General features: G+C 45.9%; 2 protein-coding genes across 7 annotated transcripts; one reads left to right on the top strand and one right to left on the bottom strand.

Moving 5' to 3' along the window:
• Positions 1–32,151: 32,151 nt before the first annotated feature.
• RGMA (repulsive guidance molecule BMP co-receptor a) lies at positions 32,152–67,783 on the top strand. Its single transcript, XM_080982221.1, has 4 exons — positions 32,152–32,353; positions 42,281–42,396; positions 61,138–61,649; positions 62,724–67,783. The coding sequence occupies exons 1-4, from the start codon at positions 32,340–32,342 to the stop codon at positions 63,432–63,434; spliced, it is 1,353 nt and encodes a 450-aa protein (XP_080838347.1). The 5' UTR covers positions 32,152–32,339; the 3' UTR covers positions 63,435–67,783.
• Positions 67,784–70,800: 3,017 nt separating this feature from the next.
• Positions 70,801–139,862, bottom strand: CHD2 (chromodomain helicase DNA binding protein 2). 6 transcript variants are annotated; one of them, XM_080982080.1, is made up of 40 exons: positions 139,120–139,862; positions 138,637–138,775; positions 122,880–123,099; positions 121,618–121,704; positions 120,897–120,962; positions 115,043–115,104; positions 112,606–112,731; positions 111,815–111,964; positions 109,982–110,115; positions 109,054–109,279; positions 107,503–107,603; positions 107,194–107,238; positions 106,879–107,054; positions 106,097–106,221; positions 104,427–104,643; positions 103,313–103,402; positions 101,916–102,106; positions 100,872–101,060; positions 99,591–99,753; positions 98,321–98,473; positions 97,131–97,202; positions 96,203–96,352; positions 94,471–94,619; positions 94,229–94,325; positions 90,262–90,354; positions 89,557–89,730; positions 87,908–88,083; positions 87,472–87,513; positions 83,798–83,937; positions 83,524–83,662; positions 82,523–82,673; positions 81,422–81,544; positions 80,793–80,921; positions 79,507–79,647; positions 79,158–79,292; positions 78,471–78,649; positions 77,057–77,156; positions 75,132–75,342; positions 73,836–74,085; positions 70,801–72,596 (listed from the first exon to the last, which is right to left on the bottom strand). In XM_080982080.1, exons 2-40 carry the CDS (start codon positions 138,696–138,698, stop codon positions 72,263–72,265), a joined length of 5,568 nt encoding a protein of 1,855 aa, XP_080838206.1. In that variant the 5' UTR covers positions 138,699–138,775; positions 139,120–139,862; the 3' UTR covers positions 70,801–72,262. The 6 variants fall into 6 exon arrangements, with proteins under 6 accessions (XP_080838206.1, XP_080838205.1, XP_080838208.1 ...); XM_080982079.1 differs by having other exon boundaries at positions 75,132–75,345; positions 139,120–139,861; XM_080982082.1 differs by lacking the exon at positions 120,897–120,962 and having other exon boundaries at positions 139,120–139,861.
• Between the last annotated feature and the right edge of the window lie 4,317 nt (positions 139,863–144,179).

The following is a 144,179-nucleotide window of genomic DNA, read 5'->3' as shown; positions in this document are numbered from 1 at the left end:
GCGGTGATGGGCGCAGTGGCCATGATCTTCGTTTTTTTGATGTTGAGCTTCAGACCATATTTTGCGCTCTCCTCTTTCACCCTCATTAAAAGGTTCTTTGATTCCTCCTCACTTTCTGCCATCAAGGTTGTGTCATCTGCATATCTGAGGTTGTTGATATTTCTTCTGGCAATCTTAATTCCGGCTTGGGATTCATCCAGCCCAGCCTTTTGCAGGATGAATTCTGCATATAAGTTAAATAAGCAGGGGGACAATATACAGCCTTGCCATACTCCTTTCCTAATTTTGAACTAACCAGTTGTTCCATATCCAGTTCTAACTGTAGCTTCTTGTCCCACATAGAGATTTCTCAGGAGACAGATGAGGTGATCAGGCACTCTCATCATGGCTTCCCCCAAAGCAACTCAGGAAGGGTAGTTTGTTAAGGATGCTGAGAGTGGTTAGGAGATCCCTCATCTTCTCATAGAGCTGCAATTCTCAGAGTAATTTAGCGGCTTGAATTCTGCATATAAGTTAAATAAGCAGGGAGTGGGGGTGGGTAAGCCTCACCCTGCATAATCGATCACATGATGCAGTGCATGGACACCATTTGAGTGGCAATGCCCATCAACTTTGGGGGTGCCAGCCCCTTCAAATATTTTACGTGGGGGGGTCAAAAACCCCTCAGCCCTGAGGAGTTGGCTCCTGCGATCAGCACTGATTTCCTGCGATATTTTACAAGAGCTTACCCAAATCTCACAATAGCTTGCTGAAATCTCATGACAGCTTGCCAAAGTCTTGCGAGATCTCACCAGAAATCGACTCTTATACCAGCTCCACTTCTCCTCTACTGGCCTTGACCCCCGCCCCACAAAAAAAAATCAGTGAGGAAAGGCACCTACCCCAGCCACTGCAATGCTTGCTCTTTGCACCTCTCCCCTGTTCAGAAGGCAAAGGAGAGGGGGACCCAATCCTTGCATCCAAATGGCACATTCAGTGTGGGAGAGGCTGGTTTAGTACAAAGCGGAGCTGAGCAGGAAGAGAAAATCTGTGTCTTGTTACATTATGGACTTTTGAGGGGATCTTTATTGAGACCTTTTGCAGTTTGCAAAAGAGGCACTGGTGGGCATTACGTTGGCAGCCAATGAACTCTAAAATGCAGAAAGAACAATGCTTGGATAATGTTACGAGCCTCAACATACTCATTGGTATACCCACAGTACTACCAAAAGGTGACAGGTCATCAGCAGCAAAGGAGCTTGTAGCCACTTACCACAAAACAGACAAATCACAGCAACCGTGAGCCTTCCTGCTGGCCCATAATTTATTCCACACCCCAGTGCAATTTCATTTAATCAAGAGTTATTGTGTCTGCCCTTTCGGCTGACAGTAATTTTTACAGCGGAAGTTTTAATGAGATTTTTTTAAGCCCATGAGTCACTCTAATGGAGAATTCCTGGGGATCTTCCACATATAATTCTGATACACAACTTATTTTGGGGTTGATTGGATGGGTTCGTTTTTATTTCTCAATTATGATTGCAATGGCTTTGGAGAAGGCTTTTTCTGCCTGTTTTCTAAAACATTGCAGAAAATGCACGTGGGACTAACATTTCACCCCTTTTCTGACACAATGTGTTTGCTGCTCAAGTAATAATAATTCAGGATGCCCATAAAATGCAAGAAGAACTATAAGGAAGTAAGAAGAACCTGCTGGATCAGACCAAAGGCCCATTTGGTCCAGCATCTTGTTCTCAACCCAATGCCCATGGGAAGCCAGGAAGCAGGACCTGAGAGTAACAGAAACTCTCCACACTTCTGATTCTCCACAACTTGCATTCAGAGGGATTTTGCCTTCGACAGTGAAGGGAGAGCATAACCATCATGGCTAGTAGCCATTGGTAGCATCACCCTCCATGACTTTGTCTAGTGCTCTTTTAAACCCATCCAAGTTGATGGGCATCTCTGCCTCCTGTGTGGACTGACTGACTGAATGAATGAATGAATCAATTTATTACAGTCACAGACCAGAAATACGGACATATACAGTGATAGAGAACATGTAAATATACAAAGGTTAGAATTAAACTCTATAAGCTCGAGCATGGTATAGATATAAAACATTTAAAATATGTAGGTTAAGAGCTTAATCGCTAATTTAAAATATGCATGTTAAGGCAACGGCAATTAGATTCATTCAGAGCTTGTCTCCTTGGTTTTATAGCAGCGGCACAAAATTTGGCCACTTTAAAAGTAATCTCAGGTTCCCTGTCCTCAATTAGATATTTTAAGTAGTGGTCATCAGATCTGTTTGGGGTTCATTGCATGATTGGAGTGATAAATCTTTCTTCTTCTCCTTCTTCTTCTTCTTCTTCTTCTTCTTCTTCTTCTTCTTCTCCTCCTGCAATCACTCGTAGCTGAGTAAGATTGTCTTCCATGAACAAAGCCCTAACCGTGTGAGCATATGTCCCTATAGTAATGACAATTTAATAGGACATGTGTAACACTTTCAACTTCCCTCAAACCGCATGGGCATATTTACTCTGAATATGGTTTACCTTCAGTTCTGCCCTGCAGTAATGCAGATGGTAGGACATTCAATCAACCAATCAAATCTGGCAAGGGTAACAGATCTTCTAAATTTGGATATTTCTAGCTTAGATAAATAGGGACGCGGGTGGCGCTGTGAGTTAAACCACAGAGCCTAGGGCTTGCCAATCAGAAGGTCGGCGGTTCAAATCCCCGTGACGGGGTGAGCTCCCGTTGCTCGGTCCCTGCTCCTGCCAACCTAGCAGTTTGAAAGCACGTCAAGTGCAAGTAGATAAATAGGTACTGCTCTGGCGGCAAGGTAAACAGTGTTTCCGTGCGCTGCTCTGGTTCACCAGAAGCGGCTTAGTCATGCTGGCCACATGACCCAGAAGCTGTACGCCGGCTCCCTCGGCCAATGAAGCGAGATGAGTGCTGCAACCCCAGAGTCATCCGCGACTGGACCTAATGGTCAGGGGTCCCTTTACACTTTACCTTTACCTAGCTTAGATAAATACCTTGCTGAAGTAAACCCCCTCCCATTATCTTTGATTTCTGGCTCCCTGGTCATTTCACTCACATGGCATTGCAATTCAGCATCCCAAATACGTTGCTTAATTGTGGATTTGGCTTTCTCATGTTTGCTGTGAGAGTGCGTTTCACATCCTAACTATGCGCTGCATAAAGAAGTACTTCCATTTATTCTAAATCTCCCACCGTTCAGCTTCATTGGATGACCCTGGGTTCTACACTCATCAAAATTATATCATTCATACAATGCATAAACCTAGACACCTCTATCATGATACTCCTTACTTTTTTCTTAAACCACCCCACCCACCCCTCCAATGTTGTCATCTTTCCTTGAGTTGCTCCAACCCCTCGATCATTTCAGTTGCCCTTTCCTGAACGTTTTTCAGCTCTACAATATCGTTTCCGAGGTGAGGCAACCAGAACTGTACACAATACTGCAAATGCTGTTGCAACATAGATTTGTATAATGGGATTGTGATCACAGCAGTTTAATTTGCAAGTCCTCTCCTAATGATCCCCAGCATTAGAGTTGCCTTTTTCACTGCAGCTGCACACAAATTTCACATCTTCAGCGAGCTACCTGCTACAATCCCATATCTTCCAGCATTTCTCTGATGAAAATAGGGACATCCTATTCAATAACAACAACAATAATAATTGCTTTATCTATACCCTGCCCATCTCACTGGGTTGCCCCAGCCATTCTGGGCGGCTTCTAAGATATATAAAAACATAATAAAACATTAATCTCTTTAAAAAAAACCTTCCTTATACAGGGTTGCCTTCAGATGTCTTCTAATGATGGTATAGTTACTTATCTCCTTGGCTCGGGGGTTTCATAACTCCATACCCTCCAACATCTCTCCAGTGAAAATAGGAACATCCTAAGGAAAAGCAGGACACTGCAAGATCAAATCAGAACCCAGGATGGTAAATTCAGGGTGGTCCCTGGAAAATAGGGACACCTGGAGGGTCTGCAACCCCAAGGTCCCACTCCTGGTCAGTCACCACCATTAGTCTATAAGTGAAATTAGAAATATATTGTACACCTATCGCTGCTGGATCAGAGGGCTTCATTTAGCCCTCTAATATATTTTGAAGTCATTGTCTGTCCTTAGATCTTACATCTTAAGCCAATAGTGATTTACATATCTTTCCATTGTGAAAAACAGGTATCCAGTGAATCTGGAACTAATTGCAAGATAGAAAACCATGCCATGTCCACATTTCCTAAATAATGCATCTGCTAAGGGTGTAGCTCTTAACAGCTGTGATTTGGGAGGTTGAGTGAACACAAAAAACACTTAACACAACAGGTTAATCTGAAAAAGTTATTTTATTGTATTCATTGAATATATTAAAGTGTAGGTCTTTGAAACCACTTTAGACCGGGGATGGGGGAACCTGTGACCTTCAATACATTGTGGAACTACAACTCCCATCATCCCTGACCATTGGCCATGCTGACTAGGGATAGTGAGAGTTGAAGTCCAACAACATCCAGAGAGCTACAGGTTCTCCATCCCTGATCTACACACACACACACACACACACAGAGAGAGAGAGAGAGAGAAATCTTACAGGGTATGTATTGACATGAAACATTGTTCTGTTCAGTAGTATCTTTGAAATCGTTCTCCAGCTGGAATTCAGGGAATCATGGGAGGCAATACAAATACTAAGGCCAAAATGTCTGGCCCAGAAAGGAAGTTCAAAAGATTAGGAGAAGTGTCCTGTCATATCAGCAAACCTATTTCCTCCTGAGGTGATTCATCCCAGGAAGACACCTGACTGCTTATTTTGCCTAACTGATGTTTTCAGAGATAAAGTCTGGTAATCCTTCTTTGTTGTGTAATAATCACACATTGCGTGATGCATTCTATCCCGTGTGATGCTGTCTGCTCATTTTCAGTCCTCAGGTTGTATGTCTTCAACCACAATAGCACAGTTTTCAGGATGCTCAGAATAGAACACACTCGCAATCCCCAAGTCTCTTTCAACTTGCAACATCAGAGCTCCAAACTCATTCACCTGACAAGGAAGAGGAGAAAGACTGTCATACTAGATTACATTTCGCTGCCCTCCGAGAAGCAATTAACTGTAATTTTGTTTCATTTGCTTCCGACGAAGCGAGAATGTCTAAGGCATTTGGGTGCCCAAAATAGAAATGGAAATCCATTTGTTTGCAATGCCTTGTGACTCATAGAACTAGAATAAAAATGCTTAAGGTTTGCTTTCAACCGGGCCTGTCAAAATCAAGGTAGCAGAGAACAGAGGGGAAATTGTTCAGGGTGTGTGTGGAAGACTGAAACCCACCAGCCTGGTAGAACAACTCAGAAGGCACAGATGAAGGGGAGGATAAGGCTACCTGTGGCCACAAATGGCTATGCTCTGCCTCAAGTCAGAGACACTAATGCTTCTGAAGACCAGTTTATGGAAGCCACAGGAGGGGAGAGGGCTCTTGCATGGTCCTTCATGACAGGCAGGGGTGTAGGAAGGGGAGCGCAAGGGGTGTGGTCCACCCCAGGTGTCATCCCTGAGGGGGTGACAAAATGGCGCACCACGGGGAACGGCACTTACCACGGGGCCTGGCCTGCAGCACACCCAAGCCATGCGTCTCTCCTGGGACTGATGCGGTGGCTCGGGGCCCCGGGCTGCCTGAAACAGCAGCTCGGGGCTTATGTCTGCCAGGCGGACACCATGGGCAGCTCGCCCCCTGGGCGGATCACAACGCCACCCCCCTGGGCATATCGCCCCAGCACTCCTGTGCATGGATTGCCCCGCCCCCATACATGGATCACCATGCCACCCCATGTGAGTATTGCCCCACCCCCATGCGCAGATCGCCACGCTGCGCCTGTGCGCGGATCACTATGCTGCCCCTGTGGGCGGATCGCCCCAGCCCTATGCGTGGATTACCATTCTGCCCCATGCGCAGATCGCTGCCCCGCCCCTGTGGGTGGCTCGCCCCGCCCCCACTGCTCTGGGTGCCAAAGCAGCTAGCTACACACCTGTGCTGGGCCCAGGGGTTAACCCAAGCAACACGGTCCAGGTCCAGTCCCGAACCCAAGGATTCCACGAGGAGTCAGTCCAACAGGGCCAAGGCAGGAAACCAGGCTAGGTCAGGCATAGGGTAACAGGCAGGTCCCAGTGAGCAGCAATGTTGCTCCCACAACCTGGGGTGGCGTCCAGCAGCCTTTTATCTCTGTCGGGGTAATGGCCAGTCCTGATCCCCAGGTGACTCACTTCCCTGTCTTGCCCGAAGGCGAGCACTCCTCCTGTGAGTACTCAGGTCTCTCCTTCTCTCAGACCTGAGTCTCTGCAGCTCGGGAGATGTCGGTGGGTTACTAGACCCAGAGGCCGCCTCAGCCTCTCCTGACCCAACTGGTAGTGGAGCAGCTGCATGTGATTGCCCAGCAGAGGGCAACAAGGTAATCCCCGCATCTGGAGCCAGAGCAGGCTCAGGCCCCTGACTCAGCTCAGCTGGTGCTTGTTGCAGGGGAACCTGTGCCGACTGGGGCTCTTCAGAATCAGGCCCCAGACTCAGTTCAGATGCCACCTGAGGCAGAGGGTCCGGTGCGGACCGAGACTCCTCTGGTTCTGAGCCCGAGTCCCAGGCTATCACACCACCTGATGACAGGCAATTTCCCACAAGCATCTGGCTGGTCACTGTTGAAAATAGGATTCTGGAGGAGAAGGGCCTCCAGCAGCCAGCCTCTTCTTAAGTTCTTAAGGCGGGATGGAGACCAACACACAACGGAGTGAGCAGCATGGACATAGCCAGGATTTAGGGGGGAGGCAGAACCTCAGTTAAGTATTTTTACTGATTTACTTGATCAGGTGGGCAGCTGTCCCCCTGACACACACACACACGGCTACACCTATGGCAAGCAGGACACAGGGTGGGCAAAAAGGTTTTTCAGTGAAGTTTAGTTGAGGAGGAGAGTTGCCACCCACGCTCTGCTCCTCAGATGACTACTCTGATGACCACAGAATTGGTAATTTGGGTGCTTGGCCTGATGGACAGGCTTAAACATCTCTGCCTTTCCTTGTGCCACATCTACTTTATATGGTTTTTCTCTTTCATTTTGCCACTGCTGCCAAAATTGGTAGAGACCTAAACTTACGCTGACTAGGACATATAGCAGCCATAAAGATCTCCATACTCCCCAAAACCCTATTCTGGTTTCAGACCTTACCCTTCCCCACTGGCTCACTGGCAATGCCTACTTAATAATTTTATTTCTACAGGGAGGAGAAGCAGGGTGACATGTCAGACTTTATACATCCCAAGACAAGCGGACGTCTCAGGGCACCATGTCTTAGGCTATACTATGAGTCTTTTCAATGAAAGCAAATGGTGCACATTATTAATGGTTCGGCCTCAGTTCCCTGAGTTAGAATTGAACTGGAATCCTCAATTCCTGCCCCCCAGCCTTGTTCAAAGTTAGAAGTTCAAATTAGTTCAAATTAGTTTGAAGTTCTAAGTTCAAAAAAGTTCCAAGTGCAAAGAAGTTCAAAGTTCAAGTTCAAATGCTTAATCCGAGCAGCAGGCTAAACCAGAGTGAAACCATTTCAGCTTAATCCAATGCAGGCCATTTTCCCCATTTTATACCACTGGTGCAAGGGGAGTGAGGAAAACCAGAGTTCCCTGGGAAGAGGAATTGATTGTTAAACTATTATTAGAAATGTAGCTCTGTGAGGAAAATAGGGATCTCCTAGGAGCTCTCAGTGCCCTTAAACTGCAATTGCCAGGATGCTTTGATGACTGTTTAAAGTCTTGTGCTGATGTGGCCCTAGTTTGTGAAACATCTTCTGGGCGGGAACAGTCTATCAAACAGGGAGAACTTGGAATTTCACCCATAACCATTCTTCACTTTCCTGCATACCAGTTCCCAGGAAGGGAGGGCTGTAGCACTCTGAGGCTGCCAAACCATTTAAACTGACTAGTTTCAGTGCTGAGGTTTATCCAAGCATTCTACTTACCCCCAAAACACACACATTTTGGTCATTACTCAAGTTACAAGCTGAATAATTTGCATTAAGCCAGTGTAAGAATTCAAGGAGAGAATTGGGGTTTTTTTTGCAAAAGAGAGGCAATCTGAGGTTTCGCAAGGCAATCTAAAGTAGGAGCATTTTGCTTATGGATGGTTCCTTCTCCCATCTCCACCCACCCCAGGCTGTGGATAAAATCTACTTTGTTTTTGCGCAAATCCACAGGTGCAGGCATGGCCTTCAGCCTATAGCCTCATAGCATGGAAAATCATACACAGATGTTGTCTGTGCTGTCCCACAGAGACCAATTTTACATCAGAGGGGGGGTGATGGTCAGCGTCTTTTTTAACAGCACTGGAGTATTCCCCAAGGGTCTGAGGGAAATAATTAACCTTTTGGGCTCCAAATGTTATTCCTGGATGCTGTAAGCCTTGCTTTCTTTCAGCTGTTACAAAGGTACACCCACAGTTTAGGCACAGGTGTTCTCAAGCAATTCAAAATCGTCAAGAATTGTTTTTTTGTTTTGTTTCCTCAAAAGTGGAAATAAATGTACATTTTTTTATATCTCCAGCAAGATGGAGATCCCTATTCTGAGACTTTGACGAACGTGTCAGAGAATTTAAAAGTGAATATACAAAAGCTGTCATTCACGGTAAAAAGAAAAGATAATATTTGATCACACACCCCTCCCCTCAGTTCATTCCCTGTTACAAAAAAAACACACCTAAAATGTCACTGAAACATTAATAAACATGTCCTTAATTCTCAGCCTCTGCAATTCAAACAAGCCCACATTAATCAAGGAACCCAAAGCACCAGCTAACCACAGTTTCAATAGATATTCATTCATACACACACACACACACACACACACATATTTCTGGGCCACTGTTCTGAGAAAGCACCAAAAGAGACCCGGTCGCTGCCTTTGCACAATTGCTTGCCCACATTGCATTCCCCTCCCACCCTGGTCCTTCTCTCCTTTTTCCTCATTATGAGACTCCCCTCCACCACCACCCCATTCTTTTCACTAAGCCTTGGTCAAGCTGAACCCCTCCTCTCCCTTTCTCTATGCACAGGGCATTTTCAAAGGCTAAAGAGTGCTTCGCTTTGTTCTCCAGCTTTTGGGTTTTTTTGTGCTTCCTGGGGGCAGCACAGGTGCAAAGGGATGTTTGCTGCAGTTGTTGTCTCTGAATGCTGGTTGCACCCCCTTTTTAGGCCCCTGAGGAAATGAGCGAGAACAGCCCCCCTCAAAAAAAAAGGTTGTTAGGAGTGTGTGCTTGGGATTCATAGGGATGCAAACGCGCCCCAAGATTAGCTCAGGAGGTACAAAGAGCTGACTTCCTCACACTATGCAACCCCACAGTGGGGAACCTTAGGCCCAGGCCACACCAACACTATAAGAAGAATGTAAGGTCTCCTGCCGGGTGAGGCCAATGGCCCATCTAGTTCAGCTCCTGTTCTCACAGTGGCCAACAAGATGCTTGTGGCAAGTCCTGAGCACAAGAGCATTGGCATTCAAAAGCACTGCTACCTCCAGCTGTGGAGGAAGAACATCCCCCCCAAAAAAATTTCATCGATTTTCATGCAATTTAACAAATTCAAGTCCGTTTCCATAACCCTTAACATTTTGACATCTCATCCTTACTTCCATGAGGTTTCTGTTCAAATCTTTTATCTGCTACCTTAAATGTAATACCTTTCTCTATAACATATATCCTGCATTACATTCCTTTATCATTCCCATTCTTTTGCTTATATTCCCAGTCCTGCCTTCAATTTCATTTGGCTATACAGTGGTACTTCGGGTTAAGAACTTAATTTGTTCTGGAGGTCCGTTCTTAACCTGAAACTGTTCTTAACCTGAAGCACCACTTTAGCTAATGGGGCCTCCTGCTGCTGCCTCGCAATTTCTGTTCTCATCCTGAAGCAAAGTTCTTAACCCGAGGTACTATTTCTGGGTTAGCAGAGTCTGTAACCTGAAGTGTCTGTAACATGAAGCGTCTGTAACCCGAGGTACCACTGTAGTCTGAAAAGAGCCTCCACTCTTCCACACACATTTCATGTTTTTGGTCTCTTATTTTTGCTGACAATTTCACCATCTCCATATAGTCCTATAGTTTTAAAGTCCACTCCTCTTTTATTGGAACTTCTTCTTTCTGTTTCTGCGCATACAGAATTCTGGCTGCAATGGTAGCATAAACAATTTAACCAACTTTTGGGGGACCTCTGTCCCTATTATTACCAAAAGAAATGCTTGAGGCAAAAATCCTGGAGGGGGGGGAAGCGGCAGAATATTTAAAGCACTCTTATACTCCCTTTTAACAGCCATTGTCCCCCCCCCAAAAAAAATAATAATTCCTGGGAACTGTTGTTTGTTAAGCATGCTGGGAATTGTAGCTCAGCACCCTTAACAAACTACATCTCTCAGGATTCTCCATGGCTGCATGCCTGCCATATTTTTAAAACACTCCCCCAAAGAATCATGGGAACTGTAATATGTTCAGGGTGCTGGGAATTGTAGTCCTCAGGGTAAACTACAGTTCCCAGGATGGAGGGTGCCTTAGACGTATGATATGTACGCAGACCTTGTCTTTCACATGGAGAAGTGATACAGAAAACTTCACCCCACTGAATTATTTCACTTGCTGTTTTTCTGTAACAGGAATAAGAGCTTTGATGGAGGAGGGGAGGAAGAGTTAACAGACCTGGGCTAACATATTAAGCTCCTCCCCGGGACTTTCGGGTCAGCCAAACATATTTCAACAGCCTTCCATCTTAATGGAATGGGGATTTAACTTGAACACGTTCCATGAAATCAAAGAGTTCCGCCCCAAAACATTGAGCCCTCCAAAAGGAAATCAGCACTTTCATAGCAGCTGAAACAGTATCCTTCTGAAGCAAACTTCACTACCCAACACCACATCACTGGTCAAACTCCAAGTTAAAGTTTGCCCTGCTTCAATTTCCCAGTGTTACTAGCCCACAAGGAATTCTGTCCACGCTTTGACCTGACAAGGAAGTCCTTTCGCTGCTCCACCCCAGAACGAGATTCCATTACAAAATTTGTAGTACAGATTGAATTCGGAATCCAAGAGATTATTATTTTTTTATTATGAATATGTACACGTACATCTTGTTCTGTTACATTATTACTTCCAGGCTGGTGATACATATCCAAGGCTCTCCGTTTTTCTTTTCAATCCAGAGCAAAAAGCCTTGTTTTCCAATTTGATTTCTTCATGACTCTTATGAGGATCAGTTTTCCCTTTCAGCCATAAATACCTGTTCATTTCCTGATTTTTGCTGAGTATGAGTGTGTATTGCCACAGTCCATCCCAAAATATTCTAAACGTTCCAAGTTCAGAGAGCAGAACGAAAGGTCCTCGTATTAATACAAAGCCCTGAGCAGCTGGCTATTTGGCCCAGAGATTCAGCAGCCATTATTTATATATTAACCTTGGAACGTTGGCTGGAGATTTTTCTGTGGCATCATATTTACGCAGACAAATTAATAAAAACATTTTTTGTAATAGTTAGCTGATAATTTTATTATGCAGTGGTACCTCTGGATGTGAATGGGATCCGTTCCAGAGCCCCATTCGCATCCTGAGTAGAACGTAACATGTGACTGCACATCTGCACGTGCGCGGGTTGCGTTTTGGCGCTTCCACACATGCGCATGACGTCATTTTGAGCATCTGCGCATGCGTGAGCGGAGCGTAACCTGAAAACGCTCAACCTGAAGCATATTTAACCCAAGGTATGACTCTATGTTATTTATACCAAACCTCTTCTCCAAGGCAGCATCCATTGTTGTTCCCCTTGTCATTCAACAACAACCCTGTGAGGTAGGCTTGACTGAGAGGCAGTGACTGGCTCAAGGTCACATCCAGGGAGCTTCATGGCCAAATGAAGACTCGAATCCTGGTCTCCCAACTCCTATTTGGACACCCTTATCACCCCATATTGGATAATCTGTCATTCAAAACTTCCATCTGATTTTTATTACATGTTGTTGTTTAGTCGTTTAGTTGTGTCCGACTCTTCGTGACCCCATGGACCAGAGCACGCCAGGCACTCCTGTCTTCCACTGCCTCCCGCAGTTTGGTCAAACTCATGCTGGTAGCTTCGAGAACACTGTCCAACCATCTCATCCTCTGTCGTCCCCTTCTTCTTGTGCCCTCCATCTTTCCCAACACCAGGGAGTCTTCTCTTCTCATGAGGTGGCCAAAGTATTGGAGCCTCAGCTTCAGCATCTGTCCTTCCAGTGAGCACTCAGGGCTGATTTCCTTAAGAATGGATAGGTTTGATCTTCTTGCAGTCCATGGGACTCTCAAGAGTCTCCTCCAGCACCATTTTATTACATATCTATCTATAATTGCTGTAAATTGCTTTGGTTTTCTTTATAAAAATTGTGGTATACACAGTGGCGGAGCTTCATGCTCCGGCACCGGGGGGGCGGAGAGCAGGCGGGGGCGGGGCTGGCGTGCGTTATGGGGGTGTGCGCATGTCCTGGGGGCGTGGCACACTGCCTGCAGGGGCGTGGTGCCCAGCGTGGGCAGGTGGGGCACCCGTGATGGCACCCCACCGGGATCGCTCTGCCGGGGGCGGTGCACTCCCCCCGCACTCCTCTTCCTCCGCCACTGGGTATACATTAGATCCAGCCCCCAAGATGGTGCTGTAAGCCTTAGTGGATCAAGCTTGATCTCCTCCAGAATCTACAAATTAGGCAACTTTTCTCAAATGAACTTGGCATTTCTCTTGTTTTTAGAACCTTCCCCAAGCTGGGGCCTTCCAGATGTTTTGGACTGCAATTCCCATCAGCCCCATTGCTGGGGCTGAAGGAATTTGTAGTCCAAAACATCTGGACGACAGCAGTTTGGCAAAAGTTGCTGTTCTGGAGACTAGCTACCTTCTCTATGAACTGTCAACTGTGTTTATTCAAAGCACCTCCTCTGTTGCCTGTGGGACATGAATAGCTCCAAGCAGCTATTTTGCTTTTACAAATAAAACGCAAAAAAAAAAAATCAGAATAAAAGCCTTTTAGCTTTCCTCTACACACCACCGCCCTTCTGTCATCTCCAGCATAAAAATTCTGCTCCACAATCAGCACAGAAAGTGCCCTCCTTGGGGCAAGGGGTGCTTTTTATTGTTCCAAGAAACTCCCTTTTATTGCATACCAGTGAGATTCTTTGCAAAGGAATGTTGATTGAAGGACCCAACTAATTACTGCTATTTTCCCCACCAGCTGTTTAAGGAAGGAGGAAATCATCCCTCTTTGACCAGTGACTCTTCCAAACTGGACTACTGCATTGTAGACTTCCCTGTATCAACCAATTTCAGTGCAATTTTGGTGTCTTGCATCATCACTGTCAGGTTCATTTATGCAGGCCTTTCCTGCAATAAATCCACAAGACACACGGTCCCTGTCTGCACTCTACATTTAAAGCAGTACCATGCCACTTGAAGCAGTCGTGGGTTTCTCCAAATAATTCCAGGAGCTGCAGTTTGTTAAGGATGATGAGAGTGGCTCAGGGAAACCCATTCTCCTCCCAGAGCTACAATTCCCAGAGTTCCCTGGGAAGAGGGATTGACTGGGAATTGCAGTCTGAGAACTGCAGCGCTGTGAGGGGAATAGGGGAGCTCCTTAAAAAACCACTTCTTTAAAAACTACAACTCCCAGGATTTGGAGGGGGGCAGTCATGACTGTTTAAAGCGGTGTGACACTGCTTTAAAGCTGTAGTGCGGATGAGCCCTATGGATGCAACAATAAAACAACAATAAAACATCTGAAGGCAGCCCTGTTTAGGGAAGTTCTTAATGTTTGATATTTTATTGCGGTTTTATATCAGTTGGAAGCTGCGCAGAGTGTCTGGGGCAACTCAGTCAGATGGGCAGGGTACAAATGACATTATTATTATTATTATTACATTCATTACAGGACTAAATAAATAAACAAAACGAACCATCAGAGAACAACACAATATTCATCGCTAACTAGGCTTCCCTCCAGATGGGCTGTGGATTGAGCATTCATCCTGATTTGCTTGCACAAAGCTTATGCAGCTGTGCTGATACGTTTGTGGGGTCGTTATATGGCAATAAGCATTTGTCTTCATTTGCTTATTGTGTTTCTACATCTTCCCTTTAATCATTCATTTATCCCACACTTTCCGTTGTGTTTCCCCATCGCTTTCCTAGCTACAAAAATATTTCTTTATTTAACAACGGATTTGTTGCACTAGTGTTAAGGGAATGCTTTAATCCATTTTAATTGCTTGGACCACCAGGCTCTAAAAAAATGGTGGAGCACTCACTGAACACACACACACACACACACACACACACACACAACCCAGTTCTTCACAAATGCTCATCTACATCATGCTGTAGAGTTTCTGTTATGGATCACCTGTATGAAGCTCACATACCACAGGCCATAGTTTGGGAAGCCCTGCTCTAGGTCATAACTCTAGATAGTTCCAATGTCTCTATCTTCATTCTAGACTCAAGGAGTTAGACCCACGAGTGAGGAGCAGACACATCTGACCTTCAGTGCAAATGTATTAAATGTACACCCTCGAGTGCTACGGTATCATGTAAAACACAATCTGCAAATTCACAAGTTGCTCTCTGATGTGATTTGTTTTGAATGGTTGTGTAAGACAATGGTGCTTTTCTGGAACGCCTTTTTACCAAGAGACCTTCTTTACTCTGAAATCCATCAATTTATTGATGCAATTGACAGATCTCACTATGTATTTATGCAAATTAACGTACACAATATTGTCAATTGTCTCCATTGAAAGTTTGGGAAAACATGATTACACTCATTCGGATTAAATGTTGACTCATATAAAAAGAAGAGCCTGCTGGTTCAGGCCAATGGCCCATCTAAGGGCAGCATCCTGATCTCACAATGACCAACATAGGAGCCAACTCCTAGGGGCCAAGCTCCTCTCATCTCCCCCAATAAAATGTTTGATGGGGCCACCACAACCCCAAGTTGACAGGCACTGCCATTCAAATGCGATTGATTATGCAGGCCGGGGCTTACCTGCCCCCCCCCCATTATTTTATTGGCACTGTAGCTACAGCTTCTTTCATAAGCTTGTTTTTATTAGAGAGAGAGAGAAGAAGAAATACAATATTCAGACAATCTTCCCGGATAAAAAGTGATTAATGAACTAATCAGCTCCTTCTGGAGATCTCGATAAAAGTAATAAGACATGACTTACTGTTTCAATTTCTTCTGAACCACAGAGACAAAAACCTATTTGAATAGGGGGTCCGCTAAATCTCCCATCAAAGAGAATGGAAGGTATCACATTGAAAGGTATAAGAGAGAACACCCTCCTATATTTTGGAGTGCTTGCGTTTTGCAAATTGATTCCAAACCAGGGCAAGGGAAGCTATTGTTCCAAGGTAAATAAAGCCAAACATGCAGCCAACAGTGTTGTGCTAAGATTAACTGGGGTGTGTGCCATCCTTGGTGTGAGAACAAGGATGTCACAAGTATACTCAAATGTCTCAATTTTAATCTGGGAAATGCTGCAGGCTGTAGGATTCTCCAAGCCTGATCTCAGTCCACACCAACCTTATTTGCTGCCTTTGACTCAGCAGTTGTATGCTATATGAGCCAAATGTCTCTTCCCAGCTACCAGACAGACGATGCTGAGACTTATCTTTGGAATGACAAGGTTAAGACCCAACTCATTGCCTAACACATGAATATTCAGCACCACACTCTTTATCACCTTTTAGAGGAGTTGATAATTAGGCATTAATGATCCTGACTCTCTAGGGCTTTGCAAGCTTCAAATTAGCTTTCACCAATCACACAAACACACACACACACACACACACACACACACACACACACCAACCCTCCCCCTTCCTCACTTGCTAGTGGCTTTCCATTTCACCCTTTGCCTCCCAAGAAGCCCAGACTCAGCCTGAGAAGAAAACAAACTTGGGAGCAAGTTTAGAAAGCCAAATGGGATTTCAGGAAGCCATAGGGCCCTGGGTAGGAGGGGAGGGGACTCTAGTCTAGAATGCCTTCTCTAATCCTCATGGTTCCCTCCAGATATCACTGGACTACAACTCCCAGGCTATGCTTGCCAGGGTAGATGGGAGTTGTAGTCCAACAACATCCGGACAGCACCACATTGGTGGTTCGTGTATATAAACTATTGAAGCCTCATTTCTTTTGGGGGGGGAAACTCCTTCTTCCTTTTCTAAGTCAGTGCCAGCAGCTACAGATTTTTGTGTCTCCTTGTATTCAACAATATTAAAATTTCAGAGGGGCAGAGTGTCTGCTGTCAGAATTATTCAGTGCCACCTTTTTTTTAAGGTGATAAAAGGATTTAAAACCAATTCATCTAGCTGATCAAACTACTTGATATTGCAACCTATGCCAGAAGTAGGCACCTGTGGGCACCTACCAAGGCTTCCATCCCCTTTGGGGCACACTGCCACTCTCCTCTTCCATTTTGCTGCCCCTGCCTCTTCGCCTGCCCTCTCTGAGGATGCAAGGAATGCCAGGTGTGCAGAGGAAGCTTCCCTCTGGGCAGTCTGGGCAAATTTGCCAGTGGGGATGGGCATAGCTCAGGGGCAGAGCATCTGCTTGCATGTGGTAGGTCCCTCAAGGATCCTGAGATCACATTAAGGGTAGCCAAATTCTGTGCGATTGCCATAAAACATAGGGAACAAGCAGTGCTATCATAATGATTGAGGTTTTAAATGATAATTTTAGGTTATATGTTAGTGAATAAGTTTTAATTTATATATATTTTTAACTGTTGCTAGACAGCATCTTAAAAAGCAGAGACATCACCTTGCCAACAAAGGTCCATATAGTTAAAGCTGTGGTTTTCCCAGCAGTCATGTATGGAAGTGAGAGCTGGACCATAAAGAAGGCTGACAGCCGAAGAATTGATGCTTTTGAATTATGGTGCTGGAGGAGACTCTTGAGAGTCCCATGGACTGCAAGAAGATCAAACATATCCATTCTTAAGGAAATCAGCCCTGAGTGCTCACTGGAAGGACAGATCGTGAAACTGAGGCTCCAATACTCTGGCCACCTCATGAGAAGAGAAGACTCCCTGGAAAAGACCCTGTTTCCCATGTTGGGAAAGATGGAGGGCACAAGGAGAAGGGGATGACAGAGGATGAGATGGCTGGACAGTGTTCTCGAAGCTACCAGCATGAGTCTGACCAAACTGCGGGAGGCAGTGGGAGACAGGAGTGCCTGGCATGCTCTGGTCCATGGGGTCACGAAAAGGTGGACACGACTAAATGACTAAACAACAACAACAACAACATATTTGTATTGTCTCTGTTATACCTAATTGCAAATTCAAATGTATCCCTATCGCGTTTTATGACTTCCTTGATATTGTATGTGGGCTGGAACTGGTCTGTGGAAGGTCCCTGGTTCAACCCCCAGCATCTCCAGGGAAGGCTTGGAAAGACTCCTGTCTGAAAACCCTGGAGCCCTGCTGCCAGTCAGTGAAGACAGCACTGAGGTAGATGGATAGGTCAGTGGTCTGACTCCCTATGTTCCACAGAGGGAGAGGTCAGATCAATTTGACAGTGGTGCCTTGGAGAGGAGTGGAGCTATAGAGGTGGGGCACCTCACCCAAGGGATCCTCAAAACTTGGAGCTGGTAGCAGCAACCAATTCAAGCCCGGTTGTTGGAGGTTCTCATCCATTTCATACTTAGCATCACCACCTGTGATTTCAAGGCAATATTTGGGGGCTCTACCCCTCATTCCCTCTAAGGCCAGAGCTTCTACCCATAGCAAGAGCTCAGGAACCTTTCCCATTCCATTGCGGCACCCAGAACATAACCTGCTCAAAAGCCTTCTGAGATGCATGGGGCTTTCAGCGCCTTAAACCTCCTTTCCCCGAGGTTAATACGCCATGCAATGCCTTTTAGTCATTCGTAAAAGACCTTTCTGAAGAGGCAAGTTTTGCTGGAGGGTGAAAACTGACTGAGAGAAGAAAAGAAGGGAGGGAAAAAAGAAAAGCAGGGATGACTTAAGATCCCAGGACCTAATTGAGCTTAGACAGCTTTGGGCTTCTTGATGATTTTCCTGCTCTGTTGTTTAGGGTTTTGCTCAAGTACGTTGGGCAGCGGATTATGCAGCAGCTCTGCTTCCGAGCGACCCTCATTCTCCCTGGGCATTAAGCTTGGATTTCTCATTTCATGCATCATTTACAGCCTTCAGCCGTTCATTTCACAAAAGCGGTGAGCACACTCTCTTAACAAAGCACAGGGGGCTCACTGATTCTTAAAGGGAGGCACAAGTGCTGGATTCTCTGCTGTGCTGTGACTTCAAGCAGCTAGACCTTTTGTTACTTGTGCAGTCAGTAGGGTGAGCTCCCAAGGTGGCTGCGTCGGGTACCTGCAGGGGCTCTAAGTGGGCACACAACCGGGGCAATCATTTTCACTTTGCACAGAGCATTCAAGGTGATTAGGAGCAGCATGGCAAAATGCTCAAATTGCATGGCCTGTTTCCTAGGCTGGGACCCTACAAATCTGACACAGGTAATCAGACCACTTCTGGAACTTGGAAAACCCAACAGCAGAGGAACTCAACTGAGATGTAGGATCTAAGGGTGAGATTGAATTTGCTCTGAAGAACCTCCACATCAAAACTGGATGCTTGGAGTGGAGGAGTGGCATCCTGGGAAAGAGCCAATGTGGTGTAGTGGTTAAGGGCGGTGGACTCGTAATCTGGTGAACCGGGTTCGATTCCCCACTCCTCCACATGCAGCTGCTGGGTGACCTTGGGCTAGTCACCTCAGAGGGTGTCTGTTGTGGGGGAGGAAAGGAAAGGAGATTGTGAGCCACTTTGAGACTCCTTCGGGTAGTGATAAAGTGGGGTATCAAATCCAAACTCCTCCTCCTCCTGTTCTTCTTCTTCTTCTATGTGGCAGCCTCTGGCTGGGGAATTCAAAAGGACATAAGAAGAGCCCAGCTGGATCAGGCAAATGACCCATCTAGTCCAGTATCCTGTTGTCACGGTGGCCAACAAGATGCACCTGGGATGCCAACAAGCAGGACCTGAGCCCAAGAACCCTTTCCCCTCCTGTGGTTTCCAGCAAATGGTATTCAAAAGCATTACTCCTTCTGACCGTGGGGCAGTGCATAGCCATCATGGCTGGTAACCATGTATTCTTTTTCCATTTTTTTTAAATTTAGGTGTATTTATACCCCACAGCTAACTGAAGTTCCTGAGGCAGCTTACAGTACATATTCAAATATAAATTGAAACAGACAATGATGCAATACTGTAGTCACTACAGCAGAGGCACGATGTATGCATCCCCATTCCTCTTCTTCTTGAATGTCCCAGCGAATGCCATTCTGCAGCTGAGTCTCCTGGCTATTGGAGAGCCTAGTTGCCAGTCCCACACAGGCCAGGATGTCCTCACTTGGTGGGTGCTACTGACACCTCCCACAGCTCCAGTGCTGATGGCAAATACAGGAGGTACCAGATGAAGCAGAGATGTTACTTGCCTCCCTCCCAGTTCTCAGGTGTTCCAAAAATTGTGATGTTGTGATTCAGTACTGTGCTGCTGGTAGATCGAGCCTTCTCCTCCATGTTTTCGTTCAATCCTCTTTTTAAACAATCCAGGTGGGTCACCATCACTGCCTCCTTTGGAAGTGAGTTGCATAGTTTAGAGATGAGCTATATGAATGCCTTTTTTCTCCTCTGTCCTGAATCAGATCGTGTTGGAATCCAGCTTCATTGGATATCACACACACACCGCACAAACAAATCAGTATGAATTAAATAGCCAACATCATATAATCCTCCTGCAAGCAAATCAGAATGAATGCTCGATGAACAGGTCATGTGGAAGCAGCCTCATATCGGCAGTTGAACTTATCCCACTTACAATCATGAACACTGGCTTCTTCCAGAAATATACAGGCCACAAATTATGTATAAGACCCTCCACGCCCATCTTCTCCACCCTTACAAGCGCTGCAATAGAATGGATAGAGATCCACTTAATTGGAAATCAAGTTTTCTTCCCCCATCCCTACAAGGAAGCCTTCTCCTCTGGCCCAAGAAATTATGTGGCTGATTCCAATAACGATGCTAATAATGGGTCTTTGTGATAGGCGAGAAGCTCCTTTGTCATTCAGCAGCAATTGGTAGCAGGGCTCTGAAGCTTTTGAAAAGCTATTGTGCCAGTGGCTGAGTCTGGATAATACAGGACAGCTGGGCCGGCTCATATGCCTCAATGGTTCCTAATTTGTGTATTAATAGTGCGAAAATGCTGGAGCGGAAACAAGAAATGGGGCTGCGGTGGCATCATTTCTCAGAGGGTGAAGCAGAGTGAGCTTATAATTTTCTTATGTGCGCTAATTAATCAAGGTGTGCTAATTAGCCGACCAATGCTAGGATATCTGAGCTATCTATAACTGTTTCTTGTGAATTGTTCCATTCATCCTAGCAACACCGAGTAGATAAATAGATAATTTATTACGGTTATAGACCAGCTTGCATAACACAATAAAAACAGCGTTCATAAAGATAAAATATACAATCAGAGCAGATTTCAGCAATAGATCATGGGTTAAAATTGAGATATATACATACACCCATACAACTGAGATTTGGGCTACCATAAAAAATGACCCTGAGGCGCCCCAAAGGGCAACTTCAGCATTTCCCTAGTAAGCTATTCTATTCTAGAGGATGATCTGTGCCTACAAATCTGGGCACAGAATCTGGCTACCAGCCAGGTTGTCTTGTGATATTTGCCTAACAGGAGAGAATTAAGTTTAGACTTGTCTGAAAGATCGGCGAGCCTCTTCAGCAAAGGATCAATGGTGTCTCTACGAATCTCAACATAAAAAGGACATCTAAAAAATATATGTTCGCGGCTTACTATTTCCCCTAATGGGCAGGCGCAAAGTCTCTGTGCTACCACTGATCTTTGGTCCCTAGCCTGGAGGTGTATATAGAAAGCTGCTTGACACCAAGCAGTATTGGTGTCAGTATTGGCTACACTGACAGGAGCAGCTCTCCAAAGTTTCATTCAGGAGTCTGTCCCAGACCTATGTACCTGGAGTTGCCAAGAATTGCATCTGAGCCTCCTTTCTGCATGTAATCCTGAGCTGCAATCCTTTCTGCTGCACGTTCTACACAGCCTTTCCTGTACTCTAAGCTTGTCTATGTTATTCAGGTATGGTCAAGGATGCTGTCCGATCACCGGTGCTGAAGTAAGACACCAGTGCTGTCCCTTTGACATCAGTGCATGGAGTAGGAGAGAGCCACCATCTTGTCTTCCCCTCAGACAGCAAAATGTCCCAAGCCTGGGTAGATAGCTCTCTGACTTGGAAGAGATGGTGTTTAGAGTGTTTTGGATACCCTCTAAAGCAACAGGGTTGTATTATGGAATACTCTTTGAGCCAGCAGTGTCACTTCAAGCACACTTGTCCTCTGCAGTACAGAGGTGCCCTGGCTTCCTGATCTGAAAATGCCAGCTTCAGAGGAAGGCAGTAGGGTAGCAGAAAATTCAGAAGTTCAGGGTTCCTTCATGATAGACAGCCAAGCTCACTCACAGCCACACCTTCTTATAAGATTATATTACCTTCTAAGTTTATACAATAATCTTAGAATTATACACTATAGTTAGGGATCCATTACAATGATCAGTGCAGACCTCCATGTCAGATCTACTATTTTCTGCGCATGTACAAATGATTTGGAATGGATCTTCTGTTTTCCATGAAGTTCCATTGTATGTAACAGAACTTGCACACCATTATCTCTTCGAAAAGTGTTCCTAAATGCTTAGTTTTGGAGCATGAAGAACAACAACTCCTCAGTGTTTTTTCCATGCGCCTTCTCCAGAGTGATGCTAGGAGTCAATCTTCATTGTCTGACTCACTTCCCTTCACTCTCAAAGGGTGAGAAGACATCTTCTCAGTGACTAAAAACCTTCCTTTTCATGTTGGTTGAGAGGGTCTAAGATTCTGGAGACAGGGACCCTCCTGCAGAAATAGAAGCAGGTCTTTGAACCCCTGCAACCCAGACCACTTCGCCACTGATTGAAGTATTGGAAGGAGGGGAGACTACATACAGCATTCAGACCACTTGTGGGATGATTTGCAGAATGAAAACTAGCACACAGGCAATTGGCCCTCAGCTACCTGAAAAGTAAAGTACGCAACACAAGCTCCACATCCTGCCCATGAGAATTTTAATGAAAGTTTCTCTTCCCATTAATAATTTTCAAACACTATTTCTTTTCTTATTAACTGATGAAGAATAGTTAAAAAAAGTAGTAGGTGAAATTGCATTATCTGGATCAAGTGTAAGCCCTTAGACCAGTCTTTGGGCAAAGGCAAAGTCTCAACCCTGATGTTAGTCTGCCATGCCCTCTGGGGTGTTTAGATTTGCACTATTAATTCACATCTGTTTTCCAATTGGCACCTAACACATACTTGGCCTTATGTTTTATTCAAAGCCTAGCTGCAGAGATAGGGGTGGGTGGGCATAACGCTTCCTCTTTCCACAATTATTATTTTTTAAAAAAAAAAAATCCAAACACAATCTAAGCTGTTACCACCCAAGTCTGCTTTTGGAGAAGCAGCTGCATCATTAGAGTATATGACAAGATCTAGGAATGTTGCAATTAATTAGCGGCTGGCCACACAAATCTGCCAAGTGTTGCCATTACTATTTAGCTCTCTTAAAGCAGCACCATGTTGATAATAGGATCTGAGGTTTTTCTTCATTAATCCGCTCGTTTCTAGGGCTGAAACATCCCCAGTCTTTCATCAGTACAGTTCATTAACAGCCAAAACAAAACAAAAGGATGGGGAGATGGCTCATTAAGAACTGACCTATGGTGATGAAAGTTGCCTAATGCAGGATTAGTCAATGATATTGACCAAAGGAAGATGGTTGGTTGCTGAAGTTGGTTGCCAGTTCCCAATTCCATATTTGCTTCAAACCAAACATTCAGTTGGATGTGTTTCAGTGCCGTCTATGAGACAATATTCTTCTGGCAATGTGAATGTAGAGCAGGGATCTTCATCCTTCATCCCCAACGAGCTTAGCCAATGTTCAGGGATGACAGGAGTTGTATTCCAAAGCATATAGGGACCCAGACAAAATATAAAGACTTGCTGGAAAATAAAACACCAAGGTGGCTTTCACCTTTGGAAGCTAAGGCCCGAAAAAGACCCAATATGGAGGCTAAATGGCCAAAATATTGGGAAATACTAGAAAAGGATGGAGATAACTGGAAATTGCAGAGTTTGGAGAAAATGAAAGACAAAGTGCGAGACTGGTTACATTACGCTCAGATTAAAGAAGTTTTTAAAAATGACAAGAAACTAGGGTTCCAGGTGGAGAAATCGAAACTAGAAACAGAATTGTTAGAACCAAAGACTAAGGTACTTTCAAGGATGTATAACTTGCTGTTGAAATGGAATACACAAGATGAAACGGTTAAATCGGCTATGATAAGGTGGGCACAGGACATTGGGTATAATATCATGTTTGAGGACTGGGAAAAGTTGTGGAGTAATGGATTGAAATTTACTGCATGTAACGCTTTGAAAGAAAATGTAATGAAAATGATTTATAGATGGTATATGACCCCAGTCAAACTTGCAAAAATTTACCACCTGACTGACAATAAGTGTTGGAAATGTAAAGAGTGTGAGGGAACGTTCTTCCACCTCTGGTGGACTTGCCCTAAAGTGAAGGCGTTCTGGGAAATGATTTATAATGAATTGAAAAAGGTATTTAAGTATACCTTCATTAAGAAACCAGAGGCTTTCCTTTTGGGTATTGTCGGCCAAGGGGTGGCAAAGAAGGACTAGACATTTTTTATGTATGCAACAACAGCAGCAAGGATACTTCTCGCAAAACACTGGAAAACTCAAGATCTACCCACACTGGAAGAATGGCAGATGCAACTGATAGACTACGTGGAACTGGCTGAGATGACTGGCAGAATCCGTGACCTGGGAGAAGAGAGGATTGAGGAGGACTGGAAGAAATTTAAGAATTATTTACAAAAATATTGTAATTTGAGTGAATGCTAAACAGGATGCTAGATCAAAATAACTGAGCACCACTAAATTTAGAGGATTTTAAGAAAATAAGTAAGATTGTGAAAATTTAACTCCTTTTGAGAACTAGAAGATTATGAAACACAGAAGGGATATAAGAATGTAAATAAGATAATAAATTGCTGACAAAATGTTATAACGATGAAAGTGGGAGCGGGAGATGTGAGGAAGTCCAAAGAAAATGTGAAATTATGTTAAGATAAATGTTATATTGTTTATTATGTTTATTTCTATTGTAAAACCCAATAAATTGTTTAAAAAAAAACAAAAAAAAAAACAAAGCATATAGGGACCCAAAGTTGAATAATATGGCTTGAGATGCTGGTTATGTGGGCAATAGCCATGGGGTGAGCACCACTCAGTGTGTTCTGGGACCTTTAAACATTACACCTGCACAGCTGGACAAACATAGGAAGATCCATCATGTTGCAGTGATTTAACATTTAAAGGGTTCCTTGTCTGCTAAGTGAAGAGGTATAGGATTGAACTCTTGATAACCTTGTCCACACTAAATGGTCTGATGTGTCTTCATGGGGCTGGGCTCCACATTCAGTTCATATTAACTTGATTTAATACATAGGACATTTATTCACCTGAGAATGGGAGGAGGCAGATTGCCAGAGAACCTGTTAGGAGAATATTAAATCTGTCTTTCTTATTCATTTTAACTTATCATTTAGCTTGCATTCTCCTTTGCCTTTTGAGAGGTTGCAAAGAGGTCCTCCAGACATCCTTTTTTTATTGTGAATTCATGATCATTTGTGCTCATGATGGTACTGGGGTGGTTAACATAAAAGCATAAGATAAGCCCTGCTGGACCAGTGGTTCATCAAGTCCAATGTCCTGTTCTTACAGTGGTCAACCAGATGTGAATGGGAAGCCCAAAAGAAGAACCTGTGATTTTCTACAACTGATTCAGAGGTACAAGGGTCACTCATTAAATATTTTCTCCTGACCCACTTCCGGTTATCGTAGGAGGATGAAATTGCACATGTATAATCTCTCCATATACATCTCTCCATAGGTTATGTGGTAATTTGTAGCTCTGAACTCCTAACAGTTTCTCTGCTACAGGTGCTAACATGGAGTAACATCTGATAATGGAACCAGTTGAATGCAGGTTCCTGTACTTGAAAGGGCACACACAACGGGAGATATTCAGTGAAATGAAAGGGACTTATGGGGGGGGGATGCCCCATTGTATGATGTAGTCAGGCACTGGCATCATTAATTCAAGTGTGGTTGGACTTTGGTGGAACGGCTCCCATTCCTGGGCGACCACAGTCCACCATTGATGAAGACACCACCCGGCAAGTGGAAGCCACCATTTTGGAGGATCGCCACATAACCATTCACCAACTAGCTGCAGATGTCAAAATCAGTGTGGGCTCTGTAGAAAAAACCATCCATGATCATTTGCACATGGGAAAGGTGTCCGCACAGTGGGTTTCCTGGCTCCTGATGCTTTCCAGAAGCAGGAACGAGTCACATGCTCATGGGCTCTTTTGGCCATGTGTCACAAAAACCATGATGACTTCTTCGCCAGACTAATTACTCAGGACGAAACATGGGTTCATCATTATGACCTAGAGACTAAATCCCAGTCCAAACAATGGAAGCACTTTGCCTCACCACCTTCAAAGTAGGCATGTGTCCAACTGCCAGAGGACAAGGTCATGCTCATGGTCTTTTGGGACCAGCGCGGAGTAGTGATGATGGATTTCTTGGCAAAGGGTACCACAATTACTGGGACATACTATGCTTCACTGCTGCAGAAATTGCAGAAGGCCATCAAAATCGAGAGGTGTGGTATGCTGACCAAAGGTGTCCGCCTCCTGGAAAAGGGGGGGAACTTTGTTTAACCCCTGCAGGAGAGGCAGTGAAGAAGGATAAGTTTCCACCATCTCTAACCTGGGAACGGGGTGTCAGAGACAGAAATAGTTGGAGAGGTTCATTGACTGTGAATGGAATACTTTGACAGATAGCTAAAGAAGAGAAATAAACTGATTCCAATGTTGTCTTTTGCATTCTAAAGAAACAAAATATCTGAAAAATATCTGAAAAATGAAAGTAATTTTCCTTTGTTGGACTTGCCTTAAAAAAAAAAATGGATACAAATAGAAATTGTCTCCTCTAGAGGGAGCTTGTTAAATTGTTGCTGCAGTATACTTGAGGACTCAACAGCTGTGAGATTAAGATCGTGGGACCAGTCTTTTCTGACCTTGACTAAAGATGAGCTGGGAGGAAGATTGGGTGCTTGCTTTATGCAAGACAAGTGCCTTGCTGGAACAGATGCACGAGAAGATGGATTTGATGAATGAGAAAATGGACTTGATGACTGTTGTGGTTAATAACTGTGGACAAACAGGGAACATTGATACAGAAATCATTCAGGGACCAACTCATGAACCTGTACTGACTGGGCAAGTGCAGAAGATAATGGAGGAGGATGCGGTTGCACCTCAAATAATACAAATGGAGAGACCCGAGGCCCTACAGGAGCATAAGCTGCCGTCATTGAAGATTGAAGTTGGAGTGGGCCAGGGGGAGTCTGGAGCTGAGGAGGTTCCTAACTTTGGAGAGATTTTGAAATATGCTTTTAAATACTTTTTGGATTACATCGATGACTGTGGGGAGTGGGACTGTGGGGTATGGGCGGGTTTGATGAAGGGAGATGGAGACAATTTTGGGTTGGAATCCCCCAGAGACCTACTCCTCAATGAGAAAGGAAAGAAATTAAGAAAGAGACCAACAAAAGACAAGGAAAAGGGCAAGTATAAACAACAAGAAGAAGATCTGCAGAAGGGACATGGAAGAGACTTAAGGGCCTCGGACGTAAGACTTCCAGGTTGATGGACTAGATGGAATGGACAGTAAGGACTGACACGACCCAAGACCAGGAAGAAGAGACGTTGGATGAAGATTGGAAGAAAATTTATAAAGAAAATTTTTTATTTAGGGAATTAGCCTAAAATCAATGAATATTAGGGAAAATGTTGGAATGAAACTATATGACTCTAGCAGAAATGATATCAGGAGTTATGTATATTTGAGAATTAAGATTCAAGCTTTAAGGTATTTTAGGGTAAGATAAGGTTAAATAAATTAAGGTAATTTGAATAACAGAATATGGGGAAAGATGGAAAGGATTTGTTGAGCTAATTATTAGGTTAAATTGTTAAGATAATTTTTTTAACAAAAATTGAGAAAGATGGAAAGAATTTGCTGAAATAACTAATTAAACTAGAATACAAAAAGGAAGGTGTGAGGAGGTCAAGGAAACAAGCAAAAGGAAGTTAAAGATATGTAATTTGGGATTTGTTTTTTTTTTCCCTTCCTTTTTTCTTTTTTTTATCTTTTTGCTGTATTGTTGTATTGGTTTTTGCGTTTTTTTTTCTTTTTTATGTATTGTAGTGTTGTTTTTTATTTTTTTATTTTTTTGCTATAATTCTGAAACTATTAATAAATATTATTTTTAAAAAAAAAACAAAAAACAAAGGTGTCCGCCTCCTGCAGGATAATGCAACTTGCATGTTGCTCAGAGGGAAGCACGGTCCTGTGGCTATGAAATCCTTCCTCACCCCCCTTATTCTCCCAACCTCGCACCATCAGACTTCCACCTCTTTCCAACCATGAAGTTATTTTTGAAGGGCAAGCTTTTTCCAGACGATGAAATGCTGATTTCTGAGGTCAAGTTGTGGCTTCTGACGCAACCTGCCGACTTCTACAGAGGAGGTCTCCACAGCTGCATAAAGCGATGGGAGAAGTGTTTGACTCTTGCTGGTAGCTATGTGGAGAAGGACTAATAACTGTGCCCAGTTTCGTTTGTCTCAGTCCACGGGAAGTATATCAGGGGAAATCTTTAATGAACGCCCATCATATACCAGCCATACATGATCCCGCTTTCAATACCCTTTGTGCCTGCAAAGGTTTCAGGGTGGACATTGTGTTTCATTTCCAATCAGTGCTTGTCCTGTAGCTTCCTGCCGAAACCCCGAAACATTTGATACCACAAATGTGTTGCTTTATTATTATTTTTATCCCACTTTTGTTGCACTATAAAAGTAAACAGAGTGAGCTCCCGTTGCTCTGTCCCAGCTCCTGCCAACCTAGCAATTCGAAAGCACGCCAGTGTTGCACTATAGCAGAAGAGTGCCTCTCCATATCATGCTGATACGCAATCATGTTGGGGAATCACTACTAATCAAGTGGAATGCTGGTACTAACAACTAATCAAGTGGAATGATGGTTGGAAATAAACCCACGACTAATGTACAACGACATGTGAGAGGCTGCATAGATGCAGCAGTTTAATTCCATTTCCTGTTAATTTCTGCATTATATTTGAGCTTTCACGTGACGTAAAAGCCAGTTTAGCATTCTAGCAGAGTATCGGAGAAATTTAGTGCTCATATCCATGTGAATCAGTTCCATATATAATCCACTTGCAATCCATTAACCCAGAAAATCACGGGAGTAAAGTAATGAAATCTGGGGTGGCATACCAGCACACGGTGCTTCCCTGCCTTTTTGATGCCTGACTCATGAGGAAACAGAATCATGCATTTGCAGAAAAGGTGGGGGAACAGGGGAGTTTGTTGTTGAGTCACACCTTGCCCCACTGGTGTGAATGAAATTTAGCATAACCTGATGGTATCTCAGTCAAAAAGCTGTTCAGAACAGGTACTGCAGTGTGAAAAGAACATTGGAAAATGTGACAAAAGCACTAGCATTATAATCAGGAAAACTAATCAAGATTTGCCACATCTGAATACACCCAGAGAAAACACCAGTCTGCAGAGGCCAGAAAGCTCTCTCTCTCTTTTCTCTTTTAAGGATTGAATCAACTAGGGGGGGAAATTCTTATGTGATAAAACAGGCGCTCCCAGTATCTTCTCCCTCCCGCCCCGCCTCCCCCAAAATAATTCAGTTGTGTGGCTTGGCTTGCTTAAGGTTTTAGTTTCCTGCACTGAGAAAGACAGAAAAACGACGTGTCTGAACACGTTCAATCTATGTGCTTTAACTAGTGAGTTGTTTGCAGTATGTGCATACCTAATCACAATGAGAGCGAGTGGGATCATTCATAACACTTGCCAAAAAGAACCCTGTTGGGTGTCTATAGATAAGGGTGTGTACTGACTGCCTTGATGTGGCCTTGCCAGGGGGAAAGGCAAGATATAAATAAATATAGCAATAGAAATAATGTGTGTTTGCCTCCATGCATTCAGAATATTAGCACAGGTTAAGTAAACTATCTGTTGTTAGAAACAGATTGGCTTTTATTGATTTGAAATCTTGGTCTCTTTCTCTCTCTGGGCATGTCCTATTGGGGTCTTACAATTGTAAATGGGTTGTTAAGATATCAAAATCAGGTCGCTGGCAGCAGGACTTTTGTTTTCCTTTGTGGAATTCCCCCCCAACCCCCAAGTAAATAAAGATTAAATTTGGGGAAGGTGGTTGATGCCAACAATGCTAAATGGCTTGGGTCCAAGTTATCTGGAAGATCGTATCTCCCTAGATGAATCTGCCCAGGTGCTAGAATCCTCTGATGAGCACCTTCTCTCATTCCCATCAACATCAGAAGCAAGGCAAGAAGGAGCCTCTTCTGTGGCTGCTCCCATGTGGTTGAATTCCCTCCCAAAACAAGGTCAAACTGCCTCCCTCTCTGTTATCCTTCTGCTGGCAGGTTAAGACCTTCCTCTTCAGAAAGGCCTTTGAAAACTAAGGTGCAGATGATGCTGATCACTGAATTACTGTCAGGGCCAGGGCCAGGGCCAGCCCACCCATGCGGCAAGGTGAGGCGACTGCCTCAGGCAGCAGAATCCACAGGGGCAGCAGGTCCCAAGGCAGTTCTTTATACGGGCCAGCCCACACATGAGGCAAAGTGAGGTAGCAGATTTCAGTGGTGAACTTTCTCCCCTCACCCCTTCTTCCCTGGCAGGGAGGGGGACATGATTTTGGGGTCCACCTCAGGTGCCAAAATGTTCTGGGCAGGGCAGACTATATTTTAATTGCTGGCACTAAATGTGTTCTGAAGTCTTTAAAATCATCGTTGTTAACCAATTTGCTCTTATTCCTTTGTATCTTATAATGCTGTTTTTCAATGTTGTAAATTGCCTTGATCCCCAATGTGAGAGAAAAGTGGGATATAAATAAGCAGGCCAATAGGGCAGAGTCCTCCATGGGAGGTATGGTAGCTTAGGCGGGCATAGGGGGCCAACCAGGTGGCACTCTGAGCTCTGTCCTCCAACGTCTTGCTGCTACTCCCTGCCTGGCAAGAGCACTTAGATCCATAGCTAGAAAGCATAGACAAAACTGCTTGGACCTGAGCTTTCTAGATGCGGGACAAGAAGAATTGTGCACAAGAGCTTGCAGTCAAAGGAGCCAACTCCTAGGGGCCGAGGTCCCTTCAGCCCCCCCATAAAATATTTGAGGGGGCTGGGACCCCCCCAAGTTGATGGGTAAAGGTTAAAGGGACCCCTGACCATTAGGTCCAGTCGTGACCAACTCTGGGGTTGCGGCGCTCATCTCGCTTTATTGGCCGAGGGAGCCAGTGTACAGCTTCTGGGTCATTTGGGCAGCATGACTAAGCCGCTTCTGGCGAACCAGAGCAGCACACGGAAACGCCGTTTACCTTCCCGCCAGAGCGGTACCTATTTATCTACTTGCACTTTGACGTGCTTTTGAACTGCTAGGTTGGCAGGAGCAGGGACCGAGCAACGGGAGCTCACCCCGTCGCGGGGATTCGAACTGCCGACCTTCTGATCGGCAAGTCCTAGGCTCTGTGGTTTAACCCACAGTGCAACCCGCGTCCCTTTTTGTTGATGGGTATTGCCATTCAAATGGTGTGCATGCACTGCATCCTGTGACTGATTATGCAGGGTGGGGCTTACCTGCCCCTGCCCCAATATTTTATTCCTGTTGGCACCTCAGCTTGCAGGCTTCCTAGCAGGGCATTTGGTCAGCCGGGATGCTCGTCGAAATGGACCATTGGCCAGATCTTTCCTATCTCCTTATGTATGCACGGGTGAGAGGGATCTCCATTTTCAACCTGTGAAATGTGGAGGTTGGACGCTCTCTCCTCAGAGAGCAATAAAGACCCCCTGCATCTGGATCAGGCCAGGGGCCTGACGAGTTCAGCCAACTAGGCACCCCAACCGGAAATAAGGACCTGAGCACAACAACAGCACCCTGCGATTCCCAGCATCCTGATCCTACATGCATTTGTGGGTGCGGAACACAGCCGTAGTGACTAGTACAGTGGTACCTCGGGTTAAGTACTTAATTCATTCCAGAGGTCCGTTCTCAACCTGAAGCACCACTTTAGCTAATGGGGCCTCCTGCTGCTGCCACGCCGCTGGAGCACAATTTCTGTTCTCATCCTGAAGCAAAGTTCTTAACCCGTGGTACTATTTCTGGGTTAGCGGAGTCTGTAACCTGAAGCGTCTGTAACCCGAGGTACCACTGTATTTCTGGGTTAGCGGAGTCTGTAACCTGAAGCGTCTATAACCCGAGGTACCACTGTATTTCTGGGTTAGCAGAGTCTGTAACCTGAAGCGTATGTAACCCGAGGTACCACTGTACTAGCCACTGTTAGCCTTATCCCCCAATGGAGTCACCACATCCTCTTCTAAAGGCATCTAAGTTGGTGGCCGTGGCCCCACTCCCCACCTTTCTCTCCCTTGCCCTGCCTGCAGCCCCCCTGCCCTCCCCAACCTCCCCTCTGCTGCCTGTTCTGCAAATAGCTCGCCTCCTCACCCTAACCCACGGAGAGCCACAAGAGAGGCGCATCTTCCTCGCTTGCTTGCTTGCTTGCTTGCTTGCCTGCCTGCCTACCTAATCTGGGCTCCCAGCCTCAGCGAGTGATCTGCATTGAGAATCGCTCTGCGATTCCCTCTCTCCTCTCTCTCTTTTTTTTGCAGAGAGATGCAGCTGGTGCAACAACAGAAGATGCCAGACCTCCTTGCTGGCTCCTGCGGTTGCTAAAGGGGTGGGGTGGGGTGAAGAGGGGCACCGCGTAGCAATCTCTACAGGAAAGAGAGGGGCGCAGCAGGTTCTGCAGAGGAGGAGGGGCTCGCTCTCTCGTGGACCATCCTGCACATCTGCCCCCTCCCTCTCCAGGTCTCGTGCATCCGAGGGGCGTTTGCAGCTGGCTCCAGCCCTCTCCTCCCTTCCAGGTGCAAGGCTCATGCAGCGGCTAAGGTAAGCGGCGGTGGGTGGGTGAGAATGGTGGGCGTGCGGGAGGGGGGACTGGGGAATTTCCGGCATGCAAGGTCTAATGGGAGGTATGAAGGGAAAACAAAACAAAAAAAAGAGGTAATGTCCTCTTTGCACCTTTCCTATTTGCATCTCTCTCTACACCCCAAGGAAAATTCCCTTTTCCGTTGCTTCCTGCTTCTCATGCTGAATTGCATACTTTCCGTTTTTCCAACTCCCTTTTCGACACTTGATCTCTCCGATGCAAAGCCTCCTCCCTCTCCCCTAATCCGATTTGCACGCGGAACCTGTTGAGGATCACTCTGGTGTTTGCATTCCGCTGGAATTGAGTTTCACTCTCTTTTTTTAATATAGGCAAGTTTTTGCAGTGATATGAACAGATGTGTCTGGGACTAGGTCCCATTGCATGCAATAGGACCTGACTTCTGAGTAGACGTAGGATTGCGCAGTTAGCTGGGCATCTTCCTTGTTGGAGCTGATCCACACTTACCTTTTGCCTCGCTCTCTCCGGGCACAGATCCGCGATTTAAAACTCCGTATCCCCCCCCCCTTTTTTTTGCTCCCATTCCTTGTTCCTAAGGAAATGTCAGCACAGCGATTCGAATTGAAGCGTAATTCCTGTTCAAAATACCTTTTTCCCTATTTCCCCCTGCCCTCTGCCATTTCCAAATTTAGTCATGCTGGAGCCTGCATGCAAACTATACAACTCTCTTTTCCTAAGAAAAGAGAAGAAAAAGACAGGTATTCCTCCTTTCCCCCCACCCGCTCAGATATCTTCCGTGATCTTCCACTCTCTATTCCCGCCACCTAAATTGACGCTGCCTGTGTTCCTATACTAAATGCATCTCTCTCACATACCTCTCAAATCTTCCATCCTACTCCTATTTCCAAACAAATCTGCCCCATTGACATTGATGACATTTTACTGCATTTACTGCAGGCATGTGTTTTAGGGCACGCTAGACATGCATTGCTCCACTGCCATTTTCCATGCGCCGGGTACCAAATGAGTCCTGAGTGACTGTGCAATCACCGATTTAGAATTTTAAACAGATTCCCCTCTGGATTTGCCCTTTGGGGGCGGGAAGGTGGATCTCACAAGTGGTGTTTAAAAACAACAACATGTTGCCATTGATTCATCTGCAATAATACCTATTTGTACAATATTAAGTCCACCTCCCGAAGTATTATTCCCCATTCCCTCTTTAATACTTGCTTGCTATGCTGAAAGTGAGAGATTTAGCAGCATTAGGGGAGAATTGCTCTCAGCTTCCAAACCGGAGGTATTCCAGAGGTTGCTGAAGTCCTGCTCCCTCCAGTCAGCATGGCCATGGTCAGGGCTGATGGGAGTTGTAGTCCAACCACATTTGGAGGGCCCCAAAATGGGGACGGCGGACATTCTAAAACTTGCAGGCCTGTGCAACTTACTCATCAAACTCAACAGTATAAAGGTAAAGGTAAAGGGACCCCTGACCATGAGGTCCATTCGTGGCCAACTCTAGGGTTGCGGCGCTCATCTCGCTTTATTGGCCGAGGGAGCCGGCGTACAGCTTCCGGGTCATGTGGCCAGCATGACTAAGCCGCTTCTGGCGAACCAGAGCAGCGCACGGAAACGCCGTTTACCTTCCCGCCGGAGCGGTACCTATTTATTTACTTGCACTTTGACATGCTTTCGAACTGCTAGGTTGGCAGGAGCAGGGACCGAGCAACGGGAGCTCACCCCGTCGTGGGGATTTGAACCGCCGACCCTCTGATCAGCAAGTCCTAGGCTCTGTGGTTTAACCCACAGTGCCACCCACGTCCCTTCTCAATAGTATAGGGCAGTATATAAATTCAATAAATAATAATAATAATAATAATAATAATAATAATAATAATAGGATTGTCTTGCAATTCAACATGCACACGGCTGCAGTTGCAAAGATTGGTCCATAAGAGTCAACTCCTGGGGGTCTTCAGCCCCTCAAATAAAATATTTGAGGGGGCCGCCCCCACAAAGTTGATGGCCATTGCCGTTCAAATGGTGTGTGCGCACCACATCATGTGATTGATTATGTGGGACTGGGCTTACCTGCCCCCCCCCCAATATTTTATTCAAGTTGGCACCCCTTGAGTGGAACAGCTGCTCCTGCAGGAAAGACTTGCCCCCCCCCTCATAAATTCACAGTGGGCTGCCCTTATAGCAGGGATAGGGTATCTTCTGGTATTGTGGGACTCCAACTCCCATCAACCCCACCAAGCATAGCCACTGGTCAAGGATGATGTTGCAGTCCAGCAACATCCAGTGAGCCACCCCTGCTCCATTGGGACAAACCACAATGTCACAGCGGTGGGGCAAGCATTTGAATTCTCTGGGTCTCTTAACCAGACAAGATGTTGCACAAAGCAGGGGGAGATTGGGATGAAAGTGAGGGGGGCAAATCCAGAAATTAGGTTGGTGTTGTAGCCATGAGGTTAGTTTGGAGCCTTGGGGGCTGGTGCAGGCTGGAAAAGGCCTTCCCAGGTGCAACAGAATTGTAGAGTTGGAAAGGACCCCAAGGGTCATCTAGTCCAACCCCCCACAATGCTGGAATCTCAACTGAAGTATCCATGACAGATGGCTATCTAATGCCTGCTTAAAAACTTCCAAGGAAGGACCGTCCACAACCTCACAAGGAAGACCTTTCCACTGTTCAACAGCTCTTACTGTCAGGAAGTTTTTCTGTATGCTTAGTCAGAATCTCCTTTCTTGTAACTTGAAGCCATTGGTTCGAGTCCTACCCTCCAGAGCAGAAGAAAACAAGTTTGTTTCCTCTTCCATGTGACCACTTTCCCCGAAGTCAAACTAGTGGCAGAGAGGGGGAAAGATATATTGAGGGATCAGGTTAAATGTCCACCTAGCCTAGCCATCTCCTTCCAACAAAGGACAGCTGTGTGCCTCTGATGCAGCCTAGAATGGCATTAGCCTGTTTTGCCGTTGCATCACACTGTTGACTTATGTTAAGCTTGTGGTGTGCTGTGACCCAAAGATCCTTTCACCTGTGCTGCTATGCTAGTTAGCCAGATGTCTCCATGTTATATTTGTGCATCTGGTTCTTCTGGCTTAAGTGCAGAACCTTACATTTGTCCCTATTGAAATTCATTTTGTTATCTTAGGCCCAGTTCTCCAATCTGTTAAGGTCATTTTGAATTATGATTCTGTTTTCTGCGGCATTAGTTACCCTTCTCAGTTTGGTGTCATTTGCAAATTTAATGAGCATCCCCTCAATTCCTTCATCCAAGTCATTCATAAAGCTGTTGAACAACAATGGGCCCAGGAGAGAACCCTGAGGCACCCCACTGGTCACTTTTTCCCAGGATAACAAGGAACCATTAATGAATACTCTTTGGGGCACCTGGTGTCATCCAGATGTTTTCTGACTGAGCCTCAGCCAATTAGGCCAATGGTCAGGGATGATGGGGACTGTAGTCCAGGGTTTCCCAAACTTGGGACTCCAGCTGTTTTTTGGACTACAACTCCCATCGCCCCTCACTAGCAGGGCCAGTGGTCAGGGATGATGGGAATTGTAGTCCAAAACAGCTAGCAACCCAAGTTTTGGAGATCCCGACTGCAGTCATAACAACATTTGGAGAGCCACAGGTTAGCTGCCCCTGCAGGAAAGACTTGCCGCCCAAAAAAAATATGGTTGTGCTTTCACATTAAAAGAAGCAGCAACATATAAAAATATATAGAAATATGTACATTTACAAATGGCACTGGGCAGGAGGCAGAATACAGTTACTGTCAGGTTCATTGTTCCTGATTTATATGACTAATTGTAAGGGGGGGTGTTAGATGACGTGTAAAGTTAAATAGCATGATGGACAGTCCCAGGTGGTGGAAGGGTGGAAATCAGATGAGTAAAGCTCAATTTTCCTGACAGTTATTAACTGATAAATGCATGCTAGCTGCCCGCTGGTTGCAGGAAGTCCAGATGTCAAATAGGGTTGCCAACTTATGGAGGGCAGGCAGCCTGATGTGCTTTTCTGCCATTAATGGCAACCTGATGAGCAGAAGCTAGCAGCTCTTTACAAATATGTGCAGATCAAGCGGTTTGTAAGAGCAAAGCATTAAGGATAGTATAACATGGATAGCTCAGTTGGTTAGAACATGGTGCTGATAATGCCAAGGTTGTAGGTTTGATCCCTGTATGGGACAACTGCATATTCCTGCATTGCAAGGGGGTTGGACTAGATGATCGTTAGGGTCCCTTCCAACTCTACAATTGTATAATTCTATGGGCCACAACCAAAGATCCACCTAGAGTAGCTTTCCAATCTGTTGTCCTCCATTCAAAACATCTGGAGGGCACCTGGTTGGTGAACATTATGGTTCCAACAATGATCTGCTGAAGCTCACAAACAGCACATGGAGGTGAAGAATGAACACATTGACTACCTCCTGCACCTGGTACTTAAAAGATATAGTGCACCTATCTATGGAGGTTCAGTGTAGCTGTCACAGGTAATTGGAGCTGATATAACCATCACACACTCTATCGTGTCAGATGTTAGTGGCATTTAATAAGAATTCACAGGGAGACATTTAATAAGAAGTCACAGAGGCAGTGATCTCCCCTTCCTTTTATAGCAATATTTATTAGTTTCTTAAATAAATCTGCATTATTTTGTGCTTGCAAAGGTTTGTGTCTGGGAGAGTATGACGTTCTTGCTTGTGTTACTCAGGCAAGAGATGAAAGTTTGGTGTTGTTTAGATGTGATTCTTGATTGCTGCCTGTAGGAGTAATTGCATTGCAATTGCTTCGAGGTGGAATCAATTTCCCCAAATTGAGATTTTAATGGGAAGCTCACAAACGGCTGTTATGTCATGTGGTTTAAGGAGGCTTAGGGTTGCATTTATTCAAGGCGCAGGTCTTTTTCTTGCCCCCAACCCCCACCCCCGCAAGCAGAGCAGGGAGAGCAGTGCCATCTACTGGGAACCAATGAACCTCAAACTGTATTTAAGCTTAGGAAGAAAGCAACCACTTGTAATTTTAAAACAGCGAACAAGCCACATAATTGATTTGACTTCTCTTCAAATGTAGTCAACACACTGGTGCTTTTTTTGTGGGGTGAGGACTGTGTTGGACCAGAAGTCACATCAACTCTTTGTTCAGAAAAAATAAAAACCAGACAAAATCTAACCATTAAGAGTGTCTGATGGGGACCTGGGAAGCCCGGGTTCAAATCCCCAGCCAGCCATGAAACTCACTGGGTGACCTTTGGCCAATCACTGTTTCTTAGCCTAACCTACCTCACAGGGTTGTTGTGAGGGTAAAATTGAAGACCATGTATGTTTACTTAAGCTCCTTGGAAGGGACATGAAGTATCAATGTAATGATGAATGCAACTAGTTTTTTGTTAGGTAAAGGTAAAGGGACCCCTGACCATTAGGTCCAGTTGTGACCGACTCTGGGGTTGTGGCGCTCATCTCGCTTTATTGGCCGAGGGAGCCAGCGTACAGCTTCCAGGTCATGTGGCCAGCATGACTAAGCCGCTTCTGGCGAACCAGGGCAGCGCATGGAAACGCTGTTTACCTTCCCGCTGGAGCGGTACCTATTTATCTACTTGCACTTTGACGTGCTTTCGAACTGCTAGGTGGGCAGGAGCTGGGACTGAGCAACGGGAGCTCACCCCATCACGGGGATTCGAACCGCCGACCTTCCGATCGGCAAGTCCTAGGCTCTGTGGTTTAACCCACAGCACCACCCGCATCCCTTAGCTTTTTGTTAGACCGTGGCTAACTCGATAATCTCTGGCATTCATTTAAAGAAGGGATGGTGAACTGTGGCCTTCCAGATGTTGTTCTGCTCTAAATTTCCTCAGCCCCAACCAGCATGGCCACTGGTGAGGGATGGGGGCAGCTGGACTCCAAGAACTTAGGGAATGAGGCAGGTTCCCCACCTCTGAGTTAAAGCAACTTTGCATTAGATTGCCAGCTTCTTACTGGACCTGGGTTCCTGTGCTGTTACCAGCAGCTAAGCACGAATGAATTAGCCAGTGGCGGTGCTTATCTCTATACCATGAAAAAGTTCGCTGGTTGATTTCAGCAAATCAAAGCTGATGCTAAAGGCACGGGAGCAGGCCAGGCTGCATTTTTTCTAGTCAGTTGAGAACCATAAATTTCATTTTGTGAACCGCCCTGAGATCTTTTGGTGCAGATCAAATAAATAAATAAGAATTTTGAACGAGAGTTCCAACTTCCAGACCTCGTTGCCTCAACACCCAGATCCTAAATACACTTTGGTTATAGTGTCAAGCTCTGCGTGTCTTAATGGAGCATGCAGACCTTTGAGTTGCCGTTTAAAATCCTTGGAGAAGGAGAAGAGTTTGGATTTGACATCCCGCTTTATCACTACCCTAAGGAGTCTCAAAGCACACTGAATGTTTGTCCCATGAAATTATCCTGCCTTTCCTCTTTGTGAGAGAGCCTTTGCCATTTTTCTGGGGGAGTTTTGGGAAACCCCGAAACTGGAATCTGACCATTTGGCCCTGGAGAGCAGCATTCATTTCTCATCATTACACTCATATGATTGATTCTGTAAGAAGAGGCTTTTTCAACTGCCACATTTTAAATCTTTGGGTTTTCTGGGTTGTTTTACAGCTGAAAAATCCTCCAGGTTTGTAACACAGTGGGATACATTTTCTTCATAGCCTCCCCTTCCGGTTCCACGCACCAATGATGCCCAGTTGTTTATTAGAGGTTTGCTGAGATGTGAAATGTGTAAAAATGGGAGGGTATTGTTTAGGACTGGCTCTGAGGGGGGAATGGTAGAGAGGGGGGGCGCACGGCAGACTGCTCCCTACAGAGAACAAAATATACAGAGGGAGAGTCCCAGCCAACCCTCTGATGAACGGTTTAGAATAAAGCCTGTGATGTGTGAAGTTTATATCTCGTTTTGTAACGGCGGGTCTCCCGCAGGAGGCAAGTGCAGTGCCTGCCGCCAAGCTGTGCTGACAAGGAAGGCTTTGTTCTGTTGCAAATATCTCTCTGCCCTGTCAGGGGGGAGGTTGGTGAAGGGGCCACTGTCCCTCGGCTACTGGCCAGGATGGCATGCTCTGCCTCTACAATCAGCATAACATTATTTGCCTGGGCGTAGCAAGAGGGGAGAGTCGCTGTTGCTTGCTGCTTGCTGTTGTCCTGCTTGCTGCCTTCCCAAAGGCATTGCTGGACTAGATGGGCCTAGATCCAGCAGGCTCTCCTCCTGCCCTTTTATGTGTGGTTGGGTCTTGCTGAGAAGGTGTGGGCAAGGAAAGGCTTAAGATCATAAAAGGAGCCTGTTATGTACTGAGTTGAATAGGATCCAAATTGCAGCAGTCTGATTGGTCCGCAGGAGTCACCCAATCCAACTCCAAGTGGAAATGAATCCGCAACCTGATTGGCCTACAGGAGAAACCCGGAATTAGCCAATCACGTATTGTGTAAATAATGTATATAAAGCAGACAGTTAGGGGAAACATCCCCATTCCTCATTACTATGAGCTGAATAAAGAGCATGAAATCCACACTCGACTCCGAGTATATTTCAGAGCCCTAATGGATCAGGCCAATGGTCCATCTAACCCAAAGTTGGGTTTCCAGCTGATTTTCGACTACAGTTCCCATCATCCCTGACCACTGGTCCTGCTAGCTAGGGATGATGGGAGTTGTAGTCCAACAACAGCTGGAGACCCGAGTTTGATGTAGCCAGACATGGTGTCCTTGCAGTGGCCAGTCAGGTAGAAGCCTATGGGAAGCCTCCAAGCAGAACCTGAGAGCAACAGCAAGTCTCCCCCTGGTGATTCCCACCAACTGATATTCAGAGGCATACTGCCTTCATACACACAGGGTTATGGCCTAGCCATTGTGGCTAGTAGCCACTGGCAGCCTTATCCTCCATGAGCTTGTCTAACCCTCTTTGTAAAGGCATTGTTGCCCCAAGAGTTGCCAGTCTGTATCTTGTGCCACATTAAAAGGTAAAGGTAAAGGGACCCCTGACCATTAAGTCCAGTCGCAGATGACTCTGGGGTTGCTGCGCTCATCGCGCTCTAGTGGCCGAGGGAGCCGGTGTTTTGTCCACAAACAGCTTCCGGGTCATGTGGGCAGCATGACTAGCTGCTTCTGGCGAACCAGAGCAGTGCACGGAAACGCCATTTACCTTCCCACCGGAGTGGTACCTATTTATCTACTTGCACTTTGACGTGCTTTCGAACTGCTAGGTGGGCAGGAGCAGGGAACCAACAACGGGAGCTCACCCTGTCACGGTGATTCCAACTGCCGACCTTCTGATTGGCAAACCCTAGGCTCTGTGGTTTAGACCACAGTGCCACCCGCATCTGTGCCACATTAATACCACTCAATTACTGTGATTTTAAAAAGCATGGCAATACTTGGCATGGCAATACATGGCAAAACAGTAGGGAAGGCTATGGTTGGGTGACCTGGATCCGCCAGCTTGGCTTGCTATCCAGGCACAGGCTGTTGATGGACAACTTCACAGCCCCCTTCACTCTTCATTATTCCTTATCTATAAACTGGACTTGGGCAGACAATGCCTTCAGATAGAAAACTCCTCTGACAGCCTTTCAAACAGAGGACTGCCCTCTGTAAAACAGGCCACATGGCCCCCCTGGCTGTTAATGACACCTTGACCCTTGCATTTGTTTTCCAACACAAGGATGATAAAAGTAAGGCGTCGGTGACAAAACTTTCTTCTGCCCCATTTTTAATGGCATTAGGCTGTTATGATCCACCCAGTTGAGGCAATGCACCCTCCCGAATATCCAGTGCTGAGAATAAACTCCTAGAGATGACTGACACTTCCGTGCCCTGCCTTAAGAGTTTCTCAAAGGCACACAGCTGTCCTCTGTTGGAAGCAGAGGGCTGGGTGGACATTCAGTCTGATCCCCCAATATCTCTTTTCTCCATGTTGACATATTAACATGTCCCCTCTCAGCAAGTAGTTTGACTGAAGCAGAGCTGATGGAAGTTGTAGTTTAGCAATACCTGTAGGGCCAAAGGTTTCTCCACTGGTAACTTAGTCCAGCTAGGTCAATGCCATCTACACTGACTGGCAGCTGCTCTCCAGTGCTTCAGGCTGGGGGCATTCCTAGGTCTACCTGGAGATGCCGGGGTGGAATCTGGGACCTTCTGCATGCAAAGCAGATGCTCTCCCTATCTGCTGCAACCCCGTGCCAATTAATCTGCCTTGGACTGAATCAGACCATTGGTCTACCTAGCTCAGTACTGTCTGCACTGACTGGCAGCAGATCTCCAGCCAGGGGCCACTCGCAGCCCTACCCAGAGAGACGCTGGGGATCCAACCTGAGACCTTCTGCATGCAAAGCAGATGCTCTACCCCTGCTGCGCCACAGCCCTTCCCCAGAGCTGCCCTCCTTCTCCTCTTGCTTCCTTTGGAAGGGGTGTTGGAGAGAGAGGCGGGGGGAGCCTTCTCTGTCTCTAGATGGAGTGCTGGAATCCAGCTGTAACACATCTCTCCTCTCTCCCAACCCCCCTTCTTCACGTTGGCTCTGTAACCGGATACGTGCCTTGACTACGCGGGCGGGACCAGGCCTCTGAGTGGCCAGGCCCTGCCAGCAAGGAGCAAGACTTTACGCATTGGAAGGGAGCGCGCGGTGATTGATGGCTGGGGCTGTTTTCCAGGGAGAACGAGGCGGGTGGAATTCGGTGCGCGCTGCTCACTTCTTGCCCGGGCGCTTGGAGTTCCCCGCTCAGAGCCAGGCTCCGGTTTCCCCCTCCCCTCTGTGTCCTGCTGGTGCTGGTGTTTTATTTTTTATTTTCCCCTCCATGCCTCCTCTCCTGTTCAGTTGAGTTCTTTCCCCGCTCCTCCCTCCTTCTTACCTTTCTCTTTCTTTTTCCCTCTCTCCTTTTGCGAACCAAAACTCTTCTTCTAGGGAGAGGCTAGTGGTTAGAGCTGAAGCTGGATGGATGGGTATGGGGAAAGGGGCAAGCGGCCAAGCCCTTGGACTGATCAAGACCCTCTTTCTCTCTCTCTGCGTCTTCCCAACAGGTAAGGAGCACCAGCTCCCCCGCTTTTTTTCCTGTTTTGCTTAAAAAAATATCTTTGTGGGGGGGGGGGAACCAGCCTTCCAAGAACTGCCTTTTGGGTTTCTCTCCCACCCTCCCTCAAGCCCTCAATCTGTGGGCCTCCCATTTGCTCTCATTTCACAGCACTTAGCCACATGTTGGAAAACCTGGTGGTGTTCAGGCACCCAGCCTGAATCGATCAGAGGCACACCAGACCCACCTCTTCGCAAATTTCTTTCGCTTCGCATCGGTTAGCCTAGAGACTTTTGTCCGCCACATCAAGATGCCTTTTTTGCTCAGCATAACTGAGAGGGCAGATGGATCAGGGTGGTTTGCAGCGGGGCTTCAGAGCTAACAAAAGGCACCGAGAAAGTTTCCCCGTCCCATAGGTTCTCCGTCCCCAGAGCATTCTACGTGTGTGCCCATGTGAGAATTGCGCGTCTCTGCGACAGAGAAGCAGAAGGGGATCCCTGACTACTACCTTACTCTTCCGTTAAAGGCTTTAGCGATGGCTGTGAGATCGAGAGAAAGCATTTGTACTCCTCCTCATGAGTGAAAGATCAAAAAACACACCATTTGGCACCTGGTTTCTTATGTTTGTTTCTTTTGCAAATGTTGACTTCTAGACTTTTAAAAGCCAGAGGGATGGTGAGAAGGATATTTTCAGGTGATTTTGGTTGGGAAAGTTCTTGAACCAAATGTTTACATGTGCATGTCTGGAATATATGTGTGTACCTAAATTTGGGTTTGGTGGTGTTGCTCAGCTGTTATACCTGTGATGTAGAATAAACCAGATCCAAGACTGGGGTCCCAGATAGGCAAGGAATGAACCTCTTGACACATTTTTCTTCCTTTCTTTCTGGGACATGTTGGCAGATGCATTTATCTTGCTCAAACCTGCCACTTGTTGCTAAGTTGGAAACCTTTGCTGAATGCAAGTATCTACTCAATATTTCAAAGCAAGAAAAAAAAGAGGGGGGTGCCTGCTGTGAGGGGGATACACTGGCAGGTTTTTTATCGCCTCTTTATTATTATTGACCTGTAGCCTGCCTTATTTGCTGTTGCAAATTTGCTTCTTTTCTCTAGTAGCCAGAGTTAAGCTTTTCTCTGCTAACATTTGGGTCTACCTCCTTCGCTCCCCTCCTCTCCATCGTCCCCCCCCTTTTTTTAATCCCATGGTTTGTTTTTACGGTGTCAGAAAAAGGAGCGGGTTTTCAGAATCACAGCTGAAAACGCCATCTGTTTCCAATGAATCCCCCCATTGGCTTTTCCACCGTGTTTCTGCCGGATTCTTGCTTGCAAATTCCTTCAAGCTATGAAGGCTTGTTTTTGTTGGGGGAGGGGAAAGTAACTTCACACAGGGAGAGTTGTTCCCTTCCAAAAACTCTCCAGTTTCTTTACCTCGAAGGTTCTCCCCCCCCCCTTTTTTTTCGTTGAGGCAAGTGGTGGGGGGCGCAGAGAGCAGAAGGAATTATTAATTGCTCTAGGGCTTGGAGCTCCTGATATAACTGCCATTTGTGCGTATATTGATTTATTGCAAAACTCTTCTTTGCAAAGTGTGAAATGATTGGATGGGGGGGGGAGGGAAGTATCCTTTAAAACACACACACACAAGCAACACCCTGACTATTTGGTGTTTGTCTTGGTTGATCATGTAGCAAAAAAAATCTCTCCTCTCTCTCCCCCCACCCCACTTCAAATCCATTCCAAGCCTTCACACACTGAAGCAATTCCGATGAAATGCTTTGGAAAAACTCAAGAGAGCTGGGTTCCGCAGCCTTGGAATTGCCTTTCCAAGTGCGTGCACAAGCCAGCCCTCCCCTTCATGCAGATTTGCTGAGAAGGTGCTATCTGATCTGAGATATTATTGAATTCTTTCCCTGAGAAACGTGCTGGAGCCGGAGATCACCTTGCAAGAAGGAACTTGATCTTCGATCTGGGATGTGCAGCAGATTGTGTGCGATTCGTTATTATTCACCCCTGCGGCAATTAAGCTGTATTAATCACGATTGGCTCTGGGGCCTCCCTTTGTCAGTAGTCTGTGTTGGTTGGGAGTTGGGGTGGGAATGACGACTAGGGGGTTTGTGTTACCCTGCAAAGATGGTGTAGGATTTAGTTGTCTTGCTCCTAGTGACTGACACATACACACAGCTTCTTAATAGTTCTGAGATAGTACACTGCAAAACTGCACTGGCTTCAAAAGAGAATTAGCCAAATTCATGGAGGAAAAGGCTTCTAGTCATCATGGCTATGTTCTAACCATGGAATCGTAAGTGGGGAGCATTGCTGTTGCACACTGAGTCCTTCTTGCAGTCTTCCCTTGGGGTGTCTGGCTGGCCACTGTAAGAACAGGGGGCTGGACTAGATGGGCTGCCCGCCTGACCCAGCAGCCAGACTCTCCTTATATTCCTACCTAACAGAGTGTTGTGCTCAGCAGTGGCCAGTCTGAGTTCAAATCCTGCTCAGTTAGAAATTCACTTAAGTGGCCAGGCTCCACTCCTAGCTTGGGAACAGCTGTTTAGTGGGGGAAGTTTTATGCAGGCCTTCCTTTTGGTAAAAACGGCCTCTGCTGTGCTTCCCTTCTCAGAAGATATAAAAGGAGAAAGGAAAGTGGGGAGTGTTGTTGGCCTAGTTCTGTCACATCTCTAAAAGGATGAGAGTGGAGAGCTGCCCCTGTTCTGCTCCTGCTTTGAGAGCACATCGGGAAGAAGAAAGCTTTTAAACACAGAGAGAGAGAGATTTTCTCGGCGACCCTAAAATCATTTCTCAAAGGAGTCTGTTGGGCACAACAAAGAATTGTAAAGCACTTTTGTGAGGCATTCATGCCATATATTTAAAGACTTCATGGCTTCCAACACGCCTCCAAGAATTATGGGAGTTGTAGTTTGCTAAGGGTGCTGAGAGTTGTTAGAAAGTCGCTATTCCTCTCAGAGAGCTACAATTTGTAGAGCAATTTTTACAGGAATGGTAGTTCTGTGAGGGGGAATAGGGACCTCCTGACAACACTCAGCACTCTTAAACTACAGCTCCCAGAATTCTTTGAGGGAAGCCATGGTTGTTTAAAGTAGCACCACAATGTTTATAATGCATGTTGTGAATGTGGGCATACTTTTCTTTTAAAAATTGTAAATTATAGCAAAAAAGGGGAACTTTTACATAAAAGAAATAACAAGAAAACAAAGTGCCAAAATCATATGTAATATAAGATCCGGCAGAAGACAAAACAATTACAATGTTTTCTGTGCAACTTGGCACTTCCTTAAACTAAGGAGTTCACATACAGACTTGCCAAAAGGAAGGGAAAAAATGAAGGAACGAAGAGTTAACATCATTATTTCCCTTCGTTCCCAATTAGTAGTTCAACAGAAACGTACCTGAACATATTTTCACAAAATTCACCCCTTAGAATAAGCAGGCGAGGCCATATGGCTGCAGACTTCTTTATTGGTAGATAAAAGAAAAAGTCATGTCCTATGACAAAAAAAAAAAACCACAAACCAAACACCAGTCTCTTACAGCTCTGGCTACTTTCAACTTTGGGGTAGAAGTTTTCTAGAAGAGCAGTTTGCCAGACTTTTGAATAGTGGTAATCTAAGTTATCTGAATCAAATGTCTTCCAGGGTTTTGCCACAGTTCCTCTTGCTGACGTTAACAGGTGTGAAATGGGTTATTTATTCTTTAGGTCCCTGTCCACATCTATATGTATGGTGTGAATGTGGCTATACTGAGCCCTTCTGCTACCAAGTACTCTCCTGATGATTTGACTCTGCTGGGCTGAGGATGATGGGAGGGCAGCAGGTTGGGGGAGGCTGGTCCATAGAGTGTCAGTGGTGGCCTTGACGGATCTGCAATCTGACTTGGCCAGCGCATGACACACAGCCCTTATTTGTTGATTGATTTTTGTTGATTTATTTAAACATTTACAAATCATACTTTCCTGTACAATACCACAAGGCAGTTATGCAGACACTGTATTTCAATAAAAATGTCAGACGTTTCTGTGAGACCTGACTGGCGCACACTCTCCAATTCTCCAAGGCCTGTTTGAATAATACACATGACTCACAGATTGCATGGGGGTTATATTCTGGGTACTGTGCATAAGAGCTGAAATCACTTATAGCCAGAACAACACCAGAACTTCTATCCCGTCCCCCGCCCCGGCACAACCATCCTGAGCTTTCCCATGCAAAGTGAACAGTTTTTAAGCTTTCTGCTGTGTGTGTGTGTTTAATTTGTGTGATTTCAGCTGGCCGCCCACCAAATGAGTAAACCTGAAATTGTGCTTGTTAAATGCATGTAAGTTGCGAGTTACCTGTCTTTAGAAGATGTCTAAAAGTGAGCAGGGATGGCTCATTCCAAACTTGTATTGGTAAGGAGTTCCACAAGGCAGTACTTGCCACACTATAAACTTCGGGTGAACTACTGGGCCCAGTTCAAGGTGTTAGTGATGTCATAGAAAGTCCTATATAGTTTGGGATCCAAGTACCTAAAAGAGACCTTCTTCAATATCAGCCCTGTGATTGGCAGGTCATGTTGGTGATGCCACCACTAGGGGCTGTAAAGTTGGCGCTGACCTGTGGCAGGGCCTTTTTGGTGGTGGTTCCCTGGTTGCGGAATGCCCTCCCTTCTAAGTTGCACCTGTCTCCATCATTAGTTACTTTCAGAAGGAATTTGAAAATGTTCCTGTTTACCCAGGTGGCTGAAGAATACCGTTCTTGGCAACCCTAAGATTGGATGAAATAATGTTTTTAACTGGCTTCAGAATGTTTCGAATTGTAACTGCTCTTAGATGTTTTTAGTGGTCATTGTTTTTGGAAGGTTATGCTGTTTTTGAAGGGTTTTGTTTATAAATCGTGTATCCGTTTGCCGTCCAGGGCTCCTTTGGGAGGAAGGGCAAGATATACCATATTTTTTGCTCTATAAGACGCACCAGACCATAAGACGCACCTAGTTTTTGGAGGAGGAAAACAAGAAAAAAAAATATTCTGAATCTCAGAAGCCAGAACAACAAAAGGGATCGCTGCACAGCGAAAGCAGCGATCCCTCTTGCTGTTTTGGCTTCTGGGATAGCTGGGCAGCCTGCATTCGCTCCATAAGACGCACACACATTTTCCCTTACTTTTTAGGAGGAAAAAAGTGAGTCTTATAGAGCAAAAAAATACGGTAAATTCAAGGAATAAGAAATAAAGAATTTACCACTGGAAGTGCCCCATCAGAAGTCCTCAGTGGTGGAGGTGAAGGATAAGAAACCAGGCTGAGACTGGCCTGGCAGCAAAACTGCAACCCATGCAGGGTAAACCTTTTTGCAGTGACGTGATCCTGGGGAGGTCTTCATCCTTGAGTGTGTGTGTGTGTGCATAAATATGTCACTGAGACTGGAATTACTGGCCTGGAGGACGGACAGGCTGTGGAGGAGAGGTGGCAGGAACCGGGAGAGCATCTGTTGCCTTGGATGAGCCGCGTGGGCAGGGTTTTGAGAAGGGAGATGTAGGAGCCAAAAACCACAGGAGGGTGCTGCAAAATTGGGGTTGTGGTACATGAAGGCGAGAGGCTGGAAGCGGGACGGAGGCCCTGGCGCAGCTCGCTTGGCTCGGAGGAGCTGGATTTGCTCTCACTCGTCAGCTTAATGAGCGCCGGGCCCCGGCTCCTTTCACTGGGACTCAGATTTGCTCGTAAAATAGTTTTAAAGGCTCTGCAACCTGCAATTGTCAAATATCGTAATTAAGAATGGAAATCCCGTAACAGTGCCATTTTTTAAAAAAAATGATAATAAAAAAGAACAACCCAGCCTAGAGTAAATGTTAGTACAGCTTTGCATCCATTTCAGAAAAGGACAGAAGAGAACTATAGACCATGGGTAGGCAAACTAAGGCCTGGGGGCCGAATCCAGCCCAATCACCTTCTAAATCCGGCCCGCAGACGGTCTGGGAATCAGCGTGTTTTTGCATGAGTAGAATGTGCCCTTTTATTTAAAATGCATCTCTGGTGTTTTTACATGAGTAGAATGTGTGCTTTTAATTAAAATGGATCTCTGGGGACATAGGAATTAGTTCATTTCCCCCAAAAAAATATAGTCCGCCCCCCACAAAGGTCTAAGGGACAGTGGACCGGCCCCCTGCTGAAAAAGTTTGCTGACCCCTGCTAGACGGTCCTTGGCATCTCTGTGTAGGACTGGAAGAGACCCCCTGCATGAATCCTTGGCATGCTGCTGCCAGTCAGTGTAGACAGTACTGAGCTAGATGAACCAATGGTCTGACTCAGTAGAAACCAGCTTCCTATGATCGCATCCAGGAAGGTAAAGGTAAAGGGACCCCAGACCATTCGGTCCAGTCGTGGCCGACTCTGGGGTTGCGGCGCTCATCTTGCTTTACTGGCCGAGGGAGTCGGCGTACAGCAGAGTCATGTGGCCAGCATGACTAAGCCGCTTCTGGCAAACCAGAGCAGCGCATGGAAACGCCGTTTACCTTCCCACCAGAGTGGTACCTATTTATCTACTTGCACTTTGAGGTGCTTTCGAACTGCTAGGTTGGCAGGAGCAGAGACCGAGCAATGGGAACTCACCCCATCACAGGGATTCGAACCGCCGACCTTCTGATCGGCAAATCCTAGGCTCTGTGGTTTAACCCACAGCGCCACCCGCATTGTACCATCCGGGAAGGTAATGTCCATTTAACCAGTGCTTCCACAGGGCGTGTTGGTGTCATTGCGGTGGAATTCAATTCCAAGGCAGATGCGTTTTCTTGGATGACGTCACAGGGTCGTTAGCACAGAAAGTGCCAGTTGGCTACTTGCCAGTGGCAAGCAACCTTTATGTCCCCGAGGGCCAAATGCAGCAATGGTTGGGAAGTCAGGGGCCGCTTGCCAGAGGGCTACATAACTACAAAGGCTCATTCGCTTGTATGCATCCACATGTACACATACGTGTGATTGTGATGGGGAGGAAGCTGCGTGTGGGACTGACTCTCCTCACAACCACAAGCATGGGAGCTATACAGTGGTATCTCGGGTTACAGGCGCTTCAGGTTACAGACTCCGCTAACCCAGAAATAGTACCTTGGGTTAAGAACTTTGCTTCAGGATGAGAACAGAAATCGTGCGGCGGCAGCAGCAGGAGGCCCCATTAGCTAAAGTGGTGCTTCAGGTTAAGAACAGTTTCAGGTTAAGAACGGACCTCCAGAACGAATTAAGTTCTTAACCCAAGGTACCACTGTATAGGGATGTAGGGAGTCGGACAATTGGTCCTTCTAGTTCAGCAGCTCTCCAGGGTTTCAAGCAAGGTTCTCTCCCAGCCCTCCCTGGAGATGGTGGGGATTGAACCTGGGACCTTCTGCTTGCAAGGCAGATGCTCTACCACAGAGCTATGGCCTCTCTGTACTGCCAGGCAGTAAAAATTGATGGGGGTAATTTGGCAGTGGGAAGTGAACCTCAGGATTGCACAGGTGGAATATGCCAAAGGACCTCCCTACCTGTTCTGTCTCCTAGTGTTTCTAGCCTTTTTGAAAGCTTGCAGGCCAGAGCAGGTATCCAAGGGCTAGTGCCTCGAGTAACTGAGCTTCTATTTAACATTTGCTGCTAGTAACAATAGCGATAAGGGCTGCCATGCTGAATGAGATCAAAGGAAAAGCGACAGCTTTATATTATTGCCTTGCAGGGGGGTTGGACTGGATGATCCTCAGGGTCCCTTACAATTCTACAGTTCTATGATACTATCATACCTGATGCCCACTGTAGTTTCCAACAGAAAAGCCTGGCAGATGATGGCTACAAAGTTGTGCATAAAGACATCCATAATAGCCTCCCTTGTCCCTTGTTAACCGCTAGTTCACACACTTATTTGATGTGTTCACTTATATAATAACAGAGCAGTAAGAAATAATAATAATTTATTGTTATTTAACAACAACAACAAAATAACATACAAAATAACATAACATACAAAATAACATACTATGATGATGGTGATTTATTCACTTCATTACCCACCTTTGCCGTAAGGTCCCAATGTGGGTTACAGCAATTTAAGATGCAATACTGAAGCAGTCTGAAACAAAGGTCTAAAGCAAGTTGTGGTTCACAATTAGTTCTTTATTCATGTGGTCCACGGTGTGTGTGTGTCTGTAAAAAACACAGTTAAAAAGCTTAAAGTATCTAGTTGCTACAACAGGTAGGCAAATCATTAAGTGGTCCACCAAGATCCTCAGTGATTTTCGAGTGGTCCGTAGTTTGAGAGCCCCTGAGCTAAAGCCAACCATAGTCCCAAGAACAGGGTGCATCGAAACTAACACTGCAATACAGCAGTCCTGATACAGTTGGATGCATTCAGACTTAACACAGCCAACGAAGAAAACTAAACTAAACTAAAGCAACAACAGCCCATTCAAATGGATGGCAAAATCAAAATGCTCTTAAGAGTTAAAAAAATAAATAAATGCTTACGTTAGCTGTTCTTATAAGCCTGGGAAAACGGAAGTGTTTTTTGCCTGGCTCCTCAGTTAGGTGTGGAGGAGCTTACATTTCTCAGCCTGAGGGCTGTATTGTCCTCTGGGGCAATCTTGGGGGGGGGGGGTCACGTGCCAGCGGTGGGTGGGGCCACAAACATGAATCTTACCTTTGTACAGTAGGGCTATTTTCCGCACATGCTCACACACCCCTCATCTGGGCAAGTGAGGGGCATTATCAGAGTTCAAGGGTGTATTCCAGTTCCTCACCACTGACCTAAAGTGATAGCAAGGAAGTCTCCTTGGGGAGAGCACTTCCAAGGCATAGACTAGAGTCGCCACGAAAAAGGTTCTGCTTCCGTCTCAGAGAAAAGGCTCCTTCTGGGCAGTGTGCTTTCTGATGTGGCGTAAGGGTGCAAGGATATAGTGTAAGAAACCCAGGATTGGCAGCAAAATGGGGGTCTTGGGTCAGGGTCCTCCACCCCAGCAGATTATTCATGGTGAGGGCAGGGGGGAGTGTATAAATAAATTCAGGGTGGAAAAAAGGAAGGACTTCATTACGCTACTTATGAAAGTCACTGCCAGGAGTTTTGATGATGGCCACTGGCTGAGATGACTTTGGTAGGGGATTCTCAAATGCAGGGAAAAGGCTTGACCTATCAGTGACCATTAGTCAAACCTGCAGTTTCAGATGCAATATACCCTTGGAAACCACATGGAATAGGATCTTTGTCTTCATCTGTTTTTAGGCTTCATAGTGAAGGCCTGTCTAAACAATACAGTTTTCAGAAGACATCTAAAGGAAGGCAGGGAGAAGCTGCTGAGGGTCTGCACAGGGCAGTGCTTGCCACAATAAAAACTCACTCCCAAGGTCAACCAAACCTCAGGGGCCTCATGGGGATCTCCAGATGTTATCCTAGATATCCTACAATGAGTTCGAAGTGACCCTGAGGGTCAAGTCCAATGTCCTGCAAGGCAGGAATATGCAGTTGTCCCATATGGGGATCGAACCTGCAACCTTGGCGTTATCACCACCACACTCTATCCAAGTGAGCTATCCAGTGCCCCATTGGAGAGTCTCAGTGATCAAGGTGGAGCTTGAAGGATCAGATGGTCTTTAAGGTGCTTTGGGCCCAAGTTGTTCAGGCCTTTGTGAATGAACCCAAGAACTGGCCTAGTAGCAAATAGGCAAGCAATGGAGCAGAGGAGTTACGTGATTGCCAATATCCTGCTCCTGTGAGCGACCTGGTCACTTTCATTCTGCCCTAGCTGCAGCTTCATTCCCATACAATGTGGGTTACAGCGTTCAAGTCTTGAGGTTACCAGCGCATGGAGCACTGTGGTCTGGCTTGTTGTGGTCCAGTGTGTTAAGCCTGCCTGCAAGGGGTGGCCGGATGGAGAAGCTCACTTGCTCTGCCTCAGCAACCCCAGTTGCCGTTCTCATTGCTCTCTGCCAATTGGAGAGCGGCAGTCTGAAGGATGGAGCCTTCTCTGCCAGGGGAACTTGAACTTTTGCAGGTACAGGAGGCAAGCAGGCAGAGCTAGTACGCTTGTTCCCAGAACTACAACTCTGCGCACCAACAGAATGCCTCAGGAGTGAGGATGGCCCTGGGTGGCTGGGTAGATAGGTTCAACTGCCAAATCAAAACCCCAGTCCACATAAAACTGAAACGCAGCTGTCCTTGGAAATGTCTGCTTCTCTAAATGTTGCAATGCCACTTTCAAGTGAAACAAGGGGGTGCAAAAAAGCACATGTTATGGGAAGGTGTGCACGGGAGAATATGCATGTTTGTGAAAATACCATGCATTATATTAGAGAATCATAGTCTTAAAATCACAGAATCGTAGAGTTGGAAGGGATTGCATCTAGTCCAACTCCCTGCGATGCAGGAATCTTTTGCCCAACGAATGCACCATAAAAATGCATGATATTGGGGTGAAAAAATGTGTGCATTGAGAATGCAGAGGGAAACGTATGCCTTTTCATTAAAAAAAAAATGTTACAAACTGATGAAGAAGAGTTGAATGGGAAAAAATGAGAAAGTGAGAGAAACCAACATGGGCAGATTTCCCCCTCCCTACTAAGGAGGGCTTTGTATGAGAACAGGACTCTGGGCGATGCTGGATGATCTGATCTGATGTAGTAACAGCTGCTTGGCTTGCTGTCCTCCTACTCACGGCTTCCCTGTCAGTGATAGCCACAGATAAGAACATGAGACAAGCCTTGCAGGATCAGGCCAATGACCCATCTAGCTCAGCATCCTGTTCTCCCGCTGGCTGACCTGATGCCTATGGTTAAGCCCATGGACAACCGCCCTCTGCCCACCTGGGATTCCCAGCAACCAGCATTCAGAGCCAATAACACCTCCAACAGTGGAGGTAGAACATTGCCATCTTGACTAATAGGTGGTGTCAGGATAGGAGGAGAAAGGGAGGGCTATGAGGGGGACCCCAGACATGGTCCTAGCCGCAAGCTTTGGATGTGCACTTGAAAGGAAAACCATCTTCAAATCAAGGTTGTAAATCACCAGTTGCTGTGGCTATTTAAGAATCAGCCCTGAAGGGATCCAGTTCTCCTTTCTCGGTCGCAACATCTGGGCAGGTGTGACGATCGGCTAAAAACTGTGGCCTAGTAACTTGCGTAGGTTATTGGCGTGGATATTTGGCTGATGAATGCTGCTGATACATCCTCTTTAACGCATGAAGCCCTCCTTAAAAGTGCACTTTTTCCCACACCAACCTCTCCACTTCCAGATGAGCTCCTGCTTAGACAGCTAGATCTTGCAATAATACTTCAGCACTTCTGAAAGATGTTCCAGTGAGTTTCTAAGGGGACAGGAAGGGAGTTTTGCGGAGCGGGGACATCAGCAGAAACCCATTTCCCACAAACGATTTGCCTCTCGATTTTGCTGAGAAGCCCAAGTTGTTGTGCTCTGCCAGACACCCATTTTTATTCTTCTTTTTTAATCTTCAGCTCTTGATCCTTTATACCCCACCCTTCACTGGAATCAACACCTCCACCTGAGAATGCTGCAATGTTTTGGCAGTGATCTGTTGTATGCATTTGTTTTTGTTGAGAGTTATGTGCCTGGGGCTCTTTTCCTGTACTCCTTTGGGATTGCATGTGTGCAAGGCAGAGCAAACGTGTGTGTGTGTGCGTGTGTGTGTGTGTGCACATTGAGTTGAGCTGAACAATCCAAAAGCATGAGTTCCCACAATGAAGCATCTTCCTGCCAATAATTTCATGGTGGAGGCAAGCTGAAGCTTCTTGAAGTCCCTGGAGCTGGAGTGAAATATGCAGGTGTTATTTATATGCAAAATCCCCGCCATAATGCAAGATTGTTTACTGCAAGAATCCAATAGAATCTGCACTGTGTGTCTACACATGGAGGCACCCAGAGTAGAGAACAAGGTTTTTTTAAAAAATCGTTTTATTTTAACTTGCATCCCACCTGATTTTCAGAAGAAACTCAAGGCATCTAACAAATCCAGACATCATAACAATATTAATATATATATTGCAATCCCTGCTTCCAAACCCTGTCATAACATCAAAGAATCAACTTTAAAAAACAAAGCCAAAACTATAGTACCAATTCCAAAAAGGGCAATCGGGATTAAAACATAGGAACAGAAAATGAAAAACCCTTGCCTTGACTAGTTGCCTAAAATACTATATTGGTGGGTCCTCCTGATATACCTGGGTTGGCACAGGGTGTGAGAAAAAAGGGGTCTTACTGTGAAAGGTTTTGCCGTCACAGCAGCTGTTTCTCCAGGTTTTGCCAACCTGGTGCCCTCCAGATGTTTTGGACTAGAGCTCCGATCAGCCCCAGGCAGCACATAAACCAATCTTTGCCAGGCCTGGGGCATTTCCAAGTGGCCTTTTTATCTGCTCTGATTTGTTTTTGGGGAGAATAGAAAACAATGGCTGTATAGCAAGCACACATCCTGATTTGTTTGCACAGAGATTAGATGACATTGCATCAATGAAGGTGTTGCCCCACACTTTCTGGTAACTTTCCTTATCGCAGAAAAAAATCCAGTCTTTGGAGGGAAGCAAATTCATTGTGCAAGACCTCCCATTCAGCTGTAATTGTGCAACCTGAAGTTGCTGGTATGTGATTGAATCTTGCTTGAAAATTGGGACTGTCTTGAAGTGCCCCTTGTTGCTTTCTAGCTGCTAAGGGAAGATTGTGTGTGTAGGGGGGGGACACCCTCTTTTAAAATGGTTTACTATATCAGCCATGGGCATGGCGTTGCCATTCAGGTCTGTAATGCAAAAAAGGGAAAAATCATTTTTCAAGCCCAGGTTTATGATTTCACTTCCTATAAACACTCCTTTTCCAAAGGCTTTGAAGTTTACATTTTGGAGTTTTTTTGGGGGGGTATTCCTCCCTGCCTATGAGGGTGCCTTGCTTTGATTGTTGGCTCTCTGTTTATGCCAGGGTTTCGCAAACTTGGATCTTCAGGCTTTGGACTGCAGCTTCAAACTTTGGACTGCAACTCCCATCATCCCTAGCAAGCAGGAACAGTGGTCAGGGATGATAGGAGTTGTAGTCCCAAAACAGAGTGAGGAAAAGTTGGAAGTGAGATGCTGTGTTCTAGAGGAACCATGTTCTGGTCCTTAGGCACCATGTCGTAGGGGCCATGGGGGCTTCGGCCCCCACAATAAAGTATTTGAGGGGGCTGGGCCTTTGGGGGTGAAGTCAGACTGTTCGAAGGTTACAGCGCCTGCTGTGGTTGTGGAGACCGATGCAGGAGAGACATGTTTAGTTTCAGCTGGGGCAGACAAAGGCATCCAGTTGTGCTGCTACAGAGGTACTACGGTGTTTCTTCTCTCTGCGCTCCTCCCATCATTCCTTCTCTGGTCACTGCTATGGATACACAACCTGACTGTCTCTCTTGTCTGCAACCACAGGGTGAGGTTGATGTTGCCAACCTTCCTCTCACATTTGCATCCTGTTTAACGGGCCTGGTCTCCGAAGCGGGCTCCCCGTAGAGCACATCCTTGCAGAACATCTCTTTAGTTTTTAAAGGAATTATTAAAAAATCTAACTAACTTGGGTTTAAGTGAGGAGGGATATTCAGCTCCTTAGAGCGCAGGTGAGGCACTCTCTGTATCCAGGTCTTGAGACTCTCCTCAGACTATATTCCTTACCAGCCCTCTGCCCACTTTCACTTCTGGTCCATGGTGCCCAGTTGTCCACATGGGAATGTGCCACACAGGCTTGGAAAACCAGCCCCGCTTTAAGAGGAAAGGCAGGAAGGATGCAAATGTCAAGAACATTGTGGAATCCCAGCCCTAAAATCTTCCAGGTGCCCCCTGCCTCCGAAAAAGATTCTTTCCTCTCTGCACCCTGCAACCTCTGCTCCATTACACAATAAAAATTGCCATGTAAGGAATGTTGGCTCTGTTTTCACCCCCTCCTCTACTTTCACGCCTCTCCCTCTGCTCTTGAAATCTGACCCGATTCCATTGCACGTGGTGGTAACTTTATTGGCCTGTATTGGAGTCCTCCTTTTCTTTTTCACCCAAAAGATTTTGCAGATTTCATTGTCTCTCTTCCTTCAGCCAACCCCTTAGCTAGGGTCTCTGGGGGTCTTCCCACCCTTCCCCCAGTCTCTTTCCCCCCTTCAAATCAGTTTTATGGGACCCTTTCCCCCCCCCCCCGCTCCCTGATTTTTTGTCATGCAAACAAGCCTGTGATAATCGCCCTATTCTTTGGCAAAGGTCTTCAGCTCAATGATTAGCAGTTCAAAGGCTCAGAAGCTTAATGGCCTGTCAGGGCCGGCCCACAAACCCCATTCATTCCTGCTCTGGTCATTGGCAGGACCGGCCTGCCTCCTGTGGGTCCCTTTCAGCCCTGCCATGCCTATGGAGGGGCACTGTTCAAAGCAGGCATCAATCACCACCAGGGCAGGAGGGCTGGGGCAAGGGAGGCTCCAGGCAACAGTAGCTAGTGCATAGGGAAGAGGTTGTCTCCCTCTCATATAATAAGCAGCAGTTGGAACAGCTCAGTCGGTAGAGCATGAGGCTCTTAACCACAGGGTTGTGAGTTTGAGCCCCATCTTGGGCAAAAGGTTCCTGCATTGCAGGGAGTTGGACTAGATCAGGCATCCCCAACCTTCGGCCCTTCCACATGTTTTGGACTACAATTCCCATCATCCCTGACCACTGGTCCTGTTAGCTAGGGATCATGGGAGTTGTAGGCCAAAACATCTGGAGGGCCACAGGTTGGGGATGCCTGGACTAGATGAGTCTTGGGCTTCCTTTCAATTCTATGAATTCTTTAGGGGAAGCCATGGCTGCTTAAAAGGCTGCTTTAAATGTATGGTGTGGATGGCCTGATGTTCTCTGCCTTTTGTATGCCTTGCAACCTGTTCTCACAGCCTCTGGGATGACCTGGGTGCAACAGCTCCTCTCCCCACTTGTGATTCTCAGCAACTGGTATTCACACTCCCAAACTTGGAAAAATATACGCCAACCTTGGAGCTGATGTATGTATTTTGGACCAATTAATGCATTATGGCAGACACTGTCGTGGACTAAAGTTCACTTCATTGGCAGATCAGCACATGGGTTTATCTTGCGCATGACAAGCAGTGAGGTTAGAGCAGTGATGGTCAAACTTGGCCCTCCAGCTGTTTTGGGACTACAACTCCCATCATCCTGTTAGCTCGGGATGATGGGAGTTGTAGTCCCAAAACAGCTGGTGGGCCAAGTTTGGCAATCACTGGGTTAGAAGGCAATGAAATGCAAGAGAAATATGCAGGCTACCATGCTAAAGCTTAGAGCTGCCTTCCCCACCTGCTGCACGTCAGATGCTTTGGACTACAACTCCCCCAAGCATCAGGCAGCATAGTTCCATCGGCAGAGCATGAGACCCTTAATCTCAGGGTTGTGGGTTCAAGCCCCACGGGTGAAAGATTCCTGCATTGCGGCGGGTTGGAGTAGATGACCCTTACGGTCCCTTCCAACTATACAATTATGTGATTCTATCTGTGGGGCACCAGCTTGGGGAAGCCTATCTTCGATGTGTGTAATGGTTACGTGGCCGTTTGAAAAGCAAACACAAACATCCCGGGATTAAAGCCTGCAGCAACATCCTGCATTTATTTATCCTCTGTGCCCGTGCGGACTCAGACCGTGCATACAGCCAGATAATACTGGATTTGCTTTTGCGCAGACTGTGGCACAGGGCAGCCTCTCGTTTGGCTCACCCGCCACCTGCCCCCCACTGCACCCCCAAGTCCTGTGGTTCAGTTTTTCCTTCTCCCTGAGTATTTGGAGCCAGCGAGGCCTGCTCCTGTGCTAAGTCATCCGTGGCCGAAACGCAGATGTATTGTGAGTTGATGGAAAATGGATTATGTGAAATTGAACAAACAGGGTTTTCTTGGCTTCGGATCAAATCCGTTTGTCCAGAGCTGCGCCAAAGCTGCTGGCTGTACGGAGCGTGTTGCCCTGAGGGTGGGTGGAGAGGAGGGGAGGAGATGGAGTTACGGCAAGCAGGCATTAGCCCTGCCCAGATTCCAGATGGGAGACTGGGGGAGCGGTGGGAAGACAAGGAAGACAGGATCCTCACAATCTAGACTGCACCGATTCACTAGCCAGAGATGGCTGTGCTCTGCCTCCACAGCCAGAGACAGTACAGTGGTACCTTGGGTTACAGATGCTACAGGTTACAGACTCTGCTAACCCAGAAATAGTACCTCGGGTTAAGAACTTTGCTTCAGGATGAGAACAGAAATCGCACGGCGGCAGTAGGAGGCCCCATTAGCTAAAGTGGTACCTCAAGTTAAGAACACTTTCAGGTTAAGAACGGACCCCCGGAACTAATTAAGTTCCTAACCCGAGGTACCACTGTAAATGCTTCTGAATACCAGTTGCTGGAAGCCACAGGCAGGGAGAGTCCTCTGGTCCTGCTTGTGTTGTTCCCACAGGCATCTGATTGGCCACAGTGAGAACAGGATGCTACACTAGATAGGCCATTGGCCTGATCCAGCAGGGTTCTTGACTCAGAGCAATTGGGGGCAGCTGCAGTGGCCAGTGTTAGAAACTCAGATATTTAAGCCAGGCGCCAAATAGCTCCTTCAACCAAGATTATAGTCACCCAAACTGAACGTCTAGTTGCCATTTGGGGGCAAGGCTGCCCAAAAGTCTTGTTTTTCAATCACGACTGTGATTGATTCTGTTCAGATGGCAGCGTTGAGCTAGGTTAAGAAAGTTGAGAACGTAAAAGAAGAAAAGTCACTTGATCCAGGGACAGTCCACATCTATATAGGCCTGTTCCTACCGCTTTCTTAATGGTGACATGGACCATTCATAAAATGTAATAATATTTTTCACAACTGTGAGCCGGGCAGGTGGGTAAGTGAAGACATGTGATGACAATTCACTATAACATTGTTCTCAGGCTGCACAGAAAAAGCATTTGGGTTCCTGAAATTCATTCTGACTGTGCAGGTAAAATACAACTGATAGAATTTCACAGGATGTGGTATTCATGATCCCCAGGCATTTATCTCTAGATGGTGGAGATGACAGGCATCAAGAGGATAAGGGAATGGTTTATGGAGACTCCCAAGGGTCAGCCTGGGAGGAGGTAGTTACGTCACAAGGCTGAGGTTCCTCACTCCTGCAGTAATCCTTACAACAATCCTTGGACTGTAAGCTGGTTGGGGCAGGGACCTCCCCTTTTATACTATGTATGTCCTACACAGGTCCTTAAATTCTGCTGCAAGGATGATTGAGATAATGTGAGCTGTGTGCTTTGTACACCTACAATCCTGCCCAGCTGGGGATTTCGGAGCAGAGAATTCTGGATTTACACCTCTGGCTCTCGGCTAAGATAAATATCACCACCTCTCACACCACTATCCAGCCTGGATTTCCCTTGTGGTATTGTGGGGTGTCAGCATAGTTGCTGTAATAGATTTCTCCTCTGCTGTTTTGTGCTACTCGTTCCACATGTCTCCCTCCCTCTGCGCGCGCGCGCGCGCACACACACACACACACACACACACACAGAGCAAATTGAGGGATCTTGACTCCTCTGCACTAGCGGGCCAAGGGGGTTGAGTCACGCTGGTGTTTTGCAATCTGAAGGCATTGGCACTGAGCAGAGGTGCTGAAGGCGGCCCTTTGTCAACCAATTAGGGTGGCCAACCAGCTGCAGCAGAGGTTGAGTGGCCCAGCGATTCTCAACTCTCAGTAAAAGCCTTTATCTCCTTCAAGCAGGAGAGAGGAGATGAGTGAGGAGGGGCTGCTTCCAGCTCTCAGATCAGGTGCATTAATGAGAGTTCGTTCAGGGGGGGGCAGGGAGAGGGTTTGATGACACAGACCCGTCCAATATCCTGGAGAACCACTGCTGGTCAATGTAGACACAGAACTGAACTAGCTGGACCAATGACCTGATTCAGTATTTTAGACAGCTCCTGACGCTCCAGGGAGAAGTTTCTCTTGTTGAGGAAAGAGCACACAGGACTGACTCCTGGAATTTATACCAGGCTTGGCCAATCAGGCAGCTTCATGCTGCCTGTCAGTTACAGGAGCAGATGCCCGTTATTCCGTTCTACAGCTGAAGGGGCTGCTTCTAAGATGACCTGCTTATTGAGTCTTCATCCTGGTTCGTAGGGAGATTAGATGACATTGGCTGTTCAGTGAGCACACATTCTGATCTGCTTGTGGAGAAGTTAGACAACTTTGCATCAAAGCAAGGGTCACCCCGCACTTTTCCAATGTGTTGTCCTGTTGCTTTTTCTTATTCCACACTTTTCAGAGCATTCCCCTGTCACTGTCCAATAAGCAAAAAGTAAGTGTGTGTGTGTGTTTAAAGTGGATTTGTTGTGTTAGGTTGACACGAGTGCTTCAATTCACTTTAAAAACACAAACCTAAAGTTCTAGTCTGTGTTTGAATCTGTCCTGCAAAATAGTGACAGTCTGAGAGGTTGGGGAAAAGTATGGCTTTTGCATTTGTTCTTTTTCTTCTCTCTCTCTCTCTCTCTCTCTCTCTCTCTCTCTCTCTCTCTCTCTAATACACACACGTCTTATTGAAAGTTTATGTATGACACCTGGCTTTGGAAATTTGGCCTTATATGGAGACGTGTATGTGAAACAACACATCAAGCTGTTTTTCCCAGAACTTAAAACTACATAAAACCTTTAGGAAAACATCTCCCCCTACCGGCCTCGAACAGTTTCTTCTCTCTCTTTCCCCTGCCTAAAACTTCTCAAAATCTCTCTGTGTTTTAAAGGTGTCTGCCTTGTTTCCTTTCCCCCACAGTGACGTCTCAGTGCAAAATCATGAAGTGCAATTCTGAGTTCTTGGCGGCCACGTCGGGGCCCCACCACGTGGGGGCAGAGGACACCCCCGAGTTCTGCACGGCCCTCCGAGCCTACGCTCACTGCACTCACCGCACCGCCCGCACCTGCCGCGGAGACCTGGCTTACCACTCCGCCGTCCACGGCATCGACGACCTGATGGCCCAGCACAACTGCTCCAAAGACGGCCCCACTTCCCAGCCGCGGGTCCGCCCTCTGCCCCGAGGCGACAGCCAGGAGCGCTCAGACAGCCCGGAAATCTGCCATTATGAGAAGAGCTTCCACAAACACTCTCCTCCTCCCAACTATACGCACTGTGGGCTGTTTGGAGACCCCCACCTGAGGACTTTTTCTGACAGTTTCCAGACTTGCATAGTCCAAGGGGCATGGCCGCTCATAAACAACAACTACCTGAATGTGCAGGTCACCAACACACCTGTCTTACCCGGTTCCACAGCGACAGCTACTAGCAAGGTAAAGGCATGACCTATTCAGTGCCTGTTATTTCAAGATGACGATGCCTCACAGCAGCTTTGCTGAGAATTCCCACTTCTGTGTCTCACATAGCTGAATAAAGTAGGCACATCTCTAGGTCCACATTCACGCCGTATGTTTGAAATTTCCCCAGGTGCCAGGTGCATTTTGCAATTGGCATGGGTCCAGAAGAGCTTATTTCTTGCATTGATATCCCACCTTTTTCTCCAAGGAGTACATGGTTTACCCCCTCCCCAATTAATACCTACAACAGCCCTATGAGGTAGGTTAAGAGGCTGTGACTGACCCAAGGTCACCCAGTGAGTGGGGTTTGAACCCTGATCTCCCAGGTCCTAGTCAGACACTCTAACCACTACACCACACTGGCTTCCTAGAGTATTTCTGCTATGCGGCAGCTCTATAAATTAAGTAGGTAAAAAAATACAGGGAAAGCAAAATGACACTTAGAGAAGGATCCAAAATATTTCCCTTGAATTTGATTTATTCTAGATTGTTGTATTCAATGTTTTAATATATTGTAAACCACTTGGAGATTATTTTTTTCAAACGTAAAGCAGATTAGAAATGAAATGAATAATAATAGTAATTTTTTTAAATTCCACAGGGGAAAAAATGCTTCCTAGGCATTCCATTGTTCAACCTAGATTTAAGGTGCCATTTGGCAATTAGGTTATGTATCTGAGTTTCTAACGCTGGTCACACCATGTATTTAAAGCACTGGGATATCACTTTATCCCTGCAAGGGATTCTGGGAGCTGTGGTTTGTTAAAGGTGCTGAGAGCTGTTCTCTCCCCTCCCCTGCCGAGCTACAATTCCTAGAGTGGATTAACAATCAATCCCCTTTCCCCAGGGAGTTCTGGGACTACAGGTCCCATCATCCCCAGCCATTGGCCATGCTGGCTGGGACTGGTGGGCAAGTTAGCCACCCCTCCACTGAAGGGACAGAAGTGTATGAGTGACTATGGTTGGATCAATGAGCTCTTACCAATCTCAGTAACTCTCCCTTTTCATACCATCTCTCTCCCCACCCTCCAACCTTTCTTCCCTATTTAGCTCACCATAATTTTCAAGAGCTTCCAAGAATGCGTGGAGCAGAAAGTCTACCAGGCCGAAACAGATGAACTCCCAGCGGCCTTTGCCGATGGCTCCAAGAACGGTGGTGACAAGCATGGCGCCAACAGCCTGAAGATCACTGAGAAGGTGTCCGGCCAACACATTGAGATCCAAGCCAAGTATATTGGCACTACCATTGTGGTGAGGCAGGTGGGCCGCTACCTCACCTTTGCTGTGAGGATGCCCGAAGAGGTGGTGAAAGCGGTTGAAGACGGAGACAACCAGGGCCTCTACCTCTGTCTCTGGGGTTGCCCGCTTAACCAGCAGATAGACTTCCAGGCCTTCCGTTCGACCGCGCAGACCACAGAGAACCGGGCTCGCCAGAAAGGGGCCAGCTCTCCGTCTCCGCCAGAGCATTTCACCTATGAGACAGCCACAGCAAAGTGCCGGGAGAAGCTTCCGGTGGAGGACTTATACTTCCAGTCCTGTGTCTTCGACCTCTTGACAACGGGCGACGTCAACTTTACCCTTGCTGCTTACTATGCCTTTGAAGACGTCAAAATGCTGCACTCCAACAAAGACAAATTGCACCTCTACGAACGGACACGAGACTTGGAGACAGGCAATACGGCCCCCTTGGAGCCTCCCACACTTCTCCTTTTTCTGGGGGTGTTGGCATGCTTGAGCCAGTGGACAGCTGTTTTCCTATAGGCCGTCATCTGTGGCAGACCTCCTGAGTCGGGGAAAACAAGAGAACAATTGTACTGGGTAACTAAGAGGCTGAGCCAGCTGAGAGCGAAGAGTTTTAGTGACTGCTTTTTCTCCAGGGGGGAAAACCCCCAGAAAAAAGCAATTGATCGAATAGGTTTGAACCTGCTTTCCAAGTGAAGGCCTCCTTTTATGTTAAAGAGTTCTGAACTTGTGGTTGACCCCTGCTCTTGTTCCCTTCCTCCTCTGATAGGAAAGGATAATGGGAGGCTTCTCACTGTCCCCCCACCCCGATCCCTCCATGTTTGCTGTACTACAAATGGTTGTGGTGATTGTGACATTGGCGTTTGTGTAAAAGTCAAAGTAGGCTGCTGCTTTTTTTTAGACAGGCAGTGGCAAGTTGCCAGTTCCAGAAATGAACTGCAGGATCATGACTGAACAGAGGTGAAAGAAAGAAAGATCCGTTCAAAGGGTTATGTGCGAGCAGAGCTTAGTCAGGCATGGGCAGCAGAAGAGTCGTGTTCTCTCCCCCACAGCTGGCTTCTAGTTCAATGCACCTGCTTTTCCCGGGGTGTGCCGAACGCTCTTGGCAAACTGGCTCTCGCGTGCTCACACCCTCACACATGTGAGACTTGCCATTGCACGTGCAAATAGCTGTGGGTGCACACCCAGTTTCTGTGATCTTGTTTGTGTGCAGCTGCTGGCAGCTGCATTTGCACAGGTGGGTGGGGAAAAGGATGAGCATTAAGCCTTCGCCTCCTCTGGCCCCAGAAGGATGGTGTACAGGAGACCCAGTCTCTAAGAACGTGCTTCTTCCCACCTTCTCAGCATCCAGCAATGGGGGAACTTTAAGGGGATGATAGTCCCTTTTAACGGAAAGAACTGAATTCCAATAGGGAAGGCATTGTGGGACGATGCTGTGCTTTTTGAGGTGGATCCAGCGTTACCTTTGTAGAAGGCCTTCCCTACAGCTCAGATCTTTGTTTTTCTTCAAGGATTGCTGTCTATTTGCTAATTCCTCTTTCCTCCTATCCTCCTCTGGTGCTTTCAGAGGGGTAAAACAAGGCCAGTATTTCAGTGGCCCAAAGTGCCACTTCCTTTTTGGTACAACCAAGGCTACCGTGGTGTCCAAGAAATGGGCATCAAGAACTTGCTTCCTTTCAAAGTCCTTTGCTTAGGTGACCCAAAATCCTCCTTCGGGTTTTTGTGCTGTAGAGAACAAATCACACCAAACCATCGGGAGCCCTGGGGAGAAGCTTCAGAGTTCCAAAAAGACGTGCTTGTTTTCCCTACACTCCAGTTTGATTCCCAAGCCTATGTTTGAAGATTGCAGTTGCCCCCTGAAATCCTCTTTTATGCATGAACCACAGGTGTGGTGATCAGATGATCCATCCTTCCTGCTGAAGAGAAGCCCTCTGAGGAGGCTACCTGCTGGATCTCTGCATTCCTGCTCTGGGTTTGCAGAAATTCAGGAAGTAGATTCCTTAGAAAATGAGTAAAGTCTTCCCATTGCTCACTTTAAACTAGTGCTGTGCTGATATCAGTCCTCCAGTTTGCTTTCTTTGTTTTCTTCCCCTGCTAAAGGTGCTTCAGTTTTTATACCTCATTCTCAGGGTGCTTCAGTAGTGCGTGTGTGCAAGGTTTGGGACTTTTGGTTGCAAAGTGGCCAAGAGTAGTCTTTGTTTTATTTCCAGTAATATTCTCCAGCCTTTCTGCAGCCTCCCCAGCTGCCTGGGCTTCCTGATCTGAAAAAAGCCCAAGGGAGGAGTTGCCTTGTGATGTCTTCCCCTGAGCTTTGATTGACAATGCAGGCACCCAGGAAGGCTGCAGAGCACAGACCACCGGTGAGATGATTTGTGGAATGAAAGAAAGGTCACTCACAAGCACCCTTAACCACCTCCAAAGTAAGGGAAGCCCAACAAAAACCCCTGCACTCAACCCATGAGAATTTAATCAGAAGTATTTCTTCCCTGTGATAATTTTTGATTCCCCCCCCCCCTTCTCATTAATTGGTAGAAAAGGGTCAAATAAAATGCAGGAATGTTTTTTTTTTTCTGCACAGCACTATTCAAAATATTGACCTTTTCAGGTTTGAGAGCAAACCATACCTCTATTTTAATTTGGGTTTTTTGGGGGGCAGGGAAAGTAAGCCTCAGTATTTTGGAAAAGTCTTAAACAGTTTGGCATGCCTGTTCTCCTTTGTGTCTCATCACCTTGTCTTCCTGCATAGAAGTTTCCAAGCCAGGGAGTGTCTAGGAAAACTCTTACTGACCCTGGATAGAGATTCCAGGCAAATGGCATCTTCAGCTTGGATCCCCTGCCCCCGACTCTCTTTGGCAGCTCACAGTGTGACATTTCAAGCCTCTTCCACTTTTCCCATCCTCACTTAGGGCCACATTGTACATGTCAAATGCAATCTGTGCACCAGCCGTGCCAGTTTTGTGGTGGAAGTTTCCAGATGTGTCCAGCCAGCAGGTCAACCACGGAAGACAAGCTTGAGGTGCTCCTTGGACCATCCCAAAGCCCAGAAGATGCACACCCATCGACATTGTTCCACAGTGACTGCACACCTGTGTATTTCATTATTTGTACACGCAGTCACTTGCATATATGCAAAATGTCACATGTGGCAACCTTCGTGTGGGTGTTGTGCTGTTTCCTATACAGAAGCTCTTTCTCTGTGGGAAAGAGATGGAGCTCATAACCCCAAATTCTTTCATTTGTTTGCTACAGCATCTCCTCTGCCCCAAGGAGACCCCTGTAGTGGACCAGAGGACTAAGCTATCAAAGAGCAACATCTTTGAGGAACCAGCTCACATGGAAGGTGCTACCCCCATAATACTTGGTGATCGGTTGAAATTTGCCCAGCAGTCAAACTTCCACCCACCAGCATCTCTGCTGCCCACACTGAAAAAGCAGCAGAGGAACACAATTTAGTAGCCATTTGATGTATAGGATTGTGTCTTCTAATATATAGAGTGCCCTCACATTGGTGACTGTACAGGGGTGTAGTTTTCTTTTCCTTCCTGAACGGTTTAAAGAAAAATACATGTTGACTGTTTCATTCTATGGTTTGTTCACCGATGGCCCTTTCCTCCTCCTTTCATCATTGATCTTGAAATTGGGAGCTCTCAACTTGAGCTGTGAAGTGTGCAAACTCGGGAGTCATGTGGAAGGAACGAGGAGATTGGGAGATGCTAAGGCTGAAAAGTGGGACTTGGCCTTCATGTACTCTAGAAGTGCTCACTGTAGCCAGAGGGGCTACAAAGTATTGCCCCTCCAGATGTTTCTGGACTTCAAGTCCCATCAGCCTGCAAGCCGTTATGGTCAACTGTCAGGGCTGATGGGAGTTGGAGTCCCAACAATCTCTGGAGGGCCACAGCTTCTCTGTCCTTGGTGTGCAAGTTGAGCTCACCACCTTGGTGGTTCATTCTAATCCACCGGCAACTCGCAACAGCTAATGCTGCTTGTGTTTCAAAATTGTGGGTGCTACTCAGAGTAGACTCAATGAAATTCATAGACCCAAGTTGGCCATGTCCATTAATTTCAACAGGCATACTCTGAGTAGGAGCAATATTGGAGACGAGGCTCATAAGCTTCATTTCACCATATTTAGTTCAAAATTGTCTTCCTTGGAAAAATGGAGGCCACGTTCACACCATACATTTAAAGCACTGTGATGACCATGTTAAAACAGTTGTGGCTTCCCCCAAAGAATCCCAGAAGCCATATTTTGTTAAGGGTTCTCAGAGTTGTTAGGAGACCTCAACACACATTCCCTCACAGAGCTACAGTTCCCAGAGTTCCCTGGGAAGAGGGATTGATTGGTTTAACAATCTGAGAATGGTAGCTCTGGTAGGGAGTTAGGGTGTCTCCTCATACCTCTCAACAGACCACAGCTCCCCAAATTCTTGGGGTTAAGCCATGACTGACCAAAGTGGTACCATAGTGCTTTAAATGTATATGGCCTTTGTAAGGTCTTCAAATTAGGTAGCGATGGCCCTTCTTCATTGCCACTGCAGTTCCTCCTCCTCCTCCTCTCCAGTTGACCTCACAGTCCAAAAAGTTCAACAAGGTTTTCCAACTATAGGAATATCTCTAATGTTAAAAAATATTTTTTTAAGCACTTTATTTTGGTTTACATTATAGGGCTCATTCTGGCTTGCAGAAGCCGATAAAAACCCAATGGATTTTTAAAAAAACAAAAACACAAGGGTGGGGGGGAGACACAATTCCAGCCTCAATGACCCTTTTCCTTCCCAGCTTCTTTTGTGTTTGTGTGTAGAATTTTGTCTGTAAATACTGTAAATTATTTATTGATGAAAAGTGCAAGTAAAACATTTTCTTCCCAACCATATGGACAGTGAATTCCTTTCTTGTGATGCAGTTTTTTGTAGGAGTGAGAAAAGTCACAAACCATGTGCCTTCCTTTCCTTTTCATTAACTGCTTAGCCTAACTTCCCCCAACCCAGTGGTCTTTGGATGTTTTGTGCTACTGCTCCCATCAGCCCCAGGCAGTGTGTACTTACTAGCTGGTCTGTGCAGATCAACAAACATACACTTTTTCCCACAAGCGTGTATATGTAGAGGCAGCTTGTACCTGTGTTCTGTGTGAATCAGCTTACTGAAACTTCCAGCTAAATTATTAAGGAACTAACATTGATTCCTCCCCGCCACCCCTTTGTACGAAACAAAACCACCCCATAGCTCTTCCTTTTGAGTGAGTTTTTAGAGTTGCGGCCGTCAAATTTCTAGAACTTTTGCCAAGTATGTTTCAGCTGACGTGTGATCTAGGAACTGTAAAAATACAAGGGCCCCTGTTGGCTCAAGCCAGCAGCCCCTTCAGTCCATCGTCTTCTTACAGTGATCAGCCCCAGATGCCTCTGGGAATCCCTGAAGGAAGGCATGAACACAACAGTGCTCTGCCCACTTACAATTCCTGGCAACTGGTGTGCAGAGGCCTGCCACCTCCGATAAACATCCACAAACTTCAGAATTCCAGAAAACTTAACGGGCTTTACTTATGTATGTTCTGGGTTTCTAGAGAAATGTGTCCATTGTATACCTTTGGAGATCTATCACAAGAATAAGACGACCAAACTTCTAGATAGAGCATTTATGGAACTAAAAGGGTGCGATCCACACTAATAATAACTACGCAGGGGTTTAATACCTCCCACAGACCCAACAGGTTTCAGATGAACTCTCCCTCCTTGAATACCCCCCTTCTCTTCCAGTTCTGGGCCTCCTTGCGAAACCAGACTGCTCGCCCTTGCCAAGACTCTTGGAATAAATGGCTGAGTCAGTGTTTCCATTATAAAATCTGTCTCTATGGGGAACACGTCTCAGCTGTGAAATTTCACTCCTGGTTCCAGTGCTTACAGGTGTGGAAAATCCTTTGTTAGGCTCTCTCCTCCTGTCCTCTCGCCATGAATGACCTGCTGCATGAAAATGCTTTTATTTCTGCTCTTACTCAACTCTGAGGAATCCCAGGGTGTAAGGCAGAGCCCCAGCGGAGGAAGCTTCACGGAAGACGGGAAGCAGCCAGGCAAGTTAAGCACCTGTGAGAGTTGAGCAACAGGGCAAGGCCAGTAAATCCCTTTTGGTCTCAACAAAGCCAGGTTTCCAAGAAAACAAGCCCAACCAACAACCAAACAAAACTGTTTCTGAAGGCAGGAAGCCAGTTAGTTGGGGGTGGACTTCCCCCATCTGTTGTGCTATGTACAACTGCCCAAGGGACAGAAGTCAGAGGTGTGTGTTCTGTAAAATGCACTGGCCTGGAGAGGCTAAGTAAGGCAGAGGATTAAAGACCAGGGCTGCCAGGATGTACTCAAGGCATCCTATTCCGCTGAGCGCTGCTCCACTGTCACTTAAGAAGGAGTCCTGTTGGAGCAGGCCAAAGACCCATCTTGTCCAACATCCTGTCACTAAACCTTAAAGTCTCTGTTACAAAAAGTGATGTGGAAAGACAGCTCTAGCCAGAAAGAGCCAACTCCTAAGGCATTCCCTTCCCCTCCAAGCTGCTAATGTCTGCCCCTTTCTAAACCTACATATATACTTGTCAATGCAGGGTGACATTTCATGTTATCTGAAGAAATGATTGATGCATAAAAGCATAGAATCAAAGAATTGTAGAGTTGGAAATGACCTCAAAGGTCATCGAGTCCAACCCCTTGCAAAGAAGGAATCACAGCTCAAGGATCCCTGACAGAAGGCTATCCAACCTCTGCTTGAAAACCTCCAGCGAGTCCACTACCTTCCAGTTTAATGGAAGCCTGGTAGCCAATGCCCACAAATACGGAAACTAAAACTCAAGATTCTAAAATATTGCCATAAGTATACATACAACATGCCATCATGTTATAGCTGTTGTCTTCTACGTCAGTGGATTCATTTATCGCATTTTTGGCTGACCCCATGAAGTCATCCGAGTGGTTTTTCAGTCTGAGGGCCGCAATTATCTACCCTCAATCCAGGCAGGCAAAAAGTTGTGTGAGAATTCAAGCACACAGGCCAGCCAGGCAAAAAAAAAAAAAAAGTTAAACCAGGAAAGTGCAAAGCAAGGTGAATTTATTTGTGTGTGTGTGCGCGTGCGTGCGCGTGCTTCAGAGAATCCTGAGAGCCATATATAGACTTGGAGGCCAAACTTGGGGCCTAAAGTTGCCCATTCAGACGAGGTTCTCCATCCTGATCTATTGAATTGCAGTGTATTTATGTACAGGCCTCTTCAGCACCTGGGAACTGAGCCAGTTTGCTCAGGTACTAGCCAGGAGACAACACCCGTGCAAGGTCATTTGTCAGGCAAGCTTTAAACAGATGTAGTGCTTGCAACACAGATGTTGAGTTGGTGCAGGATCTGATGAAAAGGTCAGATTCAAGAATATTCTGCAGCTTGGAGCTTGAGCATCTGACAAACGATTTAAGGAGCATTTTTTAAGATTCTGGAAGGCAGGATACCCTTCGCTCATCACCCCGCTGTTACATGTGCACATAAAATGAGGTTTTCAATGAAGTGGTGAGCCTCATTTTGGAAAACGTGTGCCTACACGGTGGGTTCATCCAGAAAAATGTCCTGCATTTTCTGCACAGGAAGTAGCAGGGAAGACCAAGATTTATATCCTGCCTTTCATCCAAGGAACTCGAGGAAACAGAGCATTCTCCCCCTCGCCAAGTGCTTCATGGGTGAGAGAAAGTATGTGTGTGAGAACGTGTGCCTGCACATGCAGGACTGCATGTGAGAGTGTGTTTGGACATGTCTGCTGTAGCCTGGAATCAGTCCAGATAAGCCAAACCTCAAAACCATCCAACAAACCAACACAAGGAACTCATCGCGCGGCAGTAGCAAACAGAAAACAAGCAGTCAGTCCGATTTCTGAAAATGTCCATGTCACATTTTAATATACAAGAATCCAAAGTACAGCCTACAATGTAGGAAAAATTTTTTAATACATACTCTATAAACAAACATATTTACATCAGAAATCACTAGGACAGTGGCAATTCTTTTTGTCACAAATATAAATTAATTATCAATAACTGGTTGCGGCTGTTGTTGTTTTTCTTTTAGCCGGTGGGGTAATGTTCTGTTTCTCCCTCCCCCTCAGAAATCCACAGCTTAGTCCTTCCAGCCTGTAGATATTGGAGAAAATGGGTGGGGGACAATACTGCCATGCAGATGTTGGGAATGGACCCCAGAAATAATATTCCTCCCCCATTCCCAAATCCATCAAGAATTCATCCAAACTGGGATCCAAACCCAGCGCTACTTCCTCAATCCTGGCACACAGCAGACAATACAGATTCTAACATGTGCAGTTCATGTTCTTTCCTGGGAAAACGAGAAATGAGAATCAACCTACAGTGGGGGAGTGCATTTCCCCCCCAAGCCCTGGTGTTTCAGTAACAGGACCTGAACATCTCCAACTGCAGGTGCCTGAGACTATATGCAAGTCTCGGGCACCTACAGTTGGAGATGTTAAAGTCCTGCAAGGCTTGGGCACCTGTGGGTTTGCTCCTGTTGAATGGTGGAGGTTTGGCACAGGGGTGAGGGAGGAGTGGGGAGGAGCAAGTCCTGAGATGAATGGAGCAGCTTTTCAGTAACAGGACCTGAACATCTACAACTGTAGGCGCCAGAGACTTGCATATGTGTGTGTGTGTGTGTGTGTGTGTGTGTGTGTGTGTGTGTGTCTGTGTGTGTCTGTGTGCAAGACTTGCATATAATCTATATATATGTGCAAGACTTGCATATATATATATGTGCAAGTCTCAGGCACCTACAGTTGGAGATGTTCAGGTCCTGTTACTGAAAGGCTACGCCAGCCACCTCAGGACTTGTTCCCCCCCACCCATCCCTCACCCCTATGCCAAACCTCCACCATTCAACAGGAGCAAACCCACACAGGCCAGCACCTCCATTCCCATTCTCCATCCCAGCCAATGACTTGGATCTCCATAGCGAGGCCATACAGGTCTCCTTCCTCCGTCTGTGCCTCAGGCAGCCATCGATTCAAGTTCCATGAAATGTCCATGGGATACCAGGGAAAACAAAACAAAAACCCAGGGTGGGCCTGGCCTTTTCCCCGCAACAGGTCACTCGAGTGAAGGGAAGTCAATTCCCCAAACATTTGGCCAGCAGGATTATGTGAGGAGAGATTGGGGCAGAAATCCAGGCAACCCCCCCACAATTGGTCCAGCTCTTATGATCCTTCTGCAAATGTAGGACCCAACAGCAGCAGGTTCAGAGTCTCTGGTTACGAACCACAGCAGCTGCCATTTTACCTCAGGCCAAGTTATCTCAGATGAGGTTCTCGCCTGATCTCCAACCATGAAATCTAAGTTTTCCGGCTGCTCCAGTTATAATCTGGATTGTTCTTTTGTTCTAATGACCTGTCTAGGGGTGACCGGTGATCTAGAGGGGACTTGGTGTCGTGTGGGGATTTCTGTGAGGGTGGGGAGCGAGGGTCCGAGACTTGGGAGTGAGGAGGGGGGAGAAGCTGTTTGTAATCCGGCGATTTGTCCAGGTGGAAAGGCCGGTAATGGTCTGAGGGACCCTGGCCATGGTAGCCCATGGAAGGCCTATGGTCAGGCATCCTCCTGAAGTCCTGCTGGTGGTAATTCTGAGACCGGAACTCGTCTGATCTCCGTCTCTTCGAATCATGGTGATGCCTAGGCAGAAGCAAACACAGAGAGCAGTCGGCTCAGAAGTGGGGACTGAGGAAACATCCCATTCCCAGATGGCCAGGGCTGGTGGGAGCCATAGGCCATCAGGGCACCAGGTTGGTTTCTCAACATGGTTTGTTTGGAGAGAAGCAAATCACAGGCCCATGTCCGCATGCAATGACCCACCTGCAGACCATAGTGACCTGGGGCAGTTTGTATGGGAGAAAGCAGTCCCCTAGTCCCCAACTAGCTCTTCCCTCACCTCTTTTTGGGAAGTGCAGGGCTCCATGTCTACCGAAACAAGACTATGTCCAACCCATTCAAATAATCAAGAAAACATTTAGAGTTCCAGCCAGTCTTAAGGGAAAGTTGCCTTCCCCCGATCTCTGTTGGCCTCACTCTGTAATGGTGTTCTGACTGGCTCCCCCCACCCCGAGTTCCTCAAGACACAGTAATTGACAGGAGGAAGCTGAGAACAGGAGATCATCCTATTGCTGGTCTACATGCAGCACTGCTTCCAGTCCACTGCAAGTCGTCTTCTGCCCAGAACCATGTCATTTGTCTGACTGTGGTGAAATTACACGACTAACATAATTAATTATGCAAATGCATTCCATCATCATGACGTTATTCCACCCTGCTCATTTCAATGCAAAGGAAATGCAGTGCATAAAGGGGGGGGGGGGAGTAATCTAATGTTTGTCTTTAGCGACCGGGGTGGGGGTGTTGTTCCACCAAGTGAGCGCATGTGCTTTTTGCAGACGGACAAGGAAAACGATGTTACCTTGTATGTTTCTCTACTGCACTGGCTGACAGGAAATTAAGAGCCAAGCTTGTGGCTCAAATCTGTCTTTTTTCTCTGTTTTGGCTTACAGCTAAACAAAACTGTTCCTACTACTACTAATCAACTGCGTATGGTTTGTGAACTGAAAACAAAAACAACAGTGAATACAGATTGCATTTACTGGATTGATTTCAGTCCTGAACGTGGGATGAATAAGCCAACATTGGCCATCTCCACTCCCACTTCTCCCATTTTTGTTGGAATACTCTGACGTCGCTGCTCGATGCTGGGGCCTGGCTAGAAATTAAGTTGTCACCTCATTCAACAAAGCCAGGCCTCCACCTAGTGGCGAGTCCTGGGGGCGAGGAGGACATGAAACAGCTCAGGGCAGAGCTGGAGAGGCCTGGTTGCTGAGTGCAGGGAATCGGCTACCCGACCAAGTTCTGCTGCTGGTGGCTCACCTGTCGTAATAGTCCCTGTGGCCCCGGTGATCTCGGTCACTGTTGTACTGCTCATATGGCCGCTTGCGGCTTGGGTTGTTCAGCCGGTAGTTGCGAGGTTCACCACGAGGCTCACCACGCGGCCGGCGGTCTCCATAGTGGTGCTCTTTGTACCAATGAGGTTCATACTGATGATGCCGTTCTCCACCCCACACTTGGTTGGTGTTGCCGCCGTAGCTGAATTTGCGGTCTCTCTGCCAGTCACCTCGCTCTGCACAAACGGAAGGGAGGGGAAGGCTCAACTCGGTTTCACGAAACGCCCTTGAATGGGCAGGGCAGGATCCCTAGGGGTCCCTGGAAGCTGATGCGCGCGGCGGGGGTTCTCCACGATCAGATCAGTCCTGGGCATTGTCACAATGGACTGTACAAAGCCTGTCTGTCCCTCCGTACAAACCCTTAAGCCAAAATGTATCATAGGCTTTTATACTTTGTGAAGCACTTATAAGCCTTGTTTTGCACTGAGCGGTATAAGGTTACAGGTAAAGGACCCCTGGACAGTGAAGTCCAGTCAAAGGCAACTATGGGGTTGCGGCGCTCATCTCACTTTCAGGCCGAGGGAGCTGGCATTTGTCCACAGACACCTTTCCAGGTCACGTGGCCAGCATGGCTAAACTGCATCTGGTGCAACGGAACACCGTGACGGAAACCAGAGCGCACGGAAATGCTGTTTACTTTCTCACCGCAGCGGTACCTATTTATCTACTTGCTCTGGCGTGCTTTTGAACTGCTCGGTTGGCAGGAGCTGGGACAGAGCAACGGGAGCTCACCCCATTACACAGATTAGAACTGCCGACCTTCTGATCGGCAAGCCCAAGAGGCTCAGCGGTTTATACCACAGCGCCACCCGCTCCCTTAAGCAGTTTACAGCTAAATAAACACAATTTCTGAAATGCCATTTTTTTACAATAAAAGATTTCTGAAGGCATCTTGAGGCAAAAAAATTTAAAAGGACAATGATAAGCTCAGAGCCTCCTGCCCCTACCAGCATTCTTGCCACGGTATTTTGCACTAGTTGCAATTTCCAGACTGCCTTCAAGGGCTGACCCACATAGAGTGCATTATAGTAGTCCAGCCTGGAGTTGATGGATCCTCCCTGTTAACTGGCCATACTGGCTGGGGCTGACAGGACTTGAGCAACATCTGGAAGAAGCCAGGTTGGGGAGCAATGGCCATCCATTCAATCTGGAGGGAGGGAGAAGTTCTACCTAGAGGAATAAGGAGAGGAGGCTCTTTGTGGGCTCCTGCTTGGTCTCTGACCTGCACTGCTGAAATGCCTCTTGTTTGGGTTGTTGTAGTTCTCCCTCTGGTGCCCGTGCATTTGAGAAGGATGCGATGTCGGAGGCTGGTGGAGCTTCTGAGCATGAGGTCCATGAGGTATCTGAGACATCACGGAATCTCGGCTGGACCCGGATGCCTCCGACCGAAACGGTTTCTTGCCTCCCAGGGCCTCCTCCCTTTTCCTCTGTTCCTGCTGAGGATGACGAGGGGAGGGGGGGCTGTTAATTCACAATAAAAGGCTCCTGGCACTGACTGAGTCACCTGAGGACAGCGCGAATGGGCCCTTCCCACACAAATCTTGTCGTGAGAACATAGGAAGAGCCTGAACTGGATCAGGCCAGGGGCACCTTCTAGCACAGCATCCAGTTCTCACAGCAGCCAACCAGAGGCCTCCATGGGAACCCCCAAAGCTGGACTTCAGTGCAATAGTAGATCTCCCCTCCTGTGAGCCCCAGAGACTAGTATTGAGGCATAAGGCCTGACTGCGGAGGCAGAGCATAGCCATCATTGCTAGTAGCCACTGATAACCCACACATTTGCCCTATCCGTCCAAGTTGGTGGCTAATCTGCCTCCTGTGGGAGTGAGTTCCACAGTTTAACTATGCTGCTGAATGAGGAAGTTCTTTCTTCTGTCTGTCCTGAAACTCCCAACATTCAGCTTCAATGGAGCTCTAGTATTAGGAGAAAAGGTGAAAAACATTCCTCTGCTCACTGTCTCTCCACACCAGAGGATCCCAACCTTTTTTTTTACTATGGTATGCTGCTGGTCCAAATTTACTCAGAATGGCGACCCATTGATTCGATTGTCACGTGAATTTTTAACTTTGCATCTTCGGCATCCATCAATCTGGTGCATTTTAACTGCTGGTTTGCCTATTTTTGCCATTACTTGAGGCCTCCAAGCAAAAAGTTTACTTAACGTCCCTATCAATCTGGACTTCATTGAAATTGTTATAGTGCTTAACAACGTTATTCAGAGTTTTTATTCATGGGCAGGTAAGCACGCCATCTGTGTTCGCAGATAAAGCCTACACGGCCTTGTGACTCACTTGTGGACCCACTGCCCTAAACCACACATAGCTTTATATACCTCTTATCCAGCATATCTCCTCTTATTTTTCAAAGCAAACAAACGACCTCCCCAAAACTGCAACTTTTCCTTGCAGGACCGTTGCTCCAGCCCTCTTCTGCCTCTATAGTCCCCTTACTGAGCCTTATGACTCCCAGCTAGCCCATGCAAAAGATGCAGAGTGTGTCTGGAAGCAAAAGAGAATGCTATACATCTGCAGAACAAATCAAGAAAGCTTTGTCCAGGCTCCTTCTGGTTTCTAAGGGTGCACCACAGAACTACAGAGGTGGAAGGGATCCCAAGGACACCGCCTATTTTCTACAGCAGCCTTCACCAACCTGGTGCCCCCTCCAGATGTTTTAGACCACAACTCCCATCAGCCCCAGCATCACAGAGCTAGCTGTCCAGAGTTGTACTCCAAAACGTCTTGAAAACACCAGCTTGGCGAAGCCTGTTCTACAGGACAAATCTCCTTTGCTTATTTTTTTAAAAGTATTTTTCGCGCTATAAGACACACCAGACCATAAGACGCACCTAGTTTTTGGAGGAGGAAAACAAGAAAAAAAATATTCTGAATCTCAGAAGCCAGAACAGCAAGAGGGATTGCTGCGCAGCGAAAGCAGCGATCCATCCCTCTTGCTGTTCTGGCTTCTGGGATAGCTGCGCAGCCTGCATTCACTCCATAAGAAGCACACACATTTCCCCTTACTTTTTAGGAGGGAAAAAGTGAGTCTTATAGAGCAAAAAATATGGTAGATTTGTATCCTGCCTTTCAGTGACAAGAGCCAAGCACGTTCTCTCTCCCCCCACCCCTCTCTCAGTTTTTCAGACTCACCTCCTCATCCTGCAACCGCTTCTTGTGAGCCATCTTGTACAACTTGTGCAACTTTCTCGCATCAAATTCTGTGAACTTGGACACAAATATCCACAGGTTCCTGGAAGGAGGCGAATGGATTTCATTTTTTCATTTCCCCCCTTTAGTGAACTGACAGAACAGCAATTTGCTTACCCCTTTCCTCTATCAGTCTAGCCCGGATGAGGCCCCATCCCTTGATTCCACCTGAATGCAGTCTATCTGGAGATCACCCAGCTGAGACTGGAGAGGCACTCTCTGCATATGCTCAGGAGGCATCTCTTCTCTTTGGGATTACTTTGTACATTCAAGGCCTGAGCCATGCAGAACCTCAAATCATATATGACCCAAGAAATCCAGCCTGCTGTGCTGTGTGTGGCAGTAATGTTATAGTTTTTATTCTTATAAAACTAAATCTAAATTCTTCCCGCCCGTCCCCAATCATTTTTATTAAACCTCCAAAAATATTCCAGAACGTTAAACATTTTAAAACCTGTTTCTTCTTGACTTCCTACCCTGCCCTTCCCTGATGTTTGTTTTTTTACTCCATTTTATTAGCTGTTTTACAACACATGTTTTACTATCTAAACTCCAGTATCGTTAACTCTTTCATTAAAAAAACCCCCTAAATCTAAATTCTAAGCCAAAGCAACCGATATTCTGCAACATATTTTGCAATGTAAAAGCTCGGTGGGAGAGCATCTGTCTTGCATGCAGACGGTCCCAGATTCAACGCCCAGCATCTCTACGTAGGGACACGATGCCCCCTGCCTGCCCGAAAACCTTGAAGAGCTGCTGCCAATCAGAGAAGATGATGCTGAGCTAGATGGACCAATGGTCTTACTTGGTATAAGGCGACTTCCTACATTTTGCACTCCCTATATTACATTTCCGCCAGGGTAGCTTACAGCACAGGGGGCGTTGTATATCTGGTCCTTGCTGTTAAGTTGCTTGGAGACCTTCAGGTGACGAGCAACTAGTAAGTCTAATAAATGAAATGAACAGGAAGCTTCTTTATAAAAGAAGCAGACCACTGATCCTTCTACCTGAATAGTGTCCACACTGACCGGTAGCCGCTCTCCAGGGCATTAGAGAGGCAGCCTTTCCAAGCCCTACCAGGAATAGCTGGGGATTGTATCTGGGGATTTCTGCATACAAATTGGATGCTCTTTCCCCCAAAGGTATAGGGACCGAAGAAACTACCTCATACCAAATCAGATCTATGGTCCACCAAGGTCCATACTGACCGGCAGATCTCCAAGGGATCAAACCTGGTGGGCCAAGCTAGGTGGGCCAAGCCAGCTTCCCTAAACCTGACCTCAGTAGCTAACCAGCGTGAGAGCGCAGTGGAAGGCCTGACAGGCAGGAAGGCAGGTGGGTAGGTGGAGCTGGTTACCTTCTCCAGAGCTTGATGAGCTCCTGGTCTGAGTAGGCTTTCAGGCACTCTGAGATGCGGTCGCCAATCTTCAGCAGGCAGCTGCGCGTGTGCTCCAGTTGCTCCTGCACCGTCAGTCCCTTGTCTGGCTTGTCCAGCTGCTTCAAAGCCTTTTTGACAGGCCTCATCCGCTCTTTGCACTGGGAGGGGAGCAGCAGAGAGAGCAAAGCTACACGTTATTGAGGATTATTTACCGCCTTCCTACAGGGGGCGGCCCTAGCCATCTTTTGAAAATTGTGAATTCGGGATTATTTGTGCTCATGCCACCACATATGGGACAGAACTTCCAGCATTCATTCTGCCTTTTCAACATTTTCCACAGCTGGTGCTCTCCAGATGTTTTGAACTACAGCTCCCATCAGCCCTGACCAATGCATGCTGGGAGTTGTAGTCCAAACCACCCGCCATAAACCCAACCTGCTCATACCACTGCCTACTGTGCCCTGCTTAAGGGTTTCTTGAAATACAAAGCCATATATAAAATGCTTCTAAATAAATGAATGAAAAGGTACATGCTGCTGACTTGAATAAAGTAGCTTGCAAAAATTCTAAAGCCCAAAGATGCAAGAGATCAACTAGTCTAAACCACACGGGGCTAGAATGACGAATGGGACCCCTTCCTCTCTGACCCCATGAGGAAATACTTACTATGCTGAAGGTTTCCTGGTCCAAGTCATCCTCTTCCTCTTCTCCAATGGGGATGGGCTCACTCCCAGCTGTAATGTGGACGGGGCCCTGAGATCTCTTCCCTTTGCCTGCAGATTTGGCATCGCTGCCTTTGGCCTGTAAAAAGACAAAATGAAGCATGGCAAACATAAAAACAAAACACGGAATTTGCAGCAATTTCACACAGGAGAGAGATGAGGCCAGGCTGAAGCCACAGAAGGCAGTTCCTGATACAGTTCTGCGTGAGAAATTATTACTCAGTATCTCCCCCAGGGTTGCTAAACTGATTCCTATGTGACTTTTCCTTGTGCGGCAAGACAATCTCCGTTACCTTTTCTCTTTTGCCCTTTGTCTTCCTCCTCTCTTTCTCCTCTTCCTTTTCTTTCTTGCTTGCCGTCTGTTTTATCTTGTTTTCTTTGTCCTCTTTCTTCTTCTGCTTCTTTCTCACAGGGCTGCCATCTAAGCCATCCTCCTGCAAGGAAAGGGGGAAAGCAGGAAGGGGAGGGGGGAAAAATCAAACCTATTTCATTTATTTCAGGGCTGAGGGATTGCAGGTTAGGTGGTGGTGAATTTCGTCCCCTGCGCCTCTGTATCGGGCCCTAGTGACTCTATCCAGGCCCCTCCTCTATCCTACCTTCTCTTCCTCACCAGCCCTTAAGTGCTTTTACCTAGCTGGAATGAATCCTTGAACTTGATAACACCTCTGCCTATGGATGATGGAAGTTGTAGTCCAAAACATCTGAAGGGCCAATTTATAGTCTATACAAGCCATAATCTGAACAGAACAGCAATGGCATGGATCATCCACATGAGGCTAATGTTCACAGCTATTATGGGTTTGTTTGTTGTTGTTTTTTAAAAAACCTGGTTTTCAAAGCTATCCTTGTGGGGAGCGGAGGAAGGCTACAGAAGCTGAACAGGGGAAGGGGCTCTGCTGACTGTGCCTGAGGTGAGGCATCTGGGAAACAAAATCTTAACCACCAGCTCCTGGTGGAATATTTTTTTTTGTGGGGGGGAGGGATAAATTTTAAAAGGAATACAAAAATATCAAATACTTGTTTTATCAAAGCTAAAAAGCTTATCTAAATAAAAACACAGACCAGAAAAGGAGAGAGAGAAGAAGAAGAAGAAGAAGAAGAAGAAGAAGAAGAAGAAGAGGAGGAGGAGGAGGAGGAGGAGGAGGAGGAGGAGGAGGAGGAGGAGTTTGGATTTGATATCCCACTTTATCACTGCCCAAAGGAGTCTCAAAGCGGCTAACATTCTCCTTTCCCTTCCTCCCCCACAACAAACACTCTGTGAGGTGAATGGGGCTGAGAGACTTCAAAGAAGTGTGACTAGCCCAAGGTCACCCAGCAGCTGCATGTGGAGGAGCGGAGATATGAACCCGGTTCCCCAGATTACGAATCTACCGCTCTTAACCACTACACCACACTGACTCCCTACACACTACACCACAGAGAGGAAAAAAAGAAAATGGGGGGGGGGGCGGACAAAAAAGAGAATTTCCAATTCTTCATCTGCCAGCTGTATATATTATTCAACACAATAGAATCTGCACATCAGATATTACACAGGTGGGCATGTGGAATCACAGGAGACCTGCCAAACTGGGCTTACCTTGACCTCTCCTTCTTCTGAGGGGTTGTCTGAGTGTCGCGGAGAGGAGACCTCATTCCCATGCTCATCTCTCCCTTTGAGAGACTTGTTTTCCTTCTTTGTGCGGGGCTTCCTCTTTTTCGCCTTGGTCTAAGGCGAGAGGAGAAGAAGTCAGTCAAGAGCAGGAGAACTGCAACTTCCCAAGGAAAGCTTCCCTCCCAGATGACACACAGACCGAGATGCAGAGCCTCGTAGCACACGGCGCATTCTGCTAACATGGCGCCCCCTCTTCGTGATTTCTGGACCGGCTACGACTCACATCAGCCCTAGGCGGCATGGCTGCATGATGCTGATGTTAACAGAAGCACAGTTGTGCTGGCTGGGGCTGATGACCTGTGGTCCAAACTGGAAGGCACCAGGCTTGGCATATGATGCTTTAAAAGACCTGGGAGTCCTATTCAGCCCTCACTCTGGTTTGAGAGATTTTGCAAAGCCCCATCCATATGTTTCCAAAGCATGCATTTGCCTCCACAGGGACTAGAAAGCTGACCTGTGCACTACTGAAGTGCCAAGTCAGATGTGTGAAATGCACAAGGCCTGGTCTAGTGACTCTGCCTTTTCTACTGCGATTCATCCATGGTGGAACTGACCTCTTCCACCTCTTTCGTTCCGTCCTTTTTCTCCATGTCTTTCTTGAGTAGTTTCAGCAAGTAGTCGACTCGTGCCTGGAGCTGCTTCCCCTGAGGCTTCTTGTCTGTCTCAACAGGAAGGATCTTGGGGGAGGGGGGGAGAGAAATGTTTTTAAGGACATGGGCATCAACGAAAGCAAAGGTCTGACAGCAAGAGCCCCCCCCCCCCCATATACTTTCCAATTATAAGATACAGAAAGCTACAACTAAGAAAATGGGGAAGTGGACTAAGATTTCAAAGTGGGGGGAATTGGACACCCATCAGTAATCCAAACACTAGAGCAGTGTTTTCTGCTCTAGGAGGCAGCATTCTTTAAGAGTATAAATAAATGGCCAGGTCTGCACAGAAGCTCACGCCATGTCAGGATCAAAGCAATCAGAAACCCTCCCTCCGCTTCCTATTTCCTCGTTTCTTTTTCTTCTGCCCAGATTTCCGTGAGCTTTGCGGGGTGTAGTCAACAGCAAAATACATTGCCAGTTGAACCACAGAATTTATACCCAGTTTCCCTGAGCACAACAGACTTCCAGACATGTTGTTTTACACCATTATTGCTATTACTTGTTTTGATTTAAGCCTGGTTGCTCAGTGGAGGGTTGGAATTGTCTTTGGAGGAAGCCAAACACTTGTCTGCAGACACACACGCACTGCCTGCGTTCACACATGACAGTGTGCCATGGTTTGTTGTAGCTATGGCTCGTTCAACAAACCATGTTCACAGACCTGAAAACAAGGCGCATCTTGTTTCTCCAAAGCTTTCGTTTTCCAGCTAGCTTTGCCTCCACAGCTTAGTGAGCGTCTAGGGTGGAGTGGCCTAACAAACCATGGTTAAGCAAGGCTATGGTTTCAAACATAACACTAAACCATAGCCATAACATGTCACAGTTTGTAAGCCAACAGCAAACTGTGGCTTCACGTTTTGGTTTGGCTGGGAGGAAACAAACCTCAGTTAGTCTGTTGGCTGAGTTCACACAGCCAAACAAACCACTCTTTGGCTAAACTAACCGTGGCTTAGTGCTATACATGCAAACCAGGCCTCCCTCTGCATGTGAGGTTTCTTGTACCTTGTTGGTCAATTTCAGCTCTGGGTCTGATTTGATGAGCTCCCAGTTCCCGTAGCCATGTTCATATACTCCCACCAACAAGTGAGAGTCATCTTCCACACTCCAATCCACATCAAAATGGGCAGCTTTCACACGGCAAGTCAGGCAGAACCTGCAATTTAATGGGAGAGCAGAAAAACAGGTAAGAGGTTTTGTTGTTTGGCTCAAGATGGTATATATGGTTTTCCTCCTTCCCCATTTTATCTTCACAACAACCCTGTGAGGTAAGCTAGGCTAAAGGTGGCTGGCCTATGGTCACCCATGGCAGAGTAGGGATTTGAACACAGGGCTGCCAGGTCTAAGTCCAACACTATAACCACTGAACGATACTGTCTCTCTTCACTTTTTACATCAGAGTTCTTTTTCTATGCCTCTAAAGGTCTGCAACAGAAGGGGGACAAGGAGAGAGAGAAGGCACAAATGTGTGTCTTTCTCATCTGAACTTTCCAGTGTTTTAGGCTTCTTCACCCATTACACTGAGGTGCAAGCTTTCTCTACACATGTACAAGTGTTGGTGTGTGAAAAGAGTGTACACTTGTTGAGCACAGCTCCACTATGGTGTGTACACAGCTAGATACATTGAGTGTTACATGCAAATAACCATGAGTCCACAGCTCAACTGTTTGCACACCCCAACTAGATGTGTCCAGAGATGGTACACTGGTTTGAATGTAACATGCGATGAACACCCCTTCTGAGTGGCAGGACTTCATTCTGGACCCGCCGAGGGCTCCCTCGTGAATATTCTCTTCTGCCTATCTCATTAAAGAAAGGAAAGTCGGCTGGGAGTCTGAAGATGAAGGGGTGAGCCAGAAGCTCATTGAGTCCCATTAGTTTACAGGCAAACCGAAACTGCAATCTGGAAAGCAGCTGAAAGTCAGGCCACTCTTGCCACTGCTCTACACCAACTCTCACCTCCTTGCGCTCTTCTTCCCTGTGTCCCCAGGAACCTTCAGACTCACCTTGCCCTCTCCTCCGGGTCCGTTGGGATGGTCTTGTGCAGCATTGCAAACTCCTCTTCGTGTTGAATGATGGCTTTCACGTTCACCTGGACGCCAGAAATCTTAATGGTGGGGCCTCTTCTCTTCCCTGGCCCTTTGTCTGGAAAAAAAGAGCCACAGATGCTTCAGCTACAAGCAGCGGGGGGAAGGGGTGAGTTGCTTATCTGAAAAGCATGAGGATCCAAGTGCTTTAACCAATCCTTTTTTCCTGGATGCAAGACTCTTCTCCACTTACTTTCTGCAGGGTTCTCTTTCAGGTGTTCTTCGTACTCCTGCATGGCCGAAACGCAGCTGTTGTGAAGAAGCTCCCCGAGGCGTTTCAAGTCGGCCACCGATTTGTCTACCAGCTCCGCATCTCGGGCAATGCACTCCAGCCTGGAGGAGGGAGAAGAGGACAATGAAATGAATGGAAACAGAGCTCCCTCGTGGCGGCAGATCGTTCATAACCCAGTGCCACAATGGAAATCATCAACAGGTCCTCTGCAAAAGGCATCGTTTACCAATGTATGCGACATGGATTTATCTGAACATCTGGTCAGGCATAGACGTATAGTCTGGGGCAGAGCCAAATCAGACAGTTTTGATGCAGACAGGTATCCACTTTTTTTTTTATTATCTAAATCGGGAGAGCCATAGCTGTACTCCTCCTATGACTGACTCCTGGGCTATGTAGACACATCTTAAGAAACTGGCTATATTTAATTGCATCTCTTTAATTTGACTTATATACTGAATATGCTCCGTGTATCATTCTGTTATGGTTTGTATCATGTGTTAGTCTGTACCACATGTCTATTGATAAATCAATAAAAATGAAATAATGAAATGAAATGCCACATCCTACAGCCTTCACCCAAAGAATCCTAGAATCATAGAGTTGGAAGAGACCACAAGGGCCATCGAGTCCAACCCCCTGCCAAGCAGGAAACACCATCAGAGCACTCCTGACATATGGTTGTCAAGCCTCTGCTTAAAGACCTCCAAAGAAGGAGACTCCACCACACTCCTTGGCAGCAAATTCCACTGTCGAACAGCTCTTACTGTCAGGAAGTTCTTCCTAATGTTTAGGTGGAATCTTCTTTCTTGTAGTTTGGATCCATTGCTCCGTGTCCGCTTCTCTGGAGCAGCAGAAAACAACCTTTCTCCCTCCTCTATGTGACATCCTTTTATATATTTGAACATGGCTATCATATCACCCCTTAACCTCCTCTTCTCCAGGCTAAACATGCCCAGCTCCCTTAGCCGTTCCTCATAAGGCATCGTTTCCAGGCCTTTGACCATTTTGGTTGCCCTCCTCTGGACACGTTCCAGTTTGTCAGTGTCCTTCTTGAACTGTGGTGCCCAGAACTGGACACAGTACTCCAGGTGAGGTCTGACCAGAGCAGAATACAGTGGCACTATTACTTCCCTTGATCTAGATGCTATACTCCTATTGATAAGGCCCAGAATTGCATTGGCTTTTTTAGCTGCCGCGTCACACTGTTGGCTCATGTCAAGTTTGTGGTCAACCAAGACTCCTAGATCCTTTTCACATGTACTGCTCTCAAGCCAGGTGTCACCCATCTTGTATTTGTGCCTCTCATTTTTTTTTGCCCAAGTGCAATACTTTACATTTCTCCCTGTTAAAATTCATCTTGTTTGTTTTGGCCCAGTTCTCTAATCTGTCAAGGTCGTTTTGAAGTGTGATCCTGTCCTCTGGGGTATTAGCCACCCCTCCCAGTTTGGTGTCATCTGCAAATTTGATCAGGATGCCCTTGAGTCCATCATCCAAGTCATTGATAAAGATGTTGAATAAGACCGGGCCCAAGACAGAACCCTGTGGCACCCCACTAGTCACTCTTCTCCAGGATGAAGAGGAACCATTGATGAGCACCCTTTGGGTTCGGTCAGTCAGCCAGTTACAAATCCACTGAGTGGTAGCATAGTCAAGACCGCATTTTACCAGCTTCTTTACAAGAATATCATGGGGCACCTTGTCAAATGCCTTGCTGAAATCAAGGTAGGCTACATCCACTGCGTTCCCTTCATCTAGCAGGCTTGTAATTCTGTCAAAAAACGAGATCAGGTTAGTCTGACATGACTTATTTTTCAGAAATCCATGCTGACTATTGGTGATCACAGCATTCCTTTCTAGGTGCTCACAGACTGTTTGCTTAATGATCTGCTCCAGAATCTTCCCTGGTATTGATGTCAGACTGACTGGGCGGTAATTATTTGGGTCCTCTCTTTTCCCCTTTTTGAAAATAGGGACAACATTTGCCCTCCTCCAGTCTGCCGGGACTTCGCCTGTTCTCCAGGAATTCTCAAAGATGACTGCCAGTGGTTCTGAGATCACATCTGCCAGTTCTTTTAATACTCTTGGATGCAGTTCATCTGGCCCTGGAGACTTGAATACATCTAAACTAGCCAAGTATTCTTGTACTATCTCCTTAGTTATTCTGGGCTGTGTTTCCTTTGCTGAATCATTTGCTCCAAATTCTTCAGGTCGGGCATTGTTTTCTTTATCGGAGAAGACTGAGGCAAAGAAGGCATTGAGGAGTTCAGCCCTTTCTGTGTCCCCTGTTTGCATTTCACCATCTTCTCCTTGGAGTGACCCCACTGTTTCTTTGTTCTTCCTTTTGCTACGAACATACCCATAAAAGCCTTTTTTGTTGCTTTTAACCTCTCTAGCAAGCCTGAGTTCATTCTGTGCTTTAGCTTTTCTGACTTTGTGTCTACACGTGCTGGCTATTTGTTTGAATTCCTCTTTGGTGGTTTCCCCCCTTTTCCATTTTTTGTACACATCCTTTTTTAATCTTAACTCAGTTAAAAGTTCTTTAGATAGCCACCCTGGCTTCTTTAGGCACCTTCCATGTTTCCGTCTCATTGGTATTGCCTGACGTTGTGCTTTTACTATCTCTCTCTTAACAAACTCCCAGCCATCATGAACTCCCTTTCCTTTTAGTATTACTGTCCATGGGATCTCACCCAGCACTTCCCTAAGTTTTATGAAGTCGGCTTTCTTAAAGTCAAGAAACTGAGTCCTAGTATGCTTGGCTGCTCCTTTCCGCTGTATAGTAAACTTCAGAAGAGCATGATCACTCGCGCCTAATGATCCTTCCACTTCTACCCCACTAACCAGGTCATCAAAACTGGTTAGGACCAGATCTAAAATGGCTGTTCCTCTTGTTGCTTCTCCCACTTTCTGGACAATGAAGTTGTCTGCAAGGCCAGTGAGGAATCTGTTTGACCTTATGATCTTGGCTGAGTTTGACATCCAACAAATATCCGGGTAATTGAAGTCCCCCATTACTACTATCTCCCTTCTTTTTGCATGCTTGGCCATCTGTTCCTGTTCCTGGGAGCTGTAGTTTGTTAAGGGTGTGGAGGGTTGTGAGGAGACCCCCATTCTCATCACAATGTGACAATTCCCAGAGTGGTTTAAAGAATCAATGCTTCTTCCCAGGGAACTCTGGGAATTACCCTCCTTAGTGTCGTATGTCTGCCTTCATCATTATCAACTCTCAGGCAGAATTTGAAAACTATCCAGTCTATCCAAAAATTGGTGGCCCACAAATGTTGTGGCAACCTCAAGATCATTGGATGGAAGACTGTTTTTAAATTGCAATTGCTGTTGTTTATAATTTTTTAATAAAAATATTTATATAATGCTATATCGTAAAAAAAAAAAAATCAAGGTGGCGTGTAAGAAAATAAAAAATGAATGTTTCTAATTGTTTTAACATTTTTTAAATTGTTTTTAGACTATTTTAATCAGTTTTGTAATGTTTTCGCTTTAAAAATGTGTTGTTTTCTGCCTTGGGCTTCTCAGGGAGGAAAGCCATGATGAAAAATCCAGTAAAATAAAAAATAATAACAGTAACCTCAGTGTAATCCCTGGCACCAGAAACTAAACAGATCAGTACTTACCGTTCCAGGGGAACTCCAAACTTTTTGTAGGCCTTGATAAACCTGCGGGATTCAAACAAAAAAATGGGGCAGCAGCTGTCAGAAGAGTTCCAGCAAGTGCATTCCTACTTGAATAAACTTGTTCTGTGGAGCTGGTCACATAACTATGGCAAAAGGCAGTCAGGGATCCTGCTAACTCCACCTCCCAAATCATGATTGTGCCACCATCCCAAGAGTACCACAATCTCCCTGGAATTCCAAGCGTTATCACAAAGCTTTGCTGGCTGCGTGGGGGGGAATAGCTGCCAGGTATATAAAGTAATTCTGGATTGTAAAAAAGGGGAGGGCTTTTTTGATTAAATGAAAATGAGCTTAAGACGTATCGGAGCCTGCTCAAGACTCCTGGGCAGGGGGAGGAATAAATGCAGATGAAACCCCATCAGGCATCAGTGCTGACCTCCTGATTTCCGTGTCTGTGAAGCCTTCCACCGTGTCCTTCCGGACGCTGCGGGGCCGCCCTCTTCGTTTGGGTCTTTTATCATCGTCTGAGTCCTCCGTCTCGCTCTCCGAGCCGGACGACCCCTGCAGCTTTTTCTTCATCTCGACATCCGAATCGCTGTCATTGGCCTGAGCCTATGGGGTCAGAAAGGACAACAGATCAGCCAGGCTGCTTGCTTGCTTGCAGCAGGAGGTATCTTAGTCCCTGAGCTCTCATCACTTCAGGATGCCCCAGATATTTTTGCAGAGGAGGAGGGTGAAAGGCTTCCAGTGTCCTGCTGGAGCTTTGATGTGCTGGCTATCACCTTTAAAAGCAGAGCCAATTGTTCAGGAAGGGCCATTGTTCAGAGGTAAGCATCTGCTTGCATGCGGAAGGTCCTGGGTTTGAGACCAGCTAGGGCTGGGACTGCCCCCTGCCAGAAACCCTGGAGAGCTGGTACCAGTGTAGAAAATACTGAGCCAGTGGTCTGACTCGGTTTAAGGCAGCTTCCTTTGTTGCTATTCAAATCAGCTCTTTATTCCAAACCATGAGGAGTGGAAACTTAATCCTTAAAGGCACAGGACCACAGCTCAGTGGTAAAGCATCTGCTTTGCAGGCAGAAGGCTCCAGGTTCAATCCCCAGCATCTCTAGGCAAGGCTCGGAGAGATCAGTCTGAACCCCTGGAGAGCAGCTACCAGCCAGAGTAGGTGATACTGAGCTCGATGGTCTGGCTCAATGTAAGTCAGCCTCCTATGTTCATTCCCAAGGAGGGGCCCTGCTTTGCATTTCAAAAAGCAGAGTTTGCAAGAGGGGAAACTGAAATCTGCAAGGGACCCGTTTAACCCACTCTGCAGTCTCCAATCCTGCATTGCCCTCTCTCACACCTCTTAAGCCCAGCCTCCGACGTCCCCAACTTCCTAAATTTACCGTATTTTTCGCTCTATAGGATGCACTTTTTCCCCTCCAAAAATTAAGGGGAAATGTGTGTGCGTCCTGTGGAGCGAATGCAGGCTCCTTGGCTTCGCGTTGCTTTCGCTGAAGCCTGGAGAGCAAGACTCTCCTGGCTTCAGCGAAAGGAACCTGAAGCCTCCGGAGTGCAGCGGGAACTCGCGCTGCGCTCTGAAGGCTTCAGAGCGCAGCGCAAGTTCCTGCTGCGTTCCGGAGGCTTCAGGTTCCTTTTGCTGAAGCCGGGAGAGCAAGACTCTCCCGGCTTCAGCAGAGAGGGAGAGTTGCGCAGCGCCCCTTCAGCCAAGTGGGAGGAGAAATGGAAGGGGCTCCGTTACGGTATAATATAAACCCTTTGGGGGCAAGCACCTGCCTTTGGTTACGTCTCCCTATTAAGCGCCCCACATTGTGAAGAGGGCACGAAGGAAATAATAAATGCCGTATGTCCCTCACTGAAGCAGCAGGCTCTGTGCCTTAAATGTAGAAAAGAAGAGCGTTGCTGCACTCAGCTCCTGCATGCGGGCTTCCCAAAGGCCCCTGAGTGGCCGCAGGGGGACTAGATGGACTTTTGGCCTGAATGCGTTGGGCTCTTCTTACATTCTAAGCCGACGAGAGCTGTTGGGACATGGCAGTGGTTGGTCTGGGTTCAAATCGAGGAGAATACGCCCTGCCCTGGCCATACCTTTTTAGCCGAGCTGCGGATTCTGGGAAGCATGTAGATCTCCTCTAGTTCCTTCTGCCGCTCCTCCTCCTCCACCTTCTTCCTCTGCTCCTCCGGGATGATATCGTCCCAGTCCTTCTGAGACCTCTCCTCCAACTCGGCTTCCTCCTCCTCCATCGTTGCAAAGTTGGCCACCTACAAAGGATAAAACACCCGCCAGGTTTCATTCCTCATCACCAGGTTAAAAAATATTTCGAACCGATCCCATGGCCTGTGTGTGTGTGTGTGTGTGTGTCTCCTCACAATGACATCGTGTGAGAAGGAACCCGCTAAGACGAAGGGAACCTGAGGCTGCGAGTGCATGCCTTCTCCAAGGCCACCAGGACCGTGAAGGAATTTGAACCCGGGTCACAATCATGAGTGTCTGAGGGAATTTTTCTGGAGTGAGGTGGGGACGAAGTTTGGACACAATTGCTCTACAGCACTGGCAGAAGTATCTGCCATCTGTGCTGGTACTTCTTGTAAGATCTGAAACCATCACATCTTCACAGGGTTGGTCATATTCCACCCCTGGGCTCCTATTTGAGAATGCTCTCATTTCATTTTTGAATTGTCTTACCCTCTGCCCCTGGGTTCCTTGGAGAGAAAGGCTGCGATATAAATTCAATAAATAATAACTGAAAACATGCTAATGTTGCTTTATGCTCCACCCACACAGGTCCATACCTTGAACTGAGACAGAAGTTCATCTGTGGCGCTTGTGGATGCTTCGTTCTCTCGGGTTTCGGCCAAGCGCAAAATTTCCTCGATGTCCATTTCCTGGAAGGGGTGGGGAAGACAGGAGGGAATCACAGCCTGTGAGAGAGAATCTGCAATAACCGAATATTGAGTAAGAATGAACTCAATGGGGTGGGATGTGGGAAAAGTGTGCTTAAGATGCTTTGTGTAACGCGTGTAATGCTAAACCATAACTAATGCTAACCACAGTTAAAGCAGAAGCATCTGACACGTATATTTCATGATTTCAGCTTTGCTGAATAAAATGATTGTTACGTGCATTTCTTATACTGAGTCAGACTTTAGAGAGATGGAAGGAGACAGGATAGCATTGTCCAGCATTTCCCAAACTTTCTAAAAGCAAAGACACCCGGGGTTTTTGCTTCTTTCAAAAGTACAGTCGTACCTTGGTTCTCGAACAGAATGTGTTCCAGGAGTCTGTTTGACTCCCGGAACTGTTCGAAAACCAAGGCACAGCTTCCGATTGGCTGCAGAAGCGTCCTGCAGCCAATCGGAAGCCACACCAGACGTTCGGTTTCTGAAAATCGTTTGAAAATCAGAACACTCACTTCCGGTTTTCGATCGTTCAGGAGCCAAAACGTACAAGTTCCAAGGCATTCAGCAACCAAGGTACGACTGTAGAGGAATATGCCCCTTTCAACACCGAAATTAAGATTCACAACAAATAATTTTCTTCATTGCTCACAGAGGAACTACTACTAAGACCCCAAATATCTGAAAAGTTGTCTCCATCCCTGCCTACAGGCCCTCCCAGGCTACCGGCAGAGGAGTACCTAAGTGTCGCTCCGTCACCTTCAGAAGTGTTGGCAGTTGTAGCCAAGGAGAGGGATTTCTCTGTGATGGCCCCTCAGTTCTAGAACTCCCTCCCCACAATGCCTGACATCATCGTTCCACAGCTTCCACCCAGTGCTGAAGACACACCTCTTTTACCCTGTCCCTTGGAAGTTAAGGTACAGTGGTACCTCGGGTTACATACGCTTCAGGTTACAGACTCCGTTAACCCTGAAATATTGCTTCAGGTTAAGAACTTTGCTTCAGGGTGAGAACAGAAATTGTGCTCTGGTGGCGCGGCAGCAGCAGGAGGCCCCATTAGCTAAAGTGGTGCTTCAGGTTAACAACAGTTTCGGGTTAAGTACGGACCTCCGGAACGAATTAAGCACTTAACCCGGGGTACCACCGTATTTTGTTTTGGGGGATTCACTTCCTTTTGTTGAATTTAAAGTCCCCTGTTCCATTTATAATGGTCTTGCTAGTTTTACAATCATAAACTGATTTATTTGATTTTATAACTGTATTATAATATCATCATATTATAATATCATCGTATCATCGTAACCTGTCCTGGGACCTTGCGGTGAAAGGGGTAGGTAAGGAATCCTATAAATGAAAGAATAAAGAATGAAATCAATTTATTCCTTGTGGGACACCAGCTTGGGAACTGGTATGGGGTTGTTCACCTCTGTTGGTATCATAGAAACATACAAGTTTGTATCAAAAATTAATCCTGCTCAGAGTGTTGTTGTTGTTGTTTAGTCGTTTAGTCGTGTCCGACTCTTCGTGACCCCATGGACCAGAGCACGCCAGGCACTTCTGTCTTCCACTGCCTCCTGAAGTCTGGTCAAACTCATGCTGGTAGCTTCAAGAACACTATCCAACCATCTCGTCCTCTTGTCGTCCCCTTCTCCTTGTGCCCTCCATCTTTCCCAACATCAGGGTCTTTCCCAGGGAGTCTTCTCTTCTCATCAGGTGGCCAAAGTATTGGAGCCTCAGCTTCACAACCTGCCCTTCCAGTGAGCACTCAGGGCTGATTTCCTTAAGAATTGATAGGTTTGATCTTCTTGCAGTCCATGGGACTATCAAGAGTCACCTCCAGCACCATAATTCAAAAGCATCAATTCTTCGGCGATCAGCCTTCTTTATGGTCCAGCTTTCACTTCCATACATCACTACTGGGAAAACCATAGCTTTTACTATACGGACCTTTGTTGGCAAGGTGATGTCTCTACTTTTTAAGATGCTGTCTAGGTTTGTCATTGCTTTTCTCCCAAGAAGCAGGTGTCTTTTAATTTTGTGGCTGCTGTCACCATCTGCAGTGATCATGGAGCCCAAGAAAGTAAAATCTCTCACTGCCTCCATCTCTTCCCCCTCTCTTTGCCAGGAGGTGATGGGACCAGTGGCCATGATCTTCGTTTTTTTGATGTTGAGTTTCAGACCATATTTTGCACTCTCCTCTTTCACCCTCAATAATAGGTTCTTTAATTCCTCCTCACTTTCTGCCATCAAAGTTGTGTCATCTGCATATCTGAGATTGTTGATATTTCTTCTGGCAATCTTAATTCCGGCTAGGGATTCACCCAGCCCAGCCTTTCGCATGATGAATTCTGCATATAAGTTGAATAAGCAGGGAGACAATATACAGCCTTGTCATACTCCTTTCCCAATTTTGAACCAATCAGTTGCTCCATATCCAGTTCTAACTGTAGCTTCTTGTCCCACATAGAGATTTCTCAGGAGACAGATGAGGTGATCAGGCACTCCCATTTCTTTAAGAACTTGCCATAGTTTGCTGTGCTCAACACAGTCAAAGGCTTTTGCATAGTCAATGAAGCAGAAGTAGATGTCTTTCTGGAACTCTCTAGCTTTCTCCATAATCCAGCGCATGTTTGCAATTTGGTCTCTGGTTCCTCTGCCTCTTCTAAATCCAGCTTGCACTTCTGGGAGTTCTCGGTCCACATACTGCTTGAGCCTTCCTTGTAGAATTTTAAGCATAACCTTGCTAGCGTGTGAAATGAGTGCAATTGTGCGGTAGTTGGAGCATTCTTTGGCACTGCCCTTCTTTGGGATTGGGATGTAGACTGATCTTCTCCAATCCTCTGGCCACTGCTGAGTTTTCCAAACTTGCTGGCATATTGAGTGTAGCACCTTAGCATCATCTTTTAAATTTTAAATAGTTCAGCTGGAATATCATCACTTCCACTGGCCTTGTTATTTGCAGTGCTTTCTAAGGCCCATTTGACTTCACTCTCCAGGATGTCTGGCTCAAGGTCAGCAACCACACTACCTAGGGTGTACGAGCCATCCATATCTTTCTGGTACAATTCCTCTATGTATTCTTGCCACCTCTTCTTGATGTCTTCTGCTTCTGTTAGGTCCTTACCACTTTTGTCCTTTATCATGGTAATCTTTGTACGAAATGTTCCTTTCATATCTCCAATTTTCTTGAACAGATCTCTGGTTCTTCCCATTCTGTTGTTTTCCTCTATTTCTTTACATTGCTCGTTTAAGAAGGCCTTCTTGTCTCTCCTTGCTATTTTTTTGAAATCTGCATTCAATTTCCTGTATCTTTCACTATCTCCCTCGCATTTTGCTTGCCTTCTCTCCCCCGCTATTTGTAAGGCCTCGTTGGACAGCCACTTTGCTTTCTTGCATTTCCTTTTCATTGGGATGGTCCTGCTCAGAGTAAACTCACTGAAATTAACGCAACTATCTTAGCTCTAATAACTTTCATGGGTCTATTGAATACTGGTCATTGACTGTAACAATAAAGATTTGATTTGATTTGATTTGTGAGCCTGGTCTGGGTAGGACTACAGTGGCACCTCGGTTTTTGAACGTAATCCGTTCCAGAAGACCATTCGAGTTCCAAAACTGAAACTCAGTATGGAAGCCTCAAAACGGAAAACTCAATACGGAAGCAGCATTTCCAGTTCAACTTCTGAGGCACGTCTGAAAACCGAAGCATTTACTTCTGTGTTTACGGTGTTCGAAAACCGAAATGTTCGTCGACGAAGACGTTTGAAAACCAAGGTACCACTGTAGCTTTGAATACAACCTTCAGAGGGGAAACCATCTCTAACAAAGTGTGCCAACCAAAAACCCTTCCGGCTGGGCTCACCTGTGGCTCAGACTCTTCCCCTTCCAGCTCTTTGAACAGGTCTTCCGCACCGAACTTCAAGATGGCCGTCAGCTCCTCTTTGTTGAAAGGGTTTGTGCTGCAAGGGAACAAGAAGGAAGTGGACGTTGGACCTACTGGAGGGCAGCATCTCAAGGAAGGCTGATATACACCAAGAGAGACTAGTTAGTTTGGATCTGTAGTCCTCAAGAGAACCTGTCCCCATCCTCTCTCATCCCCCTTACTTGGATCTGCCAGAGTTGTTGTCCAGAACAGTTCGTCCAGTGGTGTCCATGCGCTGTATCACCAGATGGTCTAATACCATCTTCTTCTTGGCTCTTTCTATAATCTCTTCTTCCACCGTCCCCTTCGTAACCAATCGATAAATATTCACCTGCGGGGGGGAGGGGGAAGGGTACAGATAAAAGCTCCATTTCCCAGAGAGTCAGATCACGGTTCCTCTCTTACCCCAGAGCATGAAAGCCAAAAGCTTTTCTTTCTCCTGTAAATGCAACATCTTTTTAATTCAAGATGACAAAGACAGAACCTATGGGGTCCTTCTGCTTGATGAGCTACTACTTTGCCCCTGACTCCTGCCCTTCAAGCCAGAGGAGCTCGAAGGAGGTGCCACATGTAAACAGCTTAGAGGTTTTGTTTCCCCTTAATGCTGAAGAGCTCTATACGACCGTGGCTGCTTCTAAAGTAGAGGTCTGAACCAACTGTGGAATTACCTCTCTACAAAGTCTCCCTTCTGCACCATACATTTAAACCACTATGATACCACTTTAAATGGTCATGGCTTCCCTCAAAGTATCCTGGGAAGTGTAGTTTGGTAAGGGTGCTGAGAGTACCGTATTTTTCGCGCTATAGGACGCACCGGCCCATAGGATGCACCTAATTTTGGGGGGGGGGATAAAGGGGGAAAACATTATTTTCCCCCCAGGCGCGGGGCTGGGGCGGGGGAAGCCCGAGCTTCCCCCGACCCCAGCCCCCAGAACAGGCAGCTCTCCGCAAGCGCCGGGCTCCCATGGCTTGCGGAGAGCTGCGCGAAGCTGTCCCCCAGCTTGTGGGGCTGGCGGCAGGGAGAAGCGGGCTTCTCCCCGCCACCAGCCTCCAAACCAGGTCCGGGGACAGCGGGCTGCATTCGCCCCATAGGACGCACACACATTTCCCCTTCGTTTTTGGAGGGGAAAAAGTGCGTCCTATAGGGCGAAGAATACGGTAGTTGGGAGACCCCCTACTCCAGGCATGGCCAAACTTGGCCCTCCAGCTGTTTTGGGACTACAACTCCCATTATCCCTAGCTAACAGGACCGGTGGTCAAGGATGATGGGAACTGTAGTCCCAAACAGCTGGAGGGCCAAGTTTGGCCATGCCTGCCCTATTCCCTTTACAGAGCTACAATTCCAGGGAGGTTTAACAATCAATCCCTCCTCCCAGAAAACCGGGGATATAGCTCTGGGAGAGAAACAGGGGGTCTCCCAACAAACGAATTCTTTGGGGAGAGCCACGACTGTTATTAGATGATTTTCAAATGGTTTTTTTTAATTGGTCTTCATATTGTTTTTAAAAACCAATTTAAAACTCCTCCATGAATCTGTCCGATCCTCTTTTACATTTTTAGATGTTTGCCGCCCTGGGCACCCTTGGGAGAAAGGACAGGATAGAAATTAAATAATAACAATGAATAACAGCATCTTATTAAACCTCTAAAAAAACAAAAAAAGGATTCCATGACTGAAATAGGGCAGAAAATATCCCTTTCTCCTGGTGTTACCTCAAATCCTATCTTTCCGTCTCCCTCTCCACCTACGGAATGAAGAAAGCAACTGGCACAGAACTAAGAGGTAACTGTCATGTCCGAAGAAAAACACCCCAGGAAAACGGCCTGCAGGAACTTTGTGGGCGTTCCAGAATCTTAGGGGCTGCTGCCACCCATCCATGGCTGCAACATGAGAGCTTCGGCTCTTTCTCTGACCTGCTTCTTCTGCCCTATCCGGTGAGCCCGGGCCTGAGCCTGCAAGTCATTCTGAGGGTTCCAGTCCGAGTCGAAAATGACCACCGTGTCGGCAGAGGCCAAGTTAATCCCCAGGCCACCAGCTCGCGTGGACAGGAGGAAACAGAAGTCCTGAGGAGGAGAAAAAAAGGCCCCAGTGCTAAGCACATGAATTGCTTCCCTGAGGCATTCCAAAGAAGTGATTTGCAATGCAATAACTGCACACATAGACACACATATTCCTTTGGAGGGAAAACCTTTGGGGAACTAGAGGGCAGATTTCTGCACAGGGATGTTTCTGATAAGAGGCTGAAAAAGAAATCTGGCCGGCTAGCCAAGGACAAAGCTTGGATAGAAAGGAAAAGTTTCAATCTCCCAAAAAACTCTTTGCAAAACGTTTGCAACGATATCCCCTTTCTTTTTTTTCTTCCTTTTAAATTTTTTTATTCAGTTTTACAATATACATTTGAATTTAAACATTAATCATACACATATAGGATTCCCTGAACCCTTAGACTTCCCTCCACGCCTCCATGGTTTCCATTGTCAAACTTTTTTTTATTGCATCTTATAGTTTCTCTATTTATCTTAAAAATCCATTTTTACCTCAGTTTTTCATACATTACAAGTGTTACTGTAATCCTGCCAAAGATTTTTAGTTGTTTACAGTGTTCTCTTTGATAGCTTATAAATTGTCCCCATTCCTTGTTAAAGTTTCTATCTTCCTGGTTTCTGATATTCCCGGTCATTTTCGCCATTTCGGTGTAATCCACCATCTTTATCAGCGACAAATGGCTGATAAAGATGATAAATATGACATCCCCTTTCTTGTGGTACTCGCTGCCTCCCCTCAGAAGACCCTGCCAGCTGCTGCCCTCCCTCTGAATGGGCAGGTCACAATGATCATTACCTCTGAGCCGTCAGCATTGAAGTGATCCAGCGCCTGCTTTCGGATCTCGCCTTTGATTGAGCCGTCCAGGCGCTGCAAAGAACAACAGTGATTGAATCAAAGGACACTAGTGGAATCACTGCTTTTACACACTTACACACACTCACACAAAAACAATACCCTGGGTACTGCTGCAGCGGATAATTCAGAAACTCAAATCCCTGTCCAGCTTCTACCAGCTTGGAGCAAGGCAACACTTTAAAAATAACAGTGATTAAAAATAACCTTGTTGCCGCAGGGGACGGTGCCCGGGAAGCCTCAACAGGCACCAGGTGACTCCACAGCTCCCATTACAAGCCCTGAGCCAGGAACTGCTTGTGGAAGCGCTTATTTAAAAAAAAGGCGTAAGACACAAGAGGCCACATGGATAGGGGAAAGCTCAGTGGCAGATTTCAGTGCAGAGGGTCCCATAAGGATGTAAGAAGAGCCCTTCTGGATCAGGAAAATGGCCCATCTAGTCCAGCATCCTGTTCTCACAGAGGCTAACCAGATGGCTGTGGGAAGCAGGACCCAAGGCCAAGAGAACTCTCCGCCCTGTGGCTTCTGGTATTCAGAAGCATTACTGCCTCTCACCATGGAAGAAGAGCACAGCCCTTGCGATTAGTAGTCATTGATAGCCTTCTCCTCCATGCATTGGTCCAATCCTCTTTTAAAGCCTGCCTCCAGTGACAGTGAGTTCCACAGTTCAATGATGCGCTGCATGAAGAATGACTTTCTCCTATCCACCCTGAATATTCCAACATTCAGCTTCACTGGATGAAGTCCCAGACCAAAGCAGCAAATGTCTCCAGTTAAAAAGTACTTTTGCCGGGCTGAGATGTGCCCCCTGAACACCATAAGGACTAGAAACTTGCTTGCTTTAAAATAAAAGCTGAGATTCTCAGGAAACCGTACACTGTCTCTGTATGCCCACAGTATCTTAACATCAGAAGGAAGTCCTCTGCAGACCTATGTGTGATGCCTAAGGTGTACACGGATTCTTTGCGGAGGAAGGGTGGGGTATAAATTCAATAATAAAAATACAAAATGCATCATCCCCTCCTTTTCTTTCCATGCACCTTTGGTTTCCACATCTGAAGCTTATCTGAGACCGTCGCCTTTGAACCAACTAAGCCAGCAGCTTGTGCCTGTTTCACCCATGGCAGCCTCACCTGGAAAGGGTAGTGCTTGATGGCCAGATACTCTGCCAAGATGTCCAGCATTCTCACCATCTGGGAGAAGATGAGGACTCGGTTGCCCCTCTCGCGCAGCCTGCTCAGCAGTTTGTCCAGGAGGATGAGCTTCCCACTGCTCCTGATTAAAGACTGAAGGGGACATGGTGGTCATTTGCAAATGGCGCTTCCAAACCTGGACTGAGCCCTACAAATCAGGAAGATCCCTCGTTTGAATCTCGCCTAGTCAGCCATGAACTGACAAGGGGGGATTCAGGCAAGCCGATCTGTCTTAGCCTCAGTGTCTCCATCTGTAATATGGATGACAATGCTGCTGGCTTAACTTACAGCAGAGGTGGAGACCTTAAGAGCCAGGGGCCAAGTATGACCCTCTAAGAAAATCTATCTGGCCCTTAGGACTCGCCCCAGGCCACAGACCTCACATATCCTGCTCAAGTACTTCTGCATGACTGGAAAGCATTCCTGCATTGTGATTCTGCTTGCCTGGGTGAAGAAATTAGGTGTGAGGAAACCTCTGGGTCGTGTGGGGCTACTGGAATGTAGCCTAACGGAGCCTTATGGAGCTCTCCCGTGGATTACAGCTAGACAATGCATGTGAAGGATTTCAAACACTTAAAACTGCTATACAAATGTTACACATCTGTACACATTTAACAAAGCAGATGTCCAGAAGCAGTGTGCAACGGGGAACATAAGAAGGGCCTATTGGATCAGGCCAATGGGCCATTTAGTCCAGCATCCTGTTCTCAGATTGGCTGTGGGAAACAGTCAACCAGGATTCAAGTGCAAGAGCACTCTCTCCCCCTGTGGTAAGAAGCATGGCGGCCAAGCATATCCGCTATGGCTAGTACCACTGATAAAGTCTACTCCTCCATGAATTTGCCCAGTCCTCTTTTAAAGCCATCCAAGTTGGTGACCATCAGTGCCTCAAGTGGGAGGGAGTTCCACAGTTTAACTATATGCTGCATATTGTATAAACGTCTATCATGTTGCCTCTTACTTGTCTTTAAGCTAAAAAAAAAAAAGTCCCAAATGCGGCAATCTTTCCTCATAGTGGAAAGTTGCTCCATGCCCTTGACTGTTTGGTTTGCCCTTTTCTGACCCTTCTCCAACTCTGCAAGACCTTGCTGAAGTGAAGCGGCTGTGCAGCACCATTCTGAATGCAGCCGCACCCCAGGCTTATGTAACCAGCACATGGGCCAATGTGCTCCCTCCTTGCTGTCCCCCTCCCTCCCTCCACGTTACCCACCAGCAGCAGCTCCTGCCTATTCTCCCTCTCATTCTCCTCAGGGGCCTTGATCAGATAGCAGTGGTTGCAACACTTCTTCAGCTCCATCACGATGTTCAGGAAGCCGGACGTGCTCCCGCGCGTGCCTTTAGAGAGCGCTTTGTAGTTGCGTGTTAAAATCCACCTGCAGAGCAAGCCGGGAACGGGGCGTCAGGAGACATGAACTCCCAACTGTGTTACATCCAAGGCTGGCTAATAAGGGGACTTGGGGAGACAATCCTAACCAAGTGGGTGTGCTGCAAGTTCACAGAGACTGAGCACAAGGGAAGTAAGGAATTCATATGTGAGCATAGGTCCTGAATCCAGCCACAATTGTAGCAATCATGCTCAAAGCAAAGGTATCACCAGGAGGTTTGCAAAAGTACAAAAGACAATATTTAGGAGGAAAACCCTCAAGGTATTTGAGGTGGCGGGAGGGCCCTCCAAATGAGAACTATGAAAACAGAGAAAGTGCCACGAACACAGAAATTTCATGGGAGGATAAAAGGGGGGCAGGGGAGAATGGAATGGAGTATCCTGGAAGAGGGTGTGGCTGGCCGGGCACACTCCATACTGCTGCATTTTGCAGCAGATTTCACTTATAACTATGAAAGGCATTCCCTGCTTCCTAATGGTCCTGGAATTTAAGGACATCCACAATGCAGCTTTTGCCACTTGCAATTTAAACAGCCTGACGTTACACAAACCCCGTGTCTTCTAGAAAGCAGAGGGACTCATTGGTTTTGAATTAAAACTTGGGAAGCCACTTGTAAAGCTGAAAGGGTTTTGTGCTGCTGTCAACCTGCTACCCTTCAGACAGTTTGGACCACAGGTGGCTGAAGCTGGTGGAACTTGTGGCCCAAACATCTGGAGGGTGACCAGGCTGGCAAAGAGGATGCCAGGAGCAAAAACTACTACTATTGGAGGAACCTGGCTCCTGTGCTCTTACACGAGTCACTGGCCCAGATAGGACTCTAGCAGTGACTCATGCAGAGATGCAACAGAGAACTTCCTGTGGGTAGCTAATGCTACTCCATCTTTGCATCAGGAGGGAAACAAATGCTCCAAATCACATGCAAAGATGGGGAAAGGATAAATCACACAGAGATACATCAGGCAACCTCTTCGGGTTGTGGGGTGATATTGGGGTTCACAGGGGCCTTTATCTAATAATCTTATTCCCCATGGTGCATTGAGGTGTACTGAGAATCTTTCTTGCAGCACAGCCTCTGGCAAGTCCTGGCCGTGACACCAGGCACCTACTTGTAATACTGTTTCTGCAAGGCAGACATCTCCACCCGCAGGATCTGTTCCACTTTGGCAGGGAGTGATTTCTCCACGTCCTTCTTCACTCTGCGCAGGAGGAATGGCTCCAAGACTTTGTGGAGGCTCTGGTAGCCGTTCTCGCGCCCTTTCCCATGGTCGTCTTCAAAATCTTCCCACAGCTCAAACCTGACAGTGAGAACAGGGCACAAAAAAGGGGCGGTGAAGATGAGCTGGCAGGACTCCCTCTTCCTCCTCTTTCTGACCCACCCACCCTCAAAACATATCAAAGGCTACCCAAATTCTGCACTAGTTTGCAGGTTCAGAACAGAATTGCTTTCAAAACCATCTGCAGCAGATTCTCACTTTGTGTTGGCAAGGAAGTAAAGAGGCTGCAGGGTGGAGATGAAAGGGGCAGGTGCTGGGGATCCTCCCTGAGTCTGCACACTCACGTATATGCACGCTCGTACTCACAGGCACACACACTTGGATCCACACTCACCTGGGCACATGCTCGCACACACACACCCATGTCCATGCATGCACTCACACTCAGCCACAAACCCCTATGCCATTTTCTGTGCTTGGAAGAACTGGAGCTCTGTTGAGTACATTTGCATCTCTTTTTTTTATCTTATTCTCTATTTTTCTTCTGCTGCTAATCACGGGGGGCAGGGGGCAAGGAACTCTATACAGAGCCCCCTGCCCAGTACGGAGCTCTCTGCCCAGCCACGTTAAAAGCTGCCACTGGCAATGTCCTTTCAAGCCAACTCTTGCTGCATTAAGGATTAGAAGCATGCAAGTTCACTTTTGACCTTAGGGTCTAGGAGCCCTTTCCAAAAAAGGAACCAAGGAAGGAAGGCTTAAGAGACTGCTCAGAAAACCCATCCCTGCACTTTTGGTGGCTCCCTCTGCAGTATCTCATAACACACACATACCCCCACAGCTTCTTCCAAACTCTCATGCTCCCACCGCTCTGCGCCCTTTGTGTTCCATTTGCCCTGGAGGCAGGTGTAACTTTTGATGTATAGTAAGGAGGCTTACTTCTCCGGCATGATAAAATGCAGCAGGGACCAGAGCTCTTTGAGAGAATTCTGAAGGGGCGTCCCAGTGATGAGCAGCCGGTGGTTCGACTTGAAGTCGATCAACGTCTTGTACAGCAAGGAGTCGTCGTTCTTCAAGCGATGCGCTTCGTCCACACCCAAGAAGGCCCAGTTAATGCTCCCCAGAACGGTCTAGAGCAACACATCAACAAGGTCTTTTTCAAACCTACTAGCTTTTCCGGCAAGCTCTTTTCCACATCTGCCGAAGGAACTCTGCACACTGGCCCCCCAGAAAATCGCAGGCCCCGTCTCCATTTAAAGCACTATGATACCACTTTAAACAGCCACGGCTTCTCCCAAAGAATCATGGGAGCTGTAGTTTGTGCTGAGAATTGTTAGGCAGCCCCTACTATCCTCACAGAGCTACAATTCCCAGAACGGTTTAACCATCTGTCACTCTTCCCAGGGAACTCTTGAGAACTGTAGCTCTGTGAGGGGACCAGGGGTCTCCTAACAACTCTCAGCACCCTTAACAGATTACAGTTCCCAGGGTGCTTTAGGGGGAAGTCCTGACTGTTTAAAGGGATAGGATACTGCTTTATAATGCAGGTGGGGCCACAGTGTGTTGCAGAGGATTCTGGGGGAAGTTCTAGGCTACACACTCTGCCCACATACCAACAGCAGTTCTATCCTGCTCTGAATTGTCTACTCTGACTGGTAGCAACTCCTTGTAGTCTTGGGCAGAAGGAGAACTTTCCCATCCTCTGAAACCAGCTTGTTTTTTAACTGGAAATACCAGGAATTGAGCTGGGGATTTTCTGCACCTAACTCATCTGCTCTGCCGCTGAGACCTGGCCCCCTTCCCATTTCAGGAAAGCTGGATACCCTCAAGCACATGAGCACTCTCTCCCCTTCCAGCATATTCAGAACTGTCCTGCCTCTGATGGTAGCAGCAGGGCCGAGCCATCATGGCTAGCTGCCTTATCCTCCATGTCTGAATGGCAACTTCAGAGCAGGGCAAAACTTAAGTGCTGTGTCTCTGGGAGCAAGGAGGAGATCTATGGTGCCTTGAAGGACACAAAGCAAGCAAGCCGCCTTTTACAGAGGGTACTTGGCCCCCCCAAGTATTGCAACCTAGGAAGGAGCTGCATGGAGAGAAGGAAGCTGCGTTAACAAATCAGAGTCCCTTGTGGCCCGGAAGACCCAGGTTAAAATCCTTGCTCCGCAATTCATTTAACATGCCCTGTTTTTAAGCTGAAGATGTACCATTGAACACAGACGTTTTGCAAGAGGAGAGCCAATGAAAACAAGGAGGAGGTTCTCGTCACCAGTGGTATACGAAGGAGTGCCCGTTTCCAAGGAGAAAGACAACAGTCCTGCCCTCGCCTACGCAATCACCTTGTCCTTCAGGAGAATCTCGTACGTTGTGATGAGCACGTTGAACTTCAACCGTTTGGTCTGCGCGTGGATCCACTCATACTCACGGATCTGAGGAGGAGGCAAAAGTTCAGGCATGAGCTTCATCTGCAAGGCACATTCTTAGATGGGGGTCTTTCCTAGCTCTGCCCAGAGAGGCCAAGGATTGGACCTGGGACCTTCAGCATGCAAAGCAGCTGCTCCATCAGTGTGAAAGGAAAGCAGTGCTAGCATGATACCGAATTGGCCCGAATATAAGCCGCACTTTTTTTCTTCCAAATTCCAACCGTGAAGTTAAAGTGCAGCTTAAATTTGTGACCTTACAAAAATGGGCTTTTATGATATCACTGCTGAAACAGACATACGGTAAAACAGAAGAAAAAAATGTTTTATTGCTGGTTTGCGAGCTTGAGACTGTTGTGCAATTAACCCGTAGGGTTTTCTTCTACATTGGCCATTTACGGGTGTGAGTGCCTGCGGACAGCAATTCAATAGCGATTTGCGATTTTAGCGATTGTACGATAACTTTTTCAGGCTTGCAAGATCAAAGGCTTAAAATTGGCTCGGAGTTACAATTCTACGAACCACAGCAATTTTCAGTCTGTAACCCAATTTTAAGGGAGCGGCTTATAATCAGGTTGTTGTCTTTTTTTTTTTTTCCCCTTGAATTTTAAAGGCGCAGCTTATTTGCGGGTGCGGCTTATATTCAGGCCAATATGGTAGTGAGGAAAACTAATACAATATTCCCCAAATTTGAATGTATGCCAAGATTTCTTGTGGGGCTTCAGCACTTTCTTACAAATAAGGGGAATACAAATAAGGAAAAAAGAGAAATAATGATTGCACAGTCAATATAGGCTTGCCTTGGGGAGGAGATTCAACATTCACTTTGCATTACTACTTCTTTAGAAAAGCCAAACACATTGACATGAAACAGTTTGTAGTTTTTACAAAAGTAATTATCTGTTCAATGCACTGGCAGCCCAGTCCTTCAGGAATGCTGAGTTTTTTTGACCCTGTGTTTGCAAAACCCACCCCGAGATACGATCCCATTTGCACGTTCTCTGTTAACCCAGCTTCTTGGGCTGTAGCTTACAGCGTTCCTGCTCATCTGATCTCCGATATAGACGACCACATTGATCTCCGGGGCCCAGATCTCAAACTCCCTCTGCCAGGAGGTCAGCGTCGACAAGGGCACCACGATCACGAAGGGGCCGTACAGCTGGTGCTGATGGAAGAGGTAGGAGAGGAAAGAGATGGTCTGGATGGTTTTCCCTAAGCCCATCTCATCTGCCAGGATGACGCTGTTGCTCCTGAAAGGACACAGGAGAGGAGAGGAGGAAACGATCAATGCCCATGACTCACTGGTCAGCTCACATTTCCAACGCCTTTCTGGTATAAGCCAGAAGGTTTATGCTGCTTCTTCATGCATGTCATCCTAATCAAAACACTGTCCTACTTATTTTCCTCTTTTAATTCAGATTTACTGTTTTCGTGGAAAATACAGAAAGGGTTTTTTGTTTTGTTTTAACCCAACTCTGCAGAAACATTTTGATGAGGACAACATTGTGTGGATACCACAAGTATCTTGCACACATGAGTAGCAGCGTAAAAGAATCCACAATAAATCCACCAACTGATTCCTATTGACCAAGCCAATAGCCAAAGGAGCCATTTCTTGCTTTCCAGGAAAGGGAAAGGGGGAGGAAAGAGATTTTAGCAGGGTCCTGGTGAGGCTTCCAAGACCTCCACAAAGTTGTATTAAAGATTGCATTGCAAAAATGCAAAGTACCTTAAGAACATTCTTTTTTGGAATAGCCTGCATTTCTCATCAGATAAAACTGTATATTAGTATTACAGATTTGGGGGAAGAGGGCATCTCCCTTTAAGAGCATGTCTCATGCTTACTTTTTTAAAAAAAACCTTTTAACAACTATATAATGTTCTCAGCACAGGTCAAAGTCTCCTTTTCTTTTCTTTTTTAAGAAAACAGATTTGCACATTTGGCAGGTACTTCTAGTTCGTTTATTAATTGCTTTTTTATCCAAACCATCCTGCAAAGAGCTCAGGAAAACGCAGGCACTTCCCATCCACCTCCAACAATTATATCCCCAAAACAACAACTCTGTTCAGTGGGTAACTATTAAAAAAAAAAATGGGCCCCAGTCACTGAATATACAGAAGCAGTAGATTTTTCAGAAATGTACATGCTTCATAAGGGTAATCGCAAAGGAAGCTGACTATCTAGCTCAGCATTTGTCTACACCAGGGGTGGGGGATCTTTTTCAGCTGGAGGGCCACACTCCTTCATAGCTAACCTCCCAGGTCCGCATGCCAGGGGCACAACAAAAGGTGAAGTTAAGTGGACCATAGGCATGGATAGGAACACATCCCAAATCTGGGCTTTGGGCTGTAACTCTGTGACAAAGCATTTGCTCTGCATGCAGAAGGTCCCAGCTTAAATCCATGCCATTTTCAGATACGGCTGGGAAAGACATACACACACTGTTCTGAAACCCCCAGAGAGATGCTGCCAGTCAGTGTAGACAACGTTGAGCTAAATGGACCAAAGGTCTGACTTAGGATAAAGCAGCCCCCTGCCCATTCTGATGACAACAGAGAATGCCTGTGATTTGCAGGTGAACCACCACCACCAGCCCAGGTTGAACAACACTGGGGAAAGCCAAGGAAAAGGGTCCCGAAAAGCTTGGATTCACTCTCAAGTTCAAACCCAATCATCCCTCCAGCCAACTTCCTTTCACCTACTTGCACCATGAGTGAGCCAGCCAATTGAGGCCTTCCAGCTGGTAGTCTCGGAGCTCCAGGTTCTCACCACCAATGTAAGCTGGCTGTTTCTTCAAGGCAACGAATCGAGGCCTCTGCTTCAGCACCTGGGAAGGCAAGATAATCGACTCTTGGTCAACTGAATAAAACTGAAGGGTTTGAAAGTTGGAAAGGGCAATCAGGTTCTCCATGCAGGTTCTCCAAGTCTAGGTGCTGACCTTTAAAGCCCTAAACGGCCTCGGTCCAGTATACCTGAAGGAGCGTCTCCACCCAGACTGAGATCCAACACCGAGGGCCTTCTGGCGGTTCCCCTACTGCGAGAAGTGAAGCTACAGGGAACCAGGCAGAGGGCCTTCTTGGTAGTGGTGCCCCCCTTTGGAATGCCCTCCCATCAGTTGTCAAAGAAATTAACAACTATATGACTTTTAGAAGACATCTGAAGGCAGCCCTGTTTAGGGAAGCTTTTAATTCGATGAATTACCGTATTTTAATATTTTGTTGGAAGCCGCCCAGAGTGGATGGGAAAACCCAGCCAGATGGGTGGGGTATAAATAATAATAATTATTGTTGTTGTTGCTATTGTTGTTGTTATTACAAAGAGTGCATCACATAGTTGAAAGGTTCACCAACATTTACGAAGGAAAGCATATGGTTTTTCCAGCTAGCGACTATCCACTGGAGAGAAATCAAATCTATTTTGTGTGTGTGTGTGTGTGTGTGTGGACAAAACAAAGTCCAGAGAGGTAAAGGAAAAGCAGACAAACCTTACAATCCCGGGTGGGCATCGTTTTGGAGTTGTTCCTACTGTTGAAGCTGTCAATGCAGTGCTGGAATTTTTTGCTTATCAAGGCCTCATCCTCCCAGCTGCAATCTGCGTACGAAAGCCCCATCCACTTGCAAAGGTATTCGGGATCAGTGGAGGAGGATTTGCGGTTGTGAGCTACAGGTGTTGAAACAAAACAACAAAACAGCAACACAAACTGGTGTCATCTTTGACAGGTGCTACCCTACACGAGGCCCCTTCTGAAAAAACTGGCGCCGTTTGTTTCAGTGAAGCCATTAAAAGCATTAAAAGTTACCTGGAAATTCAGACCCAGGGATTGCCGATTTGCTCGTCTTCACAGCTGCGTATCAAGAACAGAACAGCACCAATAAATAAAGCGATGTAGAACTGTGAAGACCATCAAAAGAATGTAAGAAGGGCCCTGAAGATGGATCAGGCCAAAGGGGGCCCATCTGGTCCAGCACCCTGTCCTCACAGTGGCTAAAGGCATCCACTGGATGCTCAGAAGCAGGACTCTAGTGCAAGAGCACTCTCTCCCCACCTGCGACTCTGGTAACTAGCATTCAGTGGCATACTTGGGGCGAACACAGAGCTCTGGACTCACCAATCACTCTCTCCACTATCTGGTACTGTTTGTTCAACTCGGAAGCCAGCTCTTGCTGGCAGTTATAGTATTCCACATCTTCGGGAGTCACCTTTGCCAGCCTGTGCAGGAAAGAGACAGATAAAGGCCCTTTGCAGAGTGAGTGCAGGTAAAAGCTAGAACAGGAGGCTGCCAATGTGCTGCCCTGAGGTGCCCACAAAAGGTCTCCAAACCTAACTCCTCAAAAATCCACAATGTGAAAGAGACTGTTTGCTCTTCCTGCTCAGTTTGCACTGGCTCAAGTCTCTCTTACATTGAACACACACTCTTAAACGTGATCATGTTTCTACTGGGTGCCAAAACTGAACGTCCACCCTCTCTTCTATTCTAAACAGAGAAGAGGAGCTTCTTTCTGTAAGAGCAGTGGCTGACAATAGGTGCCTTTCCTCCTCACCGATGAGTGTGTTTGATCTGGTAGTCTTGCACCATTTTGTATCCTTCTCTCTTTTTCTGCTCTTTCAGATGTGGCAGCGAACTTGTGTTATGCCACGGCCCCAGAGGAGCCATGTTGCATTATGCCACACCCCTACGGAAGCCATCTTGCACTGTGCCATGCCCCCAACGACAGCCATTTTGTGTTATGCCACACACCCCGTGGCTGCCATCTTGTGACTGGCACCCATGGCACTCCCTTAAAACTCCAAATGTGGACATTGGCCCCCAAAGGTTGGCGACCCTTGAGAGCCAGAGCATCCGAGCGCTATCCTGCCCAAACTATTCCATGAAGATTTTAAAGCCACTTGAAAAGCTGAAGCACGTTTCAATCAAGAGAAGCGTTCAGAGCCCGACTTTCATATCTGGAAGCGGGGGGGATGTTACACCCACTTCAGGCGTGACACTGAGAGCTGATCCCACAATTCCTCCAAGGGAGCTCACAGCGACATGCAGGCTCCCTGCCCTCCATTTTATCCTCATGTAACACCCCTGTGAGAAGGGACGCGGGTGGTGCTGTGGGTTAAACCACAGAGCCTAGGACTTGCCGATCAGAATCCCCGCGACGGGGTGAGCTCCCGTTGCTCGGTCCCTGCTCCTGCCAACCTAGCAGTTTGAAAGCATGTCAAAGTGCAAGTAGATAAATAGGTACCGCTCTGGCAGGAAGGTAAACAGCGTTTCCGTGTGCTGCTCTGGTTTGCCAGAAGCGGCTTTGTCATGCTGGCCACATGACCCGGAATCTGTACGCCAGCTCCCTCGGCCAATAAAGCGAGATGAGCGCCACAACCCCAGAGTCGGTCACAACTGGACCTAATGGTTAGGGTCCCTTTACCTTTACCTTTAACACCCCTGTGAAGCTAAACTAAACTAAGGGATCGTGACTGGGCCAAGGTCACTCAGAGAGCTTCACAGCCAAGTGGGGATTTGAACCCTGGTTTCCCAGGTCCTAGTCAAACATTCAAACCACTACACCAACATGGAAGTGGTGTGGGAGCTCGTTCCGTGTGGCTAGACCTGCATCCTGCTTCGTGCAAGTGTCCTTCCTAGGGAAGAGGACCCCTGAATACAGAGGAGACTTACCACTGCTTGATCTCATCCTCTTTCTTCTTGAAGTTCTCCAGCTTCTTCAGCCCTTTGACCTTCTGCTGCTGCAGGGAATCTTCACTCTCCCACGTGCTGTGGATGTACGACCAGCCTTTCCACTTAATCAGGTACTGGAGCTCCCCTTCCTCCTTCTCAGGATCAAAGTCGGCACAAGGGTCCCCGTTCGCTTCTGTCGCGTAGACAGTGGTGGAAGCGCCAGTGGCTGTCAAAGAGACAGCAGAAGTTAATCAACGTTAGGAAGAGCCCGCCGGGTCAGGGCAATGGCCCATCTTTGTCCTGCATCCTGTTTTCTCAGGAGTCAACTCAGATCCCTGTGGGGAACCAGCAAGCAGGATGCAGCACAAAAGCACTCTTCCCCCACCAACCCCTTTGGTTTGCAGCATCTGGCTCCAACCAGAGCATAGCCATTGGCTAGTAGCCACAGAAAGCCTTGTCCTCTGCGCATTTGCCCAATCCACTTTCAAAGCCGTCCAAGTTGGTGGCCATCACGGCCTCCTGCAGAAGCGAGTTTTGCAGTGAGAAAACTTCAAACCTGCAAAAATGCTTGGGAACTCCCTCCCATTAAATACCAGACGGGCGCCTTCTCTGTTGTCTGTTTGGCCCCTTCTAAAATCATCCCAATTTGGTATCTGTCTTTTTCGCAGCCAACTGAAGCCTCTGTTTTTTTGGCCAGACATTCCAGCATATTGAACAGCTGGTTTTAAGTTTTTTGTTTTATAATTCAGTTGGTTAAATGGCACTGCTGTTTTTTGTGTTTATGTTGTTTTATTGCTGAACGCTATTGCATGGGGGGGTTTCTATCTGTACCTGTGCATCACCCTGTCGGGAGTTGACCAAGCTTAGCTAAATATACCAAGTGAGACCACTGGCACAAGGCAGGTGCCCCCTGCTTATAGACACTCACCTCCTTTCTTGCCCACCCTGCTGTCTATCACTTTCTCGATGGTCTCGCTGTTATCCTGCTGTTCCTCAGTCCCTTCTCCTGTCATTTCAATCAGGTCGTCCGAGTCCGTCTCAAAGTCATCGTCTTCCTTGTAACTTCGGGCAGGACCAAAAAGGCAACAGCATAAGTCTCTTTCTTTCTTTATATATATATATATAAACAAATGTGCTTATATTCTGCTGTGCTGTGGGGCTCCAATCCCTCTTGGAGTGGCGAGGTCACAAGGCAGTGCTGGGTTCAACCCCCATGGCTGCTGACATGTTGGGTCCCCTGTCCTACTTAGCATGAGAGCACGGCACCCCAAAACATGCAAGACGCCCGACTCACATGAGACTGCGGCACCCAAAAACACTCATTTTTGGGGTGTCACGCTCTTGCATGGGAGTGCGCCCCAGGTTTGCGCTGAGATGTGTTGGAGGTTATGGTGGCACCATTCACATAACAAAAACTGCCAAAGTAGTACAGTCATACCTCGGGTTGAAGTAGCTTCAGTTTAAGCATTTTCGGGTTGCACACCGCGGCAACCCGGAAGTAACGGGCCGCGTTACTTCCAGGTTTCGCCGCTCGCACATGCGCAGACGCTCAAAATGACATCACGTGCAGGCGCGGAAGTGGCGAAACACAACCCATGCAGTCGTGTGTTACGTTCTACTCAGGATGCGAACGGGGCTCCGGAATGGATCCCGTTCGCATCCAGAGGTACCACTGTATAAACATCTTCAAAAGCAGGGGGGCCATGGCTTCGCTTTTGAAAAACAGGGGTCTGCAGTACTTAGCTAACTGGGAACTACTGATGTAGACAGTACTGAGCTACATGGACCAGTGATCTGACTCAGTGTAAAGCACCTTCCGACTTGATACACAAAACATTCCCTCAAGAGGCCACTTTTTTTTTCTTTTTAAAAAATTTCATTATGCTTTATTATACTTATTTACAACTGTACAACATAAACTTGAGTTCATTGTTACCAATAAACTGATACAAAAAGGGGAAAAAACTAACATTTTAACAATAAATTTTCTTCCAAAGCGTCAGACTTCCCGTCTTTTCCATATTTTGTTCTCTTGAAACCTATTGCATAGATTTGTCCATTTGTTTAGTAATAAAGTACAAATAATTGTATCATTCTCTTTTTGTACAAATTATTTACAGAGGTTATTCAAAGGCTATTACAGAATTTAAGTCACAGCAGCTGTTCTCAAGATATTTCTTGAGAACTTCCCAATTTGAGACGAACTCCTGCTTTGGCTTATCTTTGATCCTTTCTGAAAGGTTATCTAGCTCAGCATATTCTACAAATTTCAATAGCCACTCTGATTTGGAGGGGATTTTATCACTTTTCCAGTGTGTAGCAATAAATATTCCTGCAGCTACTGTAGCATATAGGGAAACCTTTCTTACGTTCTGAGGAATGTCAGGGCCTGTTATACCGAGTAGAAATGATTCTGGTTTGTTTAAGAAGGGATACCTTTAACTTTTTTTTTTTAGTTCCAAATAAAGATCACTCCAAAATATTTTAATCTTTTTACACACCCACCACATATGGAACATATTGGCACCTGGTTCCCCACATCTCCAACAATTATTTCGGACACTTTTGTACATTTTTGATAATTTCCAAGGCGTCAGATACCATCAATATAACATTTTTTGGGAATTTTCTCAAGAGGACACTCTTAGTAGAGGACTGAAGACAACACAGGGGTTCACATGCAGACACTGGTCTGCTTTTGCCCATATACAACTCTAGAAATGGTCGTTCTCCGTGCACCAGGGCTCCTGCCCGCCATTACCTGACGTTTTTGGCTGCTCTGCGCCGCGTCTGCCTTTTGGGTGCCTCGTCATCTTCATCATCATCTTCGTCCTCAGACGACTCTGTTTTCCTCCGCCTCTTCCCACGCTGGGGCTTGTGGACCTTTTTCGCGATGGCTTTGCTCGCTGCTCTAAAAAACAAGCATGAAAACAGACCACGGTGTGTATTATACAGATTGTGGGATACAAAGGGAGCAGCTGAGCAAGGACAGCCTTTCCCAACCTTGGTGCCCTCTAGATAAGGCACAGGCAAACTCCAGCCCTCCAGATGTTTGGGACTACAACTCCCATCATCCCTAGCTAACAGGACCAGTGGTCAGGGATGATGGGAATTGCAGTCCCAAACATCTGGAGGGCCAGAGTTTGCCTATGTTTGCTCTAGATGTTGTTGGGACTACATCACTCATCATCCCTGGCTATTAACTGTGCTGTCTGGGGCTAATGGGAGCCCAACAATTGTTTTCCACCATTTTGTATTTGTGTGGGGTTGTTGTTGTCGGTGGTGGTTCCTACTGAGGGGAGGTGTGTCGGGGAGGAGAGGAGCTGGGGAGAACAAGGGGGCCCAACTGCAGTAGTTGAGGATTGGGGGAGGTAAGCCCAGTCTCCCCTGGGAGCCTCAAGCCCAGCCAGGGAAGGGCAGGAAAATTTTCATTTCCTGAACATATATGTAGGTCAGGCTGCTTGTTAAAAGAGCCCAGAAGCAGAGTCTATGGGTGGGTGAGGGAAGCATGGAAAACCCAAGGAAGGCAGCACCCGCCCAACCCCTTCTTACCTCCTCAAGACAGGTCTCCGAGCTTTTATTTTCTTCTGCTCTGGTTCGCTTTCTGCGCTGGTGCGTTGTTCCTGTCCATCTTCCTCCTCACCATCGTCCTCAGAGCCCTCCCTCTTCCATCGTTCCCTAGATTTATAAGCAAAACGCCAACAAGGGTTATCATTATAATGTCCGGTTCTGGAGGGAGCACACAACATGCCAGGAACACAAGCACCCCTGCAGCTCTGGAGAAGTTGAGTCGGTGACCCAAGGTCCTCCTTGTTTTGCTCCTTTTTACTGAGATGTGCAACAAAACATTTGCAGAGCCCCTCTCGTCAAATCTGCCAGGATGATCGGATGCGTTTTATGTCCTTTCGCTCCTCTCAGATCCAAAGGCATCTATCGAGCTCGGTGCGGCCAAGTACTAAGCTGCAAGCAAGGGAAAACCCACCAGGAACTGACCCCAGACATTTTGCCATTTTTCCTCTTTGGAGTTTGTGATGTGAACAGAGCAAAATGTTGACACTCATTTTATTTCATTCTATGGCGTTTTTATGTACAGTGGTATCTCCGGTTGCGGATGGGATCCGTTCCGGAGCTCCGGGTTTCCGCAACCGGAGGGACCGCTTCTGCATGTGCACAGCAAAAACCCAGAAATATACATCCAGGTTTGCTGCTTACGTATCCTGAAGTTTATGTAACCAGAAGGATACGTAACCAGAGGTACGACTGTACTTGATTTTTCTCTTTTTACTCTATTATACACATTAGGATAATGTGCTCTATGTGCCTCTTGACCATTACACCAAGAAATACCACTGATATAGAGTTACTGGTCTTCAGCCAGGGGCTCAGCACTCCAAAGCGGGTCACAGCTTGGCCTGGGTGGAAGACTGCACTGAAAAACATTACCACCACTCCTTTGGCTAGAACTTTCCCCCTGCCTTTTTTCCTTTTTAAAAACAAAACAACAACAACAACAAGGAGGGCTCTTGGCTTTTAGAGTGAGGAAAAAGTTGCATCATCCAAAATTCTCTCTTCTGTGCAACTGTTATGCAGAAGATGTCCCCTTTTGCATCTAGAGCATGAATGGAGACCTGTAGCCTTCCAGATATTGTTAGACTTTAGCATGGCCAATGGATCAAAGGATAGTGGGAGCTGTAGCTTGAAAACATCTGGAGGGCTATATGATCCCCCTGCCCTAGAGAAGGAGAGAAAGGCATATAAGGTCGAAACATTAAAAACAATATAGCCCATGTTATAGGCTATCACACCTAAAAATGCTTGACTGGCTTCCCTGCAGAACAGGGGTGACTAACCTGTGGTTTTTCAGATATTTCTGAACCCTAATTCACATCAGCCACAGTCAGCACTTTCAATGGCCAGGGATGATGGGAGCTGGAGTCTAACATCTAGAACAGGGTTTCCCAAACTGGGGTTTCCAGCTGTTTTTGGACTACGATTCCCATCATCCCTGACCACTGGTTCTGCTAGCTTGGGATGATGGGAGTTGTAGTCCCACAACAGCTGGAGAGGAGACCTAAGTTTGGGAAACCCTGATCTGGAAGATCACAGGCTAGCCACCTTTGCTCTAGAGCAGGCATAGCCAAAGTGGTGCCCTCCAGTTGTTGATGGGGTACAACTCCCACCAGCCTCAGCCTGCATTGCCATTGGTCAGGGATGATGGTAGCTGTAGTCTGCAACAACTGGAGGACCTGGCATTGGCTACCTCTGCTCTAGAATGCCACAAATGTTGCTCTGAGTAGACACACAATTCATATGTGGGCTGCACAGAGGACATGAAGAATACATTGCAATGCCCTCTGGACGTTGCTGGACTACAATGTCCATCATCCCTGACCACTGGCCATGTTGGTTGGGGCTCATGGGAGTTGGAGTCCAGCAATATCTGGTGGGTACCAGTTTGAGGGTGGCTGTATTAATCTCAGGGTTGTGGGTTTGAGCCCCGTGTTGGGCAAAAGACTCCTGCATTGCAGGGGGTTGGATTAGATGACCCTTGTGGTCCCTCCCAACTCTATAATTCTATGATTCTACTATGTTCAAGAGGGATTAACATTTCAAGCATAAAACATTGGCAAGAACCCTCCTGAAAAAGGAACTCAGCGAGCACGGTGTTTAGTGTGACTGCCCATGTTTTGTGGAACAGCATTCCTGTTGAGATATGACAGCCCACTTCCAGCCTAGCTGTACTTTCTGGAATCAATGGATGAAATTTTTGTTCCAACTGGTTTTCTCAGCTGGACAAATGGGCCTTCACAATGAGGATCAATCTGTTAGGGTTTTAGTCTTGTTATAAATGCATTTGTTGTTTTTTGTGTTCTTAGCTGTTTTTAATATTCTTATGTGGAAGTCACCTTGAGGTGGTGGTTTAGAATGTGATCAATGAATCAATCATAGAAATAAGGATGCAGAGTTTTACAGGGCCCTCAAAACTTACGTTCTCTTCATTTGCTTTTGGCCTCTTCTTTTGGGGCTTTCGCTCTCAGACTCGCTATTTCCCTTAAACGAAAAAGGAGAGAGGAAGGGGAACCGTGAACGAGGCTGGTCGCAGGAGGCCAACCTTGCTGCTGCTGAATGCTCACGATCAGCTAACGGTGGTCGGACATGGAAGTCGTTCACACCCAAACTGCAAAAGCAGCAACACCAAACTACTCGGGACAAAACACTAGTAAGATGGCTCTCCTTGCCTAAGCAAAAAAATAAAAAATCTGCCATTTGGGCAAGCACCTGAATGCCTGCAGCCCTGACCCAAAAAGAAGGTCTATTCTGCTACAGGTGCACAAATGGGTGAAGAAGGGAGTACACAGCATGGAATAAAAACCCCAAAAGGCAAGGAGACTAAAATGAGTAACAAAACAAAACCAAGTGCACAAGGCAATCTATCAATAACCTTTACGCTGTCTTGTACAGAGTCAGACCCTTGGTCCATCTCATTCAGTATTGTCTGCACTGACTGACAGCAGCTCTCCATGGTTTGAGGCAGGGAGCATTTCCAGCCCTATCTGGAGATACTGGGGATTGAACCTTGGACCTTCTGCATACCAAGCAGATGATCTACCACTGAGCTACAGCCTTTCCCCACGTGTGACTCTGACAACCTCTCTAAGGGGCATGGGCTTCCATGTCTAAAAAAGTTTGTGACAGGCTAGGCTCTAGATCAGAGCTGGCCCAATTCAGCCTCCCAAGCAATTTGTTTCCATTGCCTCTCCTCTCTTCTCCAGTAAGAACACACCAATTTTGTCAGTGGCAGCAAAAATTAAAATAAATGCAAAAAGAGTACTAGGGTAGGCAGAAATATCTCCACCCAGTGGAGCACCCTGATTATGCCCCCTCCCCCGTCATGAGATGAATCATTTGATGAGCAAGAGCAAAAAGGAAAAACCCTCCTCAGCTGATCCACAAAGATGAGGAGGGCAGCTGGGTTTCTTGTGTGCTTGTGTGTGAGGTCACATCCATCACTAGCATGTAGCCCCCAAAGGCTTTTCCAAGGCTGAATTTTGTCCCTTAGAAAGAAGAGGGTCAGCCACCCCTCTCCAGAAAGTTCCAACCATTGTTCTGCAGGACCCCAAAGAAGGGGGCATGTGTTACATACAAGTGTGATTTGCAATTAGAAGGCAAAGAGAAGTAGCTTCTCAACAATGGACAAACACACAGCGCCATAGCAAGAAAAAACCCCTAGTTGTCCCAGTACTGGCAAGATCCTTGAGAAAGCAATCAACAACCATGGGGGGGGGGGAGGAATTGAAGAGGGGCAGAAGCAAGAGTCATATGACAGGGGATAGGGAGATGGTCGAGAAGGGGGTGTGAGAGCTCAGTGTTGTCTCCACGGGTAGGCAGCAGCTCTCCGAGTTTGAGGCAGGCACATCGGGGGCAAAAAAACCCAAAACAGAATGAAAAAGGGCTTTGCAGAGTTCAAAGGTAAGGGAACATGCTTATTCGCCATCACTTACATCCACGATTTGGGCGTTGAGCTGCTAGACCCTTGGAGTCCTTTCCAACCTTACAGTTCTATGGCTCTGTGATGTGAACCATTTGCTTACTTTAAGCAACCTTCACCTAACAAGAACCCCTAATGCTTGACATGTCAGCCAACCCTAAGCAAGCTCCCTTTTGCAAGCACCAACATGCACCAACATACAGGCCCAGGCTTGTCAACTTCAATGCTCCCTGCCCCAAAACACAAGGCGGTCCCACCTGCCAGCTACCGATCACCACAAAGCTTCTGCGCTGTGCTGGTGGGCATGTCTCACCCTTCGTTGGCACTCTCTGCTGCAGATAAGAGCCTCGCCAACAAAAGCCGGTCTCAGGCCAAGGTTTGCTTCAGGTCCTGGCTGTCTAAGGCAACTCCTATCAGGGAGCTGTCATTCAAAATACAGTATCTGGAGGCCAGAGGCTGAACTCAGAGCTTTGTCATCAGGCAAGAAGCCTAGTAGGGCATCTCGTGCCCGGCCCGTCCTAAGATGGCACTTGCAGAATCCTCCCAACCACCAACACCCACACAAAAGCGGAGGGTCACGTCACTATGGGGGGGGGGCAGGAGAGGAGATGAGAAGAAAGTGGCAGCCATGTGGCCGGTGTGGACCTGCAAACCTTAGAGGTCCTGAGGTCTAATCCAAAACATACCAGCAAAATTAAACCACTGCTAGTGGACATGGAAGAGCTTAATTTCATTCTGTGGCTTATTTTGGAGAGGGGTCCTGCCCCACCTTCCCCAACATTTGCCTACACACCCGTTGTGTCTATTTCAGACTTTTTCAGGCCTCATTTCCACCTGTACGACTCCTCGCCTACTTGTAGGTGTTGTCTCCTTCATTTTTATTTTGTGTACATTATAATGAAGAAAAGAGCACCTTTTTTAAATGAAAGACAAACGAGGTAAGACAGCAAGGGATCTTCTAGGATTACATGGGCAAAACAGCAGCGGGAAATGGACTGGGAGGGGGCAATTTCAATTAGAAAGTTGCCCAAGGGGGGGAGTTTAAGTGCCCCTTTTTGTCCTGTTCCAATCAGATAAGGAGACTATCCTGATACCGAACTTGGGGGTGGGAGACAGCTAAGAAATGACTGAATATGTATTCCCAGCATCTCATCTATGTTCCAGTTAGAAACATGTTTCATGTCTTCTGGGATTTTGTGCAAATTCACACAGGTGAAGGTGTTCCTTCGCTGAATGGTGTTGGTTTAAAAAACATAAAGTGAGACAGAATTCCCAGAACAGCCTAAATGCCTCTTGTTTAGCAACCACAGTGTCTACATGCAGAAATTTTGCATCAGCTCGGTTTAACTGATTTGAACTCCATCCATGGCTGAAGGAGGCTGGTGTTAACATACTGGCCTGGTTCCCGCACAGTGCTGGGGCAAACTATGGCTTAAGGCAAGCGAGCAAACATGCTGGCACACAGTGACAAAACTGCAGCCGCTTCGCTACTTGCACAGGTTGGGCTTAGCACTATGTTCCAACCCGACGCTGGGCTTTGTGTTGCTCCAAACAAACCACAAGCTGCAACCGAGATTTGTTCTCGGCTTACTGCTTGCGATTCCTTTGACGTGAGACCAATCACGAACCCAGGTTGGGACGCAACACCAAGCCAAACCATCGCTTGGTGGCAGGAGCGAGGGAGCAGTGAATCTCCCACAGCTTCCTAACTGTGCATCAGCACAACTTCCCCATTCCTTGTTCCATGGAAGGAAGTCTCTGTTCCATGTGGTGAGCTATGGGCCTACTCTGCGTTTCCACCTCCATTTCAGAAGGGAAGAGGAGCGTTCTTTTTTGGGTTTTACAATATTGTGTGGTATAAGCAAAAGTTTCCTACTGAATGACACATATGTGTGTATTTTTTTGTTTTTGTTTTCAACTCTTTGTCTTACAGCATAGCCAATAGCAATGGAGGAAATGGGCCCAATAGTTACGAGACCACATAATATTGTAAAACAAAAAAAGGACAGGACTTACCTGAGCCCCTAGAGGGCGCTGCTTTCGTCTGCAGCGGAGATCTGAGGTGGGTGTGACATCACCAGCACAGTGCATGCTGGGCCATCGTTACAGAGAGAGCCTAGTGTTGGCAGAACTTGGGAAAAAGGAAAACAAAAGCTGGCATAAATGGCATGCTAACAGCCCACTGGATCTGACCTTTCTTGGGGGACGGGGAGGGAACATAGCTGTCAACGTTTCCCTTTTTTAAAGGGAAATTCCCCTATTCCAAATAGGATTCGTCGCAAGAAAAGGCGAAAGTTGACAGCTATGGGAGGGAGGATCTGTGGATTTTTGTCAATAATGGGGAACCTGGCACCCTCCAGACTTTCTTGGAATCTGCCTCCCAGTAGCCCCCACCAATGTGGATGATGGTCAGGGTTGATAAGTTAAGAAGATAAGAAGAACCCTGGTGAATAGGCCAAAGGCCCATCTAGACCAGCATGCTGTTCTTACAGTGACCTATCAGATGCCTTTGAGAAGCACACAAGCACGACCTGGATGGAACAGCCCTCTCTGCACTTGAAATTCTCAGTGACTGGTATTCAGAAGCATACTGTGGCATCCTGGCCAGTAGCCACTGATAGCCATTTCTTCAATTAATCCTCTTTTGAAGCCATCCAGGTTGGTGGCCCTCACTATCTCTTGTGTGGCCCTCACTATCTCATTGTTCACTTATGTCCTGTGTGCATGGCTGGAAGTCTGGCAACCTCTGAAGAACCACAGGCAACCTGATCACTCCTAAAGCAAACAACTACAATGGTCTGCAAAGCGTCTCCTGGCTTTCTCATTTCCCATCTCATAATGAAAACTAGGAAGTTTGGGAGGTGGAGGAGTTGAAGTGGAGGGGGGGCACCATCTATGATAGTAGGATCACTAAGTATCATAGGACAGGAAGGGAGCAACAATCTGGCCACAGAGTATTGCAGAAAAATGGGTGCCATGGTTGATTAGTATGGAAACCGGGTGCATCTCTTTGCCAGCATCTTGAGACCTGGCTCAGTGTGATGGTTAGGAGACCGAGATTCAAATTCTGCCTCCACCATTAACTCACTCAGTGAGCAAGTCCGTTTTCCCTCATCTGTAATATGGGAAATGAGAATACGGGCTTACCATTACTGTGAAAGTTATAAAACAAAACACGGAGGCAGCTCTAAGGCTTTGGCACTCGGCAGGCAGCACCATTGTAAAGGACGCTTGGTTGCTTAATTACTGTTGTGAGGCAATAAGAGGAAGGGATGTTGGACCACCCACATCTGGGACTTGGGAGGGGGGGTCTCCCCAGAGCAGCAGAAAAAGGAGGGGAAGTTGGGTGGACAATAGCGGGGAGCATTTGCTTAAGCACTTTCCTTGCGTCCACACACAAACACCCCATGCATACTGCTTTTACAGAGTAAAACACAACTGGTATTTGTGGAAAGTGTTGGGCAGTCAAGCGGGAGAAACATTGCAGAATGCAGATATATATACTGTAGGGATAGAGAACCTGTGGCCCTTGAGATGCTGATATACAGGTAAAGGCTATTTTGTGTGAGTCCGATTGACACGCAACCACCAACACGAACCATGACCTGGAACGCAACTCCCACGCAAACAGGGAATTGCCTGTACTCCAACACCCATCAGCCCCAATTTGCATGGCCAATAGTCAGGGTTTCTGGGAGTTGTAGTCCAGGAGTATATGGAGAGCCATAGGCTCCCTATCCCTAACCTGAATAGACAGGTGTGTGTTTGACCAACTTATGCGTTAGTATGTGAGTTTGTCCTGATGGACAGATCTTAAATCCAGAAGGGCTTATTATAAAAATGTAAACTGCCTCGAGGGTTTTGGCAGGTAGACTGTATAAAAAGGTAGGAAACAAGACAATCTCTGGCACCACCTTTCTTATGAATGTAAGAAAAGCCTGGCAGCTGGATCAGACCAACAGGCTATCTAGTCCTGCAACATGCTCTCAGATGCATCTGAGAAGCCTGCAAGCAGGATATGAATGCCACAGCACTTTCCCTCGCTTGTGCACCCCAGCAACTGGTCCTCAGATGCATACCAGCTTCGACCCTGGAGATGCAAGACAAGTCAGTGTGCTATCAAGTTGCACACTGAGGAAAACCAAATCTAATCAAAACTTAGCTCTGAAGTGGCCAAGAACAATTAATATGCATTTTGAGACAAAATGCTCAACCGTGGGTGCCTGATGCTAGGCACCTAAATCCATATATAGGCACCCAAGCATAAATGGACCCATTTTCAGAGGACTCCCGAATGGGAGATGCGGGTGCCGCTTATATTTTCAGGTGCTTGAATATAAATTTAGGTGCCTACCTTTGGATTTCCAACTTGGACATTTTCAGTGTGACTTTGAACTTTCCTGAGCCTCATTTTCTCCATCTGTAAAAAACAGAAGGCGAAACCACTGCTTACCCTCCTTACAAATTGGTAGGCTGTGGGGGAATATTGAAAGGAGGGGGGAGGAAAAAGCAACTCACAAAACGGACAGCAAATAAAAGGTCGCAAGTTCCAGAACCACATTGTTCTTAGCAGAATTTGATGGAAGGCAGGGAAGGAGAGAAATGTCTCAGCCAACAGATGATTAAAACCCCAAACTGAGTTCATTTCATGCACTGAATTCAAGAGATGACTATCTACAGGTGCGAAAGGGAGGGAAATGGTTTAGTGAAACAAAACATCATGCAAACACACACCCCTACATACACACAAAATGAATTCATCTCAATGGTGCCCCTCTGAGGTTCCAAGCACAGCCGTTCCTGCAATCATTTTCCCAGCATTTACATCACAACCACATCAGACTTCCAATTCGGATTGTGCAACTGGAACTTTTTAACCATAACATTGAAAGTTCAGGGGCATTCCATGGGCGCTGCTTGCTCAGGTCAGACTGCAGGAATGGCACACGGCACGTCCAATGGAAAAATGCAGCTGCCATGGCGCCACCTCTGTGTTTCAAAGGCAACACTGAACAGAATGGCTTGGCCATTCCCAATAATGTCTTTCCCCTCCTCTTTATCCTCCCTCCCCTTACCTCTTCATTTATATTAAAGCGCGAGGGCTCCTGCCTGCTTCGATTCGACCGCCTCACCCCATAAACATCTGGATATTCTTCCCACATCTGCAAAATAAATCATAATCACATTTGTACTGCATCCTTCATCCATGGATTCAGGGCAGTCGACAGATGTTCCCTCTTTCTTATGCGCCCAAGAACTCTGCAAGGCTAGAAGCGAGAATGGCGAGACACCAATGGCTTCCTCTTGTCACTTACAACCAGGGATCAGTACTCAAAAGAACATTATTATTATTATTATTATTATTATTATTATTATTATTATTTATTGACTTTATATACCGCCCTCTACCCACAGGTCTCAGGGCGATTCACAGGATAAAATCAGAATATAAAATCGCAAAGTACATAATCAAAATAAAAACAACAACATGGAGGTTCAACTCCACTATCACGGCCAGTAACAGCTAACATACCAAGGCTTTGTGATTTTGTCCAATCTGCTTTTAAAGCCATGCAGATGGGTTGCCTGCCATCACTCATATGCTAAATAAATAATGAATAAACAAAATTATCTTGTGGCAGTGAGTTCCACAGACTGATTACAAGCTCCTTGCCTCTGCCCCTATATTGGTGCATCGCCGGCACTCAAGGATGGCTTGTGGCTTCCAAAAGTGGCAAATGCTTGGCTGCTGTCAGAAGAGGATGCTGGATTAGATAGGCCTTTCGCCTGATCCAGCAGAGAAACCCTTAAATTCTTATCTAACAAAAGTAGGAATAGCATGGAGTGTGTGGATTTTGCAAGCTCACCTCTCCTTCAAGATAGAATTTCCTACAAACTCTTTCTAATTCTGCAGACCTTTAATACATTCCTCATTCTATGTCTTTTCCCTGCCACTTTTTAAATTTTATTTTAACGCATCATGACTAGCTCTTTGCAAACCTTCCAATCAAACTGTCCCTTCTTTTCAGAATTTCCTTCAGCGGTACCAAAGAGGCAACTCAGCCAAATTCCAACGACACACAAAAGAATCCAGAAGGGTACACAATTCAGGCTTTGCCAAGTCATTGCTCTCCAGACCTTTTGGACTACAACTCCCATCAGCCACAGCCAGCAGGTTGGCAAAGGCAGATGAATATCAGGATATCAAACCAAAACCTGAAACCCCAGAAACAGAAGACCTTGTAGTAGATGGCAAGAGACCAGGCTGTGCTTTGCCACCTCCGCCAAAGGCTACCCAACTGAGTTAGACATACCCACCAGCAAGGGAACAACATACTTTTTTGACATCGGCGAGCCTTTCTTTCTTGGATGTTGGTTTCTCCTTGGCTTCCAGAGGCGTCTGCTGAGATTTTGAGCCCGTCGAGCCGCTTTCGGATTCAGACTGGCTTTCGGAAGTCTCCGAGCTACTGTTGGATTCGCTCCCATGCTCGCTTCCTTGCTCGCTGTCGGACTGGCTGGCCGAGTCAGACCCCGAGGCCTCTTCTGATGCTGAGTGACTTGTGGAGGAAGAAGAGAGGGTTTCATCATTGTCAACCATCTTGCAAGTTCACACACTTAAGACCTGTTGAAGCTGCCCAGAGTGGTTGGGGCGACCCAGTCATATGGGCAGGGTACAAATAATAAAGTTATTGTTGTTATTATTCTTAAGCAGGTGTGAGTCACCTAGTGCGCTTCAGATGCTGCTGGACTACCATAAAATATCAATGACTTCCCTTCTTCTCTTTCCCTGGTTCATTTTGTGTAACATAAATCCCTGCATATCTTATATAAACTAAACCATTCAGTGTATTCCATTATTACATCCATCAAAACTTATTTACACTGTTGAATTTATCTTAATGCTGCCAACGTTTTCGAATGTACACAATTTCCCCCCATATATTCAATAAACATTGTCCAATCTTCTTTAAACCTATGTTCTTCTTGTTCTCTTATTCTATGAGTTAGGTCCGCAAGCTGCGCATATTGCATCATTTTAAGTTGCCATTCTTCTTTGGTTGGGACCTCGCTCGTTTTCCATGGGAAAGGCAGTTTTTGATTGTAAACCTGAACTGCTCTAGGTGGCCTTGTTTTGTTTTTGTTTTGCTAAAGTGGGTACGTGATAGTATAGCATCAAAATATAGTTTTTATTTGCAGAATACAGATAGATATCTTTTCAAAATCCAACACTGCTATGGGTTGTTTCTTTCCAATGTATTTCTCATCAATAAAAATTTGTTGTGGTGCAAGCAATTTTTTTCTCCTGAAAGTGTGGCCCAAAGAGAAAGAAAGTTCAAGAACCACTGCCAACTGCATTTTTGTGGTGTTTTTTTTAAGAAAGGGGGAGGGGAGGTTATAAACTAAGAAATACTTCAAATCCAAAGATTTGTGGCTAAAATACGAAATGGCTTTAAACTGATATCTGGCACAGAGGTTGGAATGTTATTCCAGCAGGGTTTAATACAATATTAAAAAAATAAAATACAAGTTGAATTATTTTAATATGAGAGGGAAAAGGTCAAAAACACAAAATGCATTTCTTTGGGAAGCTGGCAGAGGGCGATATAGAGGTACTCAGGCAGAGAGGTGGCGGGGAGAACAGACACAAACAGCTCCAGAGGCAGAGAGCCAGGAGCCATTTTAAAAGATTCTCTGTTCCTCTCTCCACCATCTTACAGATCTCCCTGCGTTGTTTTCTTCACCGATAACCCAAAGGGAAGAAGTGTGTTGTGAAAAGCACAATTAAGCAGAATGGCCTTTGAAAAACACTTGAGAGGACAGAAGGCAAATTTAAGAAAAATGTGCAGAGGATTCAGACAACTGCCTGCATCACACTAGCTGCTGAACTGGACAGCAGCTATGTATTCACTGCCTGTTTCGGAGCATGGAACAAGGAAGCTGCCTCATACTTTGTCCATCTAGCTCAGGGTTGTCTACACTGACCAGCAGAGGCTCTTCAAAGTGCCAGGAGTCCTGACTCCAGCTCTTTAAACAGAGGGTGGGTGGGTGGGTGTTTTTCCTAGTCTACCTGGAGATGCTGAGAATTGGACCTGCAACTTCCTGCACTCAGAGCAAACGCCCCACCAGTGAACTGCAGCACTTTCCTAGACAGAGGAAGCTGCCTTATATCAAGTCAGATCATTGGTCCATCAACTCAATATTGCCCACACAGACTGGCAGCAGCTCTCCAGGGTTTCAGACAAGAGGGTGTTCTAGGCACCGAGCCTGGGCTTCAGCATTCAGAGCAGCCACTCTACCAATGAACTATGGCCCTTCCCTCTGTTACCTCTTTGGGGGAACTAGAGAAGGGGACATTCAAACTGCAACAAATATATGTTCACGAGCCCTCCTCCCAAAGAGTAAAAGGAATAAAATCCCATTTCCTGGCTTTATTGTAATCATCAAGTGTTCTGAACTAACCAGGGGAGTTGCCCCCATGTTTAGTTGCTTAATCCTCAGCGTCTTGACTGATTCAGTTGAGACACAGAATCATAGAATTGTAGAGTTGGAAGGGACCACGGGGGTCATCTAGTCCAACCCTCTGTAATGCAGGAATTTTTTGCCCAAGGTGGGGCTTGCACCCATGACCCTGAGTTTAAAAGTCTCGTGCTCTTTCCACTGAGCTTTCCCAGGTCCCCCAAACTCTCCATATGTAAGGCTGCTGAGTTTGACATGAAGTCTCGGGGTCTTTGGAGGGAAAGAGTAAAAGAAGCAATGTGGTTGAGCAGTTGAGTGTTGGAACAAGGAGCAAAGCGAGCCGTGTTCAAACTCTCCATAAATATCCCTGGGTAACATGTACATCTAACCTACTTCACAGGGTTACTGTGAGGATGAAACAGGAGCAGGAGTCATGGATGCAGGCAGCAAGGCTAAAGGATGTTACATATCAAAACTGGCAGTAAATAAAACTAGGTCAGGGGCAGCCCATGCAGTGAGCGCCAGAATGTTAGCACTTAAATAGAGAAGAAAACCTGATAACTGAGGAAAATGAACAAAACAGTACAATCTGAGGAGAAAGGAATAAGAGATTTTCTTTCTTAGTTCAGGTATTTTACATAGAAGGAAGGTACTCAACCAAATGTACAGAGGTAAAACTCCCTCAGAACTATACAACCAATCAGGGCACATGCTACTACAGTGAAGATCATGCAACTCTACCTGGTTGCTAAGCAACACCTCTGCTGCCCCCCCTTGGCTAGTTGACAAATTAACAGAAGTAACCCTTTAAGGTGCACACTGAATGATCCTGGCCTGCTATTGGACATCCATGTCCAGATACTATAGGACTCCATCTTCCACCAACCCTGGGCAGCATGGCCAGTTGCCAGGGATGATGGACACTGAAGTCCTGCATCATCTGAAGGTCACCACATTAGCTATGCCACACCTTAAAAGCCTATCAAAACACAACTGTTCCGTTTCACAAGGGAGAAGAAGCTAGCATGTGCCCAGCCATTGTTTGTTTACCTACAACAGGAGTGGGACAACTGTTTTCAGCCCAAGGGCCATATTACCTTCTGGGCAACCTTTCATTGGCCACACACCAGTGGTGGGTTGGGCAGAGGCTGGTTTCTACACAAAGACATCCCTCTTGTGTCTTCCATCCAGACAAGAAAGAGGCATTATCAGAGTTCAAACACATTTTCCAACCAGACAGAAGCAGTCACCAAGAGTGTGAAAAAAAATGGGCCAGTGCTGGGTGCCACCTGGTGAAAGTTCTGAGGGCCACATAGAGCACCCTGGGGCTTGAATTTCATCCTCAGGCCTTTCTTCCTAATCCTAGCTGCAATGCAGGAAGCTGTGGTTGCTCAAATGCGAGGGAAATGCACTCTGCATGTGCCTAGAGGCACTTTTCTAGTGATTATTCTTCTTCAGCACATTTGTGACGTTCCAAATTGGGACAGGTGAGGGAACGCCAGAATCCCAGTGTCCAAACCACATTCCGCACAAGCGCCCTGCAGGCCCGCGGCGCTTTTTCGAGCAGCGAAAAGGCAGGCAGACGTAAGCCCCACACCACCCAAGCCACTGCATTACTCCCAGGAGAAACGTGCAGCTCAGGCGTGCTGCAGGCCCCGCAGAAAGTGCCACCCTCCACGGTGTGGCACCCAGTGCCCCCTGCCTCCCCTAGCTATGCCTCTGCTGAAGAGGGTCTGGGAATGCTAGCTTAGAGATCAGTTGGTGCTGCCAAGCAAAAAGGAGAGTAACCAAAGTTTCAGCTGGCACCCTCCTAGCTGTGAACTGATCTGTAAGAATTACCAGGAGTTTTTCATGGCACAGAGATTAATATCTCCATTTTCCAATTTATACAAATCAATCTGATACTAAAGGCATAAGAGCAGAGCAGAGTGTGTGCTTTCTGGGTCGGTGGCAACCCGTGTTAGGGAGAAGTGGGGTAAACGTAATTAGAATATACATGGGCTACTTTGTGGTAGATCGGTATCTCAATGGCCTACATAAAATAAATGATCTAGGGCTGGATAGGTCCGGATTTTCCCGCATATTACCAGGATTTCAAAGGCGGAATTGACGTCCGGAGGGGGATTTCCGAAAGGTGGTACTACAAAATTGGGGGGGGGGTCCAAATTTTGGGGGGGGGTTAACAACTTTCAGGATGCCCTGGTTTTTACTTTTTGAAATAGGGCAACGCTAAATAAGCCAAAATAGTTATTAGGGCAATACCTTTATTAGACCAACCAAAAATGTCCCAAAAATAGTGTGCAAATATTTTGAGTATTTTGTGATCATTTGGTTGATCTAATAAAGATATTGCACTAATAAATGTTTTAGAATTTTTCTTAAGGACCAACAGGTTTTTAAAGTAAATACAGGAAAATAGACAGCATTTGAAAAGGCTCAGCCTCTGCCAAACACAAGAGCCACAGGCAAGATTTAAATGGGACAATGAAGCTACTTTTCCTCCCCAGAGAAATCTAAAGGGTTTTCAGCTTCCTAACACAAACCACATACCGAGCAGTCAAAGGACCTGCAAAATTAGCCACACACCCAGTTCTGTGATGCATCTTTTGGTAGAAAAGGGGATTTCCCCTTCAACTGCAGGAAGCTGCTATTAACAAACTTAAAAGTGGTGGTGCACATGCCTGATCTCTGAGTGCATTTCATAAACACGTCTCTCGAGCAATTTCACCCACAATAAAGTTGCTCTGTTTATGTATATTCATCTGAAAATGTAGTACAGTACTAAACTCAAACTTTGGTTGGTAGGGGTAGCCAAAGTGGTGCCTTCCAGATTTTGTTTGACTCCAACACTCATCAGCCTCAGCCAGCTTGAACGATGAGGATTATGATTATGATTATCATCATCATCATCATTATTAAGGAGGCCAGGGCTGCAGATCCATAACTGACGAAACAAAAACATAAAACGTACTAATGACAATTCCAAAGCAGATATAGACTGGGATAAACATCTCCACTTAAAACAGGGGTAGGCATCCTAAGGCCTGTGGGCCGGATGCGGCTCAATCGCCTTCTCAATCCGGCCCACGGACAGTCCAGGAAGCAGTGTGTTTTTACATGAGTAGAATGTGCGTTTTTATTTAAAATGCACCTCTGGGTTATTTGTGGGGCCTTCCTGGTGTTTTTACATGAGTAGAATGTGTGCTTTTATTTCAAATGCATCTCTGGGTTATTTGTGGGGCATAGGAATTTGTTCAATTTTTTTTTCAAAATATAGTCTGGCCCACCACATGGTCTGAGGGACGCTGGACCGGCCCACGGCTGAAAAAGGTTGCTGACCCCTGACTTAAAAGGTTTGTCTTCAGAAGGTACAGAAAAGGTAACAGATACAGCTTCTGTCTGATAATTAACCTGAGGGAATTTCCAAGGGTCAGGTGCCACAAAGCTCAAGGCCTGGTTCCTATATTGTGTGAATTGACCTCCTGCTAAGCTGATATCTGCAGAGGACAGTGATGTCCTCCCTTCTCTCCTCCAAGGACACCTGAAGGCTCTCTCAAAATGGCCATCTTATTCCACAGATTATCCCTTCCAGCGAGATGTGCTTCCAAAGAGTTGAAGCCTGGCTTCTTCAAAAGACCCTTCCTTTGCCATACTGCCCCCATCTAGTCCAGTCCTATCAGCAGAGCAAGGGCACATTCACTCCATACGTTTAAAGCACCATGACGCGACTTTAAACAGCCATGGGTTCCCCCAAAGAATTCTGGAAACTGTGTATCATGAAGGGTGTAGATCAGAGAGCTATGATTCCCAGAGTACCCCAGGGAAAGCAACTGGCTGCTCAAAGTGGTATCACAGTGTATTGAATGTATGAATGTGGCCTTAGCATCATGCAGCAAAAACAAGAGATTTCTTGCGGAACCTTGAAGACTAAAAAACTTACTATGGCATAACCTTTCAGGAAGTTCCTTTTCTTCCCCATGCGACACACTGTCACAGCACACTTTTTCTCATGGTTTGCATTGCTTTTAGGAAACTTTCTCATAACAGTTTTCCTCTTTGTGCCCGCCCACCCCCCAAAAAAACCCTCTAGGATCCTCATATTCATCCTCTTTTTCAGTTTCCTAATACATCACACAGGCCCGTTCCCAGACAGCCACTGAATGCAAACTGGAGGGGCCTGACTCCCAAGCATACGCCCCCATAGGCTGCTTTTGCTGCAAGGCCACAAGATTTCCGTTGTTCTGTGACATCTGGAGTTTCAACATCCAGAGGGGGAGTTGCTTGGATTTAACCCTGTGAATGTGGCCTCCATCAGGGAATAATAGGTTGCCAGGGATACGGATGTTTTACTGAGTGAACAAAAAGTGCAGCAAAGAAAGAGATCAAGCATAATGGCCCATCACCACCACCCATGATTAAAGAGCATCTCTGACAACTTCTATAAGAAGCCTCTTCCCAGTTCACACTCACGAAAGAGAGAGGAAAAACCAAAGGCTACTTTAGACTCAAAAGATGAAGTAATTGTCCCAGCAATGTGATGGGGGGTGGGGAGCACCCCAACAGATGAGAGCTTACTTTCAAGTTACACAATACTTTTTTCAGGCATAAGCATGGGGAGGGGGAGATACAGGGTTGCATCCAATTGAAATTAACGGACATTATTAACTTAGGCCCATTAATTTCAGTGGGCCTATTTTTGAGTATAACGTAACTGAATGCAACTGATTTCTGGGTGTGACATAAATTGAGTACAGACGACATTTTAAAAACACACTCTTTTCCTTAAAGAATTCTGGGCACCGTGGTTTGTTTAAGGGCTGCTAGGAATCGTAACTCTGTGAGGGGTGAACTACATTGCCCAGAATTCTTTGAGGGTGAAAATTTGCTTCGAACGCACGTTGAAGGTGGATAAAACCCAGGCTCAAAGTTACACACACACAAATTCATGGAAAATGTTAACTTGGTAGAACTTTGTGTTCTTCAAACCCAAACCAAGGAAATTCAGCTTTTTAAATAAATAAATAATATAATATAATATAATATAATATAATATAATATAATATAATATAAATCTTGCTTTCAATGACTGCAGAAACTCACGGCCAGAATCTTGAGCAACTATAATTCTAATTAAAGAAGTTGTATCACTTCTTCAAGTTTTTGGTCTGTGGCATCACTGGCTCTGTTAAGACTCTGACCTACCCGCAAACCACAACTCCTCACAAGAATCTTGCAAACTCTTGTCTTCTTGAACAGGAAGGGAAACCAAATTGAGTAGGGTTAAGCATAATTTCTGAAATTGTGAGCCATCTCTCTCTCTCTCTCTACACACACACACACACACACACACACACACACACACCTCTCACCACCTTTAGGAAGCAACACTGGTGTGGGTCACAGCCCACAATCAAGCACTTCTACTGGAAGCAGGGTCAGGTAGTATGGAATGGGCGGGGGGTGGGTGGGAATCATTTCACAAGTTAATTAGTGACCAAAAAAGGCAAATCAATCTCAAAGAAGCTGAAGAGTAACACTTTTTATGAATGTCCACTAATAAAAAGCATTGCTATTCAGCATCCTTGAGACCGATCTGCCTTTTTTGACATTTTCATTGGATGCTTCCTGTTTTCATGCATGTGGGGCAAGTATTTTTTTTTAAGAACAATAAATGCACAGTGATTGCAAATACAACACTAAACAAACTTGGAAGTTTTGCCAAACACAAATAAACCTGCTAAATTGGATCACTTTCTGAAGCATCAAAAATGTTTCCAATATAAGCTGGAAAATTCCCGACGCAACGTAGCCTAATCAAATTAGACTAATCTGCATAGGACAATTTTCCAATTCATAATTTTACATTAAACCCACATCACCAGGTTCGCTGTAGAATTAAGCCTAACCCTAAACCATTGCCCATAAACCTGGGAAAGGGTTGTAGCTCAGCGGTAGAACACCTGCTCTGAATGCAGAAGGTCCCAGGTTCAATTCCCAGCATCGCCAGATAGGGCTGGGAGAGACCGCAGCCTGGAGTGACAGATAGCTGCTACCAATCATTCTATGCCCTATGATCAGAGTGAACAATACTAAACTAGAGGAACCAAAGTCAGCATAGAGCAGCTCCCTATGTTCCCAGGCTGCCCGCTTTGCAGATGCCACAAGGGTCTCCCTGAAGTGAAAACAAGCTAGCTTGGTACCCATACCCAATGTATTGTTGCATGCCACCCCAATCTCTGAGTAGTGGGTGATTTCAGGTGCCTACCCAGGGTTCAGGGACGCGGGTGGCGCTGTGGGTAAAAGCTCAGCGCCTAGGACTTGCCGATCACATGGTCGGCGGTTCGAATCCCCGCGGCAGGGTGCGCTCCCGTCGTTCGGTCCCAGCGCCTGCCAACCTAGCAGTTCGAAAGCACCTCCGGGTGCAAGTAGATAAATAGGGACCACTTACCAGCGGGAAGGTAAACGGCATTCCGTGTGCTGCGCTGGCTCGCCAGATGCAGCTTGTCACGCTGGCCACGTGACCCGGAAGTGTCTGCGGACAGCGCTGGCTCCCAGCCTATAGAGTGAGATGAGCGCACAACCCTAGAGTCTGTCAAGACTGGCCCGTACGGGCAGGGGTACCTTTACCTTTACCTTTACCCAGGGTTCAGTTTCCTCAGAATGAGGAACAGAGGAGACTGTGGTTTATATAGGACAGGCATAGGCAAACTCGGCCCTCCAGATGTTTTGAGACTACAATTTCCATCATCCCTGACCACTGGTCATTAGCTAGGGATGATGGGAGTTAATTGTCCCAAAACATCTGGCGAGCCGAGTTTACCTACGCCTGATTTAAGATATATGGTTTATTTACACACATATACAACCTAAGCCTATGCTAGAGGTGCTGAAAGCATTAACACCCCAAAGTGGTCTTGCTTCTCCCATAGCCAGAGAGTTGGATTCAAGCAGAAATCAAGCATGTCTCCCAGACTTCGGCCTGCCTCCTGCTTCTAGCTTCTACTCTGGACTTTGTATTTCTAACTACCAGCCAGTTGAGGGGGGGCACCTATTTCTCCTCTGGCACAGAGCCACTTCCTTTGTTACCTTAATGACCCATACTTAGGGAGCCATTACAAAGAAGCTGGCCTGGCTATTCCAACAAATTAATCCTTGCTTAGATTTTAACCCTTGCTGGATCCAGGGATTAGAAGGGACTCGGGCATACAGCCTATCTTCCCTCCAAATTGACAATATCTTACCTGCATTCAGACTGAACTCTTCTGTGCTCCCCTGGAGTTCAGCAATACCAGCACTGGAATTGAGAGTTTGGCTAGCTAGTCTTTTTGTTTTCGCTGCTGTTTTTGATCTTGCATTTGCACTTCATTAAAACCTTAAAAGTGGCATCTTAATGGCTTAACATATTTATTGTGGCACAAGCTTTCATGGACTAGAGTCCATCAGATGCAAATCCCCTTTGAAATTTGCATTTTCTCTCTAGTCACTGTAGTATTGAAGCTGACTTTTTGACTCTGTCCTATTTGAAGCTGTCAGCATGCCTGGTGATTAATTGTTGATTCTTAAAAAAATATTTATTGTGAGCCACTGTGGGCATGGTCTGCTAAAGATAATTAAACGTCAAAAAGATGGAAACTACCCAGGTGCCTAGGCAAATGTGCCTGGAAAGCAATGAATCATTTGTAGACGAGCAGCCTACCGGATTTAAGGTGCACATGTACCAATAGATCAAAATAGTCCTGATAGGAGTAGACAAACCTACTGAATATCACCCACTGGCTTTTACCATTTCATGTGTGAAGTGCCCACAAGACGGATGAAAATTCACAGAGCAATTAAAAACTCAGATCCATATTCTGCCATTTTGGGGTGGGAACAGTTTTGATGACCGAACAATTACAAATTGAGGCAGGGTTACAGGGCACACAAGTTGAAAATCTGCCAGCCTGCAATCAGGTTATTTGTGTACACAGAGCAAGGGCTTTTCTGTTTTCCTGTACTTGTGTTCATTGGCATAAGAGACAATGGCACTTTAAAGTTATGCAGAAAGAGGCCATTCCTCTTCTCTTCATTAAACCAGATCCAGTTACTTGGGCTGCTTCTACATTAATTAGCAGCAATTGCTAGCTTGCAAACAGCAAGAATGAGGCCATCTGTGACTCACATCTCAAACAATGGGGAAGTCAGAGGAAGGCGGAAGACAAACACTAGTCTTGTGACATTCCAGATCTCTTACATCTTTAACTGCATTAAATATGTTCTTTACAGGCACTCTTCTGACCTATACGCTTCACAAGGTAAGCCTCTGGTGTAGAGATCAGGGTGAGTTTTGCAATGATTCAGAAAGTTCAATGGAGCACCAGACAGGATCCAAAACAAAAGAGTTTGGGATTAAGTAGCAAGAGTTCACAGTACAGGAAACACAAACTTTTCAGTTCAAAGGTTGCCAAAGCACTACCAGCAGGCTTGAATTGTTAAGGGAAGATCACCTATTTTGAGGAAATATGTGTAAAATGTATAGAGTACATTTCCCTAAACACCTGAGGGAACAACATCTCCAAAACTATGAGCTTTCCAGGATAGGTGACGTGGCTTTTCAGCAGCTGTGAATGCAGACACCTATGTCATTATTAAATCTCAATCTGAAACATTTCAGCAAATGTTTGTAAAACTGCTTCACCTGAATTATTGCACAACTGACCAGGTGCCGGGGATTATAGGGTATTAACATAACCTTCCTGTTGTGAAATCCCTGTTTAAATTTGATCTAATGTGTGAGGCTGCCCCAAAAAGCAGTCTTCTTCCAGTATAAAAGACTGTGTTCTCCTTTGTTAAACTGCAGCCAGATCAGACATAGTTAAACATACACACGTTCTGTACCCATTAAAGCAAAATAGCTTAGGGAGAAATGGTTGGGTTCTCCCCAATATCTGACGAGACTGCCGACGAAGTGTGCTCTAGCCTGAAAAAAGCTCGTTCCTCAAAAAGTATGTTGCCTGAAAAGCCATTCTCTTGCTATTCTTCCAAAAATGGTTTGAGCATAAGGGGAAGTAGATTACTCAAGGGAAAACCCAGCGTTTTTTAGCGGCATATTCTGGTTTATTGGTCATGTTGCCACTGGCTATGAAGATGCACATCCTTTTTTTATTTTGCCATCACACAGTTTTTGTTTCGTTTTTTAAAAAAGCTTCATGCTTTTTAAGCACTGCGTTGCTCTCAGCCTCTTGCTTTCCAGCACCGCGGAAGAAGTGAGCACGCTGCATGCAAAAGGCTTCTTTCTAATCCGCCCTGGTTGGCTGGAGCAGGCAGAAAGCTGTCTGGCTGTGAGAAATGAGAGTACTGTGATGTCACCAGGAAGGCAGGGCTCCGGCTGACACAGAGCTCTGCCATTGTTGACCCTCCTGTTTCCAAGTGAGCCAGCAGCCAACCAGAGCTCTCGTCCAGCCCAAGATGGCCTTTGAACTATCCACCAGCAACTTCCTGCTGTGCTAAAAAAAAAAAGGAGTACACAGTGCAATGCAGTATGTCTGTCAGCTATGCGGCACAAAGGAACAGCCATTTTGTGACAAAGCAGACCTGCAGTAAAATGCTTAGCATTTTCTTATTTTGATCTGACCCACCTAGCCCATTTATTCTCCCCCAAAATAAATGCTTCGTGCCTCACACCGCAAGAGATATTAAGGCCCCCCCTCCCCCGCCAGTAATTCTCTCCCTCTCTCCCCTCCACCCTCATTGCTCATTGTCCCCAGCTAAAAATCCTCGTTTTAAATACGAGTGGTGCTTCATAAAATGGCCGCCACTAGCTGAATGTGCTTGTTAACAGAAATCTGCATGATGCAGCTTACAGTTACTGCTTACAGCTTTAATGAGAAATTGCTCTGGAAATAAAGCCCCCAGCCTGCAGGGAGAGCGTTAGCGGGCATAACAAAAATGCTATATTAACTCTGTGTAGTCTTAACTAGTTTATAGATTGTGGTGCATGGAGGAAAACATAAATGTTGCCATACCGAAGGATTTGCGATGTGAGCATGCATTTCGAACAGCACAAAAGACGAGTCTCAAACAGCTATTTGTAAGAAATCGTAACGTTATGCAGACTCCTCTCATGTGTTATTGAATACCCCAATCCTGTGTACTGTTTACCAGGACTCCATTGGGTACAGCAGAGCTTACTTCCAAGTAACAACCCAATCCCAACTATGTTTACTTGGAAGCAAGTTTTCTTTAACTTATACTTAGGGTCAGGTTGTGCAGCCTCATGGAACTTCTTATGTATAGGTAGTATTTGTTGCAGGTGCTCCCATCTTAAATATGGTGTAGCTAAGGATCTTGCAGGAGGTGCAACTAACCTGTGACCATCCAGAAACTGTTGGGACTCCCAACTCAAGCAGCCCCGGTAGCATGACCAAGGATCAAAGATGATGGAAAGTACAGAACAGCAACAGCTGGAGAGGCACTGGTGGCCCATGCCAATCAACAGCCTACTTGGGGGTGGCACCCCAGTTAGCAAATCCCCTTGCCAGGAAGATTAACCTGGTATCTTCCTTCCCTAGCTTTCAGGCAGCAACAGGAAACATTTTCATCGCTGAAAAGTGCTTTTCATTAACACAAGACGCCCAACTGTGTTCAACAGGACTTAGTTCCGCATAACATGCATCGGACTGTGACTTAAGCCAGGTTTTAAGAGGGAGTGTGTTTCTCTATTCTTTTTAAAATATTGCATTGTGTTTTGATTTTCTGTTTTTATTGTAAGCATTGCAGAACATTTTGACATGCAGTGGTATGGGAATTTAAAATTAAGTGGTTCATGAGCATATTGGGAATAATATGGTTCCATGACAAACCTTGTGTGAAGTTCTTAATAGCTTGGGCTTTGAACGAAATCTTTTTTCCAAACGACTGGAAGTGTTCCAAGCTATTTATAACCTAAACCAAAGGTGGGCAACCTGTGGTCCTCCAGATGTTGGACTAAAAAATCCCTTTGGCCCAGTCAGTGTGGCCCATTGTCAGGGATGATGGCAATTGTAGGTCAACAGCATGTGGAAAGCCACAGGTTCTCCACCCAACTTAAACCATAACAGGTTTTGTTGCAGAATATGCCACCACAGCTTTTTCATTCAACATACTTGCCCATAACCACATGAGAATATTCACTGTTCACTGACAGCATCCACTTGTTAGGCTAAGAAGTGTGTAACATTATAATTATGAATAGGATTAAAGGTTATAAAACCAGAGAAACTATAGTAGGCAACCATTGTGCAATGACAAGCTGCATCAGAACATGGACTTGAGTTGTATATTATTTGGGATTTTTATCCCATCCAATATAATAGCATATTGAAGAAGAAGAGAACAACAAGTGACCCTAAAGATCATGAGCCACATAGAATCCCTATTCCAAAACTGTGGAGCAAGTATTAAAAAGCAAAACTTCCTGCAAGAACAAAATGTGTTCTCAAAATATTTCCCAGTAGGAATTGTGTTCTCTCCACAATGTATTCTTGTGGACCAAAGCATAGGAAACACTTGGGAAAAGAAATCTTGAGCCAATTTTTGCATGGTGGGGGAAGCAAAGGAAGGTAAGTTACTTCTTTCTCCTAAAAACAATATAAGGAGCATGGGACTAGTCCCATCTCTCTGTCTCATATACACATTTACCCACCCTTCAACCAGCACCCCAATCTTATCACTTAACTCCCAATCAATAGAGGCCTTGATGTAAACCATCTATGACACGTTTCTCCACCCCAATCAGATACAGAAAGGAAGTTGCAAGTAGGATGTGTGTGTACAATTTTGAGGTGGCCTTCCTAAAAGTACTTTCCCCACAGATACACCTTCTACAACATTGAGACAACCAACAGCTCAGAAAATGAACTCCAAGGAGGAATTGTTTACAGTAAATATTGTTTTTTCCATTGGTCCCCGTGAGAAAGTATTGCTAGTAGTAAATATCTTCCTTTGAAGAACTGCAAGGGGAGGGGGGAGAATAGGGATCTTTATTTCAATACAAAAGGTGTTAACATAATGCTTACCAGGAAAGCAAAAGTTCATGTGTGGAGGTTATGCAAATAATATACCCATGGGGAAGAAAAAGGGGGGGGTGTCAAAGGGGTGGTTAATCTAATTTTCTAATTCAATTCACATTTCACAGCTTTTTAAAGGTTTAGTTTGCTGCCCCTCACAATACTAAACCCCTTTGTTCAGTTTATCACATTTATTTATTACTAAAATGCAGTGGGTTTCTATCAACGTGGATTAACCGATTAACCAGCTAATTTCAAAAACAATGTTGTTACCAAGTCAGCAATTTGACTTTCACAACTGCATGTCTGAATTGTGAGTTTCATAGAGTTGAAAATTATGGATTCCTAAAAAGAGATCCATGCTTTCTTGTACCTAGGTGTGGGAATCAAATGGCTTTTTCACCCCCATCAAAAATTGCAGCTGTCTTCAGTTTTAATCATCAATTAAATATATCCACATCCACTGTAATATTTTACATTGCTTAAACTTTGAATCTCTTAGTGCATAACATACTGTAGGAAAACACCCACAACCCCTAGGGTTTTTCTACCACATGGTATTAATTCAAATTCTAATAATCTATTAAATTAAAATCTAAACATCACAATATATCATTCATACACTTACAACAAGGAACAGGTTGGTACACAAATTATTTTCAGGATTATAAACACAAAAAAGCTGAAAATGGGATTTTAAGTAACAAAACAAGCTAGGGTCAGTAAATATGTTGCAGAAAATTATTATCAGAATTATCAGGGACACACAGCTAGAATTCCCTTGCTACGGGGTTAAGCAAAAAAGTGACAGATCCAAATTAAAAATATTTTTATTAGACTTGCCATCCCAACACCTGCAAAAAAAAAATACACAAAAAATCCCAAACATTAAAATTTACTCCAAGTTAAAAAGAAAATAGACAAGATTCCAAGGTGTCCCACTTAGTTCATTTCTCTTTTAAATGGAAGAATCTACTATCAATGGGGAAATCTGGTTAAAGTGTATCAAAATATATTAAAATACCTAAAACAGTATCAAAGTTCTGTAAAGCCAAATTGAATATGAAGCAAAGGGTGTCAGCCACACACACGCGTTCTGGTTTTTATTATAAAATGAATTTTTTTTCATTCATAAAACTTTGTGTAGTTTCTTATTTACAATACTATCAGGCTTCTGTCTGGCCTTCAACTAAAGTTTAGACTTCACAAATTCTTCAAAGGAAAAAAATCCCTTATATGTAAAATGGTGCAATGCAGCAGTGGCTATATAGGCAAGGTCATTTTTCACAGCACAAAACCCCTCAAAAACACAAAATTCAGAAGCTAAAACTTGCATAATATACAGGAAAAGGTTCCATCTGTAGGAAGGTGCTTTACCTTTTAACTATGGCATGGGGCCTTTCAATCACACCACAACTTCCAGAAATTGCAACCAAAAAAAAAGAAAATCAGGGTGTGGCATATTAGCAAGCTCAAGGTCACTCCTTAGGAAAAAAAATCAAAAGCATTGAAATATATATTTTGTTTCTCTCCTGGTGGTAACCCAAGGGTGTCAAAAGGTAAACAATGAAATCAGGTTAATAAAAAAATAATAAAGTTGAGAGATCATACCTCGAAGCATTGCTGTGGACTGAACCCTCCTCTCCTTGGCTTTTATCCGTATCTCTCATCATCTTTTTATTCTTAAATATTTAAGGGAAAGGTAGAGAGGTGGCTGTGTTTGCTTTGAAGTCCTGTGCCCAGGTATTTACTGTCAAAAGTTGAAAGAAAGGTAAGGTCCCAGTTTGTGCCTATGGCTTTCAATACCAAGAACAAAGTCCTGACGCTGCAATGGTATTTGTTACAATAATGCAGAACGCTGATCAACACGGGGAAAACGGAGAATATTATACATTTTTTTAAAAAAATACCACGAGGGTACACAGCCCTGGGGAGCATCCTACAAACTTTCCTAAAGTAACCCTGGAAGCAAGTATTCTCGGTATTTTATTGCGTCATTCCAGGGTCGTTCAAACCGGTCGAGGGGGAAAAAATCAAAAGTATTCAAAAAGGACAAAAAACCTTCAAAATGGTAATTAATAATCGCCCACCTACCTGATTCAGGCACCGGCGCCAGGTCCAACCCGATATTAGTTTCGGGTCGTGGGAAAACATTAGCTCCAAAATATTTCAACGGCAACACGGAGAACGAAAGAAAAAAGCCGGATTTCTTTTGAAAAACAATAAAATAAGGCGTTTAATCCCAAACGATCTGCATTCGTTCAATTGCCAGAGGCGATAATTAGAGCCAAAAGATGGGGTAAAAAAGATCCGGAGAAAAAAGCTCATTAAGAGAGCGCACAAAAATGGAGGTACGCCATGGCTTCCAAGCTAGGAAAAACAACGACCTGGGCTGCCTCCACGGCTGCTTCTTTCCAACAAGGCGAAGGGAGAGCGCCCCAAAAAGCTGCTTTTCTGCCCGAAAAACGCTCGATGCCCCCTACGACAGTCCCCGCGAGAGGCTAGGGGCCGCAGGAGCCCCCTGAGGTAGCCAAAAAGTTGGGCAAAGTTGCGCAAAAGTGGCGGAGGAGGGGGGAAAAAGCAGGGAGGCTCAATGCGCTCTCCAAGGCACAGCCGCCATCTAGAGCTTTCTTCCCAGCTCTGAGCTCTGCCTTTGATTGACACTCTCTACATTTACCCCACAACTCAGGTGATGTACCATAGACCCACCCCTTCATTTCCACCCAAAAAGAGAGGGGGAGCCTCCACCTCAAGGGTGCATACCCCCCATCACTGGCATCTTCATACCCAACTCCAATCTGTGGAGGAGGCAACTTAACCCCATCTGGTTCAGACACCCTTTCCAAGCCAAAAGAGCTATTATTGGTTGCTTTTGTTGGAGAGGATTGCCTTAGATCACTGTCCTTGGGCTAAAATTACTTCCTCTTTGGACAGGAAGTTGTGGTGTAGCAAGCCATTTTGAAGGAATGGAAGCAAGACTGGTATCCAGTGGGTTGGCACCAGTGGTTCACATGGGAAGGCTAATACCCCCAAAGGGTAATTTTTAAAGCAATTCTTCAAGTAGCTTATTTCTGATAGGCACGGAGACACAAATAGCCCAAAGCCATTAATTGTATAAAAGTAATTCCAATGGGCACAAAAAGAGTTATCTATTAGCCCTTTTGACTCAATAGCGCCACCCTAGTGGTTCTATTTGGAAAGGACAAAATTGTTGTGCTGGAATTCCAATTTGCTGGTTACCAAGAGGGTGTAAAATAATTCTAACATGGTCATGGAATTATGACCCATTTCCTGAGCTCTTCATTTCAGCCACACTCCAATGACAAAAGCTTACGTTTCAAACATCATCAATTAACAAAACTATTTGGAACGCCTATGGAAAAGGTGGCACAAGAGTTGCTTGTCCAGTGACCATTCCCTTCCTGATTGGGATATTGGGTATTTCTCATATCCCCAAACATATGGAAAGCATGTTATACCATTGAAAAGTACCATGGATGGACAAATGTCTATCCTCCAGTGACAGAGCAGAAGGTCCAAGCAAATGACAAGTTCCATCACTAGAAACAATCTGTTGCCACTTTCCCACATTATTTCAACCCAACAAAGCTAGTACACAATACATAATTTCAAGTGAGCAATTTGAAGAATTTAGTTGAGAATTCTCTACAATGGAAGAAGGCTAATCTTGAAGGTAGGTTCCAAGTCTTCAAATTGATGAACACCTTTGGGTCAAAGTTAGTGGCCACCTGAGATTCTGAGTAGTACCTCAAGCAGAATTAAATATCCAAGGAATCACACTAGTCAGAATCTCAGGTGTCTTGCCTAAACCCAAACCACCACTAGGCAAGCCATACAGAATACCCATTAAGAATGGGTAATTGCGCAACTGCCATCTTTACAACATTAATATCAGAAACATGAACATCATACCCATCAATAAAAATCTTCAACAGCAATCTGGCAGTTTAGATCAAGTTTCCCCTTAATGATTATTCACAGCAGTATGTCAGAAAGAAAATGGACCTTCTAACCCCAAAATTATGTATCAAGTTACTAAGCTACCAGATCTGAGTTACTTGGTAGACATGAAGTGGCAATAGGTATTCAGTAATACAATAAAATGCATAAGGTTAACTTTAATGGTGTGCGTAGGCAATTATTCAACCTAACTTCTTTATCTAGCTAGGGTTGATTAACCAACATGGTAGAATCAAAACATTACAGATTTGTACAAACAGCAATTCATTTAAAAAACTGTTAAGTATGATCAAGAAAATCAGACCCACATACCACACCATAAGGAAATAAAACTATAATTAAATGTTTAGAAAAAGAGTCAGTTTTTCAATATGTGTATATTATCCAACGCTAGAGCTGTCATAGGAGACTCTAGGTCATAGTGTGATGGTGAGATGACTCCACATATTTGTACCATTCTAAGATAGTGGCATTGTTCTGAAAATGTCTTGCTGACATCTACCACCATTTATCCTAGATTAGGCAGACATGAAACCCTTAGGAGGATACAACCTTTTGCACCTAGCCAGAAAACATAGAATATAAAGCCCCAACCAAGAATAAGATCCTACTAAAAACAGACAGCAATCTGAAAAGTTAGCAAGTATTTGAAATATCATTTCACAAAATATTAAATTCTTTCGGTAATCAAACAGTTCTTGTCAACACAACCAGTGACAGGAAAGATCAATACATTAAGAACCTTTAAGCCTGAAAGACGACAAACAAGATAAAAATGTAAAAAAAAACCACTTTTATTTAAGCCATTTAAAGTAGCACAGCACTTCTGCCAACAGGGGAGAAAAGTATGCATACATTCCTGGTTTGAAAATTCAGTCAGCCCATTCCATCCCCAATATCAAATAAGCTATATTGGAAGGGTCAGAAATCATTTGATTTTTTTAAAAATCCATTTATCAGATGATCATTAGCCCAAATCTTCTCTGGTTTAGATTACACTGAAGTTCATCCTAAAGTGCCCCTCTTGGTTGGACATAATCAGCAATCATGCAATAGTTCATTCCTCAACCTCTCAATCTGTGGAACTGCCATCTTGATTTGGAACTCGTTGTCTCCCTTTGAGATTCTTCCTTTGTCTGGACTCTTTATAAAAAAAATTAAAAGAAAAATTCTGTTGGAATACAGGTAATTTTATCCTTAAACTAAGCAACCAACATTGAATTATCATATCTGAACACATTTTAATGTATTTTCAAATAACAAAAAATGTGAAAATTAGTGATGTCAGAGGAGCATTTAAAAGGTATTGAGAAAATTACCAGCCATTTTTCAAGATTGCTATAGGGAAGGACATAAGCAGAATTTTTTACTTTAAACCACTAAAACAAGAAAGGAAATGTACTGGTTCTAGACACAGTCTTTATGATCATGAGATTCACAACAAAAATACTATAGGGAATATTTTTTTAAAAAAAAATCTATAAAAGAAGAAACATTTTGTTTTGAATTCATAAAGTTTTGTTCAATTTCATACAATTCTGTGTGGTTACACATTTAATTCATAAGGTGCACAGCTGGCGAATACATCACTTCCCAAACTTTTAAGACTATGGGTTATGCTACATGCCAGTCAGAAGAAAACTGAGTAGACCCATGGCTACCTTATTTTTATCCATTTCAATGTGCCTGCTCTGAGAAGAACTAGCATGGGACACAGCCCTAAATATTATTTAACTTGTTGAATCTGTGTGCTGCCCTTCATCTGAAGATCACAGAGCAGTTCACAACATAAAAATACAAATTTAGAACACAAAATACATAATATTCTCCCATGAACACATTTAAAAGGCCATAAAATCAGCCAAAGGCCTGGTTATATGTAGTTCAGTTTAGTGAACTCCCACACCAATGGGCACTACACCTGGATGTTATATAGGCTGTAATAGATGCAACAAAATGAAGATTTCAAATAGCGTAAAACATAAGCAATACAGTACTACTAGGGGACTAAACAAGTTCTGCTGTCCTTACAGATTTAATAAGGACTGAAGAAGTCATGGGAAGGTGTGGGCAGAGAACATTACTAGAAGGTAGGACTGGCTAGATACTAATTTATCTCAGCTTGGTCTTTGGTTATATGACTGGCCCCAAGATCCAAATGAAAAATGGATTTGTTTCATTTTGATCCCTATGAATAGAATAAACAGAACAGCAAAAATTTATAATCCTGCTACAAATTCCAAGAGGAGTAAGTATTCCCTTCAAATTAATTCTCCTGATTTAAGAATCACTAGGTTCAATTCTATATTGACACCCAAGGGCAACCGGGTGTTCTGGATGGTCTGGTTTTGTAGCCCTTTCACATTTGCCACCTCCTGCCTGTGCAGTTCTTAACTGTACCCATCTGTTACACTGGGTGTGACTGTAGTCTCAAGGAATAGCATTTAAAGAATGAGACAGCACCAATTATGGTGGAGAGATCTTCAGGGTTTAAACCGCTTTGAAGTATGTGGGGTTTTTACCATCAAGCAGTGTATAAATTTTATGAAATAAAATAAAAAAGGATGATTTTAAACTTGCAGCAGATTTGTCAATACAACAGAATGTTGTAATAATATTTTGGCTCTCGGGCAACACATTTTCTTGAAATTACAAATTCAATTTTGAAGAAAACTTCAAATTTAAGCTAATTCATTAAATCATGTTGGCACTTCTCACAAAATCATTGTCCAAATATTAATGTACAAACGGTAAGATTATCAATATCAAGACCAGAGATTTCCTTACTTCAGGTTATAGCATAGAAACCCTGCTGCAGCCAAACCTGAAACATGGAACTATTCAAAATTTAACGAGCAAAAAGTCTAATAATATAAGTGAGTAGTGAAGCTAGGACTCACAGAACACTTAACTGGTTCGCCCAGATATAAAAACATTTCAAGTGTTTTTTTCAGCCCCAGAAAAAAATATTTTGATCTACCATTACCACAATGTTCTGTAGATGCATCAGCATAGTAGAAGACCATAGCCAGACTTATGGTACATCCACAAAAACTCAGGGCAGCACTTGTCTCAAAGTAGGTTATAGGAAACCTATCTCCATTTCTAGACACTACTATCTGCTTTCTTCATTTAGTGATCCTATCCTCTACAATTATGGCATACAGAGCAGC

Source organism: Podarcis pityusensis (assembly GCF_964106645.2).
Source record: "Podarcis pityusensis genome assembly, chromosome: 14".
Lineage (NCBI taxonomy): Eukaryota > Metazoa > Chordata > Lepidosauria > Squamata > Lacertidae > Podarcis > Podarcis pityusensis.
Note: the sequence above shows the minus strand (reverse complement) of the source record. Positions and strands in the feature narration are given on the sequence as shown.

What these genes read in the sequence shown, in the direction of transcription:
- RGMA (XM_080982221.1), top strand. An exon ending in TCTCTGCGTCTTCCCAACAG is followed by an intron (nt 42,397 to 61,137) that starts GTAAGGAGCACC and finishes TTTCCCCCACAG; the next exon opens with TGACGTCTCAGTGCAAAATC. An exon ending in CAGCGACAGCTACTAGCAAG is followed by an intron (nt 61,650 to 62,723) that starts GTAAAGGCATGA and finishes TTCCCTATTTAG; the next exon opens with CTCACCATAATTTTCAAGAG.
- CHD2 (XM_080982079.1), bottom strand. Translation starts at nt 138,698, where the DNA reads ATGATGAGAGATACGGATAAAAGCCAAGGAGAGGAGGGTTCAGTCCAC. An exon ending in CAAAGGGCAAAAGAGAAAAG is followed by an intron (nt 79,293 to 79,506) that starts GTAACGGAGATT and finishes GTCTTTTTACAG; the next exon opens with GCCAAAGGCAGCGATGCCAA. An exon ending in CTCATCAAGCTCTGGAGAAG is followed by an intron (nt 77,157 to 78,470) that starts GTAACCAGCTCC and finishes GCCTCCTTCCAG; the next exon opens with GAACCTGTGGATATTTGTGT.